General features: G+C 49.3%; 5 protein-coding genes and 3 pseudogenes across 19 annotated transcripts; 1 reads left to right on the forward strand and 7 right to left on the reverse strand.

Annotated features, from left to right (window-relative positions):
* Positions 1 to 2,399: 2,399 nt before the first annotated feature.
* On the reverse strand, positions 2,400 to 3,930 carry LOC112629150 (annotated as a pseudogene). The gene has a single exon (XR_003120539.1). The product of XR_003120539.1 is annotated as a p53 apoptosis effector related to PMP-22 pseudogene (transcript).
* A 3,211-nt stretch (positions 3,931 to 7,141) lies between these two features.
* On the reverse strand, positions 7,142 to 13,716 carry NGRN (neugrin, neurite outgrowth associated). Of its 3 annotated transcripts, none has more exons than XM_025391083.1 (3): positions 13,503 to 13,716; positions 12,986 to 13,096; positions 7,142 to 8,164 (listed from the first exon to the last, which is right to left on the reverse strand). In XM_025391083.1, exons 1-3 carry the CDS (start codon positions 13,664 to 13,666, stop codon positions 7,564 to 7,566), a joined length of 876 nt encoding a protein of 291 aa, XP_025246868.1. In that variant the 5' UTR covers positions 13,667 to 13,716; the 3' UTR covers positions 7,142 to 7,563. The 3 variants fall into 3 exon arrangements, with proteins under 3 accessions (XP_025246868.1, XP_025246869.1, XP_025246870.1); XM_025391084.1 differs by having other exon boundaries at positions 12,986 to 13,018; positions 13,503 to 13,710; XM_025391085.1 differs by lacking the exon at positions 12,986 to 13,096 and having other exon boundaries at positions 13,503 to 13,710.
* Positions 13,717 to 14,421: 705 nt separating this feature from the next.
* Positions 14,422 to 31,178, reverse strand: LOC112628319 (tubulin polyglutamylase TTLL13P). Its single transcript, XM_025391074.1, has 15 exons — positions 30,902 to 31,178; positions 29,447 to 29,714; positions 29,063 to 29,103; positions 27,253 to 27,371; positions 24,016 to 24,146; positions 23,593 to 23,749; positions 22,764 to 22,907; positions 22,325 to 22,410; positions 21,775 to 22,006; positions 21,118 to 21,302; positions 17,231 to 17,416; positions 16,754 to 16,931; positions 16,279 to 16,458; positions 15,370 to 15,673; positions 14,422 to 14,669 (listed from the first exon to the last, which is right to left on the reverse strand). The coding sequence occupies exons 1-15, from the start codon at positions 30,903 to 30,905 to the stop codon at positions 14,422 to 14,424; spliced, it is 2,463 nt and encodes an 820-aa protein (XP_025246859.1). The 5' UTR covers positions 30,906 to 31,178.
* A 4,966-nt stretch (positions 31,179 to 36,144) lies between these two features.
* GDPGP1 (GDP-D-glucose phosphorylase 1) lies at positions 36,145 to 45,328 on the reverse strand. 2 transcript variants are annotated; one of them, XM_025391076.1, is made up of 5 exons: positions 45,269 to 45,306; positions 44,965 to 45,039; positions 43,675 to 43,793; positions 40,396 to 40,452; positions 36,145 to 37,325 (listed from the first exon to the last, which is right to left on the reverse strand). In XM_025391076.1, exon 5 carries the CDS (start codon positions 37,314 to 37,316, stop codon positions 36,159 to 36,161), a length of 1,158 nt encoding a protein of 385 aa, XP_025246861.1. In that variant the 5' UTR covers positions 37,317 to 37,325; positions 40,396 to 40,452; positions 43,675 to 43,793; positions 44,965 to 45,039; positions 45,269 to 45,306; the 3' UTR covers positions 36,145 to 36,158. The 2 variants fall into 2 exon arrangements, with proteins under 2 accessions (XP_025246861.1, XP_025246860.1); XM_025391075.1 differs by lacking the exon at positions 43,675 to 43,793 and having other exon boundaries at positions 45,269 to 45,328.
* A 187-nt stretch (positions 45,329 to 45,515) lies between these two features.
* Positions 45,516 to 49,605, forward strand: CIB1 (calcium and integrin binding 1). 5 transcript variants are annotated; one of them, XM_025391081.1, is made up of 7 exons: positions 45,516 to 45,723; positions 45,854 to 45,888; positions 47,135 to 47,363; positions 48,332 to 48,482; positions 48,624 to 48,742; positions 48,831 to 48,919; positions 49,350 to 49,605. In XM_025391081.1, the coding sequence occupies exons 1-7, from the start codon at positions 45,673 to 45,675 to the stop codon at positions 49,369 to 49,371; spliced, it is 696 nt and encodes a 231-aa protein (XP_025246866.1). In that variant the 5' UTR covers positions 45,516 to 45,672; the 3' UTR covers positions 49,372 to 49,605. The 5 variants fall into 5 exon arrangements, with proteins under 5 accessions (XP_025246866.1, XP_025246867.1, XP_025246863.1 ...); XM_025391082.1 differs by having other exon boundaries at positions 47,255 to 47,363; XM_025391078.1 differs by lacking the exon at positions 49,350 to 49,605 and having other exon boundaries at positions 47,255 to 47,363; positions 48,831 to 49,202.
* A 592-nt stretch (positions 49,606 to 50,197) lies between these two features.
* On the reverse strand, positions 50,198 to 93,716 carry SEMA4B (semaphorin 4B). 6 transcript variants are annotated; one of them, XM_025391759.1, is made up of 15 exons: positions 93,555 to 93,710; positions 78,084 to 78,358; positions 62,599 to 62,762; positions 62,372 to 62,434; positions 60,271 to 60,369; positions 59,096 to 59,207; positions 58,709 to 58,822; positions 58,424 to 58,575; positions 56,443 to 56,624; positions 56,198 to 56,348; positions 55,009 to 55,219; positions 54,792 to 54,907; positions 54,357 to 54,523; positions 52,189 to 52,274; positions 50,198 to 51,928 (listed from the first exon to the last, which is right to left on the reverse strand). In XM_025391759.1, exons 2-15 carry the CDS (start codon positions 78,220 to 78,222, stop codon positions 51,189 to 51,191), a joined length of 2,496 nt encoding a protein of 831 aa, XP_025247544.1. In that variant the 5' UTR covers positions 78,223 to 78,358; positions 93,555 to 93,710; the 3' UTR covers positions 50,198 to 51,188. The 6 variants fall into 6 exon arrangements, with proteins under 6 accessions (XP_025247544.1, XP_025247545.1, XP_025247548.1 ...); XM_025391760.1 differs by lacking the exon at positions 93,555 to 93,710 and adding an exon at positions 86,545 to 86,643; XM_025391763.1 differs by lacking the exon at positions 93,555 to 93,710 and adding an exon at positions 65,637 to 65,664 and having other exon boundaries at positions 78,084 to 78,487.
* On the reverse strand, positions 50,204 to 50,932 carry LOC112628658 (annotated as a pseudogene). Its single transcript, XR_003120457.1, has one exon. The product of XR_003120457.1 is annotated as an uncharacterized LOC112628658 (transcript).
* Positions 72,893 to 73,290, reverse strand: LOC112628659 (annotated as a pseudogene).
* Positions 93,717 to 139,542: the final 45,826 nt, after the last annotated feature.

The raw sequence follows: 139,542 nt of genomic DNA on the forward strand, positions 1-139,542 counted from the left end.
CCCAGGTTTACTAATTCTTTTATTTTTTTTTTTAAGGGACAGGGTCTCACTGTGCTGCCCAGGTTGGCCTCAAACTTCTGGCCTTAAGCGATCCTCTCACCTTGGCCTCCCAAAGTGCTGGGATGACAGGCATGAGACACTACGCCTGGCCACCTGTCAGACTTTCTACACAGCATCTTCAAGGCTCTGTTCAAATGTCACCTCCCAGCAGGGTGCAGTGGCTCATGCCTGACATTCCAGCACTTTGTGAGGCCAAGGCGGGTGGATCACTTGAGATGAGGAGTCCGAGACCAGCCTGGCCAACGTGGTGAAGCCCCATCTCTACTAAAAATACAAAAAGTTAGCTGGGCGTGGTGGCAGGCGCCTGTAATCTTAGCTACTTGGGAAGCTGAGGCAGGAGAATCGCTTGAACCCAGGAGGCAAAGGTTGCAGTGAACTGTGATCATGTCATTGCACTCCAGCTTGGGTGACAGAGCAAGTCTCTGTCTCAAAAAAAAAAAAAAAAAAAAAAGGTATCTATTCTTTGACCCACCAATTCTAATTCTGGGAATTCTAAGGAAATGATAAAATTATATGTCAATAAACAAGACCAAAAAGATTCGTTAAAAGAGGTTTATCACAACACTGGTGAAAATTTAGAAATGATCTAAATGTCCCACAACAAAGGAATAATTATATAGCTCACTGCAGTCTTGAACGCCTGTGCTCAAGGGATCCTCCTGCCTCAGCCTCCCAAGTAACTGGGACTACAGGCAACTGCTATTTTTATAGGTAGAAAACGGTCAGATAGGCCGGGCGCGGTGGCTCACGCCTGTAATCTCAGCACTTTGGGAGGTCGAGGCGGGCGACCACGAGGTGAGGAGATCGAGACCATCCTGGCTAACATGGTGAAACCCCCTTTCTACTAAAAATACAAAAAATTAGCTGGGTGTGGTGGCGGGCGCCTGTAGTCCCACCTACTCGGGAGGCTGAGGCAGGCAAGTGGTGTGAACCCGGGAGGCGGAGGTTGCAGTGAGCCAAGATCGCGCCACTGCACTTCAGCCTGGGCAAGAGAGCGAAACTCCGTCTCAAAAAAAAAAAAAAGATCAGATATATGGTTCAATCTAATATTTGACTTCATACAACAAAATAATATTGTATTCCATAAAACAAAATATGAGGTGATTATTTTAAGTGAAGTAAAGATATTTATTGTCAAAATATATTCACAATACATGTAAGAAAGAATGTACACCTGAGTGTACAGTATAATCCCAATATTATTTTCATTATTTTTTTTTTTTGAGACAGAGTCTCTGTCACCCAGGCTGGAGTGCAGTGGTGCAGTCTCGGCTCATTGTAACCTCTGCCTCTCAGGTTCAAGTGATTCTCCTGCCTCAGCCTCCTGGGTGGCTGGGATTACAGGCCTGTGCAGCCACATCTGGCGAATTCTATTTTTCTTTTCAAGTTTAGAATTCCTGGTTTATTGGGAAAACTTCATAATGAAAACTTCAATTGCCCTTTTCCACAACTTACAAAATAATACTTTGATATTTAAAATGAATTGTTTTTTCATTATGTAAGTAGAAATGGTAAAAAATAGTAATAACTCATCTGATGCATCATATATATGCTATTCAGGGAAACTCAAATCCCTGAATTCTCCTGTGGCATGTTTTACGTCACACATTTTAAATCTGTTTACCAAGAAAGACCAGGATTTTAACTATATGTAGGTTTCTACTGACAGTTGCAATCTGTTAGAAGCCTGTCTACATGATTAGAGCCCAGATAAATCTGAAGTTTAGAAAAGCAAGCCATTTTTCTCCTTAGACTGTTTTAGAGGCACTTTTGTGACAGGAATGGCTCTCCTAATCCTTTACTACACAACTTAACCAGATCTATCAGTCATGATAAATTAGACTGATAGATTAGATCTATCAGTCCATCTTTCAATCCAGTTACTCTGGTTTTGAACATACAAACACAAAACGCTACAGATTTATTAATATAGCATTTTCCAACACCCTAACCCTATACAGAACTTTAAAAGAGAAAATTTCATCTAAATATTTCACACCTAAGAAAGCCTTACTAACCATGGCAACAGGTTTGGACCACGAAACAATACTTTCTTAGATGATATATAGAGTCAACATGAAGCTTAGCAAAAATGAATTATTCAGGGCCGGGCTCAGTGGCTCACACCTGTAATCCCAGCATTTTGGGATGCCGAGGTGGCCGAATCATGAGGTCAGGAGATCGAGACCATCCTGGCTAACACGGTGAAACCCTGTCTCTACTAAAAATATAAAAAATCAGCCAGGCTTGGTGGCGGGTGCCTGTAGTCCCAGCTACTCGGGAGGGTGAGGCGGGAGAATGGCGTGAACCCGGGAGGCAGAGCTCGCAGTGAACCAAGATCACGCCACTGCACTCCAGCCTGGGCGACAGAGCAAGACTCTCTCTCTCAAAAAAAAAAAAAAGAATTATTCAGGATATTAGTGAGAAATTCTCACAAACAATATGCATTTAGGAAACTATTTTGCTTCTTTAAATCGTTTGAAGTCTTGAAAAAAAAAAAAGCTTTTTTTGGCATTTCTTTCAGAATGTTTGGTCATTGACAATTTTTGTTTGTTTTGAGACAGAGTCTTGCTCTGTTGCCCAGGCTGGAGTGCAATGCAATGATCTCAGTTCACTGCAACCTCTACCTCTCCGGTTCAAGCGATTCTCCTGCCTCAGCCTCCCCAGTAGCTGGGATTACAGGCATGTGCCACCACGTCCAGCTAATTTTTGTATTTTCAGTAGAGACAGGGTTTCACCATGTTTGCCAGGCTGGTCTTGAACTCGTGACCTCCGGTGATCGGCCTGTCTCAGCCTCCCAAAGTGCTGAGATTACAAGCTTGAGTCACCACACCCAGCCAGTCATTGACAATTTTTACCATTACCTTCCTCTTCTCCTTAGCCCTTAACAGACCCAGTTCATTCTATTTGGAAACAACAAGAACTTGATCGGATTATTAAATCTTGGAAACCAGCTCATTTTTACCTTATAAAGTGTTAAGTTTCATGTTCATATTATCTTACAAATGTAGCATCAATGTTATGGGTAGATATAAGGAAATATTGGCATAATATAGGTAATTAGTAAAAATACACAACTTCACCAAACATAATAAAAGGTGAACATAAAACTATAACACTACTTTAAAAATATTTTCTCCCAAATTATTTTAGCATTTTTGACTATGAACACTGCCAAAAAATAGGTTCAAAGTAGCCTAGACAAACAGTTTCTTTTTCTGGAATCCATCTTGGCAGTGGCGATTTTCTCCCACGCTCATTCCCAAGTTAGGCGGATGTGTAGAAGTCCCTAGGCTTGGTATTGCTCAGGAGGTCATCTTCATTGTTGGGGAGGCAGTAGCAGAAGAAAGCACAGCTGATGAGGATAATCGTGGCTGCCCACCCATAGCCGTAGGGCCAGTTATAGATGTAAGTGACAGCAAGGGCTGGCCTGAAGGTTGAAGGTTTGGGTGTACTTCACGGGGTAAATTACCAGGGAGATGATCTGGAACACAGCAGCCAAGACAAAGAGACCTCCAATCACTCTTAGGAAGACAAGCATCTGGGGTACACACAGGATGAAGAAGAAGGAGAGGATGAAACAGATCACCAGGATGCTGAAGCCCCAGAAGAGCATGGCAGCTGCTGCTCTACCCAAGCGTACTCCATGAGGCTCTAGCAGCCGTCCTCTTAGGACCCGCTGCCGTCGCTGCCCTTGTGGAAACATCTCCACCATAGCAAGGACGTCTGGACGTGGTCGCTTGACTGCCGCCTGCCGCGGCCGGCCAGGGCTATGATGTCAAAGGCGATGGCGCTGAGTAGGAGGAGGGTCAGGATCCAGCGGCAGCGCTCGCAGGCCAGGCTGCAGCGGATCACGTCGACCCGCGGTGTGGGGCCGGGCGCGGTGTGGGGCCGGGCGGAGGAGCGCGCGGGCCCGGGCGGCGGCGGGGAGTCGCTCCTTGTTGTATTTTTAATATAGACAGGGTTTCACCATGTTGGCCAGGCTGGTCTCGAAATCCTGGCCTCAAGTGATCCACCCACCTCGGCCTCCCAAAGTGTTGGGACTACAGGCGTAAGCCACCGTGCCCGGCGCAATATTATTCTTTTGTGCTTGTTTTAAAGTTGTACATATGCTTAGAAAAATGTTGGTAAGATAGTAACTCTTCGGCAGTGGGATTAGGGATGATTTTTGTTTTCATTTTGCTTGTCTTTTTCTTTAATGAGTATATATTACTTGTGTGACAGATGAAGTAAAGCAGGAAGAAGGGTAGCCATGGTATTTGAGAAAGAGCATTGGAGGTGTGTGTTTGAGATGGAGTCTCACTGTCACCCAGGGTGAAGTGCAGTGGCACAATCTCGGCTCACTGCAACCTCTGCCTCCCGGGTTCAAGCAATTCTCCTGCCTCAGCCTTCCCAGTAGCTGGGATTACAGGCATCTGCCACCACACCCAGATAATTTTTGTATTTTTAGTAGAGAGAGGGTTTTGCCATGTTGGCCAGGCTTGTCTCAAACTCCTGACCTCAGGTGATCTGCCTGTCTCACGTGGTGGCTCACGCTGTAATCTCAGCATTTTGGGAGGCCGAAGGGGGCAGATCACCTGAGCACAGGAGTTTGAGACCAGCCTGGCCAACATAGTGAAATCCTGACTCTACTAAAAATAAAAAATTAGACTGGGCGCGGTGGCTCACGCCTGTAATCCCAGCACTTTAGGGGGCCGAGACGGGCAGATCACGAGGTCAGGAGATAGAGACCATCCTGGCTAACACGGTGAAACCCTGTCTCTACTAAAACTACAAAAAAAAAAAAAAAAAAAAAATTAGCTGGGCATGGTGGCGGGCACCTGTAGTCCCAGCTACACGGGAGGCTGAGGCAGGAGAATGGTGTGAACCCTGGGGGCTGAGCTTGCAGTGAGCTGAGATTGCGCCACTGCACTCCACACTGGGCAACAGAGCGAGACTCCGTCTCAAAAAAAAAAAAAAAAAATTAGCTGGGTGTGGTGGTGCATGCCTGTAGTCCCAGCTACTCAGGAGGCTAAGGAATGATAATAGTTTGAACCCAGGAGACAGAGGTTGCAGTCAGCTGAAATTGAGTCACTGCACTCCAGTGTGGATGACAGAGCGAGACCCTGTCTCCAAAGAAATAAAAATAAAGGTCGGGTGTGGTGGCTCATGCCTGTAATCCCAGTACTTTGGGAGGCCAAGGCAGGCAGATCACTTGAGGTCAGGAGTTTGAGACCAGCTTGGCCAACGTGGTGAAACCCTGTCTACTAAAAATATTTTAAAAAATTAGCTGGGCATGGTGGCACATGCCTGTAGTCCCAGCTACTTGGGAGGCTGAGGCAGGAGAATTGCTTGAATCTGGGAAGCGGAGGTTGCAGTGAGCCGAGATTGAGCCACTGTACTCCAGTGTGGACAAGAGCGAGACCCTGTCTCAAAAGAAATAAAGGCCAGGTGTAGTGGCTCACACCTGTAATCCTAGCACTTTAGGAGGCTGAGGCAGGCAGATCACTTGAGGTCAGGAGTTTGAGAGCAGCCTGGCCAACGTGGTGAAACCCCATCTCTACTAAAAACACAAAAATTAGCTGGGCATGGTGGCAGATGCCTGTAATCCCAGCTACTTGGGAGGCTGAGGCAGGAGAATCAGTTGAACCTGGGAGGTGGAGGTTGCAGTGAGCTGAGATTTTGCCACTGCACTCCAGCCTGGGCGACAGAGCTAGAGTCCGTCTCAAAAATAAATTAAAAAACAAAGTTTTAAGAACAGGCTTTAGGTTTCTATAGCCCATTGGGAAAAGGGTATGGCATGATCAGATGATTTGCAGGAGTTACAAATGCAAATTTAAACAATCAAACAGCATCTAACACATCTTTAACAATTAAAAAATAAACACTATAATAAAACCATAAAAATATTGATAAGCTTCTACTATGAACTACGTGATAGTGACAGGGGAATGAGAGCAAGGGTCCTATCTGCCCACTATTGTATTACCAGTATCTGGATCGTAGAACTTTGCTTAGTATGTGATAGGGCTTTGCCATTTATACTGAGAACAGATGATCAAGTTATCAATAATTGATAAAAGCAACAGTAATCAGTATTTTAATTGCTGTAAATGGACATTTGAAATAGCAATAAGATTCTAGAATGGCAATGACTGAGTTGGAATGTAGGTGTTTTCATTAATGTCCTACACGTATTTAAATTGAGTAGCCATTTTTGCTGGTAAATTGTGAAAGCAGGACACGGTTCTCCAAGGTTCACAGGTAAACCATCCCACCAGAGCACCAACGAGCAGACTGCTACATTTTACTTTATTTTGCTTGTAAGGAAAACCAATTGACTAAGCTGTCCCCAGATTTCTGGTTATAACAGATGTATTTCTAAAACAATCAGTAAATTAACAAAATTATGGCAGACAGTGCCATATCCCTGGAATTCCAAAAGCCCTGGATTAATGATGAGACCGGAGTTAAGTCCCAGCACTGCCACTTATTGGCAGCCATCTTAGAGTCTATTTCCTTATTTGTAAAAGGGACCTCTTAATCTGGGATTGCCTACATCATGGCGCCACTGTAGAAATCTGGTTAAGGAAACTGTATAATGAGACATAACTGAAGATTGACTTTTATTTAGAGATGGGGGTCTCACTCTGTTACCCCAGGCTGGAGTGCAGTGGTGCATTCATAGCTCACTGCAGCCTCAACCTCCGAGGCTCAAGCAATCCTCCCACCTCGGCCTCCCAAGTCACTGGAACTGTAGGCACATTCCGCCATGCCCCACTCTTAATATAATTAACTTTAAAATGTGGTTGGAGATTATAAGGGCCCTAAAGCCTTTGCCTGCTTTGTATTTTCTGCCAACCCCTCATTTCCCAATCTTTGCCAGAACCCCAGCAACTAAGAGAAGGGCGTCCAGTTTTTGGTTGTCAGAATCCATCACTAAGCAGGATGCTTTGCATAGAACCCTTTGCTGGGAAATTCCTCTGGTTCCATCTCTCTCCCAACGTTTACTGACCAAGGATCCTTCCTTTCTGCCTTTGTCCTTCCCTCACTCACAAAGGTTCACAGGTAAACCATCCTACCCCAGAGAGCACCAAAAAAGCAGACTGCTACATTTTACTTTATTTTGCTTGTAAGGAAAACAATTGACTAAGTTGTCCCAAAAATGTTAGTGTTCACTGATCAAGAAGGAAATGAGGTCAGAAGGCAAACTTTTCACTTCCTCTCAAATATAAATTGCAAGTATCACAGAAAATTGTAACAACACATGCAACATGGCTGGTTTTCAACATACAGAGAGTCCAAGCAAGAAGAGTGAGTACTGAAGATCAACAGAGGTCAGATTGGGGGCACTACTACAGGAAGTCTGAAATCTATCCACGCAGTTTTTCCCTCCCACAGTCCAGGCTCAACACTTCTTCCTATTCCAAGGTGGCTTCTCCATATGTAGAAATCCAGGCTGTTCCATATATATTCCTTGCCCAGCTGTGTTTCACAAGGCATCTCCACAAGCCAAGCCCCGACTCAAATTCTGTACAGGAAGTTCCCATTGCTGTCAAAGAACTCTCGGCCCCTCTGCACTACTTTGCTGCTGAAGTTACCCGGCTCCTCTGCCTTCAACTCCTCCAGCTTCTGATCACTTGGCAATGCACCACTGCCAGTTCTTCTGGTGCTCTCAGAATCACTGGAGTACTTCTGTAGCTCTCTTGGATGACCTAGGGGTACAGCAACAGGCACAAAGCTCTCCTCCAGGTGCTGGATTTCTTTATTTCTTCCCTTCCATCTCCTTGGTGTATTTGTCCTGTGAGTGTCTGACTCTATCACTTTCAAAGCTGTGCTGTGATTCGCGTCTTTGGATGAGGCTTCATGCCCCGGCATAAGCAAAGAACCTGATACAGAGTGGCCTGCAGGGAGCAGCTCTGAGGTATTTCCAGCGCCCCGGAGCTGCTGGAGAGAGTGGGCAAGCCCAGCTTTCTTAAGGACTTTTTGATCCTGCTTCAGCTTCTGCTCCAACATGGGTACAAACTTGCTTCTTAAAACTCTTCGGATCACATCAGTGCTGACATTAAAGCCTTCAGCCAACCTGGGAACTGACCAGGACTCTGGAAATTCCTCACGTAAATACCTATGGGAAGAAGGAGCAGGTTTGCAAGTTGTAAAGAAGGCTCCTATCAGAACATCTAACTTGCAATACGTATTATAAAGAAGAGGGGTTGAGGCCTGGCATGGTGGCTCACACCTGTAATCCCAGAACTTTGAGAGGCCGAGATAGGTGATTCGCTTGAGCCCAGGAGTTCGAGACCAGCCTGGCCAATGTGGTGAAACCCAATCTCTACTAAAAATACAAAAATTAGCTAAGTGTGGTGGCTCATGCCTGTAATCTCAGCTGCTTGGGAGACTGAGGCACAAGAATCGCTTCAACCTGGGAAGTGAAGATTGTAGTGAGCCGAGATTGTGCCACTGCACTCCAGCCTGGGCAACAGAGTGAGAATCTCTCAAAAAAACAAAAAAACAGGGCTTGAAAAACCGCAAATGTAGTCCCTATCTTGTGCTAGCTAAATGGCTGTGTTCCATTCCTGTGTGTCAAGAGCAACACCTGACCACTGTCAGTCAGGTCACTTCATTTCATATCAACTCAGCTCCTCTCACTGACATCTAATACCACATTAGGTCCTGGGGATGCAGAACTGACCTTCCCTTTACATAGTTTGGGAGTGGGGACACACACAATGAATGACATTATGGTAAAGGTTATAGCACAGGATGCAAAGACTGCACCCCAGGAGGGAGACTCAGATATAGGGAATAAGAACACTTACAGCCAGGCCCAGGAATTGCTTCATGAAGTCCAAGCTAGAGTTGGTCTGAAAGGATGAAAGGAGTAATAAGCTGACAGAAGGGAGGAGAGAAGGAGATATGAAAGGTAATGATGATAAAGTGAACACTTGTGAAATGCAAAGTAGCACATCACCTTTGTTGGGAATAGCTCAACTGACAGTGAGGTAAGAGGTAGATCACACTTAGGGGTCTGGAGTTTATCGCAAGGCAAGAGCAAGTCAAGGAAAAATTTTAAGCAGTGGAATGCCATGGATAAATTTTCATTTTGAAGTTCGACCTACAGCCTGGCACAGTGGCTCACTCCCAGCACTTTGAGAGGCTGACACAGGGGGATTGCTTGAGCCCAGGAGTTCGAGACCAGCCTGGGAAACACACTGAGATCCCATCTCTATTAAAAAAAGAAAAAAAGGAGTTCAACCTAGTGGTAGTTTTTCAGTGACAAAAATATAGGCAGAAAGATTGGTCAAGAGACTGTTACAGTAATCCAGTCTCAAGTGAGATAGTCAATGGAGCATAGGAGGAAAGTGAGTTGAGAAATATTTTAGAAAAGTCAAATAGTACAACTTGGTACTAAGGGACTAAACATTGGGGGAAGAAGCATCAAGGTCAAGATTCAGGATTTTAGCTTGGGTAATTAATTAGCAGGTTATAGGAAAAACAGGAACAGAATGAAGTTGTCAGGGAACAACAATGAATTGTATTTTGTACATGTTGAGTTTGAGGAAACTGTGATATCCAAAACAGAGATGTCTGGTACACAGTTGAATATATGCCTTTAGAGTTCAGGAAAAAAAACATGAACTGGAGATGACAGATTTGGAAGTCATAAGCCAATAGCAGGGGTGACTGAGTGGCTAGCATCAGGCAGGGAAATATGCAGAGTGAGCTAAAATGACAAGGACACAACTCTAAGAAATAACAAGATATAAGATATAGGAAGTAGAAGAGGAGCCTAGGAAGTTAACTGAGAAAAGCAGCCCTAGAAACAAACAAACAAACAAACAAACAAAATCAGAAGGGAATGGTACCCTGGAGTCAAGGGAGAAGAGAATTTTAAGAAAGCAGTTCACCATGGCACATGTACACCTATGTAACAAACCTGTACATTCTGCACATGTACCCCAGAACTTAAAGTAAAATTAAAAAAATAAAAATAAAGGCTGTACCGTATGGTGGCTCACACCTGCCTGTAATCCTAGCACTTTGGGAGGCTGAGGCAGGCAGATCACTTGAGGTCAGGAGTTCAAGATCAGCCTGGTCAACATGGTGAAACCCCATCTCTACTAAAAATACGAAAAGAAAAAAAAAAAAGAAAAAAAAATTAGCTGGGCATAGTGCTGTGCACTTGTAATTTCATCTACTCAGAAGGCTAAGGCACAAGAATCGCTTGAACCCAGGAGGCGGAGGTTGCAGTGAGCCAAGATCATGCCACTGCACTCCAGCCTGGCGACAGAGTGAGACTCCGGCTCAAACAAACAAACAAACAAACAAAAAAACGAAAAGAGAATCAGTGGCAATAAATAAATAGAGAGAGAGAAAAGAAAGCAGTTTCAGTTGGGTGCAGTAGCTCACACCTGTAATCCTAACACTTTGGGAGGCCAAGGCAGGCAGATCGCTTGAGCTCAGGAGTTGGAGACCAGGTTGGGCAACATGGCAAAATCCTGTCTTTATTTAATTTTTTTATTTTTTTTAATTTAAAAGGCAGTTTTTACAAGGGCAAATGCTGCTGAATTTAACGAGACTAAAGACTACAAAGTGTCATTTGAGCCTAGCACTGAGGAAGTCACTGATGGATTTAAGGAGAGCAGTTTTATTGCAGTGATACAAACAAAAAACCAAGGGTAGGTACCCTGGGAACCAGCTGGGAATAAAAGAATGAGAAACAGCTTTAGGTTGAGGACAGAGGTCCCTGAGTAAGCAGGGAGAAATATGACCTAAAGCATACAGAGAATTGGTCCCAGACAAGTGAAGGGCTCCCATTTCCTCTGAAATGAGAGTAGAGCATAAGTTTGAGAGTAGTGGGCAAAGAGGAAGACCAGGAAGCTCAAAGTTCTTACTTATTGGACTGTTTTTTTCTCTTAAAAGGACATTTATTGACCACAAAAAAGGGAGATAAGTACGAAGGTGGAAGTTTTGAAAAAGCTATTGTTGAAGACAGGAGACAGGCCGGCATGGTGGCTCATGCCTGTAATCCCAGCACTTTGGGAGGCCGAGGTGGGTGGATCACCTGAGGTCAGGAGTTTGAGACCAGCCTGGCCAACATGGTGAAACTGTGTCTCTACTAAAAATACAAAAATTAGCCAGGTGTGGTGGTGCACACCTGTAATCCCAGCTACTCCGGAGGCTGAGGCCCAAGATCTCTTGAACCCAGAGTGAGAGGCTGCAGTGAGCTGAGATTTCACCACTGCACTCTGGCCTGGGAAACAGAGTGAGACTGTCTCAAACAAAAAACAAACAAAAAAAAGAGAGGAAATTAGACCTGACTGAGGACCCAGAAGGTGCTACAGGCTCACAAAATCTTGACCAGCTCTACAGAATCCCCTTTATTTTAAATTTCAATTCCAGAGTCATTCTGATGGAAATGAAAAATAGTACGTAAGTACTATTTATGTACTAAGTATGTATTATGTATTAGTATTATGTACTAATGTGCTAAGTAGGGCTACTTAGCAATATTTATCAAAATGCAAACACATTTGTCTTTTGACCTGGCAACCTTACTTCTGGCAATGTAAATAACAAATACTCCTGGCAGGTATGTAGAATGATACATATACATAAAGTTATTCACTGGAGCACTATTAGTGAGCAACAGAAATGGAAACAACCCAACTAAATGCCCATAAGAAAAGACAGGTTAAATAATGCATTCTGGCCAGGCGTGGTGGCTCACGCCTCTAATCCCAGCACTTTGGGAGGCCGAGATGGGAAGATCAGTTGAGGCCAGAAGTTTGAGACCAGCCTGGTCATCATGGTGAGACCCCCATCTCTGTCAAATAAATAAATAGATAGGAGAAAAAATTGTTTAAATAAAAATTAAAAACCACTGTCATATACTGCCTCAAAAAAATATAATAACACCATCTATAAAAAAGAATTGAGGGCCAGGCGCAGTGGCTCGCTCAGGGCATGGAGCCTGGTTTTTGGTAGAGAAAAACTATTAAAAATAGTACAGCTGCAAACAGTGGCTCACGCCTGTAATCCCAACACTTCAGAAGGCTGAGGTGGGACGATCGCTTGAGCCCTGGAATTGTAGACTAGCATGGGCAACATGATGAGACTGTCTCTACAAAAAATAAACAAAATTAACTAGGCATGGTGGCATGCACCTGTAGTCCCAGCTACTTGGGAGGCCGAAGTGGGAGGATTGCTTGGGCCCAGGAGGTAGAGGGTGCAGTGACCTGTGATCACACCATTGTACTCCAGCTTTGGCGACAGAGTGAGACCCCCATTTACCAAAAAAAAAAAAAGTACCCACAGGAGAGTGGGTGGGACAAATAATTCTCAATGCGTAAACCATGTTATACTGTTAGGATGTTGAGCCATATGTAACACTTTACCTACTCAAAACAAAAAAAACTTAAAATCTCTTTTAAGCTTTTCCTAAATTATAGATCCTCTCTTCAGAAAAATGCACCTAACTATGGAAGCACCAGCATCCCTGTAGCTTAGGTTGGGAACGTCATGATCTACATGCAGGGGTTAAATGTTGTGATGTCTGCAATTTACTATTTAAAAACTTCAGCAAAAATGAAACAACCACGTCATAACGTTAAAAACTACTAAAACCAGGCGGGGCGCAGTGGCTCATGCCTGTAATCCCAGCACTCTGGGAGGCCGAGGCGGGTGAATCACTTCAGGTCAGGAGTTCGAGGTGATTGCGGAAACCACGTGTCTTTAAAAAACAAAACAATACACTATTAAATCTAGATGATGACAGGTTTAGGAAAGTTCGTTATATTACTCTACTTTTCTGATAATAAATTTCAATGATAAAAAGTAAATGAAAATATAAAAGCTGTATCAAAAAAGCCAAACCCGTGCTCTGGGCTCCAGTATCCTTCATTTCTTGTCACAGCAGATACAAACAAGGTACCCTGAGTCTTACCGGATCTGCTCCATGGCTTGCCGAGTCAGGATTCTGGGCGGGGCACCAGGCGCCTCCATTTGCCTCCGAATTTTCTGGAATCGGATTGCTTTTTTCTGTCCTTTCAGGGTGCTGGGGGAAGAGAATCAATGGCAGAAGCCATGCGTGGCAGCACAATGGATGTTTGAAGAGCCTCAGGCTAAATCATGGAGCGCCCAGCCCTCTTCTCTTTGACCGCAAGGGCAACCGGGCGGTGTTGCCAGCTTAGAGCTGCTCTGTACACCCAGAAAGCTAACACCTAGAACAATAACTGCCTGTAAGCATGCCGAACTCTCTAATGATGAAATACGTCACTAATGAAGGGACCAGTGGTCCCTGGGGAGCTGAACACCTCACGCTGCGCGACTAACAACGGGTAAAAGGAAACAAGGGCCGCCGCGCAAGCAGCGGCAGGACACCCGGCGCCAAGGGGGCGCGGCCTGGGGCGCCGGGGCGCGAGGCCCAGCTTCAAGCTGAGGGCCCGAGGAGAAGCCGGTACCTCTCCACCTCCTGCAGCTCCCGTTCCTCCGGCTCCCAGTCGGAATCGGGGTCCGGCTCCCGGCCGATAGGGCCTGGGCCCGCCACCCCCCGGGTCGCGAACCCACAGCGAGCGACGGCAGCGCAAACGCGCCCCCCCAGCAAGACACTCAGGGAAACCGCCATGTCGACGCAAACCAGCCTTCAGCAGTCTGCTACGAAACAGCAGCGGAAGTAGCCGGGTAAGGCCGGAAGTGGAAGGGGCGGGCCGGAAGCTGGGTAGTAGCAAGCATTTCCCTCTTCGTTTGGTGGCCGTGAGATCTGGTCTCACGCTGCTCAGTGGCCCACCCTTTCTGGCTGTAGCTGTGGAGAGGGCTTGGCTGAAACGTGAGGGCCGAAATGAGGTACAGGACGCTCCTGGAAAACTGCATAAATTTTAATTAAAGTACGGATTCAGTTTCCAAGAGCCGTCCCTCCGCCCCAGCGGCTCCCCAGGCCTGCCTGTCTCCGCCACCTTGGTGGGCAGGGCTTCCGCTCGGCAGTCTTCTGACGGCGACAGCCCAGTGCCTTGGGCACTCGGCTCCTCTGGGAAAGGGGCTCTTTGTCTCCTGGATGACCTCCAGCCCCGGGCCGCACCTAGGGGTCAGACCCATCACCTAACGATAAACCCAGGCTAAGGCTTGATAAGCAGAAATGAGTACATGGCTGGCCTTGGCGCCTCTTCATCTTCTAGTCTTTACTGATCCCCAGTTAATCTTAGGTTATTGAGGAATTCTTGGTGTCTTTGTATTTTGCCTTTTACAAATGGGGTTCCTGGGCAGGGCTTTTCAAAGAGGAACTTGGTGGCAGTCTTTCATTTAGCAAAGATTGAATGCCCTTTGGAAACCCTTTGGAAACCTGGGGAGGTTCTCCAGGAGAGGTAGAGTGCTTCCCTCCTGCTTTTACCTGAACTGATTGATGTTGAGGAGTGCTCTGGAACGCTGCAGCACGGGTGCAGACGCAGGGCAGAGGGAAACCTTGGCTGTTCTGTGTTCAGAGTTTACCATGGAGGGCAAGGTGCATTCAGTCCATGAGTCAGATGCCACTCTTTCCGGTTGCAGAAGATAGCCCTGCTTTGGGGTTAAAGTGGGTGGCACTGATCCTGCCAGGACTCGGTTTATGGCTTCTAGCCTTCTGCTGGCTTGTCCTTCTGCAGTGGAAACATGGATGTCCCTGAGTTGGTACTCACAGAAGAGATTGGCTCACCTCTTTCCCAGCTGTGGCCCAATTACCAACACAGAGGAAGGGCATCCCATGCTTCCCAATCCACTGTCTTTCCCACACTGTATTGTAATTGGTATGGTATGTCTTCTTGTCCATGTTCCTATTACCTCTGTTGAGTGCTAGGACTGTATTTCTGCCATTTCTATCACCAGGGTCTAGTGTACAGAAAGGATTAAATAGTCCTGGTGCGGTGGCTCACACCTGTTAACCCAGCACTTTGGGAGGCTGAGTCTGGTGGATCACCTGAGCTCAGGAGTTCAAGACCAGCCTGGGCTAAATGGCGAAAACAAAAAATATAAAAGTCAGGCATGGTGGTGTGTGCCTGTAGTCCCAGCTACTCGGGAGGCTGAGGCAGGAGAATTACTTGAGCCTGTCAGTGGAGGTTGCAGTGAGGTGAGATCAAGCCATTGTACTTCAGCCTGGGTGACAGAGCGTGACCTTGTCTCAGAAAAAAAAAAAAAAAAAAGAAAAGAAAACAAAAAAGAAAGGAGTAAATAAATGGGTACCCTAACTTCCCCATTCTTACACCGGTGGAAGTGCCTTATATTTTGGGGGCATCCAAGCTCTATACTTGCTAGTGGGATTTACACAGGTCAAAATGACCAAAGATAGTTTTGCATACTTACGGCTAGTCAGCCTGATTCTGGCACTGGAAAAATAGCGCCTCCCAGCCTTCTTCATTGACAATGAACAGGAGTTGATGGCTGCCGGCTCTCCTGTCCAGGTGAAGTTCTTGGGCTGCAGATGGCACCGGGGAACATGTGGGATTGCAGCATTCATGCTTGGCAGTGCCTCTAAGATCCTGGGGATCGATTTATGGGGCAGAACTGGATGCAGCAAATGAGGAGGGCCCTGCTCTGTGGCAGCCCCTCTTAGGAGCACAAATAGAACCAGACTCCCAGGTTTCAGTTTTTGACTGCCTAGCCTGTCCTAACGAAATCTAGGCTAGAGGAGAAGAGCAGCCCCTTACCACATTTTTATGTGAGTTTGGATGGAGCGTTGGACGAAGGAGGTAACTGAAAAAAAATCTAGGCCATGGCCACTATTTAACCAGATACTCCTTTGAGGTTCAACAAAAACAGTAAACCCAACAGGTTTGCTACTAGCCCAGGGAATAGTGAAAGCAGCAGCTCTTTTGTTGGCCCAAATCTGTTTACTTATCTCCCATTAGAGCCAGGGCACTGACAGTGCTAGGGAGAAAATTATACAGAAGCCACTGAGGGTGGTGGCCTTGTTATTTGTCAGTCATGAGTGTGGGGTTATTTGGGGACAGGAATATAGAGAGCAGGTTTCCTGTAAATGAGAAAGTGTGGAGCTGCACTTTGCTGGATGTCATATCTAAAACAAAGGAGCTTGGGAACAGACGTAAAAGGAATCAACAGACCCTCTCCCAAGGTCCAGCTAGTGCACTCTGCTTTCCCAGGCTCCACTGACAGATACCATCACACAAGCCTCCTTTGTTGAGACCACCACCATGTGTTGGGACGACAGCCCTTGTTCCCTTTTCCTCTGGGAGGCTTCACAGGGACCCTCACCCGACTCTCATGAAGTTTTTTCTGGCCCTGGGGGCCAGGGTGCTGCAGACGGGTGAGCTGCTCTACAATACCCAAGCTTCGGATGAGAGTCTCCCTTTGTAGCAGGGCCTTCATCCGCTCCAGCTCCTCCTCTTCCACAATTTGTTGAGGCCTCATGGTGTCCAGCTGTCCTGGCAGCAGCTACAAGGTACATGAGAGATAAATGCAGGATCTCCAAGGATGAGTCCCAAACCATCGCCCAGGATGGCTGCAGGCCTCCTGCCCACTCTACCCTCATCCCTTCCCTGACCCAGGACAGTTCCTTTTGCTGTCCATTCTCTCACTTCATCTTCCAAAGGATCAGATTCAATTTACTGATTAGGAACTCCTCTCTCTCTTGTGCATGGGGGGAGAGGACAGCAGAGATTCATTCCCCTCTCTAGTTGTCCCAACCCATTTTCCCGCAGAAAGATAAGAGCCACAAAACCCCTGGCACCTCTTTCTCCCAGCTGTGGTTCCTGTAAGCCAAGCGGGTGGAATGGCTCCGGAGCCCTGCCCTGGGTTGGCTTTTCTCCCCAGCTGATTCACCCTGGTTCTGGTCCTTGGCCTTTTGCCTCTTACTGCCCAAGGTCTCCTGCTGTTCCTGCTTAAGGCGGATCTCCTCCAGTTGCTGCCTGACAAGACACAGCAGCTTCAGACACTAGAGAAATGGTGTTGGGGAGAAGAGGGGTGAGGAAAAATGGGGATGGGGAAAGAGTAGGAAATTATAATCTGTTCTTAGGACTGATGGGAGAGCAATGACGGGGGAAGACAGGAAACCTACTAAACTGAAAAGAGTCACTAAGAGTCTGATAGGATTTATAGCTCCATTCCTCTGCTCAAGTGTCTGACTTCCTCTTCCCCTGCTGGGAAGCAATGCAGCTTCAGGACTTGCCCCACCTAGGTGTGCAGAGGAGAATGTTGGTCAAAGTACCTGGCACACTCCTCTCTGGCCTTGGAAGCAGCAGTCTCCTGGAAGAGGGAGCCATTGTGCTTGAAGAAGCGGGCATACTTCTCTGTGTCAGGCCCAGGGTAGATCCGCCGGTATTTTCCCAAGTGAGAATCCTCATATCGTTCCTGGTCCAGCATTGCCACATGGGATGACTCAGTTTTTTCTTTCCTGTGGAAAGCAAGCTCAAGTGAGTCAGAGGAGAGCTGTAGGAATGTTCAGTAGGGAAAGGAAGACTGACTAAGGTTTGGAGCCCCTCCTGCTGGGTTCTTGACCTCCTGGGCCCGTGCCCAAGTAGGGAAAGCTGCCAAGCCCATCTTTGGCAAGCCCCAAATGTGGGTAGCCATGAAAATAGGCTTGGGCCGGGCGCAGTGGCTCACGCCTGTAATCCCAGCACTTTGGGAGGCCGAGACGGGCAGATCACGAGGTCAGGAGATCGAGACTATCCTGGCTAACATGATGAAACCCCGTCTCTACTAAAAATACAAAAAATTAGCCGGGCGTGGTGGTGGGTGCCTGTGGTCCCAGCTACTCGGGAGGCTGAGGCAGGAGAATGGCGTGAACCCAGGAGGCGGAGCTTGCAGTGAGCCGAGATCACGCCACCTCACTCCAGCCTGGGTGACAGAGCGAGACTCCCCGTCTCACAAAAAAAAAAAGAAAAAAAAAAAGAAAATAGTCTTGACTTCCAGAAATCTGATTTGCTTTTCTTTTCTTTTTTGAGACAGGTTCTTGCACTGTTGCCCAGGCTGGAGTACACTGGCACAATCTCCTCTCACTGCAACCTCTGCCTCCTAGGTTTAAGCAGTTCTCCTGCCTCAGCCTCCCAAGTAGCTGGGATTACAGGCATGCACCACCATGCCTGGCCAATTTTTGTATTTTTAGTAGAGACAGGGTTTCACCATGTTGGCAAGGCTGGACATCAAGTGATCCACCCACCTTGGCCTCCCAAAGTGCTGGGATTATAGGCGTCAGCCACTGTACTCGGCCTGATTTTCATCTTAAGTGGAGAGGGGTCTACTCGTAAGCTAGCACTCCATTATCATAGTCTTTTAGGTTTCTGATTGTAAAAGTAACATATGTTTTGATATAAGTTTTCCATTTGGAAAAAAAAAAAAAAAAAGTGGCCAGGCATGGTGGCTCACACCTGTAATTCCAGCACTTTGGGAGGCCAAGGCAGGTGGATCACTTGAAGTTGGGAATTCGAGACCAGCCTGGTCAACATAGTGAAACCCTGTTTCTACTAAAAATACAAAAATTATCTGGGCATGGTGATGTGTGCCTGTAGTCCCAGTTACTTGGGAGGCTGAGGCAGGAAAATTTTTTGAACCCAGGAGGTGGAAGTTGCAGTGAGCCAAGATCGCGGCACTGCACTCCAGCCTAGATGACAGAGTGAGACTAGTCTCAAAAAAAAAAAAAAAAAGAAAAGAAAAAGAAAAAAGTAATATATGTTCATTACAGAACATTTAGAAGAGCAGAAAGAAGATAAAGTCTCCCATAATCTTACTATGCAATTAGCCTGTTGATTATGAGCATGGATCTAAGGCAGGACCTCCTGACTTTGAATCCTGGCTCTGCCACTCACTAGCTTGTGTGTCCGTCCGTCCGTCCATCCGTCCTTCCTTTTTTTTTTTGAGACAAAGTCTTGCTCTGTTGTCCAGGCTGGAGTGCAGTGGCACAGTCTCAGCTCACTGCAACCTCCGCTTCCTGGGTTCAAGCAATTCTTCTGCCTCAGCCTCCCAAGTAGCTGGTACTACAGGCATACACCACCACGCCCAGCTAATTTTTGTATTTTTAGTAGAGATGGGGTTTCACCATTTTGGCCAGGATGGTGTCGATCTCTTGACCTCCTGATTTGCCTGCCTTGGCCTCCCAAAGGGCTGAGATTACAGGCGTGAGTCACTGCGCCTGACCACTTGCTTGCTTTCTTTAAATGAAAATGAAATAATACAACAATATTTTTATTTTATTTTTTAATTTAATTTTTTGAAACAAGGTCTCACTCTGTTGCCCAGGCTGGAGTGCAGTGATGCAGTCTCAGTTCACTATAACCTCGGCCTCCCAGGCTCAAGCCATCCTCTCACGTCAGCCTCCTGAGCAGCTGGGACCACAGGCGTGCACCACCATGTCTGGCTAATTTTTGTATGTTTTGTAGAGACAGGGTTTTGCATGTTGCCCAGGCTGGTCTCAAACTCGTGAGCTCAAGTGATCCACCCGCCTCGGCTTCCCAAAGTGCTGGGATTACAGGCATGAGCCACCACACCTGGCCACAACATTTTTAAATGGCTGCCTAGTACTCCAATGTACGATTGTATTTTGTTTATTTAGTCCAGTACTGTTCAACCATTTTTCCTTATTTTATTTATTTATTTATTTATTTTTTTGAGACTGAGTCTGGCTCTGTCGCCCAGGCTGGAGTGCAGTGGCCGGATCTCAGCTCACTGCAAGCTCCGCCTCCCGGGTTCACGCCATTCTCCTGCCTCAGCCTCCCGAGTAGCTGGGACTACAGGCGCCCGCCACTTCGCCCGGCTAGTTTTTTGTATTTTTTAGTAGAGACGGGGTTTCACCGTGTTAGCCAGGATGGTCTCGATCTCCTTACCTCGTGATCCGCCCGTCTCGGCCTCCCAAAGTGCTGGGATTACAGGCTTGAGCCACCGCGCCCGGCCCATTTTTCCTTATTGAAAGACACATTTCATGACCCTCAGGTACACAGTCCAGTCTTGTGGGAATAGCCAGTATATTTACAGTTCTACTTCACTCCCATTCATCACGCAGACATCTGAGTGCTTACGGTGTCCCAGGCCCTGTGGCTCTCATGGGGAGTCAAACACACACTGCCCCCTGCATATTGGAATGCAAGTGGGAAGAGCAATGTGATCATAGTGGTAACATACATATACTCAAATTCATTTGTATGTATCATTAACAAATTACAATTTTAGTATTGGTAACCAGTTACCATGTTTGTAACTCATTTTACAAAGAAAACAACAATGGGTAACCAACACAGATGTAAATGATTCTCTATTATTGAATGACTAAACTGTTTTCTGTGTTTCTTTGTTACAAAGTTTCTCAGGAACTGGTTTCTAGGAGCTTTGTTAGAAAAACAAACCAGCTAATCAAACCACAGAAAGCTCCTTATGTGCTAACATGAGAATGGTTCTAAAATACATTGCTAACCGGGGTGCAGACAGTGTGAAAGTTATGCCTCTGTCTGGGTAGGCAGGGAGAAAAATATTTTGTATAAATACATATACATTAAATGCTTACTATATACACATGATAGTAGGAATGTTGATTGGCTCCAGAGAGTAAAACTGAGTACCTGGAGGAGAAGGGGTGGAGAAAGACTATCCCGTATTTTTAAAATTTTGAACATATCTATGATACATGAATTTTTTTTTTTTTTGAGACCAGGTCTCACTGTGTCACCCAGGCTGGAGTGCAGTGGTGCAAACACGGCTCACTGCAGTCTTGACCTCCTGGGCTCAAGTAATTCTCCCACCTCAGACTCCTGAGTAGCTGGGAATACAGGCACGCCACCATGCCCAGCTAATTTTTTTATTTTTCAATTATTATTATTTTGTTTCTTTTTTGTGTTTTAGGTACAGAGTCTCACATGTTGCCCAGTCTGGTCTTGAACTCCAGGGCTCAAGCAATCCTCCTGCCTCGGCCTCCCAAAATGCTGAGATTACAGATATGAGCCACCAAGCCTGGCCCTGTGATTTTTTTAATGCAAATATGAACATATTATCTATGCAAAAAGTTGTTTTTGATAGCAAATCAGCCCCAGGCCACATTCTCCATCTAAAGGAGGACTTTTAGTCTCAGGAATAATGAAGAACTAAACACATGCCAGACACCTAGCACACCTCGATTCTCGTGGGTGTTGGTAGCACTGGAAAAGCCGTTCCTTGATTCGCCGCTTATCCTCCTCCATCACCTTCCTTTTGTCACAGCCCCGGAGGTTGACAAGGGTTATAGCATCACAGAGAAGTGCATCCTTTACCTCTTGATCAAGGCATGAGTCAGTGGTAAAGCTTGGAGAATGGTTTACCTGCCAGAAAGAGTCATTATACACCCCTTTCCCCGACCACCTGAGCAGGTGGTGGCCTCTTGCAGGCATAACTAGAGGGTCTGAGATATTCCTCTCCCATGGCCTCAGCCAGGGAGGCTGGATGCTCTGGCTTCCAAGGCCACAAAACTCTGCCTTAGAGATCTCCAATTCACAGACCAGTGAGAGCAAATCAGCTGGCCTGCCTCTCTAGATAGTGTGTCCCTAAAAACTTACATTAGGGCACTGGGGATCCCAAACCTGCATTCCTATGGTAGAGGCCAAAAACCACCAAGATTTGACTCAGCAGGTCAAAAGGGTAGAGATCTTATGCCTTCTGCTGATTCCCACCCACCTCAGGGCTTTCACCTCTCCCATTCTGTGTTCCACCACCAGAGTATACCCCTGTCCCAGGTGTCCTATTCAAGGAGGCCTCTGGACCTTGGTTTTGCAAAGCCTAGGAGATAATCCTCACCTCTAGCAGCCAGGGCTTCAACTTGTGGTCCAGCAAGATGTCAAAACCAAGGATCTCAAAACAGGCACATGTACCTCCATTCAGATACTGGGGAAAACAGGTTCGGTAGTTGTGGCGTAGAACAGAATGGGCTGAGATGATGGTTTTGATGATGATGTCCTCGATGTCCCCCCACAGCTCTCCAGGGTTGTAGCTGTGCTCTTGCAGCCAGATGTTGAGTGTCGACAGCTTCCTGCGAGGCCCAGTGCTCAGAGGAAGGCCAGTTTTTTTAGGCCACTGGGGCCAGGCTGTAGGCAGGAGGCTCCCTCACACTAACCCTAATTGCATGCCTGGGCTTTGAAGGGCTGCTAGCAGTTTGGAGCAGGGACTAGTTACCAGGGTGGGGTTTGGGGCTGCACTTAGAGCTCCAAAGTGCAGGCACAGGACAGGGTCTATAAAGGCTGAGTTTCCCTGGGCAATTAGCCTCCCAAGAGCCAGCTCGGTTTCATGGGCTACTGGGACTATGGGGCTAAGCGGCAGAGAAAGCAGGAGAAAACAGAGTAGCGAGTACCTCTTACTGCCCACAGCACCATCCCGGACAAAATTCTCATTGTGTTTGTTGATAGCATAGTTGGTCAGGTGCATGCAGACATTGTCCTATGGAGAGAGAGTGGCCCTGTGGTCTCAGACTGCATGTGGCCGTCCTCTCCAGCCCTTCATTGCCTTCTTACTCCCCACCCCCCCCAAGGATCTCTTGTCTCCTGTCTCTCTCCACCAGAGGACTGCTATTCTGGACGATCCTGGGGCAGAGGGTGTGCTGGGCTCCTCCAGGTGCTGACCTTTTCTCATTTACCACCTACCAAACACTTGCCTCCCAGCTAGATACTGCAGCTCTTGCTGACTTCATTCCTTGTTCTTTGGTGACAGTGACAAACCTCTCTACCATGTTTCTCTAGAGAACCTCAGCACTCATGGTAGTGGAAAAGAAGAGTGCTTCCCAGTCCCCTTACCAGGTTGTTATGGCTGGGCTCCACATAGGGCGTGGTGGCAAAACGGGCCAGGCCCTCCTCATACATGAAGATCCGGAGAGGGTCACAGGATGTGATCAGGACGTAGATTCGCATATCAAACTTGAAGCCATCAATGAGGAAGGGCTGGTAGCACGCAAACCCATGAGGGAATAATAACACGTTTGAAGTGCCTACTATGAGCTGTTGTAAGTGCTTCACATACACAGCTCATTAAATTTCCACAATAACCATGTAAAGTAGTTACTGTTATTACTCCCACTTAATAAATGAGGAGAGGCCAGGCGCGGTGGCTCATGCCTATAATCCCAACACTTTGAGAGGCTGAGGAGGGTGGATCACGGGGTGAGGAGTTCAAGACCAGCCTGGCCAAGATGGTGAAACCCCGTGTCTACTAAAAATACAAAAATTAGCTGGGCATGGTGGTAGGTGCCTGTAATCCCAGCTACTCGGGAGGCTGAGGCAGAGAATTGCTTGAACCTGGGAGGTGGAGGTTGCAGTGAGCCGAGATTGTGCCACAGCACTCCAGCCTGGGCAACACAGCGAGACTCTGTCTCAATCAATCAATAAAGAGACAGAGGCACAGAGAGGGTAAGAAACTTGCCCAAGGTCACATATCTGGGAAGTGGAAAGCTGAGATTCAACCCCAGGCAGGCTGGTTCTGAACCATGGCTGGATACTGCTTCCAGGAAAATGGGGCTAGTGGGAAGGGTAGAAGCCTAAGACAAGCTTCCTTCCTGGCTTTTGGGAGAGACGAGGCAGCCCAGTGCTTAGTGTTGGGGAAGGCTGATGGTCCTGAGGCATCCTTCACCTTGGAGATGTATTGCTGGCAGATCATATGCTCTCCTGGCTTGATCTCCCGGGGATTTCGGGTAATGAAGATGCCACGTCCCTGACAGCCACTGTCTGGCTTGCAGATATACGTGCGGGCTTTTCGCTGACGACCATAGGACTGGAAGTCCCCGTAGCTATGTGTAGAGAAGGCCTGGTCAAAAGGTTTCTGTGTATCATGGCTTTCCCACGGCCCCATGGAGCTCTTCCTGCTATCTAGTCCATGCTCTTCCTGGAACACTCAGTCTCAGACCCTCTTTTCTTTGACAAGCTGAAACTTTCTCGTTCCACTTCCATCCCTCTGAGACATTCCTAGGTCACAAGACCAGAGCCTGGAGGGAACTCTGAGAACGACCCTTTTCCTCCCCCTGGTATCTCAGCATGGGAAGCCAGACCCACTCACTCTGCGGGGAGGCACCAGGTGCGGGGGAAGATGTTGTATTCAGAGGGATAGAGTTTGTGCATGCGGTTGAGGTTCCGAGCCAGCAGATCTTTGCGGCAGATTTCTGTCATGCCAGGGAAGTGGTTGATTTTCTGAAACACAGCCAGTTAGTATGAGCCCCCAGAGTAAGTGGCAGTTCCTAGCACCTGGGCATCCCAGGAAGCAGTGGAGGAAGATTGGGAAGGTTAAGGGAGAAGTCACAGTGGAGGTAAGCACTGCATCGAGGACCCCAAGGGCAAAAGTAGGAAGATTCCTTAAGGCAGGTGAGAAAACCTTCTGTGACTCCTACCCAACACACACATCCACACTGAGCTCAGCAAATGAGGGGCAGTGAGAAAGGATGTACCTAGCCAAGACTGTGGCTTCCACAGTCCACCTTCTAACATCCCTCAGACCCCCAGGCCTAGTCTTCTAACAATAACTAATGCATGATAGCACAAAGTAGACAATGAGACAAAAGCATTTCCCAAAAGACACAAAAGAGAAAAGGAAACTAAGAACCAGCCCCAAGGAATGTGGTGCCATGGCACCCACAGAGGGTGTGGCATTGCCCTGGTGCCTGCCAGAAACACCTGGCTGCTCTGTCCTGCCGGGTGGGTGGCAGCATCCGGGATGCCACCAAGCAAAGAACAAATAATGAAATAGGATGTGCCCACCAGACACTTCCTTCAGGTAATTCCAGAGACCCAGGAGGAGAATCTTTCCATTGGAAAAGAATACCCTGGGGGTGGTCTTTCCTGTCTGCACAGGGGGACAATCACAAAGAGTATACTAAATGCTCTCTCACTGGCTTTCCCAATCACTGGCTGCACTCACTGTATGAACTTAGTATTTCTCACTCTCCATGTCCTAACCAAGGGATATCTGCTGCTCAGGGCTGTTCTTGAGGATTTAATGGGCTAATAATATAAAAGCATTTAACACAGGGTCTGTTGTACAGTAAGTCCTCAATGAATGCTGCTAATTATTGTTATCCTCATCCCGTTTTGTTTTTTTTTTCCCCTTCCCTGAGACAGGGTCTCCCTCTGTCGCCCAAGCTGGAATGCAGTGGTGTGATCTCAGCTCACTGCAGCCTCTGCCTCCCAGGTTCAAGAGATCCTCATGCCTCAGACTCCCAAATAGCTGGGACTAAAGTCATGCACCACCATGCCTGGCTAATTTTTTTATTCTTTTTGTATTTTTGGTAGAGACTGGGTTTTGCCTGTTGCTGGTCTCAAAGTCCTGAGTTCAAGCAACCTGCCTGCTTTGGCTTCCCAAAGGGATTTTAGGCATCAGCCATTGTACCCAGCCTGCTATCCTCATTTTACAAATGCCCCTCCTTTGGAACCTTTTTTTTTTTTTTTTTTTTTGAGATGGAGTCTCGCTCTGTTGCCCAGGCTGGAGTGCAATGACGCAATTTTGGCTCACTGCAATCTCCTCCTCCCAGGTTCAAGCGATCCTCCTGCCTCAGCCTCCTAAGTAGCTGGGATTACAAGTGTGTGCCGCCATGCCTGGCTAATTTGTGTATTTTTAGTAGAGATGGGGTTTTACCATGTTGGTAGGGCTGGTCTTGAACTCCTGACCTTGTGATCTGCCTGCCTCGGCCTCCCAAAGTGTTAGGATTACAGGCGTAAGCCACCATGCCTGGCCTTGTTTTTTTATTTTTAAAACTGGGTCTCGGCCGGGCGCGGTGGCTCAAGCCTGTAATCCCAGCACTTTGGGAGGCCGAGACGGGCAGATCACGAGGTCAGGAGATCGAGACCATCCTGGCTAACACGGTGAAACCCCGTCTCTACTAAAAAATACAAAAAACTAGCCGGGCGAAGTGGCGGTTGCCTGTAGTCCCAGCTACTCGGGAGGCTGAGGCAGGAGAATGGCGTGAAACCGAGAGGAGGAGCTTGCAGTGAGCTGAGATCCGGCCACTGCACTCCAGCCTGGGTGACAGAGCGAGACTCCGTCTCAAAAAAAAAAAAATAAAGATATTATATTTTATTCTCAACTATTTTTAAAACAGACCAGAATCGAGAATTAAATATGAAACCTTCTCACATTATCAAATACTAACATTAAGTTCTATTCATTTCAATTTTTTAAAGAGATGAAAAAAGTCAAAGACTGTGGAAACTCCCTGTGTAATCTTCCCTGATCTCGTTCTTACTCCACCACCAAACCAGGGAACCAATTTTACAAATTATGTGTTTATCATGCCCACACATAGTTTTCTTTTATTTTTTATGACCTATACTGTCTCCAGACCACGCATAGTTTTCTGCTTTTACTGCATATGTATGTATCTATAAAAATTACATAGTCTTGTGTTACAGGTTTATAAACCTTGTATAAAATGGCATCATTCGCCATGTAGCTNCCAAAAAAAAAAAAAAAAAAAAAAAACTGGGTCTCACTCTGTCACTCGCCCAGGCTGGAGTGTAGTGGCATGATCTCTGCTCATTGCAACCTCCACCTTCTGGGTGCAAGCGAACTCCTGACCTGAAGGGATCCACCCGCCTCGGCCTCCCAAGGTGGTGAGATTACAGGTGTGAGCCACCACGCCCAACCTCCTTTGGAGCTTCTTGAGAACTTCTAGCACTTGCTTTCTCTCTTGGGCACCTCTCCCAAGACTAGTCGTGGGACAGGTTTTAATTTCCTCAACTTCCTGCCTGGCTTCCCCAAAGAATAAGCCTGCAGACCCTTTTAAATTATTTTATTGCTGATCACCACAAACACCCAATTAGAGGATAATAAAAATATCACAAGGCAGTTCTATTCTCGTGGATCCCAGTGGATCATTCCTGAATTTCTTGCCACCAGGCAGGACCCTGCAGTCTCCTAATGGATGTGGAATGTTAAGCTAAGTTGCTTAGAAGGCTGGATCATTCAGCTGGCTCTGCTGTTAGCTCTGAAGTTGCCTCCCAGTATTCTCCCTAAGATGAGCTCACCCACCCTGGAGAGGGCCAGCTACACACAGATGCCACCAAGCAAAGCACAAATAATGAGATAGGATGTGCCCACCAGACACTTCCTTCCGGTAATTCCAAAAACCCAAGATCTCCAAGAGGAGATCTTTCCACTGGAAAAGAAGTCCCTGGGGGTGCTCTTTCCTGTCTGCACAAGGGGACAGCCACAAAGAGTAGCAGTCTTGGGTGCCTGGGCAAGGAGGTGGGAAAAGTCATTCTGGGGCCCTAGCCCCTGTAGGCTCTCAGGCCAGGAGATGGGTACCTGAAACCTCTTCATGTCCATGACTCGTTCCAGCGAGACAGAGCAGTCTGTCCAGTACAGAGTCCACTCTTCATCCTCCCCCACCTCCTTCAGGCCACACGTTTGGGCTGCCCGACGCACTGCAGAGACAGGGAGATCAGTGGTGCCAGCATGGACACCAGCAACTAGCCCTGGAACTGTGTAGCTGGGTCAGGTAAGGTATACACCTGACCTGAGGGCAGGTTGAAGAGGGAGGTAGTTCTCGCCTCAGCCCCGTACTTTAGTTACCACATGGCAATTTCAAGTTCTTAGGGGCTGTTAGGGCCCTTCCAAAATACCTAGCAGAGAAAACTAGAACCTGGTTTTGTTTGTTTGTTTTTTTGAGACAGAGTTTCTCCCTTGTTGCCCAGGCTGGAGTGCAATGGCGCGGTCTCTGCTCACTGCAACCTCCGCCTCCCAGGTTCAAGCGATTCTCATGCTTCAGCCTCCCCAATAGCTGAGACTACAGGAGCCCACTAACACGCCTGGGAAATTTTTGTATTTTTAGTAGAGATGGGGTTTCACCATGTTGGCCAGGCTGGTCTTGAACTCCTGACCTCTGGAGATTCGCCCGCCTTGGTATCCCAAAGTGTTGGGATTACAGGCGTAGGCCACCGTGCCCGGCTGCTTCTGTCAGTCTTATCCCTCAATCAGGGATGTTTGTGGCTTGGAGAGCCGCCTATAGGTAGGGGCCACACTGGCACTTCATACTCCACACTTGGGTGGCTCCTTATAAAGATGCCAGAGGGAATATTAGGGGAAGGACCTAGCTGGAGATTTTCTTTTTTTCTTAATTGTTGAAGTCCCTTCAAATCTTCCTTGAAAAAACTTTTAAGCTTGTCTCATCACTGGTAAAATCTGGGAAGGGTCTGGCATGGTGGCTCCTGCCTGTTATGCCAGGTCTTTGAGAAGCTGAAGTTGGAGGATCACTTGAGCCCAGGAGTTCAAGACCAGCCTGGGCAACATAGCAAGATTCTGTCTCTACAAAACATTTAAGAATTAGCTGGGCAGGCTGGGCACGGTGGCTCACGCCTGTAAACCCAGCACTCTGGGAGGCCGAGGTGGGTGGATCACCTGAGGTCAGGAGTTCGAGACCATCCTGGCCAACATGGAGAAACCCCGTCTCTCCTAAAAGTACAAAATTAGCCAGGTGTGGTGGCACATGCCTGTAATCCCAGCTACTTGGGAGGCTGAGGCAGGAAAATCACTTGAACCTGGGAGGTGGAGGTTGCAGTGAGCCGAGATCACACCATAGCATTCCAGCCTGGGCAACAAGAGTGAAACTTGGTCTCAAAAATAAATAAATAAATAAATAAATAAATAAATAAATAAATAAAAAGAATTAGCTGAGCATAGTGGTGCAGGCCTGTAGGCCCAGCTAGTGGGAAGCTCAGGTAGGAAGATGGCTTTGAGCTCAGGAGTTCAAAGCTGCATTAAGCTATGATTGCAATACTGCACTCCAGCCTGGATTGCAAAGCAAGACTCTGTCTCAAAAATAAATAAATAGAATCTGGGAAGGGTGGGCAGTGGTGAGTGGTGGCTCTTGGACTTTTTTTTTTTTTCTTGTTTACTGTGAAGATACCCTCCCTAACACTGAGACTGCCTGGAACAGCAATGTCTCAGCTGCCAGTGTCTGAGGCAGAGGACACCTAGGAAGCTCAGTACAGGTTATAGGCAAGCCTGCCAGGCCCCAGGGGCTGGAAGCCTGATCGGGGGTCTATTCCAGAGGAAGAGCAGCAGCTGTAGGCACCCTGTTATGCACCATAGTGTGAGCGATGGGCTGGGTGCTTACCACTCTCATACTTGCAGTTGGTCAGGTTGATGGCCAGGGATCTAGAATGGAGGAATAGCATAAATCAGGCAGAGTGAGAGGGAAGGACAGGCACCCAGATGAAGAGACATCCAACAAATTAACAACACAATTCCTTTTCTCTAGAAGCGGCTTAAAAGAAAGACCAGGACGATGTAAACAGGCTGGGATTCCAAAATGAATCAGCCTAAATAGTTCTGAATTTTGTTTGTGTTGTATCAAAGCGTTAATGATGCTCCAGCATTTCCTGTCCTCTTTTGTAGGCTAAAGGGAAGATCTTAGATCCCAGCTCCCCCAAATGTTGAAGGGAGGCCAATGGGTGACTCCCTGGAGCTGGGCAGTTGAGGGGATCTAGGGAATAGTTACCTGCGTTTCCGCCTTCTCTTCCTCCTCCCAGCTTCTAAGTCGCCTGTGTCAACTGGGACTATGACTTTCTTCGGAATTTTTGTGGCTATAATGGGTGAGGGAACCCCATTTTTTAATGCCTTATAGTCAGCTTTTAAGAGAGCCTGCTGTGAAGAGTTAGAGGGGATGGTAGCTTCCTCTTTAACACATTTCTCAGATTCCTTTTTCTCAACATAGTCTTCCTCTGATTCGCTGGTCCTACAGGTACTCGGCTCCATTCTCTCAGATTCTGAAGGGTTGGGAGGTGGGAATGAAGTGTATATCAGACCTCCCTCAGGCCCTAGAAGGCCTGAAGGAATCCACCAGAACGACCTTCATGCTGTTTTAAAGGAATGTTGCTGCCCCTTCAGGACAAAACAGTTTCACTGAGGAATGGGATGTGTCCAGGTAGGTGGAGGTGCATGGGAGTGGAAGATACCAGTGAGATGTGGATTCCCTGATGACAAGCCCCAATCATCCAGGATCACACTGGATCATGCAATGCACAGGGGTGCCTTCAGTAGTTGGACACAGATGGTACGGGCCATGACCATGGCTCTTTTGTACCTGATTGGGAAGGAGGATGGCTGGGAGTGCTGGGGGGACCTTCCCTTTAAAATACAGCTGAATCGGCCAGGCGCGGTGGCTCACGCCTGTAATCCCAGCACTTTGGTAGACCGAGGTGGGTGGATCACGAGGTCAGGAGATGGAGACCATCCTGGCTAGCACGGTGAAACCCCGTCTCTACTAAAAATGCAAAAAAATTAGCTGGGTGTGGTGGCACGTGCCTGTAGTCCCAGCTACTCGGGAGGGTGAGGCAGGAGAATAGCTTGAACCCGGGAAGCAGAGGTTGCAGTGAGCTGAGATCGCACCACTGCACTCCAGCCTGGGCAACAAAGCAAGACCCCATCTCAAAAAATACAATACAATACAATACAGTACAATACAATACAATACAATACAATACAATACAATACAATACAATACAATACAGCTGAAGGCCAGGTGCAGTAGGTCATGCCTGTAATCCCAGCACGTTGGGAAGCTGAGGCGGGTAGATCACTTGAGGTCAGGAGTTGGAGACCAGCCTGATCAACATTGCGAAACCCCTTCTCTCCTAAAAATACAAAAATTAGCTGGGCGTGGTGGTGTGTTGCCTGTAGTCCCAGCTACTCGGGAGGCTGAGGCAACAGAATCACTTGAATTTGGCAGGTGGAGGTTGCAGTGAGCCGAAATCACACCACTGCACTCCAGCCTGGGCGACAGAGCAAGAGTCTTTAAATAAATAAATAGATAAAATAAAATACAGCTGAAGACCAAAAGCCCCCTATGCTGGCCCTTTCCCTGTCCCAGGACTCATTTTCTGCACGTGTACACATTAGGGACAGGCACCCGATGGCTAAGACCCTTTGGGCTGTGACAGTGGAGACTGCCCACCCATGGTTCCGAGGAGAGCTGAGGGACTGCTCGGTCCGCCCCTAGCGGCCTGGGGCTGCACTCAGCTGGCCGCTCATGTCCCCTCTTCCCCCGGCTCCAGTTCTCCCTGGGCGTTTCTGGGCGTCCGGAACCGCCTCCTCGTTTCACAGGACTGGCTGTCCCCACGATCGCGAGGGGGAACCTCCTCCCCCGCAGGGGTTCACTCCTAGCTCCCGGCGGCCGTGGCGGCGGCAGCAGGGGCAGCGCTTCCTTAAGCAAGCCTGTGGCCACCGCCGTTGCCATGGACACGAGGGCACCTCCCATTGGAGAAGCGTTCTGGGGGCGGGGCCTCCCCGCAGCCACACCTATTTGGGCGCCGGCAGAGGCCACCTTGGGCGGGGCGGGGGTAACAGCATTTGCCCTTTGGAGCTGGCCAGCCTCGAGGCCAGATTCCTCCGGTGCATCATGGGACTTGCAGCCCTCCTGCTTCGAAGCCAGTTCTCACCGCACTCCCATCTTTCCCTAAACCCCGGGCCAAGGAATTTGGCCAAGCATATGATCAGGACAAAGAGCTGTTTGCCTTCCCTCAATTCTTTTTTTTCTTTTTCTTTTCTTTCTTTCTTTTTTTTTTTTTTTTTTTTTTGAGATGGGGTCTTGCTGTGTCACCCAGGCTGGAGTGCAGTGGAATGCACCATCATAGCTCACTGCAGCCTGGACCTCCTGGGCTCAAGCAATCCTCCTGCCTCAGCCTCCCCAGTAGCTGTGACTACAGGAGCGAGTCACCACACCGGGCTCAATTCTTTAATAACTCTAAGTTTAGCTAGTACAGCCTATGCATTCAAGAGTGACAGCCGGCCGGGCGCGGTGGCTCAAGCTTGTAATCCCAGAACTTTGGGAGGCCGAGACGGGCAGATCACGAGGTCAGGAGATCAAGACCATCCTGGCTAACAGGGTGAAACCCCGTCTCTACTAAAAAATACAAAAAACTAGCCGGGCGAGGTGGCGGGTGCCTGTAGTCCCAGCTGCTCGGGAGGCTGAGGCAAGAGAATGGCGTAAACCCGGGAGGCGGAGCTTGCAGTGCACTCCAGCCTGGGTGACAGAGCGAGATTCCCGTCTCAAAAAAAAGAAAAAAAAAAAAAAGAGTGACAGCCATCTAAGGCCATGTGCCTTTCAAGGCTTTCCCTCTGGTGGACTGAGATAGCTCCATTAAGGAATAACAAAACCTCCTTATCACAGTGCTCCTTCACTGCCACCTTCTCTTCCTGACATCCACCCACTTTGATTTCTGCCCGCCACCTCCACCCAACTCAGCTCAACTTGTCACCCTAAAATTATACTGTGTGGCTAAATCTAGAGAACACTTAAAAATACATGAACTTTTAAAAAATTATTATTTTATTTTTTTGAGACAGAGTCTTGCTTTGTAGCCCCAGGCTGGAGTGCAGTGGTGTGATCGCAGCTCACTGCAACTTTACTTAGCCTCCCAGGCTCAAGCAGTCCTCCCACTTCAGCCTCCCAAGTAGCTGGGGCTACAGGTGCGCACCACCATGCCCGGCTAATTTTTGTATTTTTTGTAGAGACGGGGTTTTGCCGTGTTGGCCAGGCTGATCTTGAACTCCTGGCCTCAAGTGACCTGCCCACCTTGGCTTCCCAAAGTGGTGGGATTACAGGCATGAACCACTGCGACCAGCCTAAAAAGGCATGGACATTCTCTAATTCATAGACTTTGTTTTTGTTATTGTCTATCAAGATAAACTATTTCTTTGCCCACATATTCATGTTTCATAGTTCAGGAACATAGGTTAATGATAAACTTCTATGTAATTCAACCCAAAGAAATTGTTTATATTCCAAAATCACTTTGAACTTTGAAAGATACCACCCTTCCTCATCTCCTCAAAATATTTCATAGAATCAGCCAGGCTGGGTGGCTGGCCCTGTAGTCCCAGCTACTAGGAAGGCTGAGGTGGGAGGATCTCTTGAGCATGGGAGTTAAGAGGATGCAGTGAGCTATGATTATGCCACTGCACTCCAGCTTGGGTGACAGAGTGAGAACTCGTATTTAAAAAAACAAATATCTGGCCAGGTGCAGTGGCTCATGCCTGTAATCCCAGCACTTTGGGAGGCTGAGGCAGGTGGATCACGAGGTCAGGAGTTCGAGACCAGCCTGGCCAATATGGTGAAACCCCGTCTCTACTAAAAATATAAAAATTAGCTGGGTGTGGTGGTGCGCGCCTGTAGTCCCAGCTATTCAGGAAGCCGAGGCAGGAGAATCGCTTGAACCCGGGACGCAGAGGTTGCAGTGAGCTGAGGTTGTGCCACTGCACTCCAGCCTGGATGACAGAGCAAGACTCTGTCTCAAAAGAAGAAAAAAAAAAAGGAAAGAATGAAAGAAATGGTCCTCCTGGAAATGTTCTGCAGTCCCTTGACTTCCAGGACACTCATTGCATGAACAAACAATTTAGTGTTCTAGGGACTGTTCTAGGATCTGGACCATCATTTCTCGCCTGAATTGCCACCATTCAGCAATGTTTTTTTTTTTTTTTTTTTTTTTTGAGACAGTCTCACTCTTGTCACCCAGGCTGGAGTGCAATGGTTCGTGCTTGGCTCACTGCAACCTCCGCCTCCAGGTTCAAGCGATTCTCCTGCCCCAGCCTCCTAAGTAGCTGGGATTACAGGTGTCTGCCACCATGCCTGGCTAATATTTGTATTTTTAGTAGAGACGTGGTTTCACCATGTTGGCCAGGCTGGTCTCGAACTCCTGACTTCAAGTGATTCTCCTGCCTTGGCTTCCCAAAATGCTAGGATTATAGGTGTGAGTGACTGTGCCCGGCCAACCCAAGACTTCTTTTACTTGCTGTATAACAGTTAAGGGAGCTAAAAGGAAAATGGGATTTCACACCCACATACTCTCTTAGAATAGTGTCTACTGACTGGTTCCTCTGCAACCAGTGTGGAAATCTCTGGAGTAACAGGGCAGAATAAAGCAATGAGATAAAGAAAAAATTTCCCACATTGACTCAGATGCAGACAGAGGAACAACGACTTAGCTCTAGATTTTGTGTCTACATCAAGAGGAGCTTCTAAAGTGCTTGGGAAAGACCCTGAGAGGGATGGCTGGGGCTCAGGAAGGGCAAACTGTTAAGGACAGCACTACCTACCATGGGAACCAGTGACTGGAGAGGCAGTCACAAGCACACATTGTCCCAGCTCATCTTCTGGTACCTGTGCTGCAGTCCCGACTCCAGCTGTCTGACTTTGAACAAATTACAAACTGTCAGTCTCCATCCCCTTTTTTGAATGGGGGTATTAAGAAGACTCAGGCCGAATCACTTGAACCTGGGAGGGAGAGGTTGCAGTGAGCCGAGATCGCGCCACCGCACTCTAGCCTGGACGACAGAGCGAAACTCCATCTCAAAAAAAAAAAAAAAAAAAAAAAAAGACTCAGGCCAGGTGCAGTGGCTCATGCCTGTAATCTCAGCACTTTGGGAGGCTGAGGTGGGAGGATCTTGAGGCCAGGAGTTCAAGACCAGCCTGTCTCCACGAAAGATAGGGTGGTGTGGTGGCGCATGCCTGTGGTCCCAGCTACTAGGGAGGCTGAGATGGGAGTATTGTTTGAGCCCAGGAGGTTGAGGCTACAGTTAGCTGTGTTCATAGCACTGCACTCCAGCCTGGGTAACAGTGACCCTGTGTCAAAAAAAACAAAACAAAACACAACAACAACAACAACAAAAAACCCTGAAGCAAGCTGTGGTGGCATGTTAGCACTTTGGGAGGCCAAGGTGGAAGGATTTCTTGAGGCCAGGAGTTTGACAGCAACCTGGGCAACATAGCAAGACCCTGTCTCTACAAAAAACTAAAAAAATTAGCCAGGTGTGATGGTGCACACCTGTCATCCCAGCTACTCAGGGGGCCGAAGTGGGAGGGTAGCTTAAGCCCAATAGGTCCGGTCTGCAGTGAGCTGTGATTGCACCACTGCACCCAGCCTTACAAAAAAAAAAAAAAAAGACATGCACCTGGGAAATTGTGACAACACTGTGTTTTTACATCAGATGATGTCAGTGAAGAGCATTCAACTCAGTGTTGGGGGCTAGAGGAAAGCTCAAGGTGGCCGGGAAAGTAGAGGGGGGCATTTGGGTGAAGCAGGGCTAAATGGAAAGAAGGGATGAAGAAATAAAAATAAGCGGTGAGCAAAGGGGAATAAACGGAGAGGCTGAGAACAGAAATGGCAGCTCAATGCTGGAGGCACATGCACTATCACCTTGCTAACATTTGATATCAAAGAAAGACAAAGTCCAAATATAAAGTCGGGAGTGTGTAACTGTCACACACACTTCTTTTAAACACCACTGGGGCTCGATCAAGAACGGGGAGAGGTAGCACATACATTCATGAAGTCTGACTCAGTAGAATTTTTCTAGGCTTTCTCCCCTTTAAAGAGACCATTATCAGCTCCCCTTTAAAAAGATCATTATTAGCTCGCTCTTTACCCTTCTTCTTAGGCTGAGATAGGTGAGAAGGCAGCCATGAAAATAAATGTCCAAATGACCATGATGGGCAGCGCTCTGGAAAGGGACTCATCAGGTAAAAAGTGAATACATCCAGGCTGGGCGCGGTGGCTCACGCCTGTAATCCCAGCACTTTGGGAGGCCGAGGCAGGCGAATCACCTGAGGTCAGGAGTTCAAGACCAGCCTGGCCAACATGGTGAAACCCCTTCTCTTTTAAAAATACAAAAAAATTAGCTGAGCATGGTGGCAGGAGCCTGTAGTCCCAGCTACTCGGGAGGCTGAGCCAGGAGAATCACTTGAACCCTGGAGGTAGAGGTTGCAATGAGCCGAGATCGCGCCAGTGCACCCCAGCCTAGGTGACAGGGCGAGACTCTGTCTCAAAAAAAAAAAGAAAGAAAGAAAGACAGAAAAGAAATACATCCAAGCTAGGTGCAAGGGCTCACTCCTGTTATCTCAGCACTTTGGGAGGCTGAGGTGAGAGGATTGCTTCAGCCCAAGAGTTCAAGACCAGCCTGGGCAACATGGTGAAACCCTGTCTATGTAAAAAAAAAACAAAATCACCTAATTGTTAAAAAAAGTTCACCAGGTGTGTGGTGGTGCATGCCTGTAGTCTCAGCTACTCAAGAGGCTGAGGTGGGAGGATCACTTCCGCCCCAGAGGTCGAGGCTCCAGTGAGCCGGGATCACACCACTGCACTCTAGCCTGGGTGACAGAGTGAAACCCTATCTCAAAAGAAAAGAAGAAAAGAACATAAATACATCCAGAAGTATTATTGCTCTTTCTGGGACATCAGGGCCACCAGTGCTGCCTGTACCTCTTCTGCCTGGGATGGGGGCAGCCGACAGTCCTGAATGAGGGCCACAGCAGCTGCCTCTGTCAGGCTGCTAAAGTCCTGGGATGTTTTGACAGGGAGGTGCCCAGCCAGCTCACAGAGGGCAACGTTGAAAGCCTCACCATCCTTTATCCCAAAGCAGGATTTCCGGGCCCACAGAATTACTCGGACCCCTGTGAGGGCTGAGGAAGGTGATGTCTTTCCTGGCGGAGCTCCCCGGGTCACAAACAAGTTATGTGCAATCTCATGGTCAGTCAGATAATCAGTGGCCCAACATACCCTGCATATCAAGGACTCCAAGTCCAGCCCTGGCCCACGAGTGTAAAAGAGGAAGCCCGGAGCTGGGAGGCCCTGGAGCAGATGCAAATGGCCTCCAGGGTCCAGGGGCTCGCTTGGCGCCTGCTCCACGGGCAGTCTGTGGGCCAGGTAATAGCCATGTAGGTGGAGGTGGTTCACTGAGGCCAAGCCTCCCAGGCTGTTGAAGCCCACACGGAAGCCCGGGTGTAAGCTCAGCAGTACAGCCTCAATCCCCGCCCTCAGTGCACCGGGCAGCAGGCGCTGGGGGAGCCCACGGGCAGGCTCAGGCACCAGCAGCACATGGCCCCACTCCAAGGGGCTGACGTTGATCACCACAAGGATGTCCTCTTGCAGGAGAGTCCCAGGGAGATCAGGCTCCCGGTGCAAACGGAAGAGGACTTCTCCGGGCTGGATCTTGTTGAAGTTGAACTGTTCAGGGTCAAATGCCTGCCTCACGCTCTTGATGGTCTGTGGGCGCCTCCTCTGCACACCACGCTCCACATTCAGCTGAGCCACGAAACCCACCGCACCAGGGAGGATTTGTGTCTGTAGCTCCCGTAGGCGGTAGCGAAACAGCCCCAGCTCCACCCGCTGCTTCCAGGCAGAGCAGAGTGCAGCATCAAACGGAGACTGTGGCAGAGCTTCCAGGATGCCAGGTGCATTCCTTGGCCACTGAATCCCTTCTGCCATGAGATCCTTCTGCCCATAAACAAAGTCAGGAATGGCTTGCCGGTCCCAGTCCTCATTGTTTGGAGGTAGCAAATAGGAAGTTTCGTTTGAATCATGTGGAAGAGCCATAGAGCTGACCTAAAATAATCATAAAAGGTGAAAAACACATGATGGTAACCCACTTCTAGACATTTTAATTTTTATTTATTTATTTATTTATTTATTTATTTATTTATTTATTTTGAGATGGAGTCTCACTCTGTCACCCAGGCTGGAGTGCAGTGGCAGTGATCTCGGTTCACTGTAACCTCCGCCTCCCGGGTTCAAGCGGTTCTCCCGCCTCAGCCTCCTGGGCAGCTGGGGTTACAGGCAGGCACCACCACACCTGGGTAATTTTTGTATTTTTAGTAGAGATGGTGTTTCACCATGTTGGCCATGCTGGTCTTGAACTTCTGACCTCGAGTGATCCCTTTGCCTTGGCCTCCCGAAGTGCTGGGATTATAGGCATGAGCCACCATGCCCAGATATTTGTTTTTTATTTTTTTGAGACAGAGTCTCACTCTGTCCAGGCTAGAGGGCAGTGGCGCGATCTTGGCTCATTGTAACCTCCACCTCCCGGGTTCAAGTGATTCTCGTGCCTCAGCCTCCCGAGGAGCTGGAATTACAGGTACCCGCCACCAGGCCCAGCTAATTTTTGTATTTTTAGTAGAGGCAGGGTTTCACTACACTGGCCAGGCTGGTCTTGAAATCCTGACCTCAGATGACCCTCCCCTCTCGGCCTCCCAAAGTGCTGGGATTACAGGCCTGAGCCACCGCGCCTGGCCTATTTATTTACTTATCACTCTGTCACCCAGGCTGGAGTGCAATGGCGCTATCTTGGCTCACTGCAACCTCTACCTCCCAGGTTCAAGCGATTCTCCAGCCTCAGCCTCCCAAGTAGCTGGGATTACAGGAATCTGCCACCATGGCCAGCTAATTTTGTATTTTTGATAGAGACAGGGTTTCACCATGTTGGTCTGGCTGGTCTTTAACTTCTGACCTCAGGTGATCCACCAGCCTCGGCCTCCCAAAGTGTTGGGATTACAGGCGTGAGCCACCGCGCCCAGCCACGGCCTATTTTGTTTTGAAACAGGTTCTCACTCTGTCACCCAGGCAGGAGTGCAGTGGTGCGAACACATCTCCCTGAAGCCTTGACCTCCCAGGCTCAAGGGATTCTTTCACCTCAGCATCCCAAGTATGTGGAACTACAGGCATGTGCCACCGGGCACTGCTGAGATTGCGCCATTGCATTCCAGCCTGGACAGTAATAGCGAAACTCTGTCTCAAAAAATAGATAGATAGATAGATAGATAGATAGATAGATAGATAGATAGATAGATAGGGTTTGGCTANTAGATAGATAGATAGATAGATAGATAGATAGATAGATAGATAGATAGGTATGGTTTGGCTATGTCTCCACCCAAATCTCACCTTGTGGTTCCTATAATCCCCACTTGTTATGGGAGGGGCCCAGTGGAAAGTAATAGAATCATGGGGGCGGTCACCTCCATGCTGTTGTCATGATAGTGAGTTCTCATGAGATCTGATGGTTTTACAAAGGGCTTTACCTCCCTCTTTGCTCTGCACGTCTCCTTGCTGCTGCCATGTGAAGAAGGATGTGTTTGCTTCCCCTTCTATCATGACTGTAAGTTTCCTGAGGCCTGTCCACCCTTGCAGAATGTGAGTCAATAAAACCTCTTTCCTTTATAAATTACCCAGTCTCGGGTATTTCTTCATAGCAGCGTGAAAATAGACTAATACATACACACACACACACACACAGACACACACACATTTTATGTCTCTCATATATAAACTATTTTTTTCTTTCTAAAAATTACATATATTGAGTAAATTTTTAATGGAGAAAAAATAAAGATAAACTATAACCCTTTGTTACAACGCCTAAGGAAAAATCACAATTTTTTTTTTTTTTTTTGAGACGGAGTCTCGCGCTGTGTCACCCAGGCTGGAGTGCAGTGGCGCGATCTCGGCTCACTGCAAGCTCCGCCTCCCAGGTTCACGCCATTCTCCTGCCTCAGCCTCCGAGTAGCTGGGACTACAGGCGCCCGCCACCACGCCCGGCTAGTTTTTTGTATTTTTAGTAGAGACGGGGTTTCACCATGTTAGCCAGGATGGTCTCGATCTCCTGACCTCGTGATCCACCCGCCTCGGCCTCCCAAAGTGCTGGGATTACAGGCTTGAGCCACCGCGCCCGGCCCCACAATTTTTGTTTAGCTTCATTTTCATACATAGATGGATCTTCACTTTTAAACCAATCTTCAACTGTTGTTTATATAGGTTGTAGCTAGTTTCATTCTATTATACACAATGTGGCAATGAACATCCTATACACTCACACACTCATCATTGAACACGTCACGTTTTTATTTTCCTTTAAAATAAAATCCTGATATACCACTGGGTCAGAGTAGGTCCATGGCTCAGGTTTTGGTTTTGTTTTGTTTTATTTTTGGTAGAGACAGGGACTTGCTATGCTGTTCAGGCGGTCTCAAACTCCCATGGCTCAGGTTTTTAATACACACCATCAAACTGCCCTCCAGAAAATCATAGCTGAGGCCGGGCGCGGTGGCTCAAGCCTGTAATCCCAGCACTTTGGGAGGCCGAGACGGGCGGATCACGAGGTCAGGAGATCGAGACCATCCTGGCTAATACGGTGAAACCCCGTCTCTACTAAAAATACAAAAAACTAGCCGGGCGAGGTGGCGGGCGCCTGTAGTCCCAGCTACTCGGGAGGCTGAGGCAGGAGAATGGCGGGAACCCGGGAGGCGGAGCTTGCAGTGAGCTGAGATCCGGCCACTGCATTCCAGCCTGGGTGACAGAGCGAGACTCCGTCTCAAAAAAAAAAAAAAAAAGAAAATCATAGCTGAGTTCCAATGCATGAGAGTGCTCAGGGTTTCAAAGATGACAACTTCTTTTGTGGGAACAGCTTTTCCATGTTCCATAGTGATTCCAATTGGTCATGCATAGAAACATTTGGGTTTGGATGGCACCAATGTGTGTGTAAGTGCCCAGGGCCAACCCTTCAAGGGGGAAATTAGTGCCTGTCTTCATCTTCCCCTGGCTGCCTGGAGCCCTGGACCCAGCATTGTCAGGGAGAGGGGTCTGCCACTGGCCCAGGTAGGATGTCAAAAGGAGGCATTACCTTAGCAAGGTCACTTCAGTCCAAGTTTGGGTTCCTTCAGCTCTGCTGGTCCAGAAACTTCATGTTAATAAAACAGAAAGGAAACAGAAAACACATAAAAAATTACATATCAAAAGTCAAGCTAAGTTTAATGGGTACTGAGGCTTAGTTTGCAAGATGAAAACATTCTGGAGATTTGCTGCACAACATCATGAATGTGCTTAACGCTACTATACACTTAGAAATGGTTAAGATGGTCAATTTTTTTTTTTTTTTTTTTTTTTTGAGACGGAGTCTCGCTGTGTCGCCCAGGCTGGAGTGCAGTGGCGTGATCTCGGCTCACTGCAAGCTCCGCCTCCCGGGTTCACGCCATTCTCCCGCCTCAGCCTCCCAAGTAGCTGAGACTACAGGCGCCCGCCACCACGCCCGGCTAGTTTTTTGTATTTTTAGTAGAGACGGGGTTTCACCATGTTAGCCAGGATAGTCTCGATCTCCTGACCTCGTGATCCACCCGCCTCGGCCTCCCAAAGTGCTGGGATTACAGGCTTGAGCCACCGCGCCCGGCCTTTTTTTTTTTTTTTAAAGACAGAATCTCACTCTGTCAGCCAGGCTGTAGTGCAGTGGCATGATCTTGGCTCACTGCAACCTCCGCCACCTGGCTTCAAGTGATTTTCATGCCTCGGCCTCCTGAGTAGCTGGGACTACAGGTGTGTGCCACCACGCCCAGCTAATTTTTGTATTTTTAGGAAAGACTAGGTTTCACCAGGCTGGTCTCAAACTCCTGACCTCAGGTGATCCACCCACCTCGGCCTCCCAAAGTGCTGGGATTATAGGTGTGAGCCACCGCGCCTGGCCAAAAATGTTTAAAAGTGAAGCTAATCCTTTCAGCTGGAGCTGCAAAGTAAAAGAAAAAAAAAAAAAAAAAAAGTGAAGCTAAGCATAATTTTGATGATAAAATGTAGTATCTTATTCTCACCTTACTGCAATGTCTGCCTCCCAGGCTCAAGCAATCTATCCACCTTAGCCTCCCAAGCAGCTGGGACCACAGGCATGACTAATATAGTATCTATTAAAAGAGAATCTTATCTAACAGGTGAAAAAATTTAAATGAGATAATAAAAATAAAACAAAACCAAAACAAGGAGAAAAAAAAAAGATAATCTTAGACATTTTTTCTTTTTTTTTTTTTTTGAGACGGAGTCTTGCTCTGCCGCCAAGGCTGGAGTGCAGTGGCCAGATCTCAGCTCACTGCAAGCTCCGCCTCCCGGGTTCACTCCATTCTCCTGCCTCAGCCTCCCGAGTAGCTGGGACTACAGGCCCCCGCCACCTCGCCCGGCTAGTTTTTTGTATTTTTTAGTAGAGAGGGGGTTTCACCGTGTCAGCCAGGATGGTCTCGATCTCCTGACCTCATGATCCGCCCATCTCGGCCTCCCAAAGTGCTGGGATTACAGGCTTGAGCCACCGCGCCCGGCCATTTTTTCAAATAAGATATAAAGATGATCGGCCGGGCGCGGTGGCTCACGCCTGTAATCCCAGCACTTTGGGAGGCCGAGGCGGGCGGATCACGAGGTCAGGAGATCGAGACCATCCTGGCTAACATGGTGAAACCCCGTCTCTACTAAAAATGCAAAAAATTAGCCGGGCGAAGCGGCGGGCGCCTGTAGTCCCAGCTACTCCGGAGGCTGAGGCAGGAGAATGGCGTGAACCCGGGAGGCGGAGCTTGCAGTGAGCCCAGATCGCGCCACTGCACTCCAGCCTGGGCGACTAAGCGAGACTCTGTCTCAAAAAAAAAAAAAAAAAAAAAAAAAAAAGATATAAAGATGACCAACAAGCACATTTGGGATGTTTAACATCATTAATAAGGAAAGGCAAATCAAAATCACAACGAGGGGCTGGGTGCGGTGGCTTACACCTGTAATCCCTAGACCAGCACTTTGGGAGGCTGACGTGGGTGAATCACGAGGTCAAGATATCGAGACCATCCTGGCCAACATGGTGAAACCCTGTCTCTACTAAAAATACAAAAATTAGCTGGGCGTGGTGGGTGCACACCTGTAGTCCCAGCTACTTGGCAGGCTGAGGCAGGAGAATCACTTGAACCTGGGAGGTGGAGGTTGTGGTGAACTGAGATTGTGCCACTGCATTCCAGCCTGGTGACAGAGTGAGACTCCATCTCAAAAAAAACAAAAAAGGAAAAAAAGAAAATTACAATGAAGTCCAGGCATGGTGGCTCACGCCTGTAATCCCAGCACTTTGGGAGGCCAAGGTGGGGGATCACGAGGTCAGGAGTTCAAGACCAGCCTGGCCAATGTGGTGAAACCCCGTCTCTACTAAAAATACAAAAAAATTAACCAGGTGTGGTAGTGGGCGCCTGTCATCTCAGCTACTCATGAGGCTGAGGCAGGAGAATCGCTTGAACGCAAGAGGCGGAAGTTGCAGTGAGCTGAGATCGTACCACTGCACTCCAGCCTGGTGACACAGTGAGACTCTGTCTCAAAAAAATAAATAAAATAAAAAATAGAAGTATATCAGCAGTTCGGTTTTATCACTGTACCAAGAGTTGATCAGGTACAGGAGGGACAATATGCTAACCAGATTCATCAAGGACTACCAGATGATTCAGACTGTGCATTTAATAATTTACCATGAGAGGCCGGGCGCAGTGGCTCATGCCTGTAATCCCAGCACTTTGGGAGGCTGAGGGAGGCGGATCGCGAGATCAGGAGATCGAGACCATCCTGGCCAACATGGTGAAACCCCATCTCTATTAAAAAAAAATACAAAAATTAGCTGGGTGGTGCACTTCTGTAATCCCAGCTACTCGGGAGGCTGAGGCAGGAGAATTGCTTGAACCCGGGAGGCGGAGGTTGCTGTGAGCCGAGATCATACCACTGCACTCCAGCCTGGTGAGAGTGAGACTGTATCTGAAAAATAATAATAATTTACAATGAGAAATGTGTCAAATGGCACAAAAGGTTCTTGCTGGCTGGTCAGTGTACAAAATGAATCAGGAAGCAAAATGAAAACCAGAAGGTTGTTCCATGAAGGATTCAGAGTCAAGTGAAGTGGCTGAGAGATCTAGATCATAGCTAGTCACCAGGCACAAAGCTGACTCTCATGTCTTCACTATAAAGAGATACTTATGGCCAGGCATAGTGGCTCACGCCTGTAATCCCAGCACTCTGGGAGGCCAAGACAGGCGGATCACCTGAGGTTGGGAGTTTGAGACCAGCCTGACCAACATGGAGAAACCCCGTCTCTACTAAAAATACAAAAGTAGCCAGGTGTGGTGGCGCATGCCTGTAATCCCAGCTATTCAGGAGGCTGAGGCAGGAGAATTTCTTGAACCTGGGAGGCAGAGGTTGCGGTGAGCCAAGATCATGCCATTGCACTCCAGCCTGGGCAACAAGAGTGAAACTCTGTCTCAAAAAAAAAAAAAAGAGAGAGAGAGAGAGAGAGATACTTACTACCATGCAATCCAGGTATTCGCCTTGGCTTGTAAGAGGCAAACAAGGTCTATTTAGTACAGGAGACATAATGACAGCTTCCTGCTTTTTGCCTAAGCTTTTACTAACAGAAGACTTAACTCTTTCTTGGACAGAAAGAGTCTGCTATTAAGAGAAATATGATCAGCTTGGGATGAGTCTATACCCTAGGTTTTTTTTTTTTTTTTTTTAGAGAGTCTCACTCTGTTGCCCAGGCTGGACTGCAGTGGCACAATCTCTACTCACTGCAGCCTCCAGCTCCCAGGTTCAACCACGCCTGGTTAATTTTTGTATTTTTAGTAGAGACGGGGTATTGCCATGTTGGCCATGCTGGTCTTGAACTCCTGGCCTCAAGTGATCCGCCTGCTTCAGCCTCCCAAAGTGCTGAGATTACAGGCATGAGCCACCACGCCTGGCCTTGAATATTTCTACAGTGATGGAATGTACATATTAATACAGTGGGTCTTATTAAACACATGCTGCCAAGGAGAAGCAATGGGTATTCTTCAAGTGTAAAGTAGATTCCTAGGCAGTCTAGGGAGTCAGGAAAGGCTTCCCTGAGGATAAGATGGAAGAGGGACTGAGGGCCCAACGTGGCTGAAACACAGAGAGCCAATAGGAGCAAGTCCAGTTACAGAGGGCCAGGATTTGGGTTTTTAACCATTTAATGATTATAAACTGAGATTAACATGCTCAGATTTAGACTTTACAAAGATCAGCAAGTATAATGGATTGGAAGGATCAAGAATTAATCCCAGCCTGACCAACAACCTCCACTTCCTCCTCCCAGCAGTTTGGAATCCTTACCTTTTGCAGTAGTATACGTTCATTCATTTATTATGCATTCGATAATATTTACTGAAAGCCTACTATGTGCCAAACATTGTTCTAGAGGTTAAGAGGGGACAAGAGCAAACGGGTCAGCAGCCTAGGGGTGAGATGGGGTCAAAAGGACAGCAGGTCAGCTGGAATAAAGACAAGAGCAGTGGAGCGCCTTTAAAGGTGCCTTGGACTGGACCAATCACCTTCTAAATGCCTGAGCCCGGAAAAATCACTAAAACCCTTTGGACTTACGTATTTCCATCTTTGTAAAATGGGAACCTACCTTGCAAGGGATGTTGCAACAATCGAAGAAAACTATGCACAGTGCTTCACATCCAGTGGGTCCTCAGTAAATAGCCTAAGAATGAAGCAAGGTTATGGTTACTTCTGGAAGAGGTGGCTTGGGGGCTGCGACAGGTGCAGCGATTGCCTGATGATAACATCTAGAAAAGCCCTTGCTGGGCAGAGGGGCAGCCGACGACCTCGGCCACTCAGCGAGTCTCCAGGTTTCCCGGAAACGCTAGCTCCAGTGACTTCTCAGACGCTCCTACGGGACCGCACCCAGGGCAGCCGCCGCCACCACCTACTGCAGCCGAAGCGGATGGACCTCGCGACTTTCCCTGCAGTCGCTGCCGGGGCCACAGCGAGGTCACGACTCCCGTGACGCATACGCAGCCAGCACGCACGCGCGCGGCGTGGCCCGCCCCCGCCCACCCCGGAGGCGGGGCCGTGAGTCCTGGGCTCCGCCCCGGAGCGTCGGGCCCCTCCCCGGGCCCCGCCTCCCGCTCGCCAGGGACCGGTCGGAGCCGGCGGCTCGCCTGCCAAACCCGGCTGGGAACGCCTGGGCGCTTTTAGGACGGGGCGGGCCCGGGGGTGGTGGCCCCAGGAGCGGTTGCCGCGGGGACCGGGCAGTGACGCGGCCCAAGGGCGGAAGTGAGAAAGTTGTCTGCGTCTCGAGGCGAGTTGGCGGAGCTGTGCGCGCGGCGGGGAGATGGGGGGCTCGGGCAGTCGCCTGTCCAAGGAGCTGCTGGCCGAGTACCAGGTGCGCGGGACGCCTGGCCCTAGGGAGCTCGTGTGCGGGCCTGTTCCCCGGAGCCGGGTCCGGAGCGGGCTGCGGGGCGGCCGCGGCCTCCCAGCGGTCCGCTAATGCCAGCTCTCGCTTTGCCTTCCAGGACTTGACGTTCCTGACGAAGCAGGAGATCCTCCTGTAAGTGCTACCTTGAACCCCGCCTCCGACCCCGGTATCCTCTAGAGACAGCTTCGGGGGCGCCGTCCCGAGGGAGGGGCGGGGGCTGGCCTGAGGTCTGCAGAGGACCGGGAGCTGGAGGCCAGGAGACCCAGCCCGGGCTGCGCCCTTCTCCCGGCACGCGCTCCCCGCCCTCGCCTGAGGCCCCAGCGTGGCACCGCGGAGCCACCTCACAGCCTCCAGGAAAAGTTAGGCTCTCTGACCCTGAGCTCCACTAGCTTCAGCACTGCCGAACTTCCTGCCCCAGTCCGGCAGGGGCCGACCTTGCCCGGTGGCTAAACCACAGAAGCCTTGGGGAGCCTGGCTCTTTCTCCCAACTTTACCTGAATAATACAGTAACCGTTATCGCTTTCTGAGCACTCACCATGTGCCAGGGACTGTGCTACATTGTTGCCTGCATTACCTAATTTAATCTTTAGGAGAGATATTGGACAATGAAACAGGTTCAGAAAGGTTTGATAACTGCTTAAGACAACACTCTGAGTAAATGGATTTGAACTTGGGCTGGAAGCCCTTTTGCCAGATTTTATGCAGGCCAGGGCACTTTGAGTGAGGAGGTGCCTGGGCTTCCTGCGGCAAAGATAATCTCATGGGAAGGAGGCGGAGGCCGAGGAGGAGGACAGTTCAGGGTGGCTGCTAAAAAGGAGGCTTTGAGGGCAAGAGATCCCTGGAGTGATGGTGAGAATGAGATTTTTGGTTTTGCTCTTTTCTCCCTGTTTTTTTTTTTTTTTTTCTCTCTCTCTCTTTTTTGAGACAGAGTCTCGCTCTGTCACCCAGGCTGGAGTGCTGGGGCACGATCTCGGCTCACTGCAGCCTCTGCCTCTTTGTTCAAGTGATTCTCCTGCCTCAGCCTCCTGAGTAGCTGGGATTACAGGCAACTGCCACCATGCCCAGCTAATTTTTGTATTTTTAGTAGAGAAGGGGTTTCACCATGTTGCTGAGACTGGTCTCAGACTCCTGACCTCAAATGCTCCGCCCGCCTTGGACTCCCAAAGTGCTGGGGTTACAGGTGTGAGCCACGGTGCCTGGCCAGTTCTTTAGGGCCAACTTCTGGCCTTTTCCCCAACTCTTCATCCCTCAGGGATCTCTAGAATCAGTGCCCAGCACATAGTAGATGCTCAGTAAATACTCATTGCAAGAAAAGACTCCTAGGCTATACTGCCTTGTGACATGTCCTTTTGCTTACTGTTGCCTGATGACTCGGAAGTTCTGTGCATGTGGTTTTAGCTCCTCACCTGGTTGATAATGAGCAGCAGGCAAGGAGTGGGAATGAACACACAGGGAAACCGATAGCTGAGAACACTGACAGTTCCCCTCTCTCTACCAGAGCCCACAGGCGGTTTTGTGAGCTGCTTCCCCAGGAGCAGCGGAGCGTGGAGCAGTCACTTCTGGCACAAGTGCCCTTCGAGCAGATTCTCAGCCTTCCAGAGCTCAAGGTGCAAGCGCTTCCCCTCTTTGACACCTCTCCCACCACTCCCTCCCTGCTAGACCCCCTAACTCCATCTGCCACTAGCTTTGAGATCATGGGGTCACTGGGCCCCATTCTGGTCATTTTTCTGCTTAGTTCTAATTTTCTGGGGACAAGGACTTGACCAAAATCACCTGGCAGAATTATCTAGAATGGTGCTTTTCTTTTTTTTTTTTTTTTTTTTTTTTTGAGACGGAGTCTCGCTCTGTCGCCCAGGCTGGAGTGCAGCGGCCGGATCTCAGCTCACTGCAAGCTCCGCCTCCCGGGTTGACGCCATTCTCCTGCCTCAGCCTCCCGAGTAGCTGGGACTACAGGCGCCCGCCACCTCGCCTGGCTAGTTTTTTGTATTTCTTAATAGAGACGGGGTTTCACCGTGTTAGCCAGGATGGTCTCGATCTCCTGACCTCATGATCCGCCCGTCTCAGCCTCCCAAGTATTCTAGAACATAATCTTGGAAGTTCAGAGAAGTTTTATCCCTTAAGAGGAGTTGAGTTACCTTATTAAAGTTTGAGGAACCCTGTTCTAGAGGCTGATTGCCACTCCTTGGGGCTGCTGCGAAATATCTGTGCAAAGGGCCTGGCCTAGTGCCTGTAACACAATAGTTGTTCAATTAAATATTTGTGTTTTAAAATAACCAGCCCATCTCGTTCCCTTTGTTTAGGATGACTTCTTCCCTCTCTGCCCACACTTATGTTGTATGTGACCTGCCTTTGGGTTAAACACTTGACTCCCAGGAAGCCATATCAGTCCTTTCCCTAACTGGGTCAGTTTGCTTTCCTGTGCCCCCACTGCCCTTCATGTTGGCCCCAAAGCACTGATCGTTCACCCCCACGAGCCTGAGCTCCCTGGTGCCGGTCCTGTGACCTGCTCTCTCAAGTTTCTGGTAGGGTTTGAGTGTGTGACCTGGGCCACATCCTGTGGCATTTGTTCTCCTAGGCCAACCCCTTCAAGGAGCGAATCTGCAGGGTCTTCTCCACCTCCCCAACCAGAGACAGCCTTAGCTTTGAGGACTTCCTGGACCTCCTCAGTGTGTTCAGTGACACAGCCACGCCGGACATCAAGTCCCATTATGCCTTCCGCATCTTCGGTGAGAACCAGGAGCAGCCCGGCAGGACACCACCCCTTCCCACATGGGCTTTGTGGTGGCCCTGCTTGGGAAATGGCGTGCTTGTGGAACCTCAGAGCCCCTCCCAACCGTGTCTTTTGGCTTCCTGTGTCTGTTCTCTAGACTTTGATGATGATGGAACCTTGAACAGAGAAGACCTGAGCCGGCTGGTGAACTGCCTCACGGGAGAGGGCGAGGACACACGGCTTAGTGCATCTGAGATGAAGCAGCTCATCGACAACGTGAGCAGCTGAACAGGCCCTGCCCCAGCTGGGCCTGGGAGTGGGAGGGAGGGGTTGGGGCTCTGGCCTGAAACTCTCCCTTTCCCAGATCCTGGAGGAGTCTGACATTGACAGGGATGGAACCATCAACCTCTCTGAGTTCCAGCACGTCATCTCCCGTTCTCCAGACTTTGCCAGGTATGACAGTGGTGCCCCTGCATTCTGGGTACCTGCAGGTCCCGATTTGCTGCCTCTGGGCCTAGGACATTGCTACAGGAGGTGGTGCCAGGGTGAGAGAAAGCCCCAGTCCACACACACAGGGCCGGCTAAGCTGGCAGTCTCTCCCCGGGCAGGGGCAGCCCTCCTTGTCAAGGCCTCTCCCCTTGCCACTGCCATTGTCATTGCTCTGTGTTTGTACTAATTAGTAATAACGGTTTAGAAGCTCTGACCCTGTGTGTGGGTCCAGAAAGCTCCCTCTGGATGTCTCAGGGAGTTCTTCCAGAGTGGGCTGACACACGGGACACAGTTCGTTCCAAAGAAGGGTCTAAAGGGAGAAGGGGGGTCAAGTTTGGGTTTAGTCCCTACCCTCCTCTTCTAGCAGAAAACCCACCCCTTTTCTCTTGTTCAGCTCCTTTAAGATTGTCCTGTGACAGCAGCCCCAGCGTGTGTCCTGGCACCCTGTCCAAGAACCTTTCTACTGCTGAGCTGTGGCCAAGATCAAGCCTGTGTTGCCAGCGCGGACCACGCTGGCCCAGCCTGGAGCTGGCACTGTGCAGCCTCACCCCGGGCAGGGGTAGCCCTCCTTGTCAGGGCCTCTCCTCACTACCATTGTCATTGCTCCGTTTGTGTTTGTACTAATCAGTAATAAAGGTTTAGAAGTTTGACCCTGTGTGTGATATGAGATACACTGGTGTGAGGAAGGACTGGACTTCTCTTCTAGGAGCCTTCAATCATCCTAGGAATAAGCAGCATATCGAGCAGGGGCCAGTGGGAAGTCAAGCCACACCCGTGCTGGCTGTCCCCGTGGGAGGGTGTGAGGATGAAGGGGCGGCAGCAGGAGGGGTGGTGCTCTCCTGTATCCTGATTGGGGTGGTGGTTAGATGAGTCTCTGCAGGTGTCAAGTTGTAAAGAACTGTACATCAATAAAGTCTATTTTACTGCACGATTTGAAAAATTAAAAACTTTAACAAAGGGCCCCCATCCCATCCCATCCCAACCCTTGTGTCCCTACCCTTGCTAAACTGAATTGGGGATGCAGAATAAAGGGGTTGAGGTAAATACAATGAACCCCCTGCCTCTGCCTATCAGTGGCTTAAGTTCCCCACCTCAGAGCCGCCCCACAGGGAGATGTTGCTGGCCAGGCTAGGCTGACTCTGGCTCACTGGACCCTGCACAGAGAAGGTTCAGAACCCCTCAGAACTCAGAGAACTAGACCAACCTCAAAAAGCAACTATCCTTGAAGACGAAGAGCTAGGATTAAACAATAATTCTTCAGACGTTATTAAAAAATGACAAAGTGCATCTTATTAAAAAACATACAAAAACCACATAAATTCAGGGCCCCTGTGCTCGGCAGTGTTGATATCCCTTAAGAGTGGAGGAAGGTGAGGGATGGAGGGTGAATTGGGGACTGGGGAGAGGACCAGGGCACAGTTAGTTCCTCGTGTTTGAGTTCAAAAATGGAGAGGGTGGATGTGGTGGGAAGGGACACACGGGTTCTCACGCTAAGATGGAGGAAGGCAAGCAACAGTCTCTTCCTTGAATTCTGAGGGAAAGGCGTACATTGTCACTAAGCCTCTCCTGAGCTCACGCTGTCCTCGTGTGGCCACAGCCTGATACAGGCTGGGAAGGTCCAGGAGTTGGGTCCGAGCCCAGGACCTGGTGAGGGCTGCAGTGCCAACCTAGCCCTCTGGTCCCTGAGGTGGTAGGATGATGGCAGCAACAACTACATCCTCGGCCGGCTGGCAAGGCAGAATGCACGGAGCCCAAGCTGGTTCTGAATCTGCAGTGAGACAGGGCAGCCAGTGGCAGCAGGATAAGGCGGAAGGTGAAGAGGCCAGTTGGTGAGAGTTTCCGACTCTGTCTCAACCACTTTGTACGCATCCCCAGCGCCCCTGGGAACTGGAGCGGCCGTGTGCGCTGCATTCTATGCTGTCTCTTTCCTCTCTAGTTTCACATTTTGTTTTTTAAACAAAGGGCTCAGTTTACATAAGGAGCACTGTTTCACCAACCTAGGCAGGCCCCCATATTTGGCCAGGACCTCTGGGGCCATGACTGTTTGGGTGTCTCGGTAGTAGGAGCCTCGCTACTTGACTGGAGAGCTGCAGGCCCGCTGGCTCCAAGGCTCCCAAGGGCTGGGCACCACGGTTGTGTTCCACGAACGGCAGAGCGGAGGAGAGGTCCAGTTGACCCTCTCCGAGCATTCACAGCCCCTGAAGCCAGGGCAGCGTCCTCTAGAAGTCGGCTCTCACACCACAGAGTCACGGATCTCTGAGCCAAGGCGGACTCGGGGCCGGGGGCACACCGGGGATACCTCCACGAAGCTGTCTTGGATGCTGAGTGGCCTCTTCTCTGACTCGGTGAAGACTCGGGCCCCTGGGGGGCTGTCTGACAGGGCCTGGTACCCTCGGTGATCAAGTGGGGTGCTAGGGGGGCCTAGGCCGTTGAGTGGGCGGGTCTCGGGGGGCAGCACCACAGGGCAGGTCTTAGGGTGCACGCTGGCACATTCCCCTTGCTTCAGGAAGACTTTCATGCTGTTCCGGTGCCGGTAGAGCAAGAATAAAACTGGGAACAGCACGGCTAGCACAAAGAGTGTGCACATCACCAGGAACTCCTTCCAGTAGGACTTGTCTGCACCCCAGCTGGCCTGGCCACCAGCTGGTGCACTCACACGGGATGTGCTGATGATGACGGGTACACTGCCACCCTGATCTGTTTGGTCTGCCACCCCGTCCTCTACCACCTCTGGGCAGTAGCTGGCTACCAGCTGCTGGAAGCCCTCCTCTAGCGACCAGCACTGGAACTCCCCCAGCTGTTGGGTGCCCACCAGCAGCAGGTCCCCAGTGGGTAGCACATGGCAGGAAGCCGAGGCATTGATAGGGGCCCCGTTGTGCAGCCAGAGTCGAGTCGCCAGGTTGGAGAGGAGTGGGCAGGCCAAAGTGTTCACTGTGTTGGGCTGGAATTGGACTTGCTCACATGGTTTCTCACCTGCAGGCAGAAAAGGCATGGGGTAGGGAGGTGCCAGTGTCCACAGTAGCTCCAAGCTCCCCTGCCTCCCTCTGGGCTATGCCCCTGGTGCCATGATGGGCAACTCTGGGGACCCCAGGACTCAGTCTTCCTGGGGACCTGCTTACAGGGGTAGGGGGCGAGGATGTGAGGAAAGGCATTTACAACATCTGTGCCTGGGGGAGCGTTCCAAGAAGACTTGTCCCCACCTCTCTCCTCTACCTTTTGAGGGGACACCTCACCTGTTGGTACAAAAGACAGGGACACAACCGAAGAGATGCTGCAAAGGTCCTTGGCATTGGCTCCCTCGATGTCCTGGATCCATTGCCTGAGGACCAGAGAGAATTCTGGGATTGGCGAGGAAGTCCGCTGAGCCCGCATTCCCTCACCCCTCACTGCAGACTTGGGCCTGGGCAAGGGCCTTTCCTGAGCTGATTCCCCACCCACAGGAGTCAGCATCTCCTCTGTCTACACATTATTTCAAGTCAAAGCTAAGATAACACTTCCCTTAATTACATAAACAGTATGTAACCTCAGTGGCCGGGAACGGTGGCTTACACCTGTAATCCCAGCACTTTGGGAGGCCAAGACTGGTAGATCGTTTGAGCCCAGGAATTCAAGACAACCTGGGCAACATGGCGAGACCCCATCTCTACAAAAAACAGAAAAATTAGCCAGGCATGGTGACGCACGCCTGTCGTTCCACCTACTTGGGAGGCTGAGGTTGGAGGATCGCTTGAGCCCAGGAGGTCAAGGCTGCAGTGAGCTGTAATCACACCACTACACTCCAGCCTGGGCAACACAGAGAGACCCTGTCTCAAAAAATAATAATAAAAAATAGTATGTACCAGGCCGGGCGCGGTGGCTCAAGCCTGTAATCCCAGCACTTCGGGAGGCTGAGACGGGTGGATCACGAGGTCAGGAGATCGAGACTATCCTGGCTAACCCGGTGAAACCCCGTCTCTACTAAAAAAATACAAAAAAATTAGCCGGGCGAGGTGGCGGGCGCCTGTAGTCCCAGCTACTCGGGAGGCTGAGGCAGGAGAATGGCGTGAACCCGGGAGGCGGAGCTTGCAGTGAGCTGAGATCCGGCCACAGCACTCCAGCCTGGGTGACAGAGCGAGACTCCGTCTCAAAAAAAAAAAAAAAAAAAAAAAAAATAGTATGTACCCTAAGAAAAATATTGGAAGGACAGCTGGGATCTGTATGTATAAATCTCTCTCTTTTTTTCTTTTTTTTAATTAAAAATTTTTTTGATGTGTTCTCATCTTTTTTAAAAAACAATGCACATGCATTTATCTGTGTAATAAAAAATAAAGGACAGTAATTCTGGATACACTCAGGAGACAGATAACTCAACCAGGCATGAAAGATGAAAACACTACAAAAATCACAGCATCTACCAGCCAGTGATCATGACAATTAACATTCTGGGGTGTCCCTCCTGGCATATGCACCAAAACTCACTTGGTTTTTGTAAAAACTGACACCAGGTGTATCCATATATGAAGCAAGAACACTACAAACAGGAGAGTTCCCAATGTTATATAAAATATATGAATGTTTGGCCAGACACGGTGGCTCATGGCTGTAATCCCGGCACTTTGGGAGCCCAAGGTGGGTGGATCATTTGAGGTCAGGAGCTCGAGACCAGCCTGGCCAACATGATGAAACCCTGCCTCCACTAAAAATACAAAAATTAGCCAGGTGTAGTGGCAGGCGCCTGTAATCCCAGCTACTTGGGAGGCTGAGGCTGGAGAACTGCTTGAACCCAGGGGCAGAGGATGCAGTGAACTGAGATTGCGACACTGCACTCCAGTTTGGACAACAGAGCAAGACTCTGTCTCAAAAAAAAAAAAAAAAAAAGAAATGAAATGAAGTAAAATAAAATAAAATAAAACAAAATAAAAGGATTTTTGTTTTCTATACACACATGTAGTAAAATCTGAGAGGATAATATATCAAAATCTCACTGTGATTCTCTCTAGGTGGTAGGATAAGGGGTAGTTTTTGTTTGTGTTCAACCCTATTTTCTAAATGAACATTTTATGACCCAAATAGGTTATTCTGAAACCAATTTTTACTGGGTTTGTTAACGGACTGTTTCATAGCCCTACTATTACTAAAGCACGTTCACATGCTAATCCACATTTTTTCCGCAAGGCTTTTCAAAGTTGTGGTACTTCATACATAACCAAATCATGTCCTCATTTCACAGGTAGCCAAGACAAACACATAACTTCTTGTCTGAATTGCACTTCAGAGGAAGCAGGAGAGCTAATTAATAATTATGCTGAGACAGTGGACATAAATAAGGCCACGTGGCAGTCCCGAGGAGGGCCCAGGATGGTGCTCTGAAGCCACCTGTGCAGCGCTGGACAGATGGGAAGGGGCCTTTGGGAATGCTCACCTGGTGGCCAGCTCAGGCTGGTAGAGACTGACGTGCTTGCAGCTGGAGCCGCTCCAAGCACAGTAGGGGTCCCGGGCGAGGAGGCAGTCCCCACAGCTCCGGTACAGGCTGCAGTTGGCCACAGGCACCTGGACTACGCCCGAGTGTGAGGCCGCATACAGCAGCCCCTGCACAGCCAGACACGGGGATGAGAAGCGGGCACGGGCAGCCAGGGCCATTGCTCATGGCCACCCAGCACATATGCCTCCCAGAGCCACCCCCAAGAGGCCTGCTATGTAACCGGCAACCCCACTTTCTAATAGCTCATGACTGGATCCTGTATCTTTCCATCCTGCTGAGGCAAGGGAGGAGAAGCTGGGTGGGGACTGCTTGGTGCTCATGGAGGGCACCCCCCCAAGCACCCTGCCAGGATGTCCAGGAGCAGATTCTGCTCACCCTGTGGGTGTCCAGGAGCAGATTCTGCACAGGCTGTCCCGATGAGAAGATCTGCAGCTCCTCAATGATGTGCACTCGGGGGCCCACGTTCACCGCCTTGTGTAGCCGGCCGTCACCTGGGGTGTGGACAGGACTCAGGCCCAGGGTGGACCCCACCGCCCATGACCCACTGGTCACGTGCACCCCTTCCCGAGCCTGCTGGGCTGCAGACACTTACCAGTGCCCAGGAAGAGGACATCGTAGGCGTGGTGCAGGCCAGGGACGCGGTGTACAGCCACGCGCTGGTAGCGAGCCTGGGGCTGCAGCAGCAGCATGCGGCTTCGGACCTGCCCGTCCATCAGGAAGTGGTCCTTGAGGAAGTTCAGCACACGGTCTGGGAGCTGCAGGGACGAGTTGATCTTCCTTTCCCGGGCACTGTTGGTGATGCACTAGAGGAGAAAGCAGCAGCATGAGGCCAGCCACACCTGGGGGCAGCAGGCAGGATGGGGGCCCTGGTTCCCAGTGGACAGTAGCAGTGTCTGTCCCCCGGCCCGGAGCCAGGGTACATCCCTGGCAGTGCTCTACAGAGCCGGCGTGCACGTCTGAGGGAGCAAGGACAAAGCCCAGGGTATGGGGAAACCGAGTGCTTGGAGGGCTTCCTTGCTGTGCCTCCTCCCCACCTACCACCCCAGCCTCATATGCCCAGGGGCCTCAAGAACCAGGACCACACTCCCTGCTCCTCCGCACCCTTCACCAGTGCTCTCAGGAAGCCCTGGCTGGGCAGAGCGCCCCAGCACAGTCGGCAGTTCCTTCCTGCCCCACCTGGGGCTTCCTGAAATTCTGAGAGGTGCTCCACACCATCTGTCAGGGGCTCCAGCGGGACCCAGCTCCAGCTGCCCACAGCAACAACGGCTCGCTGACACACCCTCTTTTGGTTTCCCTCCCTCCTCCTCTCAACCTTCTTATTCCTTCATGCTGCTTCCTGGCATCACCTCCCTAATAAACTATTTGGCACATCTATCCTTGTCTCAAGGTCTGCTTTCAGGGTAGCCCATTAGGCTAGAAGGGAGGAAGAAAGCACTATTTCCCCACAGCTTGCCCATTCAGTCACTTGGTAATTAAATAAGCAGCTTGCAGCTGAGTAAGGGAGAGGACCAAGTGAAGAGATGACTGTAGCAGCCCCCAGCAAGCGCCCTGATGGGGACACACTTGTATCCTGAAACAGAACTGAAGACATTCTAACATTCATAGTTACCTCTAACCCAGTAGACAAAGGAGGCCTGGGCCTATGTCCCATATTAAAGACGAGAAAACAGATTCAGAGAAGCCAAGTGATCTGCCCGAGGCTAGGCAGCCTTGGTTCCAGCATGGTGTGGGGACCCACATCTTCCTAGCACCCCTTCTGGGTACAGGGAGCCAGTACCCACCGCTCCAGGCCGGGGTGTGGGCACCGGGTGGGTCACGGTGTACCACTGCTGCGTTTCACGGTTCACCTCCTTGTAGAGGCCACTGAAGACCCTCTGCACGTCCTTCATGGTGAAGACACAGACGGCAGAGCCTTCTGTAGTTCCCCTGTGCCTGCAGAGGAAATAATCAGATTAACCCAGGAGCCCTGGGGGCCCCAGCCCCAGCCACCCTTCACCCTTCCATCTCCAGCGTCTGGGGACCCTACCACTGGGAAGTGAAGACTCCATAGAAAAGGGTGTCACGCCAGTCCTGGGGGCTGGGGCTCAGGGTGAAGACGTCCTGCAGCACATTGAAGGGGAAGCCATCGTCGGGCCGTGAGCACAGCAGTTGGGCCTTGAGGAAGGAGGTCCAGCGCTGCTGCAGCACCCGCTCTCCACCCTCATCACCCTGGAGGGAGAGGCGGAAGGGCTGGGCTTAGGCACACGCTGAGCCATGACAGGGATGCATGGTACAGGACTGCTTTGATGGACCCACCCCAGACACCAGGACTGAAGGGCAGGAGAAGGCCAGGACCAACTTCCATCTGAAGTCAGAAGACCTGGAGGCAGTGTACACGTCCATCAGGAGGATGGTCCTTAACGTGACCAAGCAGAGCCTTCCTAAATATGGAAAGGAGGCTGCGATTCACTGCTGAGCAAACAAGGAAGCCAAAGGACCCCAATACAGCCTAATGCCATGTTCATGAGGGAGTTAATAATATAAGCACAAGGTCGGGACTGTACCTATATTATTAATGCCTGTAATCCCAGCACTTTGGGAGGCCAAGGTGGGTGGATCACTTGAGCTCAGGAGTTTGAGACCCTGTCTCTGCTAAAAAATACAAAAAAATTAGCTGAGCATGGTGGTGCATGCTGGTAGTCCCAGCTACATGAGGCACTGAGGTGAGAGGATTGCTTGAGACTGGGCAGTGGAGGTTGCAGTGAAATCTCACCACTGCATGCCAGACTGGGTGACAAAGTGAGACCCTGTCTCAAAAAGGAAAAAATAAATTAAAAATAAATAAATAAATACACAGTTACACATATGCCAAAAAAAAAAAAAAGATGAGGAGAGGGCATTCTAAAATGTTAACAGTGACTCCTTCTTGTGCTGGGGTGGTAGGGTGATAACACTAATAGTTCACATTTAGTCACTGCCCACCACATTTCTAAGAGCTTTACGTGGATTAATTAAATTAATTCACATAACAACTCTGAGGTCAGTGTTATTATTCCTATTTAACAGGCAAGGAAACTGTTCACCGAGGGGGTGAGGACTTGCCCAAGATCCTAGGCCATCAGGGTTTGAACCTGGGCAGCTGGCCTCTGGGGTCTGTGCCCTCCAGCTGATGCTACAGTGCCTCTTCATCTTGTAAGCGATTTTTGTGTGTACGGTTCTCTATTTTCACTTTTTTTTTTTTTTTGGAGACAGTCTTGCTTTGTCACCCAGGCTGGAGTGCAATGGCACAATCTCGGCTCACTGCAACCTCCACCTCCCGGGTTCAAGGGATTCTCTTGCCACAGCCTCCTGAGTAGCTAGGATTACAGACATGTGCCACCACACCCAGTTAACTTTTGTATTATTAGTAGAGATGGAGTTTAACCATGTTGGACAGGCTGGTCTCAAACTCCTGACCTCAGGTGATCCACCCACATCGGCCTCCCAAAGTGCTGGGATTACAGGTGTGAGCCACCACGCCCGGCTATTTTCACATTTTTTAAGTAAAAAAAAAAAAAAAAAAAAAAAGGCTGGGTACAGTGGCTCATGCCTATAATCCCAGCACTTTGGGAAGCCGACGTGGGTGGATCATTTGAGCCGAGTCTGAGATCAGCCTGGGCAACATGGTAAAATCCCATCTCTACAAAAAATACAAAAATTAGCTGGGTGTGTGGGCGCACACCTGTAGTCTCAGCTACTCGGAAGGCTGAGGTAGGAGAATTGCTTGAGCCCAGGAGGTCGAGGCTGCAGTGAACCGTGATTGTGCCACTGCACTCCAGCCTGGGTGACAAAGCAAAGGTCCTGTCTAAAAAGAAAAAAAAAAAAAAAAGTAGTAAGATATTTTAATTTAAAAGGTGAGAGAGAAAAGCTGCTAGCCAAGCTGTACCCCCTGGGGGATGGGAAAGGCCATGCATGGATGTGGGTGATCTTGCAGCTGTGGAGCCTTTGAGGTCCCTAGGGTGGCCACCCTTTCGCCCCATTCCCCTCACCTTGCAGATGCGGGCAATGCGGGACACGATGGTGTTCTCAAAGAACTCAAATTCCTGGCCAGTCTCGCTGAAGAAAAAGTAGATCTTGTCATCATCGCCTTGCAAGCTGCCCAGGCTCTCAGGAATGTAGGCTGAGGCCACAAAAGCTGGGTCTGTAGGGACCGGGTCAGGAGCTCAGAGTCAGCCCAGAAATCCTGGAGACAGGCCCTGCTGGGGGAAAGGGCCCCCTTCTAGGGCCCAGTGAACAGGATCCCTGCCCTCTGCGTGGTGGCAAGAGGACTTTACCTTGCAGCCAGTTGAGGGAGCTCTCAGTCTTGGTGGGGCGAAGGCTTTGGCTCCGGGAGATGGCCGGGTCATTCCCTTGGAAGCTGCTGACTGTTCCAGTGTAGAGCTCACCATCTGCCAAGAAAACATTCCCATGGGAACGGGCTCTTCAGCACGGCCCCTTCTCCCTGCTCAGGACCCAGAGTGACCCCAGCACTGCCCGTTTTGCCTGTGGTGGGCAGAGAAGGAAGCTGAAACTTGGAAAAACCAAACCCAAGGCAAGCCCATGGCCATTCTGTGCCCTTGGAAATAAGCATGGCATGAACCCAGCCTGTCCAGAACTAGCCCTCTGGCCCTACGTGCCCCCACATGGAACTTCAATGAACCCAGCCTGCCCCCAACACTCACCAACCACCAGGGCCGTGGACTTGAAATTCGGGTCGAAGGGACAACGGCCCTTGCCATCTTCCAGGAGGACATTCCCCTTCTCGTCCCTTGCCAGGGTGAAGTTCTCCACGTTCTGCAGGAGGGTGGACACACGGGCTCAGGGGCACTCCAGGGAATGAGCAGCGGGCTTGGTGAGAAAGCGAGAGGTGTGCAGGAGAAAGCAACTCTTCAGGCAGGTGAGGTGTGCCGGATAAAAGGGGTCAGGTGTCAGGGAGGCTGTCCTGCTCCCCCAGGACACGGGGCCGAAGGGTTTGAACCCGGACAGTTGGCTTCCAGAGAGGCCTCACCAGACACAGGGCTGCACTGTCTCACAGTGACCGGATGTGGGACATGTTATCAGACCCACCTGGCGGAGGAAGTGAGGCTTAGAAAATGATGTGAGCCTGGCAGGGCGTGGTGGCTCACGCCTGTAATCCCAGCACTTTGGGAGCCCGAGGCGGGCAGACCACGAGGTCAGGAGATCAAGACCATCCTGGCTAACATTGTGAAACCCCGTCTCTACTAAAAAATAGAAAAAATTAGCCAGGCACGGTGGCAGGCGCCTGTAGTCCCAGCTACTCAGGAAGCTAAGGCAGGAGAATGGCGTGAACCCAGCAGGCGGAGCTTGCAGGGAGCCGAGATCACGCCACTGCGCTCCAGCCTGGACGACAGAGCAAGACTCTATCTCAAAAAAAAAAAAGAAAAGAAAAAGAAAATGATGTGAGCCTGGAAGGGGCAGCAATGTGATTCAAACCCAGGCATGTCTGACCCCAAAGCTGGGCTGCAACCCACAGCATCAAATGCCACCCTCTGCTAGGGGTGTGTGCTGAGGAGGGGGTGTACAAGATAAGACAAGAGAATCAAGCAAAGGAGAGGGAGAGATGCTGGAAGAAGCAGGAGAGGGCAGCAAGGCCTGGGTGGGACAGGATCTTCATGGGTGAGTGACTGCATGCCTCCCTGCACAGGGAGACATGGCTGTCAGGGCTGAGCTTTGTGCCAGGGTGTGGGGCCTCAGGGCTCTTGGAGACCAGTGGTACCCAGAAACCTCCCTCTGGGCCCTGCCTTTCACCAGGGGTCCATGCTGAAGAACAGGATCCCTGAGGCAGAAAGAGGGGCAGTTCCCAGGCCAGCTTCAGGGCTAAGGACAGGGCACTCACGATGTAGGTGCACATGGGGCTGAAGGCTGCTGTGCCACAGGTGAACAGGTAACTGCTGCTGAGTGGCAGGAGGATCTTGATGTAGTTTTGACAGTCACGCTGGGGGAAGGAGTGAGGGGATATCAGGCCCATGCCCAAGCATGCCACCAGGTGGCACCGCTGAGCCCTCCCTACCACACCCAGGCCCGGCCTCTGCTCCCAGGACTGGGGATGGGGCACTCAAGTTCAGGAACAAAGAACCCACGGGTTTTCTGGGGCACAGTGGAGCATGCATAGTGTGTGCTGCAGGGAGTCCCGGGGCTCAGCTAGTTTTGTGACTGGCAAACTTTCCTTCGGCCCAGGGGTGAGGGCACAGAATCCTACCCCCTTGAATTGTACTGGCCCCCAGGAACGTCCTCTTCAGAAGCCATAGGCTTCTGAAAGCCTTGAAAACTACAGTCCCCTCCCAACCAGGCGGGAAGCTGATGAAGCCACAGCCCAGAGCAGGAGGAATGCTCAGCCCTGAATCCTGAACCCCAGATTCATGCATCACCTTCAATGGGGTGTCTAACTGGCACCTACAACCAAGCTTCTGGTCCTCCCTAAAACACATGCTTCCCCCTGAGATCTTGCCACTTTCATTAATTCTGTCTTTTCAGTCACTGAGGCCCTAACCCCAATCAGCCTTGACACTTCTTGTTGGTCATACCCCATAATTTCCCACCCAGAAATCCTGGTGGCTCCATCTTCAAAATGCATCTGGAATCTGAGCATTTCTCACTGGTCCGAGCCACCACCATCACTCGCTCCTCACTGCTCTCCCTCCTCCTGTCCTTCCCCATGGAGGCTACTCTACCACAGTAGCCAGAATGACCCTCTTAGTACACAGGTGAGACCAGTCACATCTCTGCTCGGCCCTCCCCTGGCCTCCCAAATACCTCCCTCAGAGTGAAATCAAAAGTCCTGCCCCTCCTCCAGATATGCCATGGTCGGCTCCTCACCCTCTGCTGATCTTGGCTCAAATGTCACTTTTTTAACAAAATGTAACCTGACCACCTTATTCCATCCTACCCACTGCCAATAACATTTGTAAACTGACTACTTTTTCTTTTTCTTTCTTTTTTCTTTTTTTGAAACACAGTCTCACTCTGTCACCCAGGCTGGAGTGCAGTGGTGTGATCTTGGCTCACTGCAACCTCTGCCTCCCAGGTTCAAGCAATTCTCCTGCTTCAGCCTCCCAGGTAGCTGGGGCTACACAGATGCCCACCACCATGCCTGGCTAATGTTTTTTGTATTTTTAGTAGAGATAGGGTTTCACTATGTTGGCCAGGCTGGTCTCGAACTCCTGAGACCACTCAGGAGACCGTGAGATGGAGACGTTGTGATCCACCTGCCTCGGCCTCCCAAAGTGCTGGGATTACAGGTGTGAGCCACCGCACCAAGCCTGCTTTTTCACAATTAAATCTCCAGTACCTGCAAGTACATGGACACAGAGTGGGTGCTTAATCAATGTTAGCTGAATAACAGAATGGCAACCAGGATTTGAACCTGTGTCTTGATCCCAAGTCCGGCACTCTTTTGCCCTCACCTTACCCAGCACCTGCTGCACTTAGGAGCAGGAGCAGGAGGCCTCTAGGGATGATGATGAGTCCTCTAGGAGAACCTGGGTTGAACCAGATTTCATCCTGTGCTTTGGCCAAAACCACATCAGAATCTGTCAGATGTGCTATATCAGGAATCATTTGCAGAGGGACACAACTCTCAACCTACCCAATCCCTGTTCATGCTGGAAGCTGACTTGTTAGTCCTTGTGTCTATGAGCCAGGTGCCTTACACCTATTAGCTTCCTGAATCCTCACTGTAAGCCCAGTGAGACCGGATCATTATCCCCATTTTACAGGTGGGCCCATTAAGACTCAGAGAGATGAATCTACTTGTCAAAGGTTGTAGAGATGTAAGTGTAGTGCTGGGATTCAAACCCAGGCCTGGCCATCTCAGAAGCTTAAGCCCTTTCCACCCTACCTGGCTGTATCTGCTCCCACCTCCCGCCTCTGGCCTGGGATGGAAGACTACCACCCTCCATCCCTCCTGCAGCTCAGCTCCCTTCCAGGTGCGGGCTCACCTGTGGGTCTTTGCCCTTGAAGCTGCACTGCTGTTTCTTCTCTGCGTCTGCACTCCAGAGCAGCTAGGGAATGAGAAAGGGGAAGGTAGTGGACAAAATGGAGGGTTTGCTGAGCCTCCCTCCTCTCCCATCAGCATCATCCTCAGACCCAGAAGGTCAAGCTTCCAGTCCATCTTCCCTCTGTGGTCCTCTGCCCAGCCTAGCCAGCTCCAGGCAACATCTCTCACCTCTTGGTACTCTCCGCCTGGCAGGAAGCTGAGGTTGCTATTGAGTGCAAAGAGGGCCTCTCGAGCACCCACATACAGGGTCCTGCCATCCCTGCTCAGCAGAAGGGCCGTGTAGTTGGAGATGTTTTCGGCTTCGAATCTAAGGAATGGCCGCTCTTCAGAGCCTGGGGAGAGGAAGATGGATATTATCTGGGGCCACCCCTCCCACGGGAAGCCTCTTAACACCAACCTCTAGATGGACTGATTTAAAGGAAGGTAATCAGCAAGACAAAGGGTAGCAAGGGGCTGCGGGCAGGAGGATCAGGTTGGATGGGCGAGCACCATTCCTGGACTCTCAAACATTGCATAAGAAACAATGCAGAGATGTATGTATGAGAATACTTACTACGGCACCCTTCACATTGATAAAAAACTGGAAACCTAAGAGTCAGTCCAATCAGAGGGGACTTTGCCAAAATCAATTATGATGCCCCAATCCAACTGACTACTACACAGTTGGGGGGAAAAAAAGGATGTATTAGAAGCTCCAGAAAAACAAGCAAGAAAGGCATGATCAAAATATCAAGCAAACTAAAATATAAAGTGATGAGTTTTGAGCACATAATAGAATATTAAGAAAGGAAAATACATTTAACACTTTCCTTTGAGTAACATTAGACCCAAAGAGAAGAAAATGTAAGTGGGCCTTGCAGCGAATGTGATTTGCATTGACAGAGTAATGCAAATGTTGAGCACTGGTTTTTTTTTTGAGACGAAGTCTCGCTCTGTCACCCAGGCCGGAGCGCAGTGAGTGGTATGATCTTGGCTCACTGCAACCTCCACCTCCCAGGTTCAAGCGATTCTCCCACCTCAGCCTCCCCAGTAGCTGGGATTACAGGCATGCACCATCACACCCAGCTAATTTTTGTATTTTTAGTAGACATGGGGTTTCACCATGTTGGCCAGGCTGGTCTCGAACTCCTGAACTCAAGTGATCTGCCCACGTCAGCCTCCCAAAAAAGCAGTGGTCTTTAACTTTGAGACTGATGGTTATTACACAGAATGGGAGTGTTTTCAATTTTGACCTCAGAAACCAGAACTGACGACAGACAGACATCATAATATGGCAGCAGGGTTGTCACAAGCTGCTGCCAATGGCTAATGGAATAATAAATACAGGTCAAGAGTACTGTTTTATATTGCAAAGGTAACCAAATAAAGGAAGTGAATACAGTACGGTGACAGAATATGTTGCAGGGAGGAAGGGAAGGGAGATGTAAGTGAGGGAAAGTCAGGGAGTCAAATAAACCAAGAAATAGTGGTATAAGTATTTTACTTAAAAATGTGGAGGAGGCCGGGCGCGGTGGCTCAAGCCTGTAATCCCAGCACTTTGGGAGGCCGAGATGGGTGGATCACGAGGTCAGGAGATCGAGACCATCCTGGCTAACACGGTGAAACCCCGTCTCTACTAAGAAATACAAAAAAAAAAAACTAGCCGGGTGAGGTGGCGGGCGCCTGTAGTCCCAGCTACTCGGGAGGCTGAGGCCGGAGAATGGCGTGAACCCGGGAGGCGGAGCTTGCAGTGAGCTGAGATCCGGCCACTGCACTCCAGCCTGGGCTACAGAGCAAGACTCCGTCTCAAAAAAAAAAAAAAAAAAAAAAATGTGGAGGAAATGGGCCGGGCGCGTTGGCTCACGCCTATAATCCCAGCACTTTGGGACGCTGAGGCAGGTGGATCACCTGAGGTCGGGAGTTTGAGACGAGCCTGACCAACATGGAGCACGTCTCTACTAAAAGTATAAAATTAGCAAGGCGTGGTAGTACATGCCTGTAGTCCCAGCTACTCGGGAGGCTGAGGCAGGAGAATCGCTTGAACCTGGGATGCAGAAGTTGGGGTGAGCCGAGATTGCGCCATTGCACTCCAGCCTAGACAACAAGAGTGAAACTCCATCTCAAAAAGAAAAAAAAAAAATGGAGGAAATAATGGTAGAACAAGAACCCTAAGAACCCTAAATGATTAAAAGTCCCTTTTAAATTGGCCTGGGGCGGGGGAGGACACATGTTTTTGCTTATTATAATAAGCCTTTCTATACTATATATATATATATATATTAAAAATATATATACGTGCATGTATCCTTGATGTGTATATATATATCCTTGATATATATATATACGTGCATGTATCCTTGATAAAAAATTTTATTTAGTTTTTGAGACTGAGTCTTACTCTGTTGCCCAGGCTGGAGTGCAGTGGCGTGATCCCAGCTCACTGCAACCTCTGCCTTCCAGGTTCAAGCAATTCTCCTGCCCCAGCCTCCCGAGTAGCTGGGATTGCAGCCATGTGCCACTATGCCCGGCTAATTTTTGTATTTTTAGTAGAGACAGGGTTTTGCCATGTTGGCCAGGCTGGTCTTGAACTCCCGGCTTCAAGCAATCCACCCGCCTTAGCCTCCCAAAGTGCTGGGATTACAGGTGTGGGCCACTGCGCCCAGACCTTGGTACACATTTTAAATATCTTTTGTTTTTGCAGAATAACAACAAGGAAAGAGAAAAATTATCTACCACTAAGTGAAAATTAAGGTTATATTTATAGTATATATGGTCAAATTCTATTTTTTGTGGGAAAAATATAAGCATAGGAAAAAAATCCAGAAGGATGTATCACAAAATACTAAACCATGGGCTCCCTGGGAGAACTATAGGTAGCATTCTTTTCTTTTTTACTTGTTATCATTTTTAGATTCTATAATAAGCAGGTTATCCTTATATGATGTGAAATATATAAATCAGAGGGAAAAAAAAAAAAAGAAACACACACACTTATCCACCAGGGTACTGTTTACGCTTTGGATAACTAATTGGTTTGGAGAGAAATTATTTTTAAAATTCTAAGCAGCTGACGAGAACAGAAAAACAAGTAAAGAGCAGCACCCTGACCAACCTCAGGCACGTTGTAGCTGACCAGTGGGTTATGACCACACAAACAGAAGCTGAGGAAGCAAAAAGTGCAACATGCCCAACCAAGCAGCTGTGAAGATGACTTCATGTGTGTTTACCTGTGGAGTGTTTTTACATACCCCCAGCCTGGTTCCATAAAGGGTGAGGAGACATGAAGAAAAGAAAGTAGTGAAATATAAACATTAAAATCAGGAGCAGAGAAAACCCAAATCTGAAGAAAAACATCTCAACCAGCAAGGAAGTAAAACTTCATGTAAGTAGGTCATTGAGTCTGCACACAGCTGGTAGAGAAGGGCTGCGCCTTTAGTGCTGGGCCTCCTGGTGGCCAAAGAAAAATGGGAAATGAAGCTACTCCATCCTCAATGTCCATAAGGGGGCACACATAGCAGCCGTTTGCGGGAAGCTCATCCTTTTTTGTTTTTTTTGATTCGGAGTTTTGCTGTTGTTGCCCAGGCTGGAGTGCAGTGGCAGGATCTTGACTCACCGCAACCTCCGCCTCCCAGGTTCAAGTGATTCTCCTGCCTCAGCCTCCCGAGTAGCTGGGATTACAGGCATGTGTCACCATGCCCGGCAAATTTTGTATTTTTAGTAGAGACGGGGTTTCTCCATGTTGGTCAGGCTAGTCTCGAACTCCTGATCTCAGGTGATCCGCCTGCCTCGGCCTCCCAAATTGCTGGAATTACAGACATGAGCCATCATGCCCAGCAGCTCAGCCTCTTTTTTTTTTTGAGATGGAGTTTCGTTCTTGTTGCCCAGGCTGGAGTGCAATGGTGTAACCTGCACTTCTCAGGTTCAAGCGATTCTCCTGCCTCAGGCTCCCAAGGAGCTGGGATTACAGGTGCCCACCACCATGCCTGGCTAATTTTTAGTAAAGACAGGGTTTCACCATGTTGGCCAGGCTGGTCTCGTGATTTCAGGTGATCTGCCCGCCTTAGCCTCCCAAAATGCTAGGATTATGGGTGTGAGCCACTGCGCCCAGCTGAAGCTCAGCTTTACACCTGGCAGCAAATGAGGAAGGAAGCCCTTGGGTGGGGGTGACACTAGTCAACAGGAAGACGGGGGGTCAGGTGGCTGAGCCACCGCACCTGGCCCTCAAGTAGGCACTTCTGTCAGGCAGCAGAGACATCATCTCACTGAGCTGTACATTCTCATACATGTCACAGGAGGAATGAGACATATAAAGATCACAGGAGTCTCATGAGGAGTGAGACCAGGACAAATAGACACTGCGGTCCCTCCTCATCTTTTGGATTTTTCCAGAGTTACCTGGAAACGAGGGCTGGTTCAGATAAGCTGGTTGCCCATGCTTATCTACCTGCAGAAGAGCCACCTGGGCGGGCCCTGTAAGTCTGGGCAGCAGACCGCCCTTGGAATCTGTCCAGACACAGAAATGCCAAGGATCAGAGATAAGCCTCAGTCCCAGGTGGCAGCTCAACCCCACTTACGACTGGGAGAAGGGGTGGAAACCTGCCTCGGGCACTATAGACAGAGTGCAGCCCTACGGACCAGCCAGCCCCTGGTTCAGCCCAGGCCTTCAGCCCTCTAGCCATGCGGGGAGTAGAGTGAATGGAATGACAAAGGGACAGAAAGTGGAATGTGCCTTGGAGAGGCGTGTGAAGGGCCCCTTAACCAGGCTTTCTCCTTCTGGGGCTTCCCTTCCATACTTGCCCTCCTCTCTCTGCCCTGAGACTCAGACTGAAAGCCATGGTGTGCAGAGTAGAGTTAGAGACCTGGGTTCAAAGCCATCCTCTACCACTTACTAGCTGTGTGCCACCAGGACACGCCACTTAACCTCTCAAAGCCCCATTTTCCTTATCTGTAAAATGGGGAAAATAATAACACTTTGCCTCATGGGGTTGTTATTAGAAAAATTAGATTACGTATGTAAATAATAATATACGTAATAACCCACATTTACTGAGACAGCTTTGCTCAAAACAACGTTGCATATGGTTCGCAGCGTGGCATGGTGTCTGGCACACGACCAACACTCAATGAGTGACTCAAAAACAAAATCCAAAAACCCCGCAGGAAAATCCAGCCTGGTGAGAGCTGCCAGAGGGGCAGGGCTCCTTGGCGGAGCTGGGCCTCCCTCATCCACGGGGTTCACGAACTTAGCCTGGGAGATTCTAACTTAGGCACACACCTGGTCATATGAGGGTGTCAAGGCCAAAGCCAGAGAGCATCAGCTCAGAAACAGAGACCTGTGTGGCACAGGCTCATGTTGTGGGTGCGAACTGGTATGTGCTCAGTGTGAGTGGTGTTACTGTCTAAGGGCCCAGGTGCTTGGGTCACCTCCAGAGTGACTGCAGACATCTGTGCAGGGCCCTGCCTAAGCTTGCCTGTGGTGTGCGTGTGTGTGTGTGTGTGTGTGTGTGTGTGTGTACATGGTACCACAGGGCTTGTCCACGCTTGCGCACTCACTCCTAGGTGCTCTTTGTGCAGGGGTGACGGGAAGGGGGTGTTTCTGCACTTTACTTCCTGCGAGGGACTGGTGCACCTTGGGGTCAGTCTTAGCTTTTATGCTCTCCGTTGTGCCAAAGAGCGTCTCGCTCGCTGTCCTGGGCTGCCTGTGCTGCTCGGACATCCTCCAAATCCATCTATCCAGTGGGTTAGTCCAGTATGAAGAAAGCAGGACACGCCGAGGCTGCAGCCAGTTTTCCCACTCAAGATGAACCCTCTCTCTCCACCCCAACAGGCTTCAGCCAGGGGCTTCTCCAGGGCCAATGCATCCCACTAGGCAGATCATCCTTCAAGAAGGCAGAATGGGGCTGGTCTGGGGCTGCTGTGTCCCTCCCTGGAGGGAGACAGCATATGGAGTGGGCACATAAGACCTGCAGGGTCCCCACTCCCCACCCCAGGAAGTGGGGCTCTGAGTAGGAAGTGATGTGGGAATACTCAGCCCCCAGCCCCATGTAAGGGTCCTCCTTCCCTGTGACTCAGCCGGAAGCCTGGAGCTCTCTGGGGTTAGACAGGAATAGGGCTCAGCACCATCCCCACCCTGGGCAGTCCCCACCCCAGGCCAGCCAGCGAGTTGTAGCAGCGCTGTGACTCAGAGCCCCACCCCACCTTTCTCTCTACTGTGGCTCCGGGCACAGCAGCAAGACGCTGACCTGGCCCTAACATCCCACCCGCTACAGGCCCCAGCATGATCAGGCCAGAAAACACCAGTTTCCCTGTGGAGTCGGTGGGGAAGGGGCCTCCAATGCAAGGAGGCAGCCAGTGGCCTCCCCCACTCTCAGAGAGGGGTCTGGGTGGGACAAGTCCCCAGAGAGCCTCCTGAAAGACTGTTGTAGCCCTTCGTCCCCAGGGATGTCACAACTTAAGTCACCAGAACCTTGGACCCACTTATCCCAGCAGCAGCCCCACCTCCAGGGCAGGAGTGCTGACGGGGCGCAGTCAGCAGGAAACTGGGACACACAGCCAACCTGGGTGCACTTCCTTCCTCCACACGGCCCGGCCCGTGCTGGGCAGGGCAGCCACCTCTTCCTCATGGAGCGTGGAGGAGGGGGCCACATTCTGCTGACACCAGCCCAGTGCCAGAGTCAAGTCCCTCGTTGGGGATGTTGTGTGCCAAGGGTCCTCCCATGGACTGAGGTCACCAAGAAAGTGGCAACGAGGGCAAGGCAACCCGGCCTCACAGCATCTGTGCTCCTGGGGTATGTCCTGGAAAGCCACTGCTACAGCTCCAAGTGGGCAGACCAAGAGCCTCTGCCGGAACCCCCAGGCAGTCCCAGCCCCAACCTAGGGCCTGTGCCACGGCTGCACACACCACTGCTATCACCTTAGGAGCCTGCCTGCCGCTTGCCTGCTCACAGGCCTACCCAGGGCCAGCTCAATCTCTCTGCTCAGGGGCTGGCTCCCCACTAACAACTCCGCTCCTAGGGCCTCTGCCCTGGGGCTGCCTTCCTGCCTTTGTAGATGTCTCCACTTCTTCCAAGGAAATCGGGGTCATCAGGCATAAACAACCTCAACTTCCCGCCCCCATCTCCTCAGAGACCAAATCCTATGTGACCAACTCTACCTCTCAGAAAGCAGTTTTTGTTCCAATGTCCATTCTAGAAACTTTTGTGCCTCCCTCCACCTGCCTTAGACAAGCTCCCAAAGAGAACAGCCAACCCATGCCATCTCTGCCTCTCACCTTCCACTCACGCCTCCACAGAAGTTGGGCCTCAGCCAGCCCCACGCTCAGCAGGGACAGCCCTGCCAAGAGCCCAGGGATCGCCTTGCTGCCAGACCCCAGACACGGGTGATGCCGCCCCATCCTCTAGGTGTCTGTGCCCCCAGTCCCAAGCATCACCCCGTGTCCCCCTCACATGCCTTCTGGGTCTCCAGCCCTCAAAGAGCTAAAGTATGTAAGCACCTCCTCAGCCCTTTAAATGGATTAAGTCGTGCCATCCTCACAAGGCTGCTGTGGGTTATTACCTCCGTTTCAGGTGTGAGTCAGCCCTGGGAGGAGTGGTGGGGATGCCATTTGACCCTGGGCCACCTGGCTGCAGAGTCTGTGTCGCTGACCACCCTCCCGCCTCAGGCTTTGCTCCTGAATGTTCTTACTCTCTGGGTCCGTCTGCTCTTGGCCCTGCTCCTTTTACTCCGTTCAAGCTCCTGGGTCCATGCTCATCACGTCGATGATGCGGATGCTGGCGATCCCCAAATCTCTTCATCCAAGTGCAGATCCTTCTCTAATACACCAGACCCCACAGCGCAGGAGGGCCTCTGTGGGTGCTTCCCACCACCTCACTGCCCCGCTCCAGTCCCACTCCCTGGCTTGGGATTTTGTGTCTGTGGGTGGCACCACTCACCTGGGTGTCTCACCATCCTTCTCCCTCTCCCTCCTAAGTCCAGTCTATAATCAAATCCTGCCAATTTTCTCTCAATATTTTCCAAGTCCATTCCCCTTACCATCCCCACTACCACAGTCCTGAGCCAGGCACCATCCTCTCTTACCCAGGCCACCACCACAGCAGCCTCTCAACCAGCCTCCCACCTCCAGGCCAGCTGCTATCCTGCAGCCAGAGGGCTCTCTGGGAGCCGTCACTGTTCTGCCTAAAAACTTCAATAGCGCCCCGTTGTCTGGGCTCCTAACTTGCCAGCCTTTGCCACCCACCCACCTCCTGGTTCAACCAAGTGACATGGAACTGCAAGTTAAGGGCCCATTTCTCATCTCCGGTCTGTTCAGGAAGTCCCCTCCGCCCAGAAGGCTTTCCTTTTGACTAACTCACACTCATCCTTTGAGACTCAGCTCAGTTCCACCTCCTCCAGGAGGCCTTCCTGAATCCCCAGCTGGGCAAGGGCCCTTCTCCGTATGCCCATCATTTCCTGTTCACATGTCTTGCAGGGCACTGGTGACACTGTCTGAAGATGGCAATGTTTGATGTTTGATGATGATGATGATGGTCTGATGGTCTATCTGTGCTCTTTCTTTCTTCTTTTTAAAGACAGTCTTGCTCTGTCGCCCAGGCTGGATTGCAATGGCATGATCTTGGCTCGCTGCAACCTCCGCCTCCTGGGTTCAAGCAATTCTTCCACCTCAGCCTCAGCCTTCCAAATAGCCGGAATTACAGGCACCCACCATCATGCCTGGCTAATTTTTGTTTGTTTTTTATTTTATTTTATTTTTTTTAGTAGAGATGTAATCCAAAAGTGTTGGGATTACAGGCATGAGCCACTATGCCCGGCCTTTGTGCTCTCTTTTCCACCAAGTTGAGAGCACCTTCAAGATCAAGACCATGTCTTATTCATGTTTGTATCAACTGGTCAGGCGGGCTCCCAGCAGTTGTTCCATAAACGTTTGTTGACTGAACAAATGAATGACACAGTCCCAGTCAGAATGCTCCAGCCCAGAGAGGGGCCCCAGATAAAAATGGGGGAATGTGGAGGTCCTGAAGCTTCATACTCACAAAATTGTGTCTGAGAAGCACTGCTTCCACTCTGACCCCTCCCAAAAGCACTGAACACATAGAAGTATAACAGCTGACAGGAGTTCGACTTAGGAGTTTCCTAAGTTTTAAATATTAGCAACTAATTAAAATTTTTCTCTTTTTTTTTTTTTTTGAGACGGAGTTTTGCTCTTGTAGCCCAGGCTGGAGTACAATGGCACAATCTCGGCTCACTGCAACCCCTGTCTCCCAGGTTCAAGCAATTCTCCTCCCTTAGCCTCCTGAGTAGCTGGGATTACAGGTGCCCGCCACTATGCCCAGCTAATTTTTCTATTTTTAGTAGAGATGGGGTTTCACCATGTTGGCCAGGCTGGTCTCGAACTCCTGACCTCAGGTGATCCACCCGCCTCAGCCTCCAAAAGTGCTGGGATTACAGGCGTGAGTTACCGCACCTGGCCTAATTAAAATTTTTCTAAAGAGCTTGGAAGTCCAACAAAATATATCCCCAGGCTGGCTGTGGCCCACTACCCCTCAGTCTGGAAACTTCTGTCTGAGACATGTGCCCCAGTCTCCTGTGTGCCACATTCCTGACCAAGTCTGCCAGCTCTGCCTATTTCCAACCATGGCCATGCCATGCCATGCCACCAGGGTCCTTGGCTGGATCCCTTGCCCCGTCTAGACTAACCTCAACAGATTTCTTTACCAGATGGAAATATATAACCTGCAATTATTCAAGGGCTGAGGCGGGTCATCTTGCTGCTTTTGTACGATTCACAGGTGAAGCAGGAGGCAGCTGTTCTAATGGAAAGAATGTGGTTGCTGAATCGAGAACTGTGGCCCAAGGCTTGGTCCCAAACTCTTCTATAGCTGCATGACCTTGGTAATGAGTTAGCTTCACTGAGCTTTGGTTTCCTCATCTGCATGAGATAAAGCAATACACTTCTATATCCAACAGCAGTGCCTGGCACACAGTGTGTGCACCGCAATGGCTGCTTTTCTTTGCTCTTCCTGTTGGCCCCCTTCCTAGAGGATGGGCCAAAAGGTGCCAAAAAAAGAGGACACAAGTAGGCTAATTTGGCTTCTCTTTAGGAGTATGGTAAAATGATGGCTTCTGTCTCCTACCTACCATCCCACTGAAACCCCCTCACCACAGGCCCCCCACCTCTCTGAAGCCTGTTAGACTACAGGATGGGCTTCCAGATGGATCCAGGAGTGCAGAATAGAGCTTCCATGCACAACAGGTCAGATCACAGGCCTGAGAGGCAGAACTCTAGCAGTTGGACAAAACACTCCACCTCTGTGTATCACTCTGTAGTCACTCTACTCTTCTGTGACTATCTCTGCCACAGGGCAGGAGCCAGCCCCTAGTGTTCCAGTGTTCAGTGCCCAGAAGAGGGTCGATGGTGAGCTAACAAGTATAGAGCCAGTGTGGGCACCAGGCTTTTTTTTTTTTTCGTAAGTCAAAGATGTTTTCTTCATTTCTTGCATTTGAAGTGCTCTCCGATGACATCCATGGCCTGAGACTCCTTGCCACAGTCCTTAACTACTATACAACTGCAACCGATCACTTTATGGGGTTTCCCCTCTCTGTCAATTTGACAGAGGCCTACCCATTCCCCCCTTTTTTTGTTGTCATCAACCTTAATTAGGTTGATTTGGTGCTCAGTACAAAGGGCCTCCGCCAACTTGACATACACAGTCTCATCACAGTTGGATACAAGCACACAAAGATGGGCTTCGCGCTTGTCTAAGGCTTTGGCAGCTTCGCGAATTCCATGTGCTAGGCCATTGTGGATGAGGCTGTCTTTAGCACCTTTTGTAAAGCAGTATTAATGTCCATTACACCTCCAGCAGCAATGCCTTCCTTGGCCATGGCAGCGGGTTATGGGTGAAGCAGAATCGTGAATGCACCCGAGCCTGAGCCTCCGTCTCTGCACAACTTGGTGGCAGCACGGAAAGAGCCACCAGGCTTTTAATTATCTTATCTTACAGACAGGATAGCTGTCCTGCTCCCAGCACACGGAGGACAGAATATAAAGAGGAGGGGCAGGGAGACCAGCTGGGGAAAAACATAGAGAATGCAGTCCAAGGGAGCAGATTTCCCAAAAAGCTAATCTGAGGGAAGGCGGGCCTCGACCACAGGAGTCTCACGTTGTGTTGTTCTTCTTCCCCCTGATCCCCAGGGAGGGCCACATCATAGGCCCCCTGAGTCCTGTGCCAGCCTGAGCACCCATGGGGGTGGAGTGAGAGGCAACAGGCTCTAAGAAGATAAAGGAAGGAGTGATTGATGACATGACCCAAGTCTAGCCTTTTCTCCAGGCCTTGTGCCACCCTCTGTCTCTTGCCTAGAGGATGAACATGCTGGTATATCCAGATGTGCCCCAAAAGTTGTGCAAGTTTACAGCTTTCCTGGGTTGGCAAATAGGTATTTCAACACCAGCTGGATGTGGGTTGTGCAGAAGGCAGAGCAGAACCAGTGAGGGGCAGGTAGGGAGAGGCATGGTCCAGCCCCATGCAGAAGAGGTTCTTCAGGCAAAGGAGGACTTTGAAAAGGCTGAATCAGGAGCACTTAATAACTGGGCTATAATTAAGCAGGACCCCTGATAATGACCTCCAATCCGTCCCTGGGGGCCTTGCTTTGTCTTTTCTACCAGGGCAGGCGCTAAGCCCGACAGGCTTGGCACCTAGCAGAGGGACTGCATACCACCAGTGTGCACCAAAATGGATGCAAATAACCTCACCAAGCAAGGCTGGCAGGGGATTTCTAGCACAACAGAGCAGAAACTACCTTTTTACCATGGACGCAGCACGTGCCAGGCACCACGCCAAACACTTTACATACATTATTTCATGTAATCCTCTCAGAACACTGTGAAGATGGCCATTATTCCTATCTTGCTAATGTGAAAATGGGCCTGGAGAAGGCTGGGAGCGTGCCCCAGGTTGTGCAGTTAGTAAGGGTGGCAAGCTACTTTATAAAGCCAGGCTCTGAGCATCCACAGTTAGAGCGCCTTCCACTTGCCTCTGCAGAATCAGAGAGATGCTGGCCCATAGGACGGAGCTGGAGACAAAGGTTCATGTCCAGTTGAGACCATGTCAAGGAGGGAAGCCAGTAACCGGGGTGAGGGCTCAACAAGCGACCAGCATCAAGGCTTCCCAGGGCAGCCTTGACCCTGGCTGCCTCCTCCAGGGCCAGAGGGCAAGCAGCTGATTTGTGCCAAATGCCCCATTCTCTCTGCTCAATGGGGTTTTGTTGACGGCAGTTTACAGGCCTACAGATTTCTGTCCAATCTGCTTCAGAAATACTGCATCCAGAGCTTTCCCGCCTGGCACTTCTGGGGCAGGAGGGAATTAATAACTCCCTTTAAGGCTGGGCATGGTGGTTCATGCCTGTAATCCCAGCACTTTGGGAGGCCAAGATGGGCGGATCAACTAAGGTCAGGAGTTCGAGACCAGCCTGGCAACATGGTGAAATTCCATATCTACAAAAATACAAAAATTAGCTAGGCATGGTGGCAGGCACCTGTAGTCTCAGTTGCTCGAGAGGCTGAGGCAGGAGAATCACTTGAACCTTGGAGGTAGAGGCTGCAGTGAGCCGAGATGGCGCCACTACACTCCAGCCTGGGAGACAGAGTGAAACTCTATCTCAAAATAGTAATAATAATAATTCCCTTTAAGTGTCCAAATAAGGTGGCCCAATAAGACTTTGGAGGACCATGGGAGCGGGTGTGTTTTGTTTCTCCCCACATGGCCAGGCTGGGAGGCACTGGGTGCCATTGCTTCTACTCAGCACCACTCCTGCTCCTGACCGAGGCTTTGGTCATGGAGCTCTACATGGTAGTTCCAACACAAGAGAACCCAAATTCCATACGCTTCTTTGAAGCATTCCTTTCAGAGACTTCCAGCTGACTGTGGAGCCCGTAGTGGCTGTCTCCCCATCCTCCTCCCACTACTGGCCACTGGGCGAGGCCACAAATTGGCCCCCTGCATCTTAAGCACCCCAGGAATGTGCTGTTCATCAACAATAATTAGGGTTCCCTATGAAGGACCCCAGATGCAGGGCAAGCTGGACGCTCCACTTCAAGGGATTTTGTTTTAAACCACAGACATAGATAGCCCCACTGTCCCTAGGCATCTGGGTCCTTATGGGGTGTGGCTGGGAATTCAGTAGAGGAGTGAGTAGCAGGAGGAAAGGGAGGTGTGTAATCTCCAGTTCCATGACCCTTTTTCCTAAGATGCATGTGAGGGAGGGCACTAGGGCCCTGGACCCGGCATCCGATGGTCACCACGAGCCTGCCCAGGATGGGCACACTGCCAGGAACATCTAATGAGACCCCTGGGATGAGGCAGGAAACCGCCTTAGGCCACACTCAAGGGTGAGCCTGTTCAGTTACCAGGGCATTCCCCTCCCGGACCCCCAGCCAGTCCTAGGACCTGCACATAGGTAAGAGTGGGAGGTGGGTATGAGGGCCAGGAGGAAGCCCAGAGAGGGGGCACTCCAGGGTATAGTGGCAACTCAGTCGAGTCTAGATACGAGCTCACAAGTTCAGGTAGCTGGGTGCCCCTACACTATTCCAGGGCTTTGGTGGGACTGGAAAAATGGGCCACTCTGGGCAGACCTAGCCCCAAGAACATAGCAGAAGGGGTCTTTTGCTCCAGGATTCCCAGGTTGGAGAGCTGAGTGTGGACTGCATTTCAGGTCCTCTCAGCCCTCAGCTGGGCACCTTGGTACAATGCACAAAATGCAAGCCCGCCTACAGCAGCCCTGACAGGTGAATGCTGGCGTGTGACAGAGGTCTGAGAACAGTCACAGGCTTGTAGAAGTGGGCCAGGTCCTGCAGCTGCATGGGTAATAATAACCAAGTATTCTAGCTGCTCCTCGGGAAGCAGGTCCCCTCGATTCCCCTACTGCTCTCCAGTTTTGCCTTCTAGCTACCCTGTCATTGTACCATCCAGTTCCAGAGTTGGACATGAAACCTACTGTCTTTTGACACGGTCCCATGAGCTAGACCAGCTTTCCCAAGGACATAAGTGGAATCCATTGGAGCATCTGCCCCCATCTCACCTTGCCTTCTCCCAAAAATGAGAGGGTCTGAGGGCAAAGGGAGTTGTGGCCACAACAGAAGTAGCAACGCAGCAGGCCTGGGGCTGGTTACACCTGTTTATCCTGACTTCACAAGCTGAAGCACCCAAGGGGCTACAGTCAAACTAACACCCCAACCCTGTCCTAACCCCAGGCAGAATCACCCCAGATCTGGGCGGGACATACAGGAATAAACTCTGAGCTGAATAACACTCATTCAGCGGTTCCTGTACCAGGCCCTGTCCCAACGACTTTTCAAACACGAGCTGATTTAATCCTCACTACCTTGAGGTAGGTTCTATTATTATACCTGTTTTACAGATGAAGAAATCAAGACCCAGAAACTTTAAGTAGCCTGCTCAAGGTCACACGGTTACTAAGTGGCTGAGGTAGCATTTGAACGCAGGTCATCTGCAATATTTCAGACAGGGGTTCAGATAAGGTTACTTGAAGCCACTAGGGCCCTGCCTTAATTTAAGTGCTGATTCTACTATTTCCTTTTGTAAATAGGATGCTTTCAGGGGTGGGGATGCTGTGAGGAGATGGAAGTCTGGGACAGTTTCAGTCTGTAACCTCTAATTTATACATGCTTTATTCCAATTCAGACAATATGACAACCAACAAGTTAAAGGGCTTGCGGATACAACATCTGTTGGGAACTTATAAACTTCATATCCGAGTAACACACCTTGCAAGGCACCTATGACTCTGCCTATTTTGCAGATGAGGAAAGTGGGGTACTGGGAGCAGAAGGCACTTACTTGCCCAGTGGAAGAAATGGGCTTGGGATCCAGGACCCTCTGAATCCAAAGCCCAAGTGCCCCAAGAAGAGTTGGAGAAGCAAACGGATGGAAGGGAAAAGGAGAGGGAAAGGCACAGAGCTGAAACAGGAGGTGGCCACAGAAGCAGATGTGAGCACCAGGAAAGGAACCCAGACAACCAGGATGCTACTCGCAGGTCACTCTGAGGAGGGGTCGCGCCCAGGACTTGGGAATGTCAGCGCCCAGAGCTGCCCCTATCCGCAGTCTGGTCGCTCCCAGGGCCTGGAGGTCTCTCCATGCTGGGGCTTGGGGCTGCACTGGCAAGCCAGGGATGAAGGGGCGGAGAGGGAGGATCGGGCGCCCGCCCGCCCGCCCGCCCCACCACAGCTCCCGGCCCTGCTGCGACTTGCTGGGAATACCAGAACCCCAGTGTTTATAGGACTGCAAGCACTGGCCTCCCTCTACCCCGAGCCGCCATCGGGGGCGGCACCGCGGTCGGCTCTGGTCAGCATCAAAGACAAGTAGATGGGCAGGCGGACCCCGCCGAAAGTGCATCCTCCTAAGGGAACTAGCCGGACGACAGAGCGGGCTAGACCCCACCCCTGCCCAGAAAGAAAACTGAAGAAAGGGGCCCGCAGCCCCACAGCTTCCCTCTCCTCTCCCTCCCTGAGCGCAGCGCTTTGAAAAAAGAAGGTGTCCTAATGGACCCCGTGCCTCCGACAGGTCCCCTCCTTGGTCCTTTGTCACAGTCACCTCCGCACGAGGCACGTCCCCGGCAGCCCTCCTTCCCCCGGCCCGTGCCCCCAGGTCCCCGGCACTCACCCAGCGGCAGGCTGATCCGGGGGCTGAGCGCCCAGGTCGGAGGTGGCGGCTGCAGCAGAAGCAGCAGCAGCAGGAGCAGCAGCGGTGGCCGAGGCGGCAGCGCGCCCCATGGGGCGGCGAGCCAGCTCCTCGGGCCCATCGCGGCGCGCAGCACTCGGAGAGCAGGAGCCACGGTGTCCCGCGGCTCGGGTTCAGGTGGCTCGGCCGGACTCCTGGGCGACAGCTCCGCCCCGCGGTCCGCCCCCGAGTCGCCCCGGGGGCTCCCGCCTTCAGACCTGGGGGGCGGGAGGTGAGAAACAGTGTCACGTGGGCCCTGGCGAACGCAGCCCCTCCGCAGGGCACCGCAGTACTCCCGCCAGCGCCGGCCAGGCAGCCTCGGCTTGGGCAGAGCTCGCCCGCAATCGGCGGAGGGCGGGGCCGAAGGAGGAAGTCGGCGGTGAGCCCGGCCGGCCCGCCCCTTCCCCCTTCCCCTTTCCACCTTCACCGGCGCTGGCAGCGCGAGGGGACGCAGCAGCTCGGGGCGCGGCCGCAGGGGGTCAAGCCAGTGATCAGTAGCCCCGGCGGCCGCCCGAGTGCTGAGACGCTGACAAAAGCCGACCCCCAGCTCCCCGCCCCCACTGCTCAGACCCTCCCACCGCCGCCCAGGCCCCGGCCCCTTCCGGCTCCTCTGGGACCCTCTGCTAGTGGCGTTGGTCTGGGAACACGCTGCGTCCCCACTATGCGCCTAGGGAGTTGGGGGGCGGCTGGTGATTAGACCTTGGTCTCCCCCCTTTAGGCGCCCCCTCCCCTCTTGCTCCTGGCCCCCTTGTTCCTGCGACCAAATGAACTCGGCCGAGCTCGTGCTGACACCGGGGCTAGCAGCTTGAGAGTCCAATTTTTGCACAGGTCAGTCCACTGCAAGTCATGGCTGGGCATTCACTACAAGCTCAGCACTTGGTCAGGCACCCTGCGGGCTTGTACACTTACTATTCTGTCCACGCGAAGCCCTCGGGTGGGGGAAGGGCAAGATTAGCTTAAGTGGGATAATAGGATTTAATGTATTGCTAAGGAGGTAAGACCTTCACAACCTGCACGTGGCCCGGCAGGGGAAGGGAACCCCTAAGACTGGAGTGGAAGCCCAGAGGCACCCACCCCTAATTCTCCTGGCTTCTAACATCACGGGTGGAGCTCAGCTCTGCTGAGACCAGGGGTTTCCAACTGCAGCCTGGACCATTCGCAGATTCTGAAATCAATTTAGTGGATCCCAACAGCATTAAGAAACAAACAAAACATAGAAACTATCTAAGCAATAATCTCAAAGGATAAGTAATTTTGGGAAAGCTACTTCAACTTTTCCTAAGTGTGCACAGGATTACAGAAAAATGTAGTAGTTCCTCCTGTAGTTAGAGTCCAAAAGAGTGAAAGCCTCTGCTAGTTACTTCCATGGCAGTAGAGACCATCTCTCCATAAATCTCCATAAATTTCCTGCAATTGCAGGAAAGCTCCTCTTCACCCCCAGCCAAAATCAGCCTCCTCAGAGCATCTCTTTTCCTCTCCTCCCCACTTCCAGGGTCTGCCACATCTGCTCCCACAACAGGAATGCTGTCAAGAGGGTGGGCACAGCACCCACATGGTCCCAGGTCTCCTTTCTTATAGCTAAGCTTCCTCATGCTCCATGATTTCTGTACCTCCATCACCCTTCTGTGGACATGGTGCAGGCTAGCAGCATCCCTTTTAAAGGGGCTCCCAGCACTGGACACATAATTCCACATGGAATGTGGACAGCAGCAAGCACCCACAGTGCTACTATTTGCCCAGGTTTGGATGCTTTACTCTAAATGGGGTCAATCCACCTACAAACAGTGATACCCAAACTCCTATCTGCAGCCTAGTCCAGCCCTGCTCAGCCAAATGGCCTCAACTTTTTTTTTTTTTTTTTTTTTTTGAGACAGAGTCTTGCTCTGTCGCCCAGGCTGGCGTGCAATGGTGCAGTCTCCACTCACTGCAACCTCTGCCTCCTGGGTTCAAGCGATTCTCCTGTCTCAGCCTCCTAAGTAGCTGCGATTACTGGTTTATGCCACCACGCCCAGCTAATTTTTTGTATTTTCAGTAGAGACAGGGTTTCACAATGTTGGCCAGGCTGGTCTTGAACTCCTGACCTCGGGATCCGCCTGCCTTGGCCTCCCAAAATGCTGGGATTTCAGGCGTGAGCCACCACACCTGACCCGGCCTCAAGATTTCTACTTGGCTGTCTAAAAAGCATCTCACCCCAACATGTCCCAAACTAAGCTCCTGATCTCTCCCCCTTCTCATGTGCTCCACCTACAGCCTTCCCCATCTCATTTAATGGCAATTCCACCTTTAAGTTGCTCAGGCCAAAACCCTCAGCTCCTCTCATTCTCTCACTCCTCACATCCAATCCATTAGCAAATCTATAATCTGACCACTTCCCCGCTCCTTAGGGCCCAGGCACCACCCTCTTTCTCGGGGTTACTGGAAGGGCCTCCTAACTGTTCTCCCCGTTTCCTCCTTGGTTCCCCTACAATCTATTCTTAGCACAGCAGCTGGAGTGAGTCTTTAAAACACAAGCCAGGCCAGGCATGGTGGCTCATGCCTGTAATCCCAGCACTTTGGCAGGCCGAGGCGGGCAGATCACTTGAGGTCAGGAGTTCAAGACCATCCTGGCCAACATGGTGAAACCCCATCTCTACTAAGAACACAAAAATTAGCTGGGCATGGTGGTGTGTGCCTGTAATCCCAGCTACTCGGGAGGCTGAGGCAGGAGAATTGCTTGAACTGGGACCTGGGAGGCGGAGGTTGCAGTGAGCCGAGATTGTGCCACTGCACTCCAGCCTGGGCTACAGAGCGAGACTCCATCTCAAATAAAACAAAACAAAACAAGCCAGGTCAGGGCTTTCCTCTGCTCAAAATCCTCCAAGAGTTTCCCCATCTCATTCAGAATGACTTTACTTGCAATGGTCTGCAAAGCCCTCCATGTCATCCTCACCACCAGTACCACTGCATCCTCTACTACTTTTCCCCTCATTCATCCACACCAGGTACATGTATAGTAGCCTGAACACAGCAGGGCCTTTGATCTGGCTGCTCCCTCACCTGGCACACTCTCCCCCTAGATAACCACAGGACTGAGTCCCTTGCTTCCTTTTGCTCATTTATCACCTTGAAGAATCTGAACTTCCTCCTAATATGCCCCTTATCTCCTTAAAAATACCTTGAGATATTTTTTCAGCGCACTCATCACTGAATAACATACGATATATTATGGTTTTTCTTTATTGTCTGACATCCCATCTCCCCCAGAATGCTGACTGGGAGGGCAGAGATTTTTGCTTATTTGGTTTGTTAAGTAATGTTATCTGAAGCCTCTAGAATAGTGCTTGGCACATGGTAAGTAGGACTTCAATAAGTATTGGCTGAATGAATGAATGAATGCAACTAGTGTCACAAAATACTGCTGACTCATGGCAGCTGACAACCAGAACTATTTTTTTATATCAACTTTGGTCCAATAAAGAGTTTTACCAGCCGGGCGCGGTGGCTCACGTCTGTAATCCCAGCACTCTGGGAGCCAAGGCGGGTGGATCACTAGGTCAGGAGATCGAGACCATGGTGAAACCCCGTCTCTACTAAAAATACAAAAAAAAAATTAGCCGGGCGCGGTGGCGGGTGCCTATAGTCCCAGCTACTCAGGAGGCTGAGGCAGGAGAATGGCATGAACCTGGGAGGCGGAGCTTGCAGTAAGCCGAGATCGCGCCACTGCACTCCAGCCTGGGCAACAGAGCAAGACTCTCTCTCAGAAAATAAATAAATAATAGGTTCTGGCTCAGATGTCATCCCACTGAAGTCATGTTGAAAACTGATTGTATTATCATACATTGGCTTCCCCTCCCAGTTTGGAGTGATCTGTAAACATGATAACCATTCCTTATGCCTTTATTCAAGCTATTGATAAAAATATTGGGTGAGCAGGGCTGGGAGTGGTGGCTAACACCTGTAATCCCAGCACTTTGGGAGGCCGAGGCGGGCGGATCACGAGGTCAGGAGATCGAGACCATTCTGGCTAACACGGTGAAACCCCGTCTCTATTAAAAATACAAAAAAATTAGCCAGGCGTGATGGTGGGCGCCTGTAGTCCCAGCTACTCAAGAGGCTGAGGCAGGAGAATCTCTTGAACTCGAGAGGCGGAGGTTGCAGTGAGCCGAGATCATGCTACTGCACTTCAGCCTGACTGACAGTGAGACTGTCTCAAAAAATTTTTTAAAAAATGTAGAAGAAATGGTGATGGAATTAGAAAATCTAAATTCAAATAAGAATCATCAGTGGATGGGAAATCATTGGGTGGAAGATTGTTAGGAAACTATATGTTAACAAAGTGTCCCACAGATGACTTACTAATTACCAAAGGGAACATTTATCTCTAAGGGAGAGATCTCGTGGCCACATTCTTAACCAAGCAGACAAAAGTAGCAGCACAGTAATGGGACTGTTTGACGTAATTTACTTTCTGATATGATGCAATAAGAAGTACAAAACAGGCTGGGCCCAGCAGCTCACGCCTGGAATCCTAGCACTTTGGGATGCCGAGGCGGGCAGATTGCCTGAGCTCAGGGGTTCGGGACCAACCTGGGCAATACAGCAAAACTCTGTCTCTACAAAAATTAGCCAGGTATGGTGGCGCATGCCTGTAGTCCCAGCTACTTCAGAGGGTGAGGCAGGAGGACTGCTTGAACCTGGGAGGTCAAGGCTGCCGTGAGCTGAGATCACGCCACTGCTCTCCAGCCTGGGTGACAAAGTGAGACCCTATCTCAAAAAAAGAAAAAAAAGAAAAAAAAAAAAAACAAGTACAAAACATCATCAATTTTTGCAGCATTCTTGTCAAAGGTGTGTTATAACCCAGATCTAATAATGAAGACACAATCAGACACATCCAGCATGAGTAGTATTCTACGAGACAACTAGCCTGGACTCTTCAGAAAGGGCAATCTAGTGAGAGGCAAAACAGACAGGGGTGGGGCTGTTTTAGGTTAAGGGACTGAAAAGACATAATAATCAAATGCAGCGAGGCGAGGTGGCTGACACCTGTAATCCCAGCACTTCGGGAGACCAAGGCAGGTGGATCGCTTGAGCCCAGAAGTTCAAGACCATCCTGGGCAACATGGTGAAACTGGTCTCTACAAAAAATACAAAATTACTCAGGCATGGTGGTGTGCACCTGTTGTCCCAGCTACTTGAAAGGTTGAGGTGGGAGAACACCTAAGCCCAGGAGGTCAAAGCTGCAGGGAGCCATGATGGTGCTGCTGCACTCCAGCCTAAGGGACAGAATGAGACCCTGTCTAAAAAAATAAACAAAATCAATAGCAATGTGTGAACCTTAATTGAATGTTGAAAAAGAAAAAAAAAAAAAAAAAAGCCATGGAGCAATTGGGGAAATTTTAATATGGACTGTGTATTAGATGATATTACGGCATTCTTCATCTTTTTAGGTATGATAATGGTATTTCTCAGATGTGATTAAGTCCTGGTCTTTCAGAAACACCTGCTGAAGCTTTACAGGTGAAATGTCATGATGTCTACAATTTACTTTCAAATGATTCAGCAAAAACAAATGTGCATATATATGTATGTGCGTGTACTAGAAAGAAAGAACATGAATGTGACTGGCAAAAACTGGTCAATATAGGTGAAGAGTTATTAGGTGTTTTTGTATCAATCTTTCCATTTAAACATTTGAGTGATTAAAAAAAAAAAATGGGTGACAGCCAGGCACAGTGGCTCACGCCTATAATCCCAGCACTTTGGGAGGCTGAAAATAAGTAAACAAATAAATAAATGGGTGAGACAGAGTCACAAACAGAGTCCAATGGCACACCACTAGAGACCTCCATCAAGGTTAAAACAGATCAGTATCTTTTTTTTTTTTTTTTTGAGATGGTGTTTCTCTCTTGTTGCCCAGGCTGGAGTGCAATGGCATGATATCAGTTCACTGCAACCTCTGCCTCATGGGTTCAAGCGATTCTCCTGCCTCAGCCTCCCAAGTAGCTGGGATTACAGGCATGCCCCACCACACCCAGCTAATTTTGTATTTTTAGTAGAGACGAGGTTTCACCATGTTGGTCACAGCTGGTCTAGAACTTTTGACCTCAGGTGATCCACCTGCCTTGGCCTCCCAAAGTACTAGGATTACAGGTGTGAGCCACCACACCTGGCCTGATCAATATCTTTTATAGGCCAAACAACTAGCTATGTGTCCTCCTAACTGCACTGTTCAGTCCACATTTCTCCATATTATCCATAAGACTATTGTGGTCCGAAAGCAGTGGCTCATGCCTGTGATCCCAGCACTTTAGGAGGCTGAGATGGGCAGATCACCTGAGGTCAGGAGACCGAGACCAGCCTGGCCAACATGGTGAAACCCCGTCTCTACTAAAAATACAAACATTAGCCGGGCGTGGTGGTGAGCACCTGTAATCGCAGCTACTTGGGAGGCTGAGGCAGGAGAATCGCTTGAACCTGGGAGGCAGAGGTTGTAGTGAGCCAAGATCCTGCCACTGCACTCCAGCCTGGGCACAAGAGGGAAACTCCATCCCCCCTCAACACCCGCCAAAGAAAAGAGAATATTATGAACAAAATTGCAAGAAATCTTGTCAAAGTCAAGGTGCTAGCTACAACATTTCCTTCTTCTACCTTCTGTCTATTGCACTTACCTAGAACAGCACCTGATATGTGGCCACATGCTCAATCACTATTTGTTGAGTGCCTGAATCTCCATATCAAGCAGATCCTAAAGTGGCAGCAGGGCTGCTTTGCCCTGGTGTCTTGGCAACACATAAGTTGTGTGACTGCTGTGCTCATCTCAGAGGAGAGGAGACAGGGGCTGATGCGGCCTCACTAAGCGGATAATTATATCCTGCTCAAATGCTTCCAGTATGTCTTATGTCAACTGGGCAGCAAGCCCTTTGAAGGCAGTGACAGGACTTCCGTCTTCCAAACCCCCGCTGCCTTGCATGGCACTCTAGTAGGAACTCCACAGGGCTGACAAAATGAGGATCCCAACTGTCAGCCTGGAGAAGAGCCCTCAAATCCACGCCCTCAGTGCGGCAGCCTTGGTCTTCGCGGGCTCCCCTTTCTTCCGTTAGTGTGCTGATGTGTTCTCCCCAGACTAGAAACCACAGGAGGACACTGACAGCGAAAAATCTCCTGTGAGCTGACTTCCTGCGAGCGGGAGCGGTTCCCAAGCCAACGATGTGTCTCCTGTTCCCCTTTGCCACTCTTGGATGTTGGCGAGTCTTTCTCGGCCAGAATGCCAGCGTTTATAAAGAGCTCAGGAGGCAGCTTGGAAAGGGAGTACCAAAATAAGAGACGAAGAGAAAAGCACTGCTTCCTCCGTGCCCCGGCCAGCAATATGAAGTCATCATCAAGGCTAGCCCCTTCTTCATACACGCTCTGGCACCTCCTCCCCATGGACCTTCCTCCTTTTTCTCTCTCTCGTACACACAGACATACACACATAAGGACAGAAGCACAAGAATGAGAGATAAACTGTGCATAGGAATCCATTATAAAGAGGCCCAAACGAGGCCAGGCGTGGTGGCTCACACCTGTAATCTCAGCACTATGGGAGGCCGAGGCGGGAGGATCACAAGGTCAGGCGTTCGAGATCAGCCTGGCCAACATGGCAAAACCCCATCTCTACTAAAAATACAAAAATTAGCCAGGCGTGGTGGCATGAGGCTGTAATCCCTGCTACTCGGGAGACTGAGGCGGGAGAATTGCTTGAACCCAGGAGGCGGAGGCTGCAGTGAGCTGAGATCGTGCCACTGCACTCCAGCCTCGGTGACGAGAGCAAGACTCTGTCTAAAAAAAAAAAAAAAAAAAAAAAAAAAGCTACAAGGGAAAGAAAATAAAGGGAAGCATGGCTAACAGTATAAAGCAAATGAACACATATCCTTGCTGCTTCTCTACCCTGCCCAGTACAAAGGGAACAGACGCAGGGCAAGTGCCAGCAGTGTCCAGGCTACATTTGGCCTCCCCAGTGATCAATACCCATTAATCATCCATGGGTACAGCCTCTGCCTAGCTGCATGCAGGCCATGTCCTTGGACACGGATGGCCCCTGCCAGGTGGCTCCTGGCCAGGACTGCCTGCTCTAATTCCCACCCAGGGGAACCTAGATATCTGGCTTCCACAGTTCTACTCTGGGAGTCATTACTTTGTTGGCTGACTGTGGGGGAGGGGCCTCCTGCCAAGCCCAGTGGAGCTTGAACCCAAAGGTCCTACCCGCCCCCTCCTGGGGTAGCACTCAAGCTCCTCCCCATTCTCGGGTGCAGGCTGGGAATGGGGAGGAGCTTGGCAGGCTGCCCAGCAAGGCCTCGCAGACATACATGGGCTGCAGCCCAGCTCTCCAGGCCTTGGCCCCCCACCACCATCCCCTTGTAGCCCTGAGCCTTCCTCTTATGCCAACTTGCAGCTGCAGCTCTCCACCCTGCCCTGGCTGGGCACACTGCTGGTGTCTTCTCCCCAGGGGCTGGGCAACAGCTCAGCTGCAGCATCAATACATGTTGAAGAGGAAGCGACACCAGCTGGCACACCCTGTGTATACTTTCAAATCAGCCAATGGCTGCCAAGTCCTCAGGGCTGGGAGCTTCCTTGGGCCAGCGCCTTCTGCAGCAGAGGGCATCCACCCCGGGTCAGCACTTATACTGCCTTCAAAACTCAATGGCAGCTTTTACCCAGGGTCTGGCAACAAATGTAAATAAATGGCTTCATCTCCGTTCCCCAAACCATTTTCCCCGCTACTGGCCTCTTGTTTTTCTTGCTCCTGGAAGTGGTAGAATCTAGTGGTTAAGCATACAGGTTCTTTTGTCAGAAGAATTCAGTACCTTCTGTATTTTGTGGACTTTTAGCAAGCCACACAATCACTCTGAACCTCAGCTTCTTCATCTAAGATGGAGTGCTATGAGCAGCACTTCATGGGTGGCTGGAGAGAGTACATATAAAGCCACGGGCAGCACTGGCATGTAGTGAATGCTCAATGAACAAGGCCATGCCTGCTATGTTATTGGTTCACTTCCCCATCTGAAAGTTGCCCCATGGTGTCAACAACTCTGAAATATCTTAGGTGCCCATCTCTGAGGACCCCCTTCTGGGTACTCCCTTAAGTTCAGCCACCTCCTGAAAAGCTGGTGCTGAGGCTGCAACTCTCATGGGCAGAAAGAACCAGCCTGCCCAGCCCAAGTCCCAGGTGCGCCCGCTGTGGTGAGGAGCCCGACACCCAGCACCACCTCCACTGGGGCCTGTTGGGGCTTGAGCTGGCCACTCCCTGGGAGGAGATCCCCCCGCCCCACAGGGCTGTGGGGCAATCAGCAGGGCTCAACCTGTCCCTGCCCTGACAGGGTAGAACATGAAGTTGCCATTGTCACTCCTCTGCTCCCCGATACGAGTTCAGGAGCTGCTGTCTGCCTCTGCCTTTGCACCCACTCGCCTGTCCAGGGGAGACTAGACTGGCAACATAGGAAGACCCAGTCTCTACAAAAAATAAATTAAAAATTAGCCAGGTCTGGTGGTGTGCTCCTGTGGTACCAGCTACTTGGAAGGCTGAGGTGTAAGGATCACTTGAGCCTCAGAGGTAGAGGCTGCAATGAGTCATGATGACACCTCCAGCTTCGGAGACAGAGCAAGACACTGACATACACACACACACACAGAGCAAGACACTGACACACACACAGAGCAACACACACACACACACACACACACACACACATATACATATCCTGGTTCCAAAGATCCCATGAAGTCAGGAATCTACCTCCCCATTTGCTATGGAGTTATTCCCTCTAAAATCCCAGTCTGAGCCCCAGACCCCTGGCTATTACCCTGTGAGGGGAAAAAAGAACAGGACAGGGCCCTCCCTCCACCTCAGGAAACCAACCTTCCTTCCCAAAGGCCCAAGGCTCTCCCCTCTGCCTCTTCCTTCCCAGGGAGGAGGAGCTCTCTGACCCTGGAGTTTCCCCATCACCTCAGGTCACCTGGTGGCTGCCACTGTTACTCCCAGAGTCTTGCTCTTGGTTCTGATGCTGATCCCAGAGAGTGGGCAGGAACAGGTATGCCTAGGAGGGTGGTGGAGATGCACAGACGAGTTGCCACGGATTTCCTAAGGCTCTGCAGGCTGTACTCTCACCCTGCTTTGCCAGGGTGGAGGTTCTGAGGAATGCACTACCTGTGGCAGTGTGCCCACTTGCCACCCTAAAGCAGTGGTATTAGGAGACAACATGCACAGAAAGCTGATGTGAGTGTGGCACCAAAGATCCGTGCCTGGACAGGAATCTCACACGGCAGCCACCCTGCAGCACCATTTATGCACTGTGAATGAGGGTCTGGCTGGTGGGCACCACACCAGGGACTCTGGAGCCCACAAGGTTCTGAGTGAGCCCAGCTTGGCCCTAGCAGGAGAGTAGGCTCTAAGGGGACCCACCCATGGGGCCACAAGGGCTTATCTCTAGCCGTCTCATCTTTCGGTTTCCACAAACTCCTTGAAAGACAGCTGACCCTGCTTGCTCCTCCCAGCCACCTCTTCTATGAATGCTGCCTGAGTTCTTGCACTACAGCCTGTGAGCAGTGCAGCAGAGCAGGGAGCCCCTTCACCACAAGGGTGGGCTTCAGGGAGCTCTGAACCCCAAGAATGAGATGCCATTTCAGGAGAGAGGGAATCAGAGCTTTCATTTAATTTCAAAAGCTCTTTGCTACCAGCCCCCACTCCCCCCCGAAAAAAGTGAAGAACCATTTCTCTAAGGTGTGTTAGTCTGCAGACACTGGGAACTTTCAAAATTAGCCTTTGTCAGAAAAAAAAAAAAATTATACCTCAGTTTGCAATAGTTATATAACCTTGACATGAAATATTTGGCAAATTCTTTCCACCTACATCAAAATTGTCATTTATATAGCTAATTAATATTAATTGAGCACCTACTATAAGTGAGGACTGTGCCAAACTTTTACATTCAATCAGTTAGTTAATTCTCACAACAGGGTGAGATATGAGTTATTATTGTATTCCCATTTCAGAAGTGAGAAATTGGGGCACAGAGAGGTTCCAGGACTTACTAAGGTCACACAAGTGATAAGTCAGGACTAGGACCACAACCCAGATCTGCTGACTCCAGAACCCATATGGATATTCAACCTATAGTCAGAATTTCAACCACATTTTGTCTCAAGTTATAGCCATCCACCTCTTCTGATAATATAAGCCAATGTCTGTCCTTCCTTCTTTCCTTCCCTCCCTCCTTCCTACCTTTGCTTCCTTCCTTCATTCCTCTCCTCTCCCTTCCTTCCCTTTTCTTCCTTCCCTTGCTCACTTCCTCCTTTACCTTCCTTCCCCCTCCCTTCCTTCTTTCATTCATGCAACACATATTTCCTGTGCACTTGCTGCCTTCTAAGCATTGCTCAAGGTTAAGGAAACTGACAAGGCTGCTGCCTTCACAGAGCTTAGTTTATCAGGATCCTTTAAACTGTTCTTTCAGAGAATAACCATTCTGATCTACATTTTATGTATTTATTTATTTATTTTGAGACGGAGTAAATTGTTCTGTTGCCCAGGCTGGAGTGCAGTGATGCGATCTCAGCTCACTGCAGCCTCCACCTCCCGGGTTCCAGCAATTCTCCTGCTTCAGCCTCCTGGGTAGCTGGGATTACGGGCACATGCCACCACGCCTGGCTAATTTTTGTATTTTTAGTAGAGACAGGGTTTTACCATGTTGGCCAGGCTGGTCTTGAACCCCTGACCTCAGGTGATCCACCCGCCTTGACCTCCCAAAATGCTAGGATTACAGGCATGAGCCACCTCGGCTGGCCTATTTTATGTTATGTTATGTTATGTTATGTTATGTTATGTTATGTTATGTTATGTTATGTTATTTTTGAGACAGTGTCTCACTCTGTTGCCCAAGCTGGAATGCAGTAGCAGGATGATGGCTCACTGCAGCCTCAACCTCCCTTGGCTCACCTTCTACCTTAGCGCCCCGGATAGCTGACACTACAGCCGTGGGCCACCATGCTCGGCTAATTTTTGTATTTTTTTGTACAGACCAAGTTTCACCATGTTGCCCAGGCTGGTCTTGAACTACTTCTGGACTCAAGTGATCCACCCACCTTGGCCTCCCAAAGTGCTGGGATTACAGGTATGAGCCACCATGCCTGGCCCACGTTTCTTTTTTTGTTTTTTTTTTTGAGATGGAGTCTCATTCTGTCGCCCAGGCTGGAGTGCAATGGCATGATCTCAGCTCACTGCAACCTCCGCCTTCCAGGTTCAAGTGATTCTCTTGCCTCAGCCTCCTGAGTAGCTGGGATTACAGGCATGCACCACCATGTCCAGCTAATTAGTAGAGACAAGATTTCACCATGTTGATCAGGCTGGTCTCGATCTCCTGACCTTGTGATCTGCCTGCCTCGGCCTCCCAAAGTGCTAGGATTGCAGGCGTGGTCCACTGCACCCGGCCCCCACATTTCTTTAGACACTTTCACTCCCTTATCCTTTGTTTCCAACAAAGGTAGTGGCCAGGGCCAATTTGGCAGAGTTCTAGAAGTGCTCCCAGGCTGCACAGGCTAGAATCCTGCTGTTTTCAACTAATTTCCACAGTTGCTCCTGTGAGTTCCCTCTGCACTCTGCTCATATTCCTATTAGGACCTCATTATGCTGCAGTGAACTACTCATTTACACATCACATCCCTCTCTTCCCTTCTCTTCTACAAGCTCCTTGAATGCAGGGACAAGGCCTGCCTAACTCAGGTTTTTCATCTCCAGCCCCAGGACAGAATATGGAAATAGCAGGTACCCAGCAAATGTTTTCTGCTCTAGCTGACTGTCCCAAATCGTTTCCAAAGGATCCATTCAAGTTTTCCTTCCTGGATCTTTTCCCCCACTTTTCTGTTATCCCTTTCAAAGGAAACAGCACCACACTGATAGAGGCAGGACTAGAGTCCCACTTCCCTGCTTTAGGGAAGCTAAACAGTTTTCTTGCTTAGCTCCAGGCTCACCAGCTTTGCTGGCATCAGAAGAGATGGTATTTTGGAGAGTGGCTGAATGCTTGGCTCCTAGGGACTTATATTGGAACATCCTGTCCAATGTAGTCAGATACTACATTAAAGCAGGAGCCTCAAGGCACAAGACCCACGAAGCAGGAAGAGAGACTCAGCTCTCCCCAAGGCACAAGTCTCCATTTCCCATCTTTAGTTCAACTGTGGCCAATGTCCCCAATCCTTATTTAATTTAATTTTTAATTTTAATTTAATTTAATTTTTTTTGTTTGTTTGTTTTTTGAGATGGAGTTTTACTCTTGTTGCCCAGGCTGGAATGCAATCGCAATCTCAGCTGGCTCATGGCAACCTCCGCCTCCCAGGTTCAAGCGATTCTCCTGCCTCAGCCTCCCAAGTAGCTGCGATTACAGGCATGTGTCACCACACCCAGCTAATTTTGTATTTTTAGTAGGGATGGGGTTTCTCCATGTTGGTCAGGCTGGTCTCGAACTCCTGACCTCAGGTGATCCACCTGCCGTGGCCTCCCAAAGTGCTGGGATTACAGGCATGAGCCACCACGCCCAGCCTTATTTTATTTATTTATTTATTAAAACAGAGTCTTGCTCTGTCACCCAGACCGGAGTGCAGTGGCACAATCTCAGCTCACTGCAACCCCCACCTCCCAGGTTCAAGCCATTCTCCTGCCTCAGCCTCCTGAGTAGCTGGAATTACAGGCACACGCCACCACACCCGGCTAATTTTTGTATTTTTACTAGAGACGAGGTTTTATCATGTTGACCTGGCTTGTTTCAAACTCCTGAGCTCAGGTGATCCACCCACCTCGACCTCCAAAAGTGCTGGGATTACAGGTGTGAGCCACCATGCCCGGCCAATGTCCCCATATTTAGATTGCCTGTCACCAACAGTTTGAGCCCCGGGTGCAAGGAGACATATCCCAGATTTTCCTGAGCTTCAGAAAGCATAATCTCCAAAAAGGCCAGGCGTGGTGGCTTAAGCCTATAAACCAGGCACTTTGGGAGGCCAAAGTGGGCGGATCACCTGAGCTCAGGATTTGGAGACCAGCTTAGCCAACATGGTGAAACCCTGTCTCTTTTAAAAATACAAAAATTAGCTGGGCATGGTGGTGCATGCCTGTAGTTCCAGCTACTTGGGAGGCTGAGGCAGGAGAATCACTTGAGCCGGGGAGGTGGAGGCTGCAGTGAGCCAAGATCCCGCCACTGCACTCCAATCTGGGGGATAGAGCAAGACTATGTCTCAAAAAAAAAAAAAAAAAGTATAATCACCAAAAGAAATGGCCATGACCTGAGTTCAAATCCTGACCTTCCCACTAACTCATTGTCATCTTGGGAAGCGATTTAATCTCTCTGGGTTCAGTTTTCCTTATGAAAATGAGGAGGGATGGGCCAAGGTGATTGCTAAATCTTTTCCAGTTCTAAGGCATTGTGGGAAAAAAACTTTTTAAAACTTTGTATGCTTCCCACACAAAATTTTAAGGCATTTCAACCTTTAGAAGAATTGTTTTTTTTTTTTTTTTTTTTTTTTTTTTTTTTTGAGACGGAGTCTCGCTCTGTCACCCAGGCTGGAGTGCAGTGGCCGGATCTCAGCTCACTGCAAGCTCCACCTCCCGGGTATACGCCATTCTCCTGCCTCAGCCTCCCGAGTAGCTGGGACTACAGGCGCCCGCCACCTCGCCCGGCTAAGTTTTTGTATTTTTAGTAGAGACGGGGTTTCACTGTGTTAGCCAGGATGGTCTCGATCTCCTGACCTCGTGATCCGCCCGTCTCGGCCTCCCAAAGTGCTGGGATTACAGGCTTGAGCCACCGCGCCCGGCCAGAAGAATTGTTTAACTCAAATAACATACTCATATTACAGGTGAGGAAATGTGGGCAGAGGTTTGATGACCGTCCCGAGGTGACCCAGGGCTCCTGCGCCTTTTTGCTAGACCAGAGTAACTCCCGAGTAGCCACAACAGCAGCTTCATGCCCAGAACCCCAACCTCCTTCTTCTAGCCTTGTATCTACCACCTTGGTGCTCAGTGACAAGAAAGAAGCCATGACAAAGGGCCTAACTCGGAGGTCATACCCACTACCATTCCGTAGGGGCCCAGGCCTTTTCCGAATTCCAAATGACTTCCCCCCAGGGCCAGGTCCCGGATTTAGGAGTAGGGGTGGTGCACTGGCGCGATGTGAACGCTGCTCAAAGGCCCCCGGTGGCCATGGGAACATGGGCCCAGCCTCCTGCGCTGCCATGGTAACAGGCTCCCCCGGCGGCGGGCGCCAGTGCCCATCAGAGCGTGCAGGTGGCGCCCTCTGGGGAGAGGGGCCGGGCGGGAGGTGCGGGTGCAGGGGTGGGGGCGGCGGCTGCGCGGCGGTTTCCGCCTGGTCCGCCACCTCCCGGGCCGCGGCTCCCACCTCGCCGGGCACCCCCCGCGCCTACCTGGAGTGAGTCACGGCCAGCGCACGGTCATCGCCCCCCGCGGGGTCTCTCTTCCCACAGTGTCCACTGACTCGTCCCCCTTGCCAGGCCAGCCCAGCGCCGTCCCTGGGGACCCAGAGTCTCGGGCGCACAGAATCGGTCCGGCGCGGCGTCCCAGGAAATGCTGGGTCCCCGCCAAGCCCCGCCCCGCCCCGCCAGTGTTTACGGGAATTGTCCGCAGGGCGCCTCCGGGACTTCCCTGATGCGGGTCGTGCCCCCCGCCCCACCACCGCCACCAGCCCCGGCCCCCGGCCATTTGCAGCAACGCTGGACTCGATGCCACGACCACCCTGGCCTGTCGGGTCCCCCTCGCCACGACCGCTTGTCGGCCCAGGTTAGCCGTGGAGCCCAAGGGACTGTGCGGTCCTTCACCTTGGGAGACTCGGCCTCGCTGGACCTGGGCCACAGGGGGCGGCCTCACTAGCTGGAGTCTGGGCTGGCCCAGGTTGAAATCCTAGATCCACTCTCACCTAACTGGCTGTGTTACCTAGGACGAGTTCCTTAACCTCTCTGAGCCTTGAGTTTTTCATCTGTAAAGTGGGCATCAGAACACTAGAGACCTCACAAGGTTTTGGTGGGAAATGCAATGGTGGAGGCACACACCTGCACATGGTCGGCTCTCAAGAATGGTAGTATTGTTTACAGAAGGAGGCAAGTGAGAGGAGGGCAGAGCCACACTCTGTGAAACCACACGTCTCCACCCGAGATAAATGCTGCTCACTGCTCCCTTACCATGCAGTGGGCGGGCGTGCTCAGAGAGTAAATCGAAACGGAGATCCGCAGGAGGGGTGAAAGATAGGGTTATAAATATCCCGCATTTATCAAGTGACCTTGGCTCCTCCCTCTCCAGCTCTTGCGTCCTGGTGCTCCTATCTTCCAGGAAAGCAACAGCAGCTTTCTGGGCGGTTACTGAAACAACCAGTTCTGGACTTGTAAGTGGCTGAGCTGGCCTGCGCCGGCTGGTCAAGGGACTGCAGAAACCAGAGGCCAAGTGGCAGCCCGTTCCAAGGCCGGGCGGGCCTGGCCTAAGTGTACATTGTCCTTCTGCAGCCTTTCCTCTCCGGGAATTGCTGACTAGCTCCTCCAGAAAAAGAAAAAAGTGATTACTTTTGTTACCTCTCTATAAAAGTAAACACATATTTAGTACAAGAAAGTTAGACAACAGAAAAACACAATTAAAAATAATATCACTCATAATTTCATTTTACCTACACATCAGCATCAGCCGTTCATTTTTTTTTTTTCCCGAGAGTCTTGCTCTGTCACCCAGGCTGGACTGCAGTGGCTCTATCTCAGCTCACTGCAACCTCTGCCTCTTGGGTTCAAGCAATTCTCCTGCCTCAGCCTCCCAAGTAGCTGGGATTACAGGCGTCTGCCACCACGCCCGGCTAATTTTTGTATTTTTAATAGAGACGGGGTTTCACAATATTGGCCAGGCTGGTCTCGAACTCCTGACCTCGTGATCCGTCTGCCTCGGCCTCCCAAAGTGCTGGGATTACAGGTGTGAGTCACCACATCCGGCCGGCAGCGTTAATATTTTTAAAAACTTTTTAAAAATTGAGATTAATTTGCATGTAGTAAACTGCACAAGTCTTAGGTGTACTGGTGTTAATATTTTGGTGAATATCTTCCTGTTTGTTTCCTATGCATAAGTATACACTTACATCTTTTAGAAAAAAGATGATTCAGTACATACTTTTTTCTAACTTTTACTTAAGACAGCATTATTTTACGTTTTTCTTTCTTTTTTTTTTTTTTTTTTTTTTGAGATAGAGTCTTGCTCTTATTGCACAGGCTAGAGTGCAGTGGTGCGATTTCCGCTCACTGTAACCTCTGCCTCCCAGATTCAAGCGATTCTCCTGCCTCAGTCTCTCAAGTAGGTGGGATTACAGGTACCGACCACCACACCCAGATAATTTTTGTATTTTTAGTAGGGATGGAGTTTCACCATGTTGGCCAGGCTGGTCTCGAACTTCTGACCTCAAGTGATCTGCCTGCCTTGGCCTCCCAAAGTGCTGGGATTACAGATGTGAGCCATAGCACCCAGCCTATATCACATTTTTCTATAACATTAAAAATTCTTGCTCATGCCTGTAATCTCAGCTCTTTAGGAGGCCGAGGTGGGTTGATCACAAGGTCAGGAGTTCGAGACCAACTTGGACCAACTCCGTCTCTACTAAAAATACATGGGGTATTTAGTAGAGATGGGGTGAAGCCCCGTCTCTACTAAAAATACAAAAATTAGCCGGGCATGGTGGTGCCCGCCTGTAATCCCAGCTACTCAGGAGACTGAAGCAGGAGAATCGCTTGAACCCGGGAAGCAGAGGTTACGGTGAGCTGAGATCACACCACTGCACTCCAGCCTGGGCAACAGAGTGAGACTCCGTCTCAAAATAAACAAACAAACAAACAAACAAATAAAAGAATTCTTGCATACTTTCATTTTTATGTATTCTATCACACGAATGTAGCATACATTTTTAATCAAGTGGATATTTAAGTTGTTTCTAATTGTTTATTATCTTAAGTAATGTTGAGATAAGCATCCTTGTCAATAAATGTTTATGCACTTCCTGAATTATTTCCTTTTGCCCTTTATATTCTTCCTTCCTCCTTATAGTCATCCAATTAGTAGCAATATGTACTGTGTTTATAACTAAGGCCGTGAACTTGTGCAAACGACTTTTAAAATCCTCTCAATCCTCTTATTAGCTCTGCCTTTCAAACAGTGCTGGGATGGGGACACTCCTTGCTAAGGATATGGAAAGCACAGCTAAATTAGAGGTCTTGCCTAAGGTCACCCAGCCCCTGCAAGCTGTGCCTTGCAAGAGGCTATGTTAAAAATCAGCACTTCTTTCTCCATAACACCCTCTAGAAAAACATATTAAAATTATTAAAAACAGATTTAATAAAAATTAAAATCAGCACTTCCAATTTTCCAGCACACAGAGCACCTTGGGCGCATCACTGCTCAGAAGAGCACCTGGAAACTAGGACTCCCCCGTGGGGCCTCAGAGCTCCGCAGGGATTTGGCTACTGGTCCCCAGACCAGAAGAGTACTTTCCACTGCCTACTCCGGCGCCTTCTCCCTCCTCCCTTTTCCTGATCCTTCTCCTCCTCCAACTTCCTCCAGTCTTCTGTTGAATAAAGGGAAAAATCTTTAATGTTGTTGAAATAAAGCCCTGTCTTTAATGTTATTGATCCCCCCTTCTCCCATCTCCTCCCCCGACCCCCAATACACATACCCTTTCCTCTCTGCAGGACCTCAGGTGCAGAGACGTTTGAGTTAATACCTTTTCGGTTCACAGCACATTATTATCATTTGTCTGCACAGGGACCCTTGATTAATGTAGCTGTTTGTTTCCTTTTATCGTCATTCCTCCTCCCGCTCCCTCTCCCGATAGAAAACCATTAAGGTGTTTAATATACATGTTATTGTTCTTACATGTTCTTTAAAATGTGTAATTTTAGAATTAGATACATGTTTTTGTTAACTTTTTTTTTTTTGAAACGGAGTCTGGCTCTGTCGTCAGACTGGGGTGCAGAGGCATGATCTTGGCTCACTGCAACCTCCGCCCCCTGGGTTCAAACGATTCTCCTGCCTCAGCCTCTCAAGTAGCTGGTACTACAGGGACCCGCCACCTTGTCTGGCTAATTTTTCTTGTATTTTTAGTAGAGACGGCGTTTCACCATGTTGGCCAGGATGGTCTTGATCTCCTGACATTGTGATCTGCCCGCCTTGGCTTCCCAATGTGCTGGGATTACAGGCCTGAGCCACCACTCCTGGCCTGTTAACTTTTTAATTTTGAAACAATTATAGATTCACAGGAAGTTGCAAAAATAGTACATAGTGTCCCATGAACACTTAACCAGCTTTCCCCAGTGATGAACTTATATAACTGTAGCAGAATAGCAAAATCGAGAAATTGACATTGGTCAATGCTGTAAATAGACTGCAGACCTTATCGTTCAGTGTTTGCATGCACTTATTTGTGCATGCACGTATATATGTGTGTATAGTTTTACGTAATTTGAATCCATGAATGCATTTGTGTACCAACCACCACCATCAAGAACTGTTCCATCCCTGTGGGGTAATCCTTCATGGTACCTCTTTATAGTCACACTCCTGTCACTGTTCCCTCACAACCATTAATCTCTTCTCCATCTGTATAGTTTTGTTATTTCAAGAATGTTATGTAAATATAGTGCATAATCTTTTGAGATTGGGTTTTTCCTTTCTCTCTTAAAAAATTTTTTTAAGACAATGTCTCAGGCCGGGCGCGGTGGCTCAAGCCTGTAATCCCAGCACTTTGGGAGGCCGAGACGGGCGGATCACGAGGTCAGGAGATCGAGACCATCCTGGCTAACACAGTGAAACCCCGTCTCTACTAAAAATATAAGAAAATTGGCCGGGCGCGGTGGCTCAAGCCTGTAATCCCAGCACTTTGGGAGGCTGAGACGGGCGGATCACAAGGTCAGGAGATCGAGACCATCCTGGCTAACATGGTGAAACCCCGTCTCTACTAAAAATACAAAAAACTAGCCGGGCGAGGTGGCGGGCGCCTGTAGTCCCAGCTACTCGGGAGGCTGAGGCAGGAGAATGGCGTGAACCCAGGAGGCGGAGCTTGCAGTGAGCCGAGATCGCGCCACTGCACTCCAGCCTGGGGCACAGAGCAAGACTCCGTCTCAAAAAAAAAAAAAAAAAAAAAAAAAGACAATGTCTCTCTCTGTCATTCAGCCTAGAGTGCAGAGATTGGCCTTTTTCGATAATCACAATGCCTTTGAGATATATCCAAGTCATTGTGTGTATCAATAGTTCTTTCCTTTTTATTACTGAGTAGTATCCCATGGAATGCATGTACTAGAGTTTAACTGTTACTTTTTTTTTTTGTACAGATGGGAGTCTCACTATGTTGCCTACGCTGGTCTTCAACTCCTGGGCTTAAGCAGTCCTCCCACCTCAGTCTCCCAAAGTACTGGGATTACGGGCATAAGCCACCACATTCAGCTCAAGTTCATCCACCCATTGAATTGAAGGCTATTTGAGTTGTTTCCAGTTTTGGGCTATTACAAATAAAGCTACTCTAAACATTTGTGTACAGGTTTTTATACAAATGTGAGTTTTCATTTCTCTGAGATATATGTCCTCAGAATGCCGTTGCTGTGTCTTATGGTAAGTGCATATTTAGTCTTATAAATTGCCATGATGTTTTGCAGAATGGCTGTACCATTTACATTTCCACCAGGAATGTGGAGAGAGATCCATTTTCTCCACACTCTTGCCAGCATTTCCTGTTATCACTGTTTTTTATTTTAGCTGATCTTATAGGTACATAGTAATATCTCATTGTGATTTTTTTATTGTTTTTTGTTTGTTTGTTTGTTTTGTTTTGTTTTTGAGAGGGAGTTTCGCTCTTATTGCCCAGACTGGAGTGCAATGGTGCAATCTTGGTTCACTGCAACTACCACCTCCCGGGTTCAAGCGATTCTCCTGCCTCAGCCTCCCCAGTAGCTGGGATTTCAGGCATGTGCCACCACACCCAGCTACTTTTGTATTAATAGTAGAGACGGTTTCACCATGTTGGCTACAGCTGGTCTCAAACTCCCGACCTCAGGTGATCTACCCACACTGGCCTCCCAAAGTGCTGGGATTACAGGCGTGAGCCTGCCTCGTTGACTCATTGACTTTTTTCTCTACATTACTGTTTACAAGAAATGCAGTTATTTTACGTGTTTAGACACAACAAAACAGTGCTCTTTAACACATGCAAGTACAATGGCTATAGGTGCAAATACATTTTGCAGTAATACGCAAAGTCTAAATCTGAAGCCCTTTCTGAATTGGGAACCTAGGTAAATGGGCCCTCCTTGGTACCTAACAGGCTTCATCCACTTCCAAGCTACTCCCTGCAAGCCCCCCACTGCCCTGTCCCCTCCTAGCCATCTTCCCACCAAAGTAATGGTTCTCTACCCTGGCTGTGCATTGGAATTGCTTGGAGGAGCTGGTCAATTCTGCACATCATTTCAATCAGATTATCTGGGGGTGAATCCAGGCATCAGTCTGTTTGTTTGTTTGTTTGTTTGACAGAGTTTCACTCCGTCACCCAGGCTGGAGTGCAATGGCACAATCTTGGCTCACTGCAACCTCTACCTCCTGGGTTCAAGTGATTCTCCTGCCTCAGCCTCCCGAGTAGCTGGGACTACAGGCGTGTGCCACCATGCCCAGCTAATTTTTGTATTTTTAGTAGAGACAGGGTTTCACCATGTTGACCAGGCTGGCCTCGATCTCCTGACCTCAGGTAATCTGCCCGCCTTGACCCCCAAAGTGATGGAATTACAGGCATGAGCCACCGCGCCCAACCAACATCAATATTTATTTATTTGATTTTTTGAGATGGATTCTGGCACTATTGCCCAGGCTGGAATGCAGTGCTGCAATCTCGGCTCACTGCAGCTTCTGCCTCCTGGGTTCAAGTGATATTCATGCCTCAGCCTCCAGAATAACTGAGATGACCGGTGCCCACCAACATGCCCAGCTAATTTTTGTATTTTTTATAGAGACGGGGTTTCATCACGTTAGCTAGGCTGGTGTCGAACTTCTGACCTCAAGTGATCCCCCTGCTTCAGTCTCCTAAAGTGCTGGAATTATGGGCATGAGCCACTGCACCCAGTCAAACACTTGTAAATTTTTTAATTCTGTAGGTGATTCTAACCAGTAGCAGAGGTTGGGGGTTGGGAAGCTGGTCCTACAGAAACTGCCCCTCCTCCTATCTACCCTTCCACTGTAGTTTGTCTCCCACTCCTTCCCTCTCAACTGGTTTACTTCTAAAGACATTTTTTTTTTTTTTAAGATGGAGTCTCGCTCTGTCACCCAGGCTGTAGTGCAGTGGCACCCCCATCTCAGCTCACTGCAACCTCCGCCTCCCAGATTCAAAGGCCTAAAGACTTTTCAACATCATCAAGTCTCTCCCACTTACGGAAAAAAAAAAAATTGCAAATACTCACAAATATTCCTTGACTTTCACATCCTGCTCCAAACTCCTTCCCACCCCAGGGTTCTTAGCTAGACTGCTCTCCTCTGATGGGAGGCCAAAGTGGGTGATCACCTGAGGTCGGGAGTTTGAGACCAGCCTGGCCAACACAGTGAAACCCCGTCTCTACTAAAATACAAAAATTAGCCGGGTGTGGTGGCGAGCGCCTGTAATCCCAGCTACTCGGGAAACTGAAGTAGGAGAATCACTTGAACCCCGGAGGCAGAGGTTGCAGTGAGCTGAGATAGTGCCACTGCACTCCAGCCTGGGCACCAAGAGTGAGATTCTGTCTCAAAAAAATAAAAATAAAAAATAAAAAAATAAAAATAAAAAGCACGTTTAGAAACTGTAGGTCTGGGGTGGGGCTGAAGATTCTTCATTTTAACACATTTCAATATGAGGGCGATGCTGTGCACTATGAGGGCGATGCTGTGCACTATCTTCAAGCAGTAAAGATTTAAGTCTCTGTTCAAAAGGCTTCTTGGGAAAGCATCCCCGACTTTCCTACATTAAGGTCTCCTTCATAGCACTTAAGGCTTTTTTGACATTTGTGCTCGTGCTCCCAGTTTACTCCTCCATAAAATGGGAATTCTGGCCGGGCACGGTGGCTCACGTCTGTAATCCTAGCACTTTGGGAGGCCGAGGCAGACAGATTGCCTGAGCTTAGGAGTTCAAGACCAGCCTGGGCAACAGGGTGAAACCCCGTCTCTACTAAGATACAAAAAATTAGCTGGGCGTGGCAGCGTGTGCCTGTAGACCTAGCTACTTGGGAGGCTGAGGCAGGAGAATTGCTTGAACCAGGGAGGTGGAGGTTGCCGTGAGCCAAGATCGCACCACTGCACTACAGCCTGGGTGACAGAGTGAGACTCTGTCCCCCCCAAAAAAAAAAGGCATTCCACGAAGGCATGGGACATGTCTGTCTAAGATTGCTCACTGTCATGTCACCAGTGTCTCACATAGCGTCTGGCACATAGGAGGTGCGCTAAAACATTTGCAGGATAAAGTACATTGCTCACTACGGCAGAGAAGTAGTCCCTGATCTAGTGGGCCAAACTCATGTCCTCAGTAGAGCCTCTGCTCAGGGCAGAGGGAGCTGCCTCCTTTCAGACCCTCCCCTTCCTCCAGGACCTCCATCTCACCCACCCCCTCCCCCTCACTCCCCCAGCAGCTGCAGCCTCCAGTCCCAGAAACAGGGGATCAGAAAAAATTGCACAGGAGGTCTCTGGGCTCAATGTCTCTTCCCTGCTCCCAGGCATGATCTACCTCCCCAGCCAACAAAACAGGACAAACAGGCCGGGCACGGTGGCTCTCGCTTGTAATCCCAGCACTTTGGGAGGCCGAGGTGGGCAGATCACGAGGTTTTGGAGATTGAGACCATCCTGATCAACATGGTGATACTCCGTCTCTACTAAAAATACAGAAATTAACTGGGCATGGTGGCGCGTGCCTGTAGTCCCAGCTACTCAGGAGGCTGAGGCAGGAGAATCGCTTGAACTTGGGAGGTTGCAGTGAGCCGAGATTAAGCCACGGCATTCAAGCATGGCGACAGAGCGAGACCCTGTCCCAAAACCAACCAACCAACCAACCAAACAAACAAAAAAGACAAACAAACCTTTCTAGTTCCCTGGAAATTGACCTCTTCTTTTTATTGTTAAGGGTTTTGTAGGAAGGGTTAAACCGTTTACAGAAAGTGAGAAGCCTCCCTCCAGCCCTCCCTGACAATTCTTGAGATGCTCTGCAAAAGGTCAGATGTTTCCAGAAACTCAACAGACAGCCAGTGTCTGTTTAAATGGAAAGACAACAAGTTCCCGGCAGCCAGCCAGCTTTCATGGGCAGTTCTTGCCTGGTTCTGCAGGCACCCAGCCAGATGCCCAACCATAGAGCACCCCCACCCTCACCCTCTTTGTGGCCATGGAGCAGGCTGGAGTTATCCGAACGCAGCCTGAAATCCCGCAGGCCAGGGAATTATCGGCCCCATCCGATAAATGGGGCACATACACCAACTGTTCTGGAATGCAGACGTGCCAGGAGTGATGGGGGAGGGGAAAAACTTCCTGCGGACACTGAATATTTCAGCTGGAAGGGACTGTATCCTGATCCTGTTGTTTTAGAGAGGAGGCTCAGAAAAGGGTACCTCTGGTGTAGTTGAGAAAATACTTAACCAGAATCAGGAAACCTGGGTTAAAAATCCAGCCCTGGGGCCAGGCACGGTGGCTCACACCTATAATCCCAGCACTTTGGGGGGCCGAGAAGGGCGGATCACCTGAAGTCAGGAGTACAAGGCCAGCCTGGCCAACATGGTGAAACACTGTCTTTACTAAAAATACAAAAATTAGCGGGGCATGGTGACGGGCACCTGTAATCCCAGCTGCTTGGGAGGCTGAGGCAGGAGAATCACTTGAATCCGGGAAGTGGAGGTTTCAGTGAGCCGAGATCACGCCACTGCACTCCAGCCTGGGCGACAGAATGAGACTCCATCTCAAAAAAACAAAACAAGTCTGGGCGCGGTGGCTCATGCCTGAATCCCAGCACTTTGGGAGGCCGAGGTGGGTGAATCACCTGAGGTCAGGAGTTTGAGACCAGTCTGGCCAACATGGTGAAACTCTTGTCTCTACTTAAAAAAAAAAAAAAAAAGCCGGGTATGGTGGCCGGCGCCTGTAATCCCAGCTACTTGGGAGGCTGAGTCAGGAGAATCGCTTGAACCCGCGAGGCGGAGGTTGCTGTGAGCCGAGATCGCGCCATTGCACTCCAGCCTGGGGGACAAGAGCAAGACTTCGTCTCAAAAAAAAAAAAAAAAAAAAAAGGAGAAAGAAAAAAAAAAAATCCAGCTCTGGCACTAAGAACTCTGGGATCTTGAACACAGCATGGGTCCTCTCTGCACATCAGTTATCTATCTGTAAAAAGTGGATGCAAATACCTCCCCGCCAGGTGAGGTCACACGCAGCACAAAACAAGGCCTCCTGATCCCAGCCTCAAGCCCAGTCGCCTCTGCCCACAGATTACCTTGAGCATCGATATTATAGAAAATAAGAAGTGGCTGAAGCTGGGCGTGGTGGCTCACACCAGTAATCCCAACACCTTGGGAGGGCAAAAGGGAGGATGGTTTAAGTCCAGGAGTCCAAGAGCAGCCTGGGCAACATCTCTACAAAAAAATTAAAAAATTAGCTGGGCATGGTGGCACGTCCCAGCTACTCAGGAGGCTGAGGTGGGGGGATGGCTTGAGCCTTCGAGGTTGAGGTGGCAGTTTACCACTACCGCCATTGCACCACTGCAACTCCAGCCTGGGCAACAAAGCAAGACCCTGTCTCAAAAAAATAAAAGTGGCTGAAGACATATTTAAACAATCTTTGTCTTTTATTACTTAATCATGTTCTTTGTAGAAAAATTAGAAAATTCTGACAAGGAATGGTGGCTCAGGCCTGTGGTCCTGACACTTTGGGAGGCTGAGATGGATGGACCATTTGATCCCAGGAGTTCAAGACCAGCCTGGGTGACATGGTGAAACTCTTTTTCTACAAAAAATTACAAAAATTAGCTGGGCGTGGTGACGCACACCTGTAGTCCCAGCTATTCAGGAGGCTAAGGTGAGAGTATCATCCGAGCCCAGAGAGGTTGAGGGTGCAGTGAGCTGTCATTGGAGCACTGCACTCCAGCCTGGGTGACAGAGTGAGACCCCATCTCAAAAAAAAAAAAAAAAAAAATTAAAAAAAGAAAAGAAAATTCTGATAAGCACATAGAGAAATAAATTTATGTTCCCATCCCCTAGAGTTAATAACTGCTAAAATTCTGGTGTTGATCCTTTCGTAGTTTCAAGGTGTGTATTTATAAACTTTTTTTGAAAATGGATCATAGGATACATGTGCTTTTACATTCCTGTTGCTCTTATTTACTTATTCCTTTTTTGCCTAACCCTGCCATGAACTAGCTCTTTTTGGTTCTATTTAACATTTCAATGGATAATTTACATCCATAATGTCTACCTGTAGTTAGATAGATAAGTAAAGCTTTCTATAGTTTGTCTAATCTCCTCTAGCTAGATATTTAGGTTTTCAATATTTACATTATTATGAGCAAGATAAACCCATCTTTATTCACTTCTTTTATTTTCTTAGAATAAATTATGCTCTGTGGACTGCTGGATCAAAGGATCTGTGTATGTGTATGTGTGTGTATGTACAGGTCTCATTCTGTCACTCAGAATGAGTGCAGTGGCGCGATCTCTACTCACTGCAACTTCTGCCTCCTGGGTTCAAGCAATCGTCCCACCTCACCCTCCCGAGTAGATGGTAATGCAGTCGCTTGCCACCCTGCCAGGCTAATTTTTGTATTTTTTGTAGAGATGGGATTTCATCATGTTGCCCACTTTGGTCTCGAATTCCTGGGCTCCAGCGATCCTCCCACCTCGGCCTTCCGTAGTGCTGGGATTATAGGCGTGAGCCACAGCCCAGCCAATATGCACACATATATATTTTTTAATTTAAATTTTTGTCTTTTTTTTTACACATACATTTTTAAAGAGACAAAGTCTTGCTATGTTGCCCAGATAGACTCAAACTCTTAGGCTTAAGTGATCCTCCCACCTAAGTCTCCCAAATGGCTGGGACTACAAGTGGTGCCTGGCTTGGATCTCCATATTTTTTAAAGGCTTCTGATACGCTGTCAGACTGTTCTTGAGAAATGTTGTGAAAATTGTTATTTCTTAAAACAACATATTTCAACATATTTCTATATGAAGACTTGTCCTTTCTTCTTTCTTTGCTTCTTCTTTTTTTTTTTTTGAGAAAGGGTCTGGCTATGTTGTCCAGGCTGGAGTGCCATGGTGTGATCAAGGCTCATTGCTCACTGCAGCCTCAACTTCCTGGACTCAAGTGATCCTCCCACCTCAGCCTCCTGAGTAGCTGGGACTATAGGTGTGTGTCACCAGGTCTGGATAATTTATTTTATTTATTTAATTAGTTTATTTATTTTTCTTTCTGAAGATTCCAAAAGTATAATTTTTATTTTTTGTAGAGATGGGGGTCTTGCCACATGGCCCAGGTTGGTCTCCAATTCTTGCCCCAAAGTTATCCTCCCACCTTGGCCTCCCACAGTGCTGGGATTCCAGGTATAAGCCACTGTTCCTGGCCAGTCCTTCTTTACCTGGAAAGCTGCTCTCTTCAACATGACACTCAGCTTTGGGAAACCCGAGGGTGTAGGAAAGAGAGCCCAGATAAGGTACTGAACGGGTACTGGTCCATGGACAGAGAGCAGGGTTGAGCAGGGGTTTTTTTGTTTTGTTTTTATTTTTTGTACCTGACTCACTCCTCCATGTCCCCAGTCATTAAGACGCCATTAAGGCACTGTAGCTCACACCTTAATCCCAGCACTGGGAGGCCAAGGCAGGTGGATCACGAGGTCAGGAGATCAAGACCATCCTGACCAACATGGTGAAACCCTGTCTCTACTAAAACTACAAAAATTAGCTTGGCATGGTAGTGCACTCCTGTAATCCCAACTACTCGGGAGGCTGAGGCAGGAGAATTGCTTGAACCTGGGAGGCGGAGGTTGCAGTGAGCCGAAATCGCACCCACTGCACTCCAGCCTGGCGACAGAGCAAGACTCTGTCTCAAAAAAACAAAACAAAACAAAACAAAACAAAACAAAACAAAGCAAAGCAAAACAGATCAGACCTGGCTAGTAGCCAGTAAGATGTCCATGTCCCTTTCTCCCACCCCACATCACAACAAGGGCTACAGAATATAAGAGAAACTGGTCCAGATATTGACCTGGAAAACTCTGATGGATGGATTTTTTGTTGTTGCATATGTTTTTGCATATCCTACCCCCAGGCCTCTAAACAGTCACTTTCAAAAGCTCTTCATTTCCAAGTTAGACATCACTATTACAACTTTTGTAAGCACCTGTTTATTAAGGGCTTCATTTACACCATCACATTTAATCCCCACATGCACCCAGGAAGAAGGTACAGAAAATAAAACTGAGTTTTGGAAAGATTAAGGAACTTATCTCAGGAGACATGGCTGGTAAATAACCTATTTGAGATTCCAATCTAGGTCTGACTCCAAAACTTGTATTACACACACACACACACACACGTGTGTGTGTATGTGTGTATATATATGTGTGTGTGTGTGTGTGTGTGTGTGTGTATATATTTTTTTTTTTTTTTCAGAGAGTTTCCTCTGTCACCCAGGCTGGAGTGCAGTGGTGTGATCTTGGCTCACTACAACCTCCACCTCCCAAGTTCAGACTATTCTCGTGCCTCAGCCTCCCAAGTAGCTGGGACTATAGGCACATGCCACCATACCCAGCTATTGTTTGTATTTTTTAAAATTAATTAATTTATTTTTTGAGATGGAGTTTCGCTTTCATTGCGCAGGCTGGAGTGCAACGGCGTGATCTCACCTCTTTGCAACCTCCGCCTCCTGGGTTCAAGTGATTCTTCTGCCTCAGCCTCCCATGCAGCTAAGATTACAGGCACGTGCCGCCATGTCTAGCTAATTTTTGTATTTTTACTAGAGACAGGGTTTCACCATATTAGTTAGGCTGGTCTCGAACTCTTGACCTCAGGTGATCCACCCGCCCTGGCCTCCCAAACTGCTGGGATTACATGCATGAGCCATTGTGCCCGGCTATTTTTCTATTTTTTTTTTAAATAGAGATGGGGGTCTCACTCTGTTGCCTAGGCTGGTATATTTTTATTTTATTTTATTTTTTATAAGACTAAGTCTTGCTCTGTTGCCCAAGCTGGAGTGCAGTGGCACAATCTTGGCTCACTGCAACCTCCATTTCCCAGGTTTAAGCGATTCTCATGCCTCTGCCTCCTGAATAGCTGGAATTACAGGTGCTCACCACTATGCCCAGCTAATTTTTGTATTTTTAGTAGAGATGGGGTTTCACCATGTTGGCCAGACTGGTCTCAAACTCCTGACCTCAGGTGATCCACCCACCTTGGCCTCCCAAAGTGCTAGGATTACAGGCACGAGCCACTGTGCCTTGCCAGATATATTTTAAAATTATTGTAAAACTATTAATGTATGTCAAAACTATATACAGGCAAACTTCGTTTTATTGCTCTTTGAAGATATTGCAGTTGGTATATACTGCATTTTTTTATAAATTGAAGGTTTGTGGCGAGGTCAAGGAAGTCTATGAGCACAGCTTCTCCAACAGCATGTGTTCACTTAGTGTCTGTGTCACATTTTGCTGATTCTTTCAACGTTTCAAACTTTTTCATTATTAATATATCTGTTATGGTGATCTGTGATTGGTGATCTTTGATGTTACTATTTAATTGTTTTGGGGTACCATGAACCAGGCCCATATAAGATGGCAAACTTAATTGATAAACTTTTTTCTTTTTTTTCTTTTTGAGGCGGAGTTTCGCTCTTGTTGCTCAGGCTGGAGCGCAGTGGTGTGATCTTGGCTCACCACAACCTCCGCCTCTGGGGTTCAAGCGATTCTCCTGCCTCAGTCTCCATAGTAGCTTGGATTACAGGAGTGCGCCACCACGCCTGGGTAATTTTTGTGTTATTAGTAGAGATGGGGTTTTACCATGTTGGCCAGGCGGGTCTCGAACTCCTGACCTCAGGTGATCCACCTGCCTCGGCCTCCCAAAGTGCTGGGATTACAGGCATGAGACACCGTGCCCAGCCACAATTGATATACGTTTTGCTTGTTTTGACTGCTCCATCAAATGGCCATCAATGGGTCATTCTCCCTCCCTTCTTTCTCCCTCTTCTGGAGCCTCCCTATTCCCTGAGACACAAAGATGTTGCAATTAGGCCAATTAATAACCCTATAATGGCCTCTAAGTCCTCTAAGTGTTCACATAAAAGCAAGAGTTCCACATCTCTAGCTACAAAGGATTAAGCTTAGTGAGGAAGGCATGTTGAAAGCCAAAACAGGCTGAAAAACTACCCTTCTTGAGCCAATTAGCCAAGTTCCGAAGACAAAGGAAAATTAAAGGCACTACTACAGTGAACACACAAACAATAAGTAGGCAAAACAGGCTGGGCATGGTGGCTTGCACTTGTAAGCCCAGCAGTTTGTGGTGTCCACAGATTGCTTGAGCCCAGGAGTCCGAGACCAGCCTGGCCAACATGGTCAAACCCCGTGTCTACCAGAAATATAAAAGTTAGCAAGGTATGGTGGTGCACACCTGTGGTCCCAGCTACTTGGGAGGCTGAGGTAGGAGAATCACTTGAGCCTAGTAGGTCAAGGCTGCAGTGAGTTATGACTGTGCCACTGCACTCCCATCTGGGCAACAGAGTGGAACCCTGTCTCAAAAAAATTTTTAAATTTTTTAAAAAATTAAAAAGGCATATCCTTCTTTTTTTTTTCCCAGACAGGGTCTGCCTCTGTCACCCAGGCTGGAGCGCAATAATGGCACGATCTCAGCTGACTGCAACCTCTACCTCCTGGATTCAAGCAATTCTCCTGCCCCAGCCTCCCAAGTAGCTGGGATTATAGGCACCCACCACCATGACTGGCTAATATTTCTGTGATATCTGCATATTTTTTAGAGATAATATGATGGCTCACTTAATAGACTACAGGATAGTATGAACATAACTTTTATTTATTTATTTATTTTATTTTTTTTTTTTGGAGACAGCGTGTCGCTCTGTCGCCCGGGCTGCAGTGCAGTGGCTGGATCTCAGCTCACTGCAAGCTCCGCCTCCCGGGTTTACACCATTCTCCTGCCTCAGCCTCCCGAGTAGCTGGGACTACAGGCGCCCGCCACCTCGCCCGGCTAGTTTTTTGTATTTTTTAGTAGAGACAGGGTTTCACCGTGTTAGCCAGGATGGTCTTGATCTCCTGACCTCGTGATCCGCCCATCTCGGCCTCCCAAAGTGCTGGGATTACAGGCTTGAGCCACCGCGCCTGGCGAACATAACTTTTATACGCACTGGGAAACCAAAAAATTTCATGTTCCTTCTCTACGGCAGTGGTCTGGAACTGAACCTGCAATATTTCCAAGGTATGCCTATATATCAAAGAGGCCTGGAGGAATTCAGTAGCAATGTGTTAACTCCCCTCTGGGAAGGAGGGTGGTTTGGGATGGGGTGGTAGACATTCCCAAGGTGAATCAATATTTCCAGCTCTCTTCCTGTGTCCATGGGAAGGTTATACTTTCACACTGTCTTGAAGTTAGGTGTATCCTTGTGATTTGCTTGTGAAATGTGAGGAAAAGTGTCAAGTGTCCCTTTCAGGAGAGGCATTTGAGATCCAGTGTTGGTTCTCATGCTTTCTTCCTCTATAATGGTGAACTGTAAAGTTTCATGTTGGGATGGTGGCATCATATGTTGGTGGTGCTGTGACTATGGTGCTGACTACAATGAGCTGAATCTCTGAGTCCATGTTAGGAATAAAGTATGGGCAAGAAATACATCTTTGTTGTTTTAAGCCATTGACATTTTTAGAGATGTTTGTTACCACAGCATAGCCTAGCCTGTCCTGACTGATGCAAGGGATGATGAGAGAGTTTCGTGTCTTCTGCTAGCCTTTTCTGTATGTTTATCCTTTTACAATGAGAAAATGCCATTTATAAGTTTTAAAAATAAAAATAATATGCCTGTCATGGTGGCTCATACCTGTAATCCCAGCACTTTGGGAGGCTAAGGTGGGAGGATCTCTTGATCCCAGCAGTTTGAGAACAGTCTAAGCAACATGGTGAAACCCCAAAAATAAGCTGTGCGTGGTAGCATGTGTCTGTAGTCCCAGCTACTTGGGAGGCTGAGATGGGAGAATCACCTGAGCCTGGGAGGTCGAGGCTGCAGTGAGCCGAGATTGTGCCAGTGTATTCCAGCTTGTGTGATAGAGTGAGCAAAATAATTTAAAAAATAATAATAATAGACATGCACACAAATGGGAACACAATATATACACTGCTATGCAGTGTTCCTCTTATTCTTAAAACTTACCCTTTGTTTTTGTTTTTGGTTTTTGGGTTTTTTTAGGGACCGGATCTTGCTCTCTCACCGAGGCTGGAGTGCAGTGGTGTGATCATAGCTCACTGCAGCCTGGAACCCCTGGGCTCAATGATCCTTCTGCCTCAGCCTCCCAAAGTGTTAGGATTACAGGTGTGAGCCACCGTGCCTGGCCAAACTGACCCTTTCTATGTCAACTTACACAGCTCTACCTCATTCTTTTAAATAGCTGCATGGTAATCTGTTCTCTGGATATACCACAATGTATTTTACACACACACACACACTTTTTTAGAGAAAGAGTCTTGCTAAGTTGCGCAGTCTGGAGTGCAGTGGCTATTCACAGAACCATCCTGCTGCTGATCAGCACCAGAGTTTTGACCTGCTCTGTTTTGGACCTGGGCTGGTTCACCTCTCCTTAGAAAACCTGGTGGTCCCCTAGCTCCCAGGAGGTTACCATACTGATGCCCAACTTAGTGCGGACACACTATAAGCATAGAGCACAACAGCTCAGAACTCCTGGACTCAAGTGATCCTTCCACCTAAAACTCCTGAGTAGCTGATTACAAGGTGCCCACCACTACAATGAATCATAATGGATCACTATTGACAGATGTATAGGTTATTCACATATAGATTATTCACATCCGGTTATTCACAAAACAAATGCTCTAAATCACAGCTAGACTACAGCTGACTATTGCAAAATTTATGGGAGAGTGCTGATATTTATTTTCCCTCTTTTGGTTCATTCTGGCAGTTTACAGCCTGATCTTAGCACTCAGGTAGGGTTGTGCAAACCTCCTGTGGATGGATGACTAAGCCAGGCATGCTTGCACCCTTTCTGGGATATATGGATGAGGAGGCTTGTAAGTGCCTGCAGGCGTGCATGCGTGAAGGCTGGGGGGTGGGCCAGAAGAGCAGGGCCGGAAGCACGTACACATTGCAACTCTCGGCTGACTGACCCTGACTCATGAGTTCAGGCAGAGAAGTTAACGGCCTGGAAACTCCAGAGCGCTGAACGAGGTCTGACTCACTGACAATTATCCAGAAACGAGTCATATCACTCCTTGGTTCTCCTCCAGAGCCACCACACAATCTTTGGGAAGGGCCTGTGACATGAATCATTAGGATCCTGAGAAAGATGAGAGTTGTTTAAAAAGACTGCCAAGAGGTTTATAATTTCTGTGTCATTCACTGAAAGATGTCTACTTAGTCCTCATTACCTTAATATTTTGAATGCCCCCCAAGTAAAGGATCCATTCATGAGTGACACAGATTCCACCTGCATCCCCGGAGTGATATGACTGAAAACATTAGACATATGTATCAGGACTTCTTCCCATTCTTTTATTTCTATTCAGTGGCCTTCTGTCCTTCCTATTTCATAAGATAGGGTCTCACTATGTTGCCCAGGCTAGAGTGTGGTGGCTATTTACATACATAATCATGGCTTACTGCAGCCTCCAGTCCCTGGCCTCAAGTGATCCTCCTGCCATAGCCTCCTGTGTTGTTGGGACTACAGGCTCATGTCACCATGCTTGGCCTGTTCACTAGCTTTTTTCAATTATTTTTCAAAATGAAAATAGCTTTATTGGCTGGTTGTGGTGGCTTATGCCTGTAATCCCAGCACTTTGGGAGGCCGAGGCAGGTGGATCACCTGAGGTCACGAGTTCAAGACCAGCCTGAAACAACATGGTGAAACCCTGTTTCTACTAAAAGTACAAAAAATTTAGCTGGTCATGGTGGCACACACCTGTAATACCAGCTACTCAGGAGGCTGAGGCAGGAGAACCACTTGAACCTGGGAGGTTGAGGTTGCACTCCAGCCTGGGCAATGAGAGCAAAACTCCGTCTCAAAAAAAAAAAACCAAAAAAACAAAAAAGGCTGATTATAAAGAAAAGTCTTGCCCATTACAAAATAAAAATTCAGATAAGTATATAAAAGGGAGTGAAAAATTACCCATAAGGTGATTTCCAGAGATGCTGCTATTAGCATTTTGGAGCACATCCTTCCAGACTTTCTTTGTGTGTCTGCACACAACGGAGACACATATTTGCAAAGTTACCAATAAGTATAGATTTCTGCCCTCATTTGGAGGAATTGCCCCATATTCCATCACAAGGGTGCCTCTCGTCTCCTCCCTGTCCTGCTGCAGATCTAACAGAAGGCCATGGCAAGCACTTAATAAGCTTTTTTTTTTTTTTTTTTGAGATAGGGTCTGTCTCTGTTGCCCAGGCTGGAGTGCAGTGATGTTACTTTAGCTCACTGCAGCCTTGACCTCCCAGGCTCAAATCGTCCTCCCACCTCAGCCTCCCAAGTAGCTGGGAGCTACATGCCACCATAGTGCTAATTTTTGTTTGTTTTTTTGAGACAGAGTCTTGGCCTGTTGCCCAGGCTGAAGTACAGTGGCATGATCTCGGCTCACTGCAACCTCCACCTACCAGGTTCAAGCGATTCTCCTGCCTCAGCCTCCTGAGTAGCTGGGATCACAGGTGTACACCACCATGCCTGGCTAATTTTTGTATTTTTGGTAGAGATGGGGTTTTGCCGTGTTGCCTAGGCTGGTTCAAACTCCTGGGCTCAAGCAGTCCTCTTGCTTTGGCCTCTCAAAGTGCTGCGATTACAGGCATGAGCCAGCATGGCTGGCCTCCTGGCCGATAACCTTTTTTTTTCTTTTTTAATTGAGATGGAGTCTTACTCTGTCACCCAGGCTGGAGTGCAATGGCGCGATCTCGGCTCACTGTAACCTCCACCTCCTGGGTTCAAGTGATTCTCCTGCCTCAGCTTTCCAAGTAGCTGGGATTACAGGCATGTGCTACCACACCTGGCTAATTTTTGTATTTTTAGTAGAGACGGGGTTTCAGCATGTTGGCGAGGCTTGTCTTGAACTCCTGACCTCAGGTGATCCACCTTCCTCGACCTCCCAAAATGCTGGGATTATAGGCGTGAGCCACTGCGCCTGGCCCAGATAAGCTTTTAATGAGCCTAATAAAGGCATCTAAAGATGGCGTTATTATTTTAACAATTTAGCCGTGAAGAACTCCATCTTCCATGAAACTGGAAGTGAATTTACAAGCATATGGTTATGGCGGGAGGAACATTGTGCTTGGAGTTAGACCAGCTGAGTTCTAGACTTCCCTTTGCCATTTTCCTATGTGGGCAAGTCTCTTCACGTCTCTGAACCTCATCTGCAGTTGAATACATGTGAAACCAGCTGTTAAATGCCATGTGCTATGTACTCCGTAGAGGAATTACTGGGATTCTGTGGCAGAATAGGGCAGACACTTTGATTTCTCAGTTCAGGAAGAAGGCAAGAATTTTAGTTTCCCTGGAAGAGACCTAAAGGTAAGTCTCATCAGATATATCCAAGAGTCCTAGAAAAATTTAGAGCTCAAAAGCATTTCAGAGATCAGAATAGTACCCCCTCATTGCAGTAATTCTAAACATGTGTACATGGATAACATGACCTCATGGAGAAATGCGATTGATATGTGGATCTTCGGCATTCTGTGTCTGGCTGGAGGTCCTGGAGCTTCCCAAGACAAATAGTTCTCTTCCTGGTTCTGCACCAAATGAGAGATATGACCTTAGGCAAGTTCCTGTAAGCCTCTGGACACGTCGATATTCTCATTTATGAAATGGAGTTTATGATCCTGCTCTACCTGTCCCACAGAGTTATTGGGAGGTGCAAATGAGGCACCACATGTGAAAGTATTTTGGAAATGGACAGTAGTTTTCACACTCACAAAGCTGCCTCATTGTGGTGCCAGGCCACTGCCCCAGAGCACAGAGAAATGATGGGCACAGGCGGCCCAGACCCTACTTCAAGGTGGGTCTTACAGAATGGGAAGCCTACAGAGAGTCCCAAAGTGCCTACTGTGCCAGGCACTGCTCTGGGCACTTCTGGGGAGATAAAGGGAGAAAGGACAGACAGGTTCCCTGTCTTCACGGAGCTTAACTTCTGGTGGAGGGAGGTAGACAATAAAAAGGGAGACATGGCAGGTGCGATGGCTCACACCTGTAATCCCAGCACTTTGGGAGGCTGAAGCAGGCAGATCATGAGGTCAGGAGTTCGAGACCAGCCTGACCAACATAGTGAAATCCCGTCTGTACTAAAAAATACAAAAAGTTAGCCAGGCATGGTGGCGGGCACCTGCAATCCCAGCTACTCGGGAGGCTGAGGCAGGAGAATTGCGTGAACCTGGGAGATGGAGGTTACAGTGAGCCAAGATTGCGCCATTGCACTCCAGCCCAGGTGACTGACAATACGAGACTCTGTCTCAAAAAAAAAAAAAAAAAAAAAAAAGGAGATAAATACAGACAGGATAATTTCAGAGAGAGGTATGCTCTGGATATAAAACTGGATGATGTTGGTTGAGAGGGACAAGGCAGGCGTGACAGAAGAAGGCTGCTCTGAGGACGTCACACCTGAGCACAAGACCTGAGTGATAAAGACAGCAATGGAAAGACCTGGAGCTCAAAGTGTTTCAGGACAAAGGGACAGCGAGTGCAAAAGCCCTAAGGCAGGAACAAAGTCCTATTCAAGGAACTTAAAGAAGCCTGGTGACTGGGAGCTACAGCAGAAGTTGGAAGGGAACAGGCCAGGGCTTGTGGCAGGTTTTGAGGACAGGCGACACATAGTCTAGTTTGTGTTATGCAAAGATCACACTCTGCTGGGTTTGAAGTTTCTTTTCCTAGGCTGAGGTGCAGTGGCTCATGCCTGTAATTTCAACACTTTGGGAGGCCAAGGTGGGTGGATCACCTGAGGTCAGGAGTTCAAGACCAGCCTGGCCAACATGGTGAACCCCCATCTCTACTAAAAATACAAAAGTTAGGCAGGTGTGGTGGTATGTGCCTGTAATCCCAGCTACTTGGGAGGCTGAGGCAGGAGAATCTCTTGAACCCGGAAGGCAGAGGTTGCAATGAGCTGAGATCGTTCCACAGCACTTTAGCTTGGGCGACAGAGACTCCGTCTGAAAAAGAAAAAAGTTTCATCTCCTATAGGTGCTGTTGGGGACAGCAGTGAATTTTAAGGGCTTGCAAGGGCTTTATGCACGAACCAGCACAACCTCCTGAACCTTCATAGTAGAAAATTGAGACAGAGAGAGAGTTGGCTTGTCTAAGGTCACTTCAGTGCTCCATCCTGGGTTGGCATTCAAACCCAGGTCTCAGACTCCAGGTGCCGCCTCTACACCCAAGACTGCCCCTCCAGGAGAGGTTGGGAGGCGGTTCACTGAGGCCACACTGTGGAATGAGGACCCAGAATAGGTCTCTCTCAGTGCCCCAAAGTTTCCTGGTTCAGTCAGTGAGATCCCAGCACTGGGTTCCAGAAAGGAAGTACATTGCCCATGATGGACCCTGTTTGGTGTCATCAGGCTTATTCCTCAGCCCTCAGTTGGCAGGGACAGGGAGGAGGGGTCAGCTCCATGAACCCAGACAGCCAAGAGCAACCTGATCCAGCAGGAAGCTGGCCTCCAGCCAGACAAAGCATCTACAGGCACCTGGGGCCTTTGTTCCCTTTATTCCTGTTGCAAACTTTCCCAGCACCTGCATTGAGCCTCAGGAGCACCTGGGCCACGAAGAGGCTCCCACGGGATCTGGTTCTCCTGCAACAGGGAGTGGCCAACTCCTGACCAGAGGGAGGTCTCGTGATAAAATTATAATGATAACAACAATAGCATCCACTTACGGAGCTCACTACGGGCCAGGTGTGTCATTCCATTTAACTCCCACAACAAACCCAGAGGCATGGACTATTATTATTCCCATTTCACAGATTAGGAAGTGCAAGCACAGAGAGGTAAGGTGACCTGAAGTGAAAATACTATGGGCTTGGAATCAGCAGATCCCAGCCCTGTTTGCCTCTGTGACCTTGGGCAAGACATATAAACTTCATAGAACCTGTCGCCTGATTCTGACCTCAGAAGACTGCAGTGCGGATTGAATGACTGGATGTAAGCAAAACTTCTGGCACCAGGATCTGGATCCACAGGTCTTGTCTTCACCCCTCCCTCCCACCATAGTTCTGTGACCTTGGGCTTGTTACTACCACTGAGCATCAGTGTCCTCAAGTAAACAGGTATAATAGATATTACCTAATAAGGCTGATGAAGGCCTGCAGCTCTTTGGAGAGGAATACTTCTTTAGAGATGACTGTGCTCCTGAGACCATCCGAAGAAGATGCCGTTTTACGTATTGCCCTCTGCTTTCTACCAAAATAAACAAAGAAACACAAATAGAAAAACCGGTCTCAGAGCCATTTCCCACTTGAGACAAAAAGCCAATATTACTCATACAGCTGGGCTCAGAAGATTTTCTCAGAAGGAAAACCAGAAGTGACTGCTCAAGTCATAATATGGCTACCAGGATTCTATTTCCACACCTTCAGACAGGACAAATGACCCCACCCGCAGCAGTGGTGACAAGAGGACAACATGGACTGTTCTAGGCTCCTGTAAAGTCTAGGGAAAGGCCCGGCGTGGCAGCTCACGCCTGTAATCCCAGCACTTTGGGAGGCTGAGGTGGGTGGATCACTTGAGGTCAGGAGTTTGAGACCAGCCTGGCCAACGAACCGAAACCCCGTCTCTACTAAAAATATAAATTAGTGAGGTGTGGTGATACATGCCTGTAATCCCAGCTACTCAGGAGGCTGAGGCAGGAGAATCGCTTGAACCTGGGAGGTGGAGGTTGCTGAGCCAAGATTATGTGACCGTACTCCAGCCTGGGCAACAGAGTGAGATGCCGTCTCAAAAAAAAAAAAAACAAAAAACCAAACAAACAATAAATAAAATAGGCCCGGTTTAGTGGCTCACGCCTGTAATCCCAGCACTTTGGGAGGCCAAGGTGGGCAGGTTGCTTGAGCTCAGGAGTTCGAGACCAGCCTGGGTAATATGGTGAGACCACCCCCAGCCCCATCCCTACAAAAAATTTAAAAAATTAGCCAGACATGGTGGCACACACCTGTAGTTCCAGCTACTTGGGAGGCTGAGGTAGAAGGATCACTTGAGCCTGCGAGGTTGAGGCTGCAGTAAGCTATAATTGTGCCACTGCACTCCAGCCTGGGCAGCAGGGTGAGACTTGTCTCAAAAAGAAAAAAAGAAAAGTAATTGGAGGAGAAAATCCTATTCTTCTTGGATTGCTAAACTGGTAGGATGTGAATCCTGACCAGCTGACAGCCATTTTCTGGGTGGCAAAAGGCTTTCTGCAGTAGTAGGGGATGAAGACATCAATGAGAGAAGCCAGTGGCAGAGTGTCCAGACGTTGTATTCCCAGACCCCTATGGTCCCTGCCGCCCCTCCCATGGTGTGGTTCAATGAACCAATACATTCCTTTCTGTTCCTGGCAAATCCAGAGCCCTGCCTAATCCAACCATCCAGCACTGAGTAGTAATAAACGCAAGAGTTCGGTAGGAGAAATGTCATGGGCAGGACTGGAAGTGAAAGTTTTGGGCAATAGGGCTATGAAGTCAGAGATGGACAAGACTGCCTCACTCATTCTGTCAATATTTTTGAGCACCTGCTTGTACCAGGCACCTGTTAGTCACTTAGGATATAACAGTGAATGAGAAGGACCTGGTCCCTTTTGTCACTTTGGAGTAATCAGAGGGGGGATCCTGGAGTTGGTGAGGCATGAGGAGGTCACTGAAAGATGGTAAAATCTGGCCAGGCAGAGAGGAACGAGGAGAATTTTCCACAAATAGAAAAACATGAATAAAGATTCGAAGGCATAAAACTGTGGTGCCTATGGGCGGGGCGCGGTGGCTCACGCCTATAATCCCAGCACTTTGGGAGGCCGAAGCGGGTGGATCACTTGAGGTCAGGAGTTCAAAACCAGTCCAGCAAACATGGTGAATCCCCATCTCTACTAAAAATACAAAAATTAGCCTGGCATAGTGGTGCGTGCCTATAGTCCCAGCTACTTGAGAGGCTGAAGCAGAAGAGCCAGAGAGGTGGAGACTGCAGTGAGCGGAGATCACACCACTGCACCCCAGCCTGGGCAACAGAGTGAGACTCTGTTAAACAAACAAACAAACAAAAACTATCGTGTCTATGAAGTCACAGACAAGGTCCTGTATTTCCACAGTGTCTGGCTACCAAACGCGCTCTATTAGTGTTTGCTGTGTGTCGAAGTAAGCGCAAAAATGAATCAATGAAGCAAAGTTTAAGTCATTTTTGGGAAGAGCAGGTCATTCAGCTGCGCTGGAGATGAGGTCCTTTTGGAAAAGGTAATGCGGAGGGAGGGAGATTGAAGCCAGACTGCAGATGACCTTGCTGAAAAGCATGGTCTTTGCCTTGACCACACCACACAATCCCAACGCTGGCAAGGCTGGGAGCAGCTGGCCAGGCAGAGTGGCTCCCACAGGCTCTGTGTGCTTCCATCTGTGTTGTGGCTGCCACGCCCATGCTCTCCAACCTCACCAGCCAGGCTCCACCCAGCACCCTAACCAGCACCACGGCCACCCAAGGTCATGCCCCAGACACCACCCGCCCTGCTGGCTCCTGGGCAAAGCTGCCAGCACAGCACTCCTGCTCAGTCTGTAATTTAAACATGACCTCCTCTTCAGCCTAGAGCACTCGTGGCTTTCTACACCGCAGACATACACTCTGCTGCGGGGGAGTTGCTAGCACAGGAGAAGAGAGCTGGAGTCTCCTTGAACTCCTGGACCTTGGCCAGGAGGGCATTCCTCCCAGCTCCACTAGGCTGAGGCTGGACACAGCCGGGGTCCCCATCGTTGGTTCCTTAGCCTAGGACTAGGGAGACCATGCCCCCTCGTGGCCAGGAGCCACGAAGCAAGTTGGCCTTTTAGGAGAATTTGCACCTTTGCTTGCTTGCTTGCTTGATTTATTTATTTATTTATTTAAACAAAATACATTTCTGAAAAGTCAAGAATATCAATAAGTCATTTAAGTTATACAGGTTGATATCTCAAAGAATCTCATAGTAAAGAATTTTTGAAAAAGCTGTTTTGGGCAGGGTACGGTGGCTCATGCCTGTAATCCCAACACTTTGGCAGGCTGAGGAGAGTGGATCACAAGGTCAGGAGTTCAAGACCAGCCTGGCCGAGATGGTGAAACCCCTGTCTCCACTAAAAATACAAAAATTAGGCGGGCGCGGTGGCAGCTGACTGTAATCCCAGCTACTTGGGAAGCTGAGGCAGGAGAATTGCTTGAAGCTGGGTAGCAGTGGTTGCAGTGAGCCGAAATCATGCCACTGCAATCCAGCCTGGGTGATAGAGTGAGACTCCGTCTCAAAAAGAAAGAAAAAGAAAAAGCTATTTTGGATTTGCCAAAACCAAAGCAAATGTTTCTGACTCTAATTTATTTTATTTTTATTTATTTATTTTTTGAGACAGAGTTTCACTCTTGTGGCCCAGGCTGGAGCGCAATGGCACGATCTCGGCTCACTGCAACCTCTGCCTCCCAAGTTCAAGCAATTCTCCTATCTCAGTGTCCCCAGTAGCTATGACTATAGGTGTGCACACACCTGGCTAATTTTTGTATTTTTAGTAGAGACAGGGTTTCACCATGTTGGCCAGGCTGGTCTCAAACTCCTGTCCTCTGGTGATCTTCTCGCCTAGACTTCCCAAAGTGATGGGATTACAGGCATGAGCCACCATGTCCGGCCTCTAATTTCTGTCTGCTCTTTTCCTCTTCTCTTCTCTTCTCCTTTTGCCTCCCTCCCTCCCTCCCTTCCTCCCTCCTACCCTCCCTCTTTTCCTCCCTTCCTCCCTCCCTCCCTTCCTCCCTTCCTTCCTTTCTTCCTTTTTTTTTTTTTTTTTTTTTTGAGACGGAGTCTCGCTCTGTCACCCAGGCTGGAGTTCAGTGGCCGGATCTCTGCTCACTGCAAGCTCCGCCTCCCGGGTTTACGCCATTCTCCTGGCTCAGCCTCCCGAGTAGCTGGGACTACAGGCGCTCGCCACCTCGCCCGGCTAGTTTTTTGTACTTTTTAGTAGAGACGGGGTTTCACCGTGTTAGCCAGGATGGTCTCGATCTCCTGACCTCGTGATCCGCCCGTCTCGGCCTCCCAAAGTGCTAGGATTACAGGCTTGAGCCACCGCGCCCGGCCCTTTCTTCCTTTTTGAGATGGAGTTTTGCTCTGTCACCCAGACCTGAGTGCAATGGGCACAATTTTGGCTCACTGTAACCTCCACCTCCCGGGTTCAAGCGATTCTTCTGCCTCAGCCTTCCGAGTAGCTGGAACTACAGGCGTGTGCCACCATGCTAGGCTAATTTTTGTATTTTTAGTAGAGACGGGGTTTCACTATGTTGGCCAGGCTGATCTCGAACTCCTGACCTTGTGATCCGCCCACCTCAGCCTCCCAAAGTGCTTGGATTACAGGCATGAGCCACTGCGCCCAGCCTGGCCTAATTTCTTTTAACACTTAACTGTGAAGTTGGGAGGGATGGGATGCCTGAAAATTGTTTTAATTATTTGCCAGCTCTGGCCGGGTGTGGTGGCTCATCCCTGTAATCCCAGCACTTTTGGGAGGCCAAGGCGGGTGGATCGCCTGAGGTGAGGAGTTTGAGACTAGCTTGGCTAACATGGTGAAACCCCGTCTCTACTAAAAATACAAAAATTAGCCGGGAGTGTTGGTGTGGCCTGTAGTCCCAGCTACTCCAGAGGCTGAGGCAGGAGACTTGCTTGCTCGAACCCAGGAGACGGAGGTTGCAGTGACCTTAGATTGTGCCACAGCACTCCAGCCTGGGTGACAGAGTGAGAATCCATCTCACCAAAAAAAAAAAAAAAAAAAAAAAAAAATTATTTGCCAGCTTTGTGAAGAATCTTCCCAGCTAAATATGTTCTGTGAGGTTGCGGAACATGCCTTCTGCTTTTTTTTCCTTATTCTAAGAGCCCTATGAGGGCAAGTAGATCCCTAGTCCATAGAATGAACTGCAAAGGTAGAGGGCTCCTCTCTCCATGTTCCTGAGAACATGAGAGAGGCTTGGAAACAAAGCCTGTCACCTCTACATTGTTTATAGTGGGGGCAAACTTCTGAGTGTCTGTGACATGAACTCATTTACAAGCATTTTTGTCCACATTACGTAATGCCCTGTGTTTGGTGCCAGTTATTGGTGGTGCTTGTGGAGGAAGAGGACGATAATTCAAGAAAACTAGATCCTGATCTCAGAGGCCTCTATCCACTTTAGACACAACATACACATATGACACAACTTGCAAACAATTCCAAAACAGCAGCACAGTGTAAATGAAACATACATGTGCTGAGAGCCAGTAATCAGCGTGGGAGTAAGGCTGATGGCAGGGCGTTTGCTGGAAACATGGTTTGAGGGGAGTCTGGAAGAATGCCAGGCCCACCGACGGAGGCGTCTGGGGGACTGGATTGATGTTAAATAGGAAGCCAGCATCTACTCATCTCTGGAGATACAACCATTACGTCCCCCAAGGCACTGTGGCCCACCAGGCACTTACTCTCACTGGTTTGCCTTTGCAAAGGTTCCGCAGTCCTCTCCACCTTCTTGCTCTCACCATTTGGCTGCCACAAATAGAAACCACTGCTAGGGATACCTGGCCCACCTGCACACCTCTTTCAACTCCTGTAGACTTCAGACTGTACCGGGAGGCATCAGAGTACACCTCACTGGCATAACTGCTTATGCCCTGGTCCTACCCCTGCCTCTATCTTCCAAGGGAGAAACCAAGTCCTTTGGATCCCCAGAGCCACAAGAGTCCCCAACTCATGAAGCCAGGCATGCTGCTCATTCTCTGCAGAGAACACTTGAGCAGAGTTGGTGCAGGCCCTACTCATTGATGGAGCTGCGGCCAACTACAGGTGACAGCTGTCCACTCTGACTGTGACTGCCCTGGAAGCTTGTCCTGGTCGCGAGGTTCAGTATAGAGGGCATGGATTATGAAACGCAATACCTGAAGCAGTGTAGCTTGAGGGCAGGAGGCAACTATTTTTAACCACCTCTCAGGCCAGGAAGGTCATTAGTGAGGAATGTTGCATGAGGGAGATTGAAGGATTCCATTGGGCCTGTCCAGTCGTTACTTGTAAATTTTCAAAACACAAACAGAAGGCCAGTTGATTCATTTACAGTGGAAAATGCAATTGGCACACAATTTAGAAATACTCAAAGGACCTATAAAGCTGTTCAGTGAATAAGAAACTCAACTAAAGACAATCAGATGGACCAAACAGCTAAAGACATCAGGTCAAGAAAGCCCAAGGCAGCCATGTTACCATGCCAAGTTCCAACTCCTTAGAATCATTCATCCCTACATCTGGATTCCTCAGGACTTTTAAACACTCAGGATGCAGCACGCTCCCACGGCCATGAGGACTGAATATAGCCCTGGGCAGTTGCCCACCCACTGCCTCTAGAATGGCTCACCGCCAGTTCTCTGGGAGAGATTCTGCTGTCAGTGATGATCTCAGCTTTTGGACTCGTACCTGTTTGGATTTGGCTAGTCACTGGATGACCCATTTAGATTCTCTAATCTGGCTTCTGAACAGAACAACGAAGGCCAGGTAGGGTAGTTCACGCCTGTAATCCCAGTGCTCTGGGGGGCCAAGGCAGGAGGATCACTTGAGATCAGGAGTTCGAGGCCTAGGCAACATGGCGAGATCCTGTCTCTACAAAAAAAAAAAAAAAAAATTAACCAGGCATAATGGTACATGCCTGTAATCCCTGTGGATTAGGAGGCCAAGGTGGGAGGATTGTTTGAGCCCAGGCATTCAAGACCAGCCTGGGCACACAATTAGACTCTGTGTCTACAAAAAATTTAAAATTAGTCAGGTGTGATGGTGCCTATAGTCCCAGTGATCAGGAGGGTGAAGTGGAAGGATCCCCCGAACCCAGAAGCTGAGGCTGCAGTGAGCAGTTACCATGCCGCTGCATTCCAACCTGGGCAACAGGGCGAACAGAGCCTTTTGACATGGACTTAGAAACCTGCCTCACCTTGGCATCAGTCCACTGATTTGGGGGCTATCATTTGACCTGACCGTTCTAGTATCTACTCCATATTTCTCTATCTTGGCTGCAAACAATAATAAGTCTGTTAGGAGATCTGCTGAATCTAGGATCTCTGTGCCTCACATCCCAAGCTGAGGTTGGTCTGGGGCTGCCGTTGACCCATTCTAGCTCCCATGAATTGTCACATCCTTTTCTATGGGATCCTGAGTCACCCCTTTAAACTCGCTTAGCCCTCTGCCCCAATGTTTGAAGTTTCTGTTGCCTTCCTTTCAGGAAAGGGCATGGCATTTTGACCCTCTCCAATCTTCCAGCGCATCTTCCATTGTCATTTTTCAAAGACCAGTGGCAGGGACTCAGCATCCCGTTTCTCAGTAGCCTGGGATAGAATTAGTCTGGGCCAAAGGACCTAAACTTATTTTGAGTAGCCAGGCACTTGTTTACAAACTCTTCAGCCCATCTTGGACCAGCTAAGAGCTACCTCCGTCCCCGGCAAAGCTCATGCACACAGTTCCCTCCCAGGTCTGAAAGGCAGAGACTGCCCCGCCCTTCACACTGGCCACAGGTCCCACCGTCCATTTCAGCCTCTGCCAGAAATCCCCCTGCCCCATCTGCTCTCTGTCCCCTGCAGCTCCTAGCAGCAGGCCTGCCCTTTCTGAACAGAACCAAAAGTTCCTTTCAATTGTCCTCTCTGGCAGCATTCTATTACAGTTGTTTATTCCCTCCATTACAAAAAGTAGCACAGGCTCATGAAAGAAAATGTAGAAAATCCAGCTAGGTAGCAAGATAAAGGGAGGAAAAACAACTTCCTGCCCCATTACCTGAGAACAGGCGCAGTTAACATTGCAGTACCATAGGGAAGCTATCCTAACAGGTCTCCTGTATCCTTTTTTCTTTTTCTTTTTTTTTTTGAGACGGAGTCTTGCTCTTGTCGCCCACGCTGGAGGGCAACGGCACAATCTCGGCTCACTGCAACCTCCGCCTCCTGGGTTCAAGCGATTCTCCTGCCTCAGCCTCCAGAGTAGTTGGGATTACAGGTGCCCTGCCACCACTCCAGCTAATTTTTGTATTTTTAGTAGAGATGGGGTTTCGCCATTTTGACCAGGCTGATCTCAAACTCCTGACCTTGTGATCTGACCCCCTCGGCCTCCCAAAGTGCTGGAATTATAGGCATGAGCCACCGCACCCGGCCAGGTCTCCTGTATCTTTACGTGCCTTCTTTTAAAATTTCCTTTTAGGCCAGGCACGGTGGCTCACGCCTGTAATCCCAGCACTTTGGGAGGTCGAGGAGGGTGGATCATGAGGTCAGGAGATCGAGATCATTCTGGCTAACACAGTGAAACCCCATCTCTACTAAAAATACAAAAAATTAGCCGGGCGTGGTGGCACAAGCCTGTAGTCCAAGCTACTCTGAGGCTGAGGCAGGAGAAAGGTGTGAACCTAGGAGGCGGAGCTTGCAGTGAGCCGAAATCACACCACTGCACTCCAGCCCAGGTGACAGAGCGAGACTCTGTCTCAAAAAAAAAAAAAAAAAAATTCTTTTAAATCTGAGCTCTAATTATTAGCATTTTGTATACCCTTTGACAAAAGAATTCCACTTCTACAGAATCACCATGAATGTGCACAAAGATTTGATCCACCAGCAACCCCGGCACAAGGGATCTGTTCTCCAGGGCACCAGCAGGAACAGGTGTAGCTGCAGGGCAAGGATGTTACTGGAAGCAGTTTAGACAAACCCAGAAAAGGTCCCTCACTATCACAGCAGTGTTCTTTGGGGGAGAAGGTAGAACTGAGGAATGAAGGGTATATTTTTGCTTTTACTTTATATACTTAAAAAAAAAAAAAGCCAGGGCCAGGTGCAGTGGCTCATGCCTGTAATCCCAGCACATTGGGAGGCCAAGGTGACTTGCTTGAGCTCAGGAGCTGAAGACCAGCCTGGGAAACATAGTGAGACTCTGTCACTACAAAAAATTTTTTAAAATTAGGTAGGCGTGGTGCATGATGGTGCACACCTGTAGTCCAGGTACTTGCAGGCTGAGGCCAAAGGATTGTCTGAGCCCAGGAGGTTAAGGCTTCCATGAGCTGCGATTGTGCCACTGCACTACAGCCTGGGTGGCAGAGTAGGTCTTGTCTCAAAACAAAAATAATAATAATAAATAAATATAAATAAATAAAAACAAAAAACAAAAAACCAAGAAAAATAATGATTTTTGCAGAGATTCTTATCTTAGTTTTTCCATTTCTGATGTTTCCATATTTTCTATAGGGAGCATATGTTGCTTTTGTAATCACTGAAATGTAAGATAGTGGTATGGACTAAATTATGTTCATCAAGAAGTTCTAGCTTCATAGGTATTTGTAGGTAAAGTCTTTAAAGAGGTAATTAAGTTAAAATGATGTCCTTAGTGTGGGCCCTAATCCAGTAGGACTGCTGTCCTTATAAGAAGAGAAGATTAGGTAGGGCCAGGCGCGGTGGCTCATGCCTGTAATCCCAGCACTTTGGGAGGCTCAGGTGGGCAGATCACTTGAGGTCAGGAGTTGAGACCAGACTGACCAACCTGGTGAAATCCCGTCTCTACCATACAAAATTAGCCAGGTGTAGTGGCGCATGGCTGTAATCCCAGCTACTTGGGAGGCTAAGGCAGGAGAACCGCTTAAACCCAGGAGGCGGAGGTTGCAGTGTGCTGAGATTGTGCCATAGCACTCCAGCCTACGCAAAAAGAGCAAAACTGTGCCTCAAAAAAATAAAAGAGAAGAGAAGATTAGGACACAGACATGCAAGAGGGAAAAGTGCGAGAACATAGGGAGAAAATGGCCATCTGCAAGCCAAAGAGAGAGACCTCAGAATAAATCAGCCCTGCAGAAACCTTGATTGTGGACTTCTGGACTCTAGAATTGTAAGAAGCTAAATGTCTATGGTTTAAGCCACCCAGTCAGTGGTACTTTGTTATGGCAGCCTACCAAATTTGTTTGTAAATTACATTGCAAACAAATGCAATGGTCAGGAGTTTGAGACCAGCCTGGCCAATATGGTGAAACGCCTGCCTCGGCCTCCCAAAGTGCTGGGATTACAGGTGTGAGCCACTGCGCCTGGCTATTGATCACCTTTTTGTGCGTGGCTAGAATTTGAGCCTCAGCCTGTCGTTCAGGGACCAAGCAGAGGATCCCACAAAGCAAAGAGTGAGGTCTCTCCTGCAAGCTGCCACCACCGCAGTCACACCAACAGGCTCAGAAAGCCCTAAGAGCAGTTCTCAGTGAGGAGTGGTGCCGAGTGGAAAGCGTACATCCCCTGTTGGTGGCAGTGGGGAAGAGAAAGGCCAGAGTCAGGGAAGTGGTGGCTCTTGGCCAGAAGAATATTCCAAAGAGCACATGGCAGAACGTTCCATGTGGTGGCCTCTTGGGGCCCACCATATACCCAGGTATTGTTCTGACCCTGCTGTGGGTTTCAGACCCCTTTGGAAATCCAATGAAAATAAGGAACCACTCCCTAGAAAGACACACACACACTCACATAGATTTTGCACACTAATTCAGGGAGTTTGTGTCCTCCTTGAGCCAACATTCAGGCACCCTAATTTCAAACCTCTGCTCTAGTGAGAACTGTAAAAAAGCAGTTTATGGAACTGTTCGACCTGGCTCCTGCCAGTGCAAAAACTGTTCACTGAGCAGGAAACAAGACGGGACTGAAAGGTAAACAGTCAGATGTAAACAAAGAGAAAGCCAGGAACTTTTACACAAACATTCCCGCAAAGTAGGAGGCTGCAGCCTCCATGTGGCTCTGAACACAGCTTTCCTGATAGCAGAGACTGAATGAGGCACAGAACATCTGTTTTGCATAATGTGCTCATTGCAGAGGCAGTCAACAGAACCTGTGGCCCCAGAAATGTTTCCCCTTGAGCTGAAGCTTCTCAGAGAATGGAAAGAGAGGTGGAACCACGTTCTGGTGTAGATGAAACTGGCCAATATGATAAGAAAATGAAATTGCGAACATGTATAAGTAAGCCCCAGGGTTTTGTGTGGCCATCCTCAGGGACTCTTGTGTGCAGTGACGACATGGTAGGCTTTGGGAGTTCTCTGGGCTCACTCTTACACTCTCTGAACACCAGACTGTAAGTAGTAGAGAAGTAAGGGCTCTTGCCTATATATTGGATTATTGCTTTCTTTTTCTTTTCTTTTCTTTTTTTTTTTTTTTTTGAGATGGAGTCTTGCTCTGTCACCCAGGCTGGAGTGCAGTGGTGCAATCTTGGCTTGCTGCAAACTCCGCCTCCGGGGATCAAGAGGTTCTACTGCCTCAGCCTCCGGAGTAGCTGGGACTACAGTCAAGCACCACCACACCTGGCTAATTTTGTATTTTTAGTAGAGACAGGGTTTCATCATGTTGGTCAGGCTGGTCTTGATCTCCTGACCTCGTGATCTGCCCACCTCAGCCTCCCAAAGTGCTGGGACCACAGGCGTGAGCTGCTGGGTTTTTTTTTTTTTTTTTTTTTTTTTGAGACAGAGTCTCGTTGTGTGGCCCAGGCTGGAATGCAGTGGTGCAATCTCGGCTCACTGCAATCTCTGCCTCCCTGGTTCAAGTGATTCTCCTGCCTTCGCTTCCCAAGTAGCTGGGATTACAGGCATGTGCCAGCACACTGGCTATTTTCTTTTTTTTTTGGATTTTTAGTAGAGACAGGGTTTCACCATGTTGGTCAGGCTGGTCTTGAACTCCTGACTTCAGGCAATCCACGTGCCTCGGCCTCCCAAAGTACTGGGATTACAGGCATGAGCCACCGTGCCCAGCCTTACGTTGGATTATTGGAAAAAATAATTTACAAGAATGTGGCCCAGTTACAGTGGCCCATAATCATGCCTGTAATCCCAGAACCTTGGAGGCCGAGGCAGGAGGATTGCTTGAGCCCAGGAGTTTGAGATCAGACTGGGCAAAAAAAAAAGAATGTTCATTGTAGGCCTATTTATACCAGTGAAAAATTGCTCCAAATAGCAGATGGCTTAAATAAATTATGGCGGACTGTTTGTGTGTGGGTTTTTGTTTGTTTGTTGTGGGGCAGGTTCTTGCTCTGTTGCCCAGACTGGAGCACAGTGGCGCAACCATGGCTCACTGCGGCCTTGAACTCCTGGCATCAAGTGATCCTCCTGCCTCAGCTTCTGGGGTAGCTAGGACTATGGATGTGTACCACCGCATGATGTGAGCCATCATGCCTAGTCAGTGCATTATTTGATAGACTTAACCATCTAAAATGACAGTGCAGAACATCATGCAGACAGACATCTTCTTCCCTCCCCTGGTCTCAAGCCACAGGGTCATTTTTTCGTTGATCTTTTCAAAGTCACCCTTCTTAAGCATGAGATGTGGGTGGCCATGTCCAGCCTCTCCCTCCCCGGTGCTTTATTTATTTTTTTAGAGACAGAATCTTGCTGTGTAATGCAGGCTGGAGTGCAGTGTGTGATCATGGCTCACTGCAGCTCAAGAGATCTTCCTGCCTCGACCTCCTAAAGCATTGGGGTTACAGGCATGAGACACCGTGCCTGGCCTCCCTGAAGACATGAGGTGATGTGATTGCTATCTCCCAAGTTTTCACTCCATATAAGTTCAAATCCCATCTGTGGCACCTACTGGGCAAGATCCTTTAGTCTCTCTTACCTTCAGTTTCTCCTCTATGAAACAGCATAACAAGGAGCTTTTTTTTTTTTTTTTCCTGAGACAGTCTCACTCTGTTGCCCAGGCTGGAGTGCAGTGGTGTGATCTCGGTTCACTGCAATCTCTGCCTCCTGGGTTCAAGTAATTCTCCTGCCTGAACCTCCTGAGTAGATGGGATTACAGGCATGTGCCACCATGCCAAGCTAATTTTTGTATTTTTAGTAGAGATAGGGTTTCACCATGTTGGCCAGGCTGGTCTTGAACTCCTGACCTCAAGTGGTCTGCCTGCCTCGGCCTCCCAAAGTGCCAGGATTACAGGTGTGCGCCACTGCGCCCAGCTGCAAGTAGCTTTTTGATGACTTCCTATGGGAGATGAGATTTGTGAAGCTGACAGCATAGCACAGTTGTTAGGACACCAGACTGTGGACCCTCCATTGGCTGACCTTGGTGGCTCAGATTCCAGCTTAGCCATTTTCTTTCTGGGTGGCAATGGGCAAAGTGCTGAAGCACTTTCTGTGTAAATTTTCTCATTTATAAAATGAGGATAACAAAAGCATGGTTGTGAGGACTAACACATCTAAAGCACTTAGCCGCATCCGATAGGGTTGTCATCAGCCACAGTACCTACTGAGCACTTGAAATGTGACTTGTCTCTCCCAGCTACTCGGGAGGCTGAGGCAAGAATTGCTTGAACCTGGGAGGCAGAGGTTGCAGTGAGCTGAGATAGCGACAGTGCGAGACTTCATTTAAAAAAAAAAAAAGGGGAAGAAATGTGGTTTGTCTAAACTGAGATGTGCCCTGCATGGTGCTCACGCCTGTAATCCCAACACTTTGGGAGGCTGAGTGGGGAGGCCAGGCACAGTGGCTCACACCTGTAATCCCAACACTTTGAGAAACTGAGGCAAGAGGATCGCTTGAGCCCAGGAGTTTGCGACCAGCCTGGGCAACATGGTGAGACCCTGTCTCTAAAAAAACAAAAATTAAAAATTAGCCTGGTGTGGTGGCATGTGCCTGAGGTCCCAGCTACTCCGGAGGCTGAGACAGGAGGATCGCTTGAGTTTGGAAGGTCAAAGCTGCAGTGAACCATGATTGTGCCACTGCACTCCAGCCAGGGTGACAGAGCAAGACCCTGTCTCAAACAAAACAAAACAAACAAAAAAACCCTGAAATGTGATGTATGCATAAATTCACATCGGATTTTGAAGACTTCATACAAAAAAGGCCAAGTGCAATAGCTCACATCTGTAATCCCAGCACTTTGGGAGGCTGAGGTGGGTGGATTGTTTGAGACCAGCCTGGGCAACATTGTGAAACCCCAACTTTACAAAAAAATACAAAACATTATCAGGGCGTGGTGGTATGTGCCTATAGTCCCAACTACTCGGGAGGCTGAGGTGGAAGGATCACCGGAGCCCAGGGGAGGTCAAGGCTGTAGTGAGTTGTGATCATGCCACTGCACTCCAGCCTAGGCAACAGAGTGAGACCCTGTCTCAAAAACAAAACAAACAAACAAGAAAAAAAAACAAAAAAAAGTAAAATAACTCACTAATTGTTGATTATATTGGGTTAAATAGAATATATTATTTGTTTTCTTGTTTTTGAGATGGAGTCTCACTCTGTTGCCCAGGCTGGAGCATAGTGGCACCATCTTGGCTCACTGCAACCTCTGCCTCCCGGGTTCAAGCGGTTCTTCTGCCTCAGCCTCCTGAGTAGCTAGGATTACAGGTAAATGCCATCATACCTGGCTAATTTTTGTATTTTTAGTAGAGACAGGGTTTCCCCATATTGGCCAGGCTGGTCTTGAACTTCTGACCTCAAGTGATCTGCCTGCCTCAGCCTCCCAAACTGCTGGGAGGACAAGAGTGAGCCACCACACCCAGTCTAAATAGAATATATTATTACAAATAATTTCACCAGTGGGTTTTTTGTTTTTTCTTTTAAAAATGCAGCTACGGCCGGGCGCGGTGGCTCAAGCCTGTAATCCCAGCACTTTGGGAGGCCGAGACGGGCGGATCACGAGGTCAGGAGATCGAGACCATCCTTGCTAACCCGGTGAAACCCCGTCTCTACTAAAAAATACAAAAAAACTAGCCGGGCGAGGTGGTGGGCGCCTGTAGTCCCAGCTGCTCAGGAGGCGGAGCTTGCAGTGAGCTGAGATCCGGCCACTGCACTCCAGCCTGGGCGACAGAGCGAGACTCCGTCTCAAAAAAAAAAAAAAAAAAAAAAAAAAATGCAGCTACTAGTCTTTAAAACTATGCTCTTTTCTGCCATGGTGCAAAGTAAATTAATAAATTAAAAAACAACTACTAAGCCAGGCACAGTGGCTCATGCCTGCAATCTCAGCAGTTTGGGAGGCTAAGGCAGATCACCCAAGGTCAGGAGTTCGAGACCAGCCTGACCAACATGGTGAAACCCCGTCTCTACTAAAAATACAAAAGTTAGCTAGGCATGGTGGTGTGTGCCTGTAATCTCAGCTACTCCTGAGGCTGAGGCAGGAGAATTGCTTGAACCCGGGACACGGAGGTTGTAGTGAGCCAAGATCTTACCACTGCACTGCAGCCTAGATAACAGAGCGAGACTCCATCTCAAAAACAAAAGAAAACAAAAGGCCAGACACGGTGGCTCACGCCTATAATCCTAGCACTTTGGGAGGCCGAGGTGGGCGGATCACCTGAGGTTGAGAGTTCGAGACCAGCCTGACCAACATGGAGAAACCCCATCTCTACTAAAAATACAAAATTAGCCGGGCATGGTGGCGCATGCCTGTAATCCCAGCTACTCAGGAGGTTCAGGCAGGAGAATTGCTTGAACCCAGGAGGCAGAGATTGCAGTGAACCGAGATCATACCACTGCACTCCAGCCTGGGCAACAGAGTGAGACTCTATCTCAGAAAAAAAAAAAAAAAAGGCCGGGCGCGGTGGCTCAAGCCTGTAATCCCAGCACTCTGGGAGGCCGAGGCGGGCGGATCACGAGGTCAGGAGATCAAGACCATCCTGGCTAACACGGTGAAACCCCGTCTCTACTAAAAAAATACAAAAAATTAGCCTGGCGAGGTGGCAGGCGCCTGTAGTCCCAGCTGCTCGGGAGGCTGAGGCAGGAGAATGGCGTAAACCCGGGAGGCGGAGCTTGCAGTGAGCTGAGATCTGGCCACTGCACTCCAGCCCGGGCGACAGAGCGAGACTCCGTCTCAAAAACAAACAAACAAACAACAAAAAAAACCCAAAAACAAACAAACAAAAAAAGCTGCTGAGGCAAGGGAATCACTTGAACCCGGGAAGCGGAGGCTGCGGTGAGCCAAAATCACGCTATTGCACTCCAGCCTGGGCAACTGGAGTGAAACTCCATCTAAAAAAAAAACCCAAAACCAAACAACAACAACAATAAACTACCTAGGTAGCTTGCATTATGTGTTTATTGGACAGCAGCTGCTTAGAACAAGCCTGGTGTGGAGTAAGTCAGTGTAATTGAAAGCTGCTGTCAGTGTTCAGTGCCTGACATATGGTAAGTGCTTATTGAACAGCAGTTTTTTGGTTTTTGTTTTGTTTTGAAATGGAGTCTAGTTCTGTCACCCAGGCTGGAGTGTGGTGGTGCGATCTCAGCTCACTGCAACCTCCGCCTCCCAGGTTCAAGTGATTCTCATGCCTCAGCCTCCTGAGTAGCTGGGATTACAGGTGCACCCCACCATGCCTGGCTAATTTTTTTGTATTTTTAGTAGAGGCCGGCTTTCACCATGTTGGCCAGGCTGGTCTCAAACTACTGAGCTCAGGCAATCTGCCTGCCTCAAACTCCCAATGTGCTAGGATTATGAGCGTGAGTCACCATGCCTGGCCTGTTTTTTTCTTTTTTTTTTGACAGGGTCTCACTTTGTCATCCAGGCTGAATGAGTATAGTGGTGTGATGTCAGCTCACTGCAGCCTAGATGTCCTGGGCTCACACAGTCCTCTCACCTCAGCCTTCTGGATGGCTCTGACTATAGGCGTACACCACCATGCCCTGCTAATTTTTTTTAATTTTTTTTTTAGAGACAGGGTATTGCTATGTTGCCCCAGCTGGTCGCGAACTCTTGGGTGCAAGCGATCCTCCTGCCTCAGCCACCCAAAGTGTTGGGATTACAGGTGAGAGCCACCATGCCTGGCCTTGAATGGCAGTTTTGAAGACTTTTCTCCATCCCCTCTCTTGCCTCTCTGCTTTGGCAATCTAACCTGGAAAGCATTGTCTGTTTCCTTCCCAGCTTGTTCTATTCACTGGCAGTGAGAGCCCTGTCTTTCCTTTTATCCTCCCAACTCCCAGTGCCTCTCCAGGGATGCCCAGCCCCCCAGTGAATTTCCATGCTGGTGGGACTTTCTGGCTGTCCAGTTTCCCATCACCTCCCCTCTCCCACCAGCTCTGGGCCCAAGCACCTCTGTGTTCCCCCGGAGTCCACCCACCAGGGGTGTGGTGATCACTCTTGCCATCGTCACTCTTGGGTTTTCTCCTTAGGCCCTGCACTTCTGAGGCTTGATCTGCGATGCTGTGAGAGATGGGACGCTGCCAGAAGGGGCTACTGGCAGGCTGCCAAGAGGCTGCCCACAGAGGCCTTTGCCCTGACAAATTCACCCCTGGGGCCCTGAGTCTGCCCTCAGCCTGGCAGCTGGTAGAGAGGAGATCCAGGTCCCAGCTGTGGACTCAGACGAATCAATTGCTCGGGAGGCCAATATATACACCAGATGGTAAGTTTTCCATGCATTTAGCAGGGTGAGACCAGTTTTTGTTTAGGAAAATATCTTGATCAGCCACTTTTGTTGAGGAAGGGGAGGTGCTAAGGACATGGTTGAAGGGAGATGTTTAAACACAGAAGGAATCAAACGGCTTTACAGAGAACGTTAACCGGAACTTGGGGGTGAGGGACCCCAAAAGAGAAGAAGAGACGGAAGGATGGTCATAGAAATGAAGGAGGGAGGGCGGGGGCAGAAAACAAAATGGCAAGGTCAGAGCCTGGGGGGTATGTGTCCAGTGAGAATTTCACAGTGGCAGGGATACCAAAGGGCTTTTTTTTTTGAGACTCTTGTTGCCCAGGCTGGAGTGCAATGGTGTAATCTCGGCTCACTGCAACCTCCGCCTCTGGGTTCAAGTGATTCTCCTACCTCAGCCCCTCCGAGTAGCTGGGACTACAGCTACGGTAGCTGGGACAAGCCACCACCCCTGGTTAATTTTTTTATTTTTAGTAGAGACAGGGTTTCACCATGTTGGCCAGGCTGGTCTCAAACTCTTGTCCTTGTGTTCCACCTGCCTCAGACTCCCAAAGTGCTGGGATTACAGGCGTGAGCCACTACACCCGGACTCAAAGGACTTTTATGAACAGGATCTGTACTATTCTTTTTGAAATGGTTTGTTTTCCTACTAAGTACATCCCTCTATTGCCCAAGCCTTCAGTAAAAGCTGTATCTCATGTGACAAGAAAGCATAGAAAGGTCAGGCATGGTGGCTCACATCTGTAATCCCAGCACTTTCACTTTGGGAGGCTGAGGTGGGCGGATCACCTGAGGTCAGGAGTTTCAGACCAGCCTGGCCAACATGGTGAAAACCCATCTCCATTAAAAATACAAAAAAGCCAGGCGCGTTGGCTCATGCCTGTAATCCCAGCACTTTGGGAGGCCGAGGTGGGTGGATCAGGAGGTCAAAAGTTCGAGACCAGCCTGACTAACATGGTGAAACCCCGTCTCTACTAGAAATACAAAAATTAGCCGGATATGGTGGCGGGTGCCTGTAGTCCCAGCTACTCGGGAGGCTGAGGCAGGAGAATCGCTTGAACCTGGGAGGTGGAGGTTACAGTGAGCTGAGATCACTTCACTGCACTCCAGCCTGGGTGACAGAACAAGACTCTGTCTCATTTAAAAAAAAAAAAAAAAAAAGAAAGAAAGAGAGAAAGAAAAAGGAAACGAAAGAAAAAAAAAAAAAGAAAGCATAGAAAGAGGGCTTTTTTTTTTTTTTTTCCCTAGGATGGGCACAGAGCAGAGGGACGTCACCAGGAAGTGATAGGCAGGGACTCAGGAGGTCAACACTGCAGGCCAGGGGCCAGGGGGACTGGAAAGCCTTCTAGAACCCTGGAAGCAGTGGGGAGGATGTCAGGGGCCCGACTGCCATGGGATAGGAGTAGGAGGAGATTCAATTTAGAGCTCAAAGGCTAAGGCCACCCAAGCTGTGCAACTGGGCCCAGCCTGGGCAGCTGTCATGCTCGGGCACTTTGTCCCTACCTGACCTTACCTCATGGCCAGACCAGCGTAAAAAACAGGCCTGCGAGGAGGGCTTGGCAGGACTGTGTCTTGCCAAGGAGTAATCTGGGGCTGCACATAAGGATTGGCCCTGGCTGTAGTGTGATAAAGGACTCGCCTCAACCAGGGGCTCCGCCTACTGCTCCTCCCCAGGTAGACACTGCCACCTTCTGGCTCTTCCTCAACTGACTGCCGGCACCTGCCTCCTCCACACCTCCTTCAAGACAGGCTTTCTCCTGACCAAGAAACAGAATTGTGGAGGTTTCCTTTACCTGCTTACAATCCTGTCTTTCTGGGCTCCCATAAGGTCACTTAAATTAGAGTCTAGGTGATGCCAACCTTTAAAAATAACTTTAAAAAACAATCTTCTGCGAGTACCTCTTAAGTGTTCTCATTTTTTTTAAAAAAAGGGTAACAAGGGTAACTATAGGAGGTGATGAATATGTTAATTAATTTGATTGTGATAATCATTTCACGTGTCCATATACCAAATCATCACGTTTATATAAATTTTAATATATATAATTTTACTTGTCAATTGTATCTCAACAAAGCAGAAAAATCCACCCCAGGCTTTTGGTCTCCTCCCACTGATGGCTTCCCACAACTGTCACTGCCTCATTTTTCAGTTGATTGGGGGCAGGGCCCCACTGTGGGGTGTCACTGTCACTGGTATGAAGGCATTTGAGGCTACAGACACTGTTCCCAGTTGTTCCCCCTTGGTTTTTGTTGGCTTGTTTGCTGGTTGGTGGGGTGTTTTTCTTTCTGTTTTTTTTTTTTTTTTTTTTTTTTTTTGAGACAGAGTCTCGCTCTGTCGACCAGGCTGGAGTACAGTGGCCAGATCTCGGCTCACTGCAAGCTCCGCCTCCCAGGTTTACGCCATTCTCCTGCCTCAGCCTCTACAGGCGCCCGCCACCTTGCCTGGCTAGTTTTTTTGTATTTTTTTAGTAGAGATGGAGTTTCACTGTGTTAGCCAGGATGGTCTCGATCTCCTGACCTCGTGATCCACCCGTCTCGGCCTCCCAAAGTGCTGGGATTACAGGCTTGAGCCACCGCGCCTGGCCGTCTTTTTTTTTTTTTTTTTTTTTTGAGATGGAGTCTTGCTGTCACCCAGGCTGGAGTGCAATGGTGTGATCTCGGCTCACTGCAACCTCTGCCTCCTGGGTTCAAACGATTCTCCTGCCTCAGTCTCCTGAGTAGCTGGGATTACAGGCACCCATCACCATACCCGGCTAATTTTTGTATTTTTAATAGAGACTGAGTTTCACCGTGTTGGCCAGACTGGTCTCAAACTCTTGACCTCGTGATCTGCCCACCTCGGCCTCCCAAAGTGCTGGGATTACAGGTATATGCCACCGCACCCGGCAGGTGGGGTGTTTTTTGCTGGGACTCCCCAGGCCTCTCCACTACTGTGCTCTGCTGCAGGCAGGTTTACTGGGATTCCTGTAACCAGTTTCTTGAGTTTATCAAGGGGTTTGTCTCCCTCCACAGCAATAGTTTGTTAATTTTCTCTCTCTCCTTACCTGAATGCGGGGATATGTTCTCTCTCTCCTCACCTGAATGCGGGGATATGTTCTCTCTCTCCTCACCTGAATGCGGGGATATGTTCTCTCTCTCCTTACCTGAATGTGGGGAAATGCCTTCCTGCCTTTCCTCCTGAGAATCACTCTAGCCTGGCCAAAAGTCCTTTGTTTTGGTCTTTCCAAGTCAGTGCTGAAACCCAAGCTTTCTCCACCAAAGGGAGTCCCAGCTCTTCACCTCCCAAATCGTCCCATTCCCAAGTCCCAAACAGGGAAGAGAGCTCGGGCGACTATGGAGATTGGAGTCTTGCCTTAGACCCCAAGGACCAGGCCCTTGTCCAGGGAAGCCGTTGGTCCTAGTGGAATCTGCAGGGGTAGGGGTGGGGAGGCTGCTGGAGAGACCTCCGGGTGACATTCCCGAGACAGTGGAAACTCACATGGCCCAGCTGTTCATCCTCCATGGGCTCCACTTCCCACCCATCCCTGGCTTGCAGATCCTCTTACCACGGCATGTTTCCTTCCCTCCCCTCCGCAGAGTTGGCTGACTCATTAGGCACTTCCCACAATCCGGTTCCTTCATCCCCCCGCCGCCCCTGCCACAAGCTTCCTGCTGGAGTCTGGAGGACCTCAAAGATGTCCAAGGAGGCCAGCCCTTGGGAGGCCAAGGACTTCACAGCCCGAGGGGAGAGCAAGTCGTCCAGCCGCTGAGACCCACTCAGACCACGAACAGGGCAGGTGCTCAGAGGGCTCGCCCTCTCGTCCACCCCAAACTGGCTGTTGGACATTCTAGTGTTGACCCAGAGAAAGAAGCTGAGGCAAAATCAATATATAGGGTTAATTTGGGCCAAGAGTGAGGACAGCCATTAGGGACACACTTCAAGTTGCCTTGGCATGTGCTCTGTGTTCAGCTTTTGTTACAAGCAGGCCTTTAAAGGCAAAAGGGGACGGCCGGGCGCGGTGGCTCACACCTGTAATCCTAGCACTTTGGGAGGCTGAGACGGGTGGATCACGAGGTCAGGAGATCAAGACCATCCTGGCTAACACTGTGAAACCCCGTCTCTACTAAAAATACAAAAAATTAGCCGGGTGCGGTTGCGGGTGCCTGTACTCCAAGCTACACGGGAGGCTGAGGCAGAAGAATGGCGTGAACCCGCGAGGCGGAGCCTGCAGTGAGTGGAGATCACGCCACTGCACTCCAGCCTGGGCGACAGAGCGAGACTCCGTCTCAAAAAAAAAAAAAAAAAAGGCAAAAGGGGACAAAGAGTGGGTGATTCAACAATGTTCTTAGTAGTTTGCAGGAATAACATTGGCTTGCGATTGGCTATGCATTATTGAGCTATGGGGTATGAGTTACGGTGTCTGGAATATGGCGTTTTATGGCTACATGATATCAGTCTAGAGCCCACATAGCAAGTGGCTTCAAGAGGTAATTATTTAGCTTGGTGGTTGGGGGTGGGGTGAGATGTGACTGCTGTCATTTGCTGTTGCATTTCTTTTTTGAGACAGAGTCTCACTCTGTTGCCCAGGCTGAAGTGCAGTGGTGCAATCCTGGCTCAAGCGATTCTCCTGCCTCAGCCTCCTGAGTAGTTGGGTTTACAGGTCTGTGCACCACTACACCCAGCTAATTTTTGTTTTTGAGACAGAGTCTTGCTCTGTCACCCAAGCTGGAGTGCAGTGGTACAATCTCGGCTCATTGCAACCTCTGCCTCTTGGGTTCAAGTGATTCTCCTGCCTCAGCCTCCTGAGTAGCTGGGATTACACATGCACACCACCATGCATGGCTAATTTTTTGCACTTTTACTAGAGATGGGGTTTCGCCATGTTGGTCAGGCTGGTCTTGGACTCCTGACCTTGTGATCTGCCCACCTGGGGCTCCCAAAATGCTGGGATTACAGGTGTTAGCCACTGCACCCAACCCGCTGTCACATTTCAAGCCTCTCTGGGCCTGATAACGAAAGGAGGATTTGCATTCTTCTTTTTTTTATTTTCAGATGGAGTCTCATTCTGTCACCCAGGCTGGAGTGCAATGGCATGATCTCGGCTCACTGCAACCTCTGCCTCCTGGGTTCAAGCCATTCTTCTGCCTCAGCCTCCCGAGTAGCTGGGATTACAGGCACCTGCCACCATGCCCAGCTAATTTTGTGTATTTTTAGTAGAGATGGGGTTTCACTATGTTGGCCAGACTGGTCTCAAACTCCTGACCTTGTGATCCACCTGCCTCGGCCTCCCAAAGTGCTGGTATTATAGGCGTGAGCCATCACGCCCGGCCTGGGACTTGCATTCTTCAGATAAAGTTTTTTATTGTTGTTTTGTTTTGAGATGGGATCTCACTCTGTTGCCCAAGCTGGAGTGCAGTGGCGCGATCTCGACTCACTGCAGTCTCAAACTCCTGGGCTCAAGTGATCCTCCTACCTCAGTCTTCTGAGTAGCTAGGACTACTGGTGTGCACCATGCCAGTTAATTTTTTATTTATTGTAGAGATGGGGTCTCGTTATGTCACCTAAGCTGGTCTCGAACCCCTAGGCTCAAGTGATTCTCCTGCCTCAGCCTCCCAAAGTTTTGGGACTACAGGCGTGAGTCACCACACCTAGCCAACACAACACTTCTCATGCCAAATGTTTGGGCTTTTTTTCTCCAT

The sequence above is a fragment of the Theropithecus gelada genome, chromosome 7b, assembly GCF_003255815.1.
Source record: "Theropithecus gelada isolate Dixy chromosome 7b, Tgel_1.0, whole genome shotgun sequence".
Taxonomy (NCBI): domain Eukaryota; kingdom Metazoa; phylum Chordata; class Mammalia; order Primates; family Cercopithecidae; genus Theropithecus; species Theropithecus gelada.

What these genes read in the sequence shown, in the direction of transcription:
- NGRN (XM_025391083.1), bottom strand. Translation starts at nt 13,666, where the DNA reads ATGGCGGTTTCCCTGAGTGTCTTGCTGGGGGGGCGCGTTTGCGCTGCC. An exon ending in GAGCTGCAGGAGGTGGAGAG is followed by an intron (nt 13,097 to 13,502) that starts GTACCGGCTTCT and finishes CTCTTCCCCCAG; the next exon opens with CACCCTGAAAGGACAGAAAA. An exon ending in CAAGCCATGGAGCAGATCCG is followed by an intron (nt 8,165 to 12,985) that starts GTAAGACTCAGG and finishes TTCTTCCCATAG; the next exon opens with GTATTTACGTGAGGAATTTC.
- LOC112628319 (XM_025391074.1), bottom strand. An exon ending in AGCCCAGCCATAACAACCTG is followed by an intron (nt 22,411 to 22,763) that starts GTAAGGGGACTG and finishes CTCTCTCCATAG; the next exon opens with GACAATGTCTGCATGCACCT. An exon ending in TGAAGCCCTGGCTGCTAGAG is followed by an intron (nt 21,303 to 21,774) that starts GTGAGGATTATC and finishes TCTTTCTGGCAG; the next exon opens with GTAAACCATTCTCCAAGCTT.
- GDPGP1 (XM_025391075.1), bottom strand. Translation starts at nt 37,316, where the DNA reads ATGGCTCTTCCACATGATTCAAACGAAACTTCCTATTTGCTACCTCCA.
- CIB1 (XM_025391077.1), top strand. Translation starts at nt 45,673, where the DNA reads ATGGGGGGCTCGGGCAGTCGCCTGTCCAAGGAGCTGCTGGCCGAGTAC. An exon ending in AGCTGCTGGCCGAGTACCAG is followed by an intron (nt 45,724 to 45,853) that starts GTGCGCGGGACG and finishes TTTGCCTTCCAG; the next exon opens with GACTTGACGTTCCTGACGAA. An exon ending in ACGAAGCAGGAGATCCTCCT is followed by an intron (nt 45,889 to 47,254) that starts GTAAGTGCTACC and finishes TCTCTCTACCAG; the next exon opens with AGCCCACAGGCGGTTTTGTG.
- SEMA4B (XM_025391759.1), bottom strand. Translation starts at nt 78,222, where the DNA reads ATGGGCCCGAGGAGCTGGCTCGCCGCCCCATGGGGCGCGCTGCCGCCT. An exon ending in CCGGATCAGCCTGCCGCTGG is followed by an intron (nt 62,763 to 78,083) that starts GTGAGTGCCGGG and finishes TCCTCTCCCCAG; the next exon opens with GCTCTGAAGAGCGGCCATTC. An exon ending in GTCCACGGCCCTGGTGGTTG is followed by an intron (nt 58,823 to 59,095) that starts GTGAGTGTTGGG and finishes TTTTCTTGGCAG; the next exon opens with ATGGTGAGCTCTACACTGGA.